The following is a 106,257-nucleotide window of genomic DNA, read 5'->3' on the forward strand; positions in this document are numbered from 1 at the left end:
TAGCTACCTCATTACTCCACCACAGCTAAGAAAAACGCAGGGCTTTTCCTCCACTGTCTGAAGCCAAGGAAACAAATCTACAAAAGGACTCTCAAGTGGAGACCAGAGGCTCACGTTTTTTGCACCCAAGTCCTTTGGCTCACAACAGCACCAGCAGGTGAGATTAAGGCTGGATTGAGACACGCTTGAGAGTAGGAGAGAGAAATGGGGTTCTCCCAGCACTGCTCTATTTTTCCTCGGGCAGGAACTGTGAATGTCAGAATGGACTGCAGACATGTGCACTGACCTAGCACTAAAGAAAACATAGCCACGAGCCATTTGCTTGAAGCAAATATTGCCCCTCCAAAAGCCTTACAGTAGAAAAGCAAGTGTATCTGGAATGAAGATTTATTTCTATTATTGTTTTTGAAATACACAATAATTGGTTTCAGGACTTGAAATAGGGGGGCACCCTTTGCCGATTTTAACATTGCACATGAAAAGTAGTGATTTCCTTTGACTTGTGTGTGTGTGTGTGTGTGAGAGAGAGAGAGAGAGAGAGAGAGAGAGAGAGAGAGAGAGAGAGAGAGAGACTGGGCTTCCTGATGTTACTGGGCTAGCAACTCGCATCAGTTCCAGCCACCACAGCAGAAGGTCAGGGATGATGTGAGTTGTTATGCAACATCTGGAAGACTGGAGGTTTTCTCCCCCCTTGTATTAAGTCACCATTCTGTCCTCCCCACCCCCGGGATTTTCAGTTTTTCAAAAATATTTCCTATTCTGCAAACTGCACAACAACAAGGAATAGCCTAACAATGCATGGGTTTTTTGGAAACAATATTTCCTGCTATTGCACAACTTTGCAATAGCTGGAAAAGACATTCTAAAAACAAGGAAGTGAACTGAAGTGGTGATGAAAGAAAAAACATGTAAGGCTTTCTTTGTGATGGAAATTGCTACTTCTGGGCGTCATTCTAAATTCCACAAAACCGCATTTCAAATATATAGACCCAGTAAACCTGTTTGGTAAAGTGGAAGGTCAACATCCAGGGAAGAAATTATACCCTCCCAGCATCACTGGTCTCTGGTATGCCAGGATGGAGGGAGGCCTCCCCTTTTTCCAACCACTCTGGTTTTAACATTAAAACTTCCCTAAACAGGGCTGCCTTCAGATGTCTTCTAAAAGTCAGATAGTTGTTTATTTCCTTGACATCTGATGGGAGGGCGTTCCACAGGGCGGGCGCCACTACCGAGAAGGCCCTGTAACCTCACTTTTTGCAGGGAGGGAACCTCAGAGCTAGACCTCAGTGTCTGGGCTGAAAGATGGAGGTGAAGACGCTTATTCAGGTATACTGGGCCAAGGCCGTTTAGGGCTTTAAAGGTCATCACCACCACCACATTTTGAATTGTGCTCAGAGATGTACTGGGAGCCAATGCAGGTCTTTCATCACAGGTGTAATATGGTCTTGACAGCTGCTCCCAGTCACCAGTCTAGCTGCCACATTCTGGATTAGTCGTAGTTTTTGGATCACCTTCAAAGGTAGCCCCACGTACAGCACATTGCAGTAGTCCATGGGTAGGCAAACTAAGGCCTGGGGGCCGGATCCGGCCCAATCGCCTTCTAAATCTGGCCCGCCGGCAGTCCGGGAATCAGCATGTTTTTACATGAGTATAATGTGTCCTTCTTTTATTGAAAATGCATCTCTGGGTTATTTGTGGGGCCTGCCTGGTGTTTTTACATGAGTAGAACATGTGCTTTTATTTAAAATACATCTCTGGGTTATTTGTGGGGCACAGGAATTCGTTCATATATTTTTTTTTCAAAATATAGTTTGGCCCCCGACAAGGTCTGAGGGACAGGGGACCAGTCCCCTGATGAAAAAGTTTGCTGACCCCTGCAGTAGTCCAAGCGGGAGATAACCATAGTCAAATACTGAGCTAGATTGATTTTCCCCCCTCCCCTTGGCTTAGTATGAGGAATCTACCTGTGTTCCAGAGTGGGAAATGGCAGTGGGTGGTGGATTTTTTTCCATGCTCAAATCATGAGCTGAACCAGGGAAGTCTGGATGGGAGGGGGTTCTGGAACTCTGTTCACATTATAGAATTTGCAAGCAGAGGTATTCTGAGTTGTCCCTCCTTTTGTTAACACATCTGTGGTCTGTATGATGCAGAACACAGGATGCAAAAGTCTTAGTGATGCTGAGCAGGTTTGAGACTAGTTGGTGCCCAGAGAAGAGACCAGCAAGAAATCCTTTGTGTGGCAACTCCATATAAGAAAGATGAGATATAAAATGTAATGATTTTGGGTTGACTTCACTGGTTGGCAGGGACTTTGCAGGGTTTTTGAAATGGTGCGTTCCCAGCTCTAAATGCAGGTGAAGCACATGCATGACTGCTGAGCTACATTTGCTCACTCTGACCTACAGCCAGTCACAAGATCCAGAGGTCTTCCTTCATCCTGACACACCAGGGACCAGTGATGCTGGGAGGGTGTCATTTTCCCACAATGCAATTCCAGGCTGCCTTAGCAGCTGGGATCCTACCACCTAGCAGGGCCCAGTACAGGTATTACAAACTGTTCTGCACTCTTCCCAAGGACCAGCTGAATGAAGCTCTCTGGTCCATGCACTTTTCTCAGATCACTCACTCCGCAATGAGAATGAAGCCCGCCCTTATTTTAATGGGCCTTAAAATATGAGCCTGGCCTTGTAGCCAAGCTCTTCTAGTAGAATTCAGAAGCAGGATCATAGACTTCCCCCTGGTGGCGCATTAAAGCATAGCTGCCTCTTCCATCTGCATGGCTCAGAAGATTGGAACTCAGCAGTATGCCCTAGTGATGAGAGTTAGCGGGTTTTATAAAGGATGCCCCGGATTGCAACCTGAGTCAGTGGGGCACTTGCACATTCCAGAGTCTCGGGATCCTCAGGCACATGGGCTGTGAATCTCGAGCAAAGAACCAAGTTCATCTGCTTCACCGGAGGCAGGAAGTGCTGAAAACCTGGACTTTGCAAGCAGGAGTGAAGTTACTTTATTACTCAGTTATAGCTCATTTTCCCCATCATGAAACCCAAAGCAGTCATCAGCCACCCAGACACTGACCAGACCAAGACCTCCTTAGCTTCAGCAGGGCAGCAGTAATCTAAGCAGCCCTGTATGGTTGGGAACCAGATACCTGAAGGACCATCCACACTCATCTGTACCTGCCTGAACCTTAACCCTGGTGCTCTTCTCTGGTATACTGCTGAGACCTTTAATGACAGTAAGTACCATGGACAGGGACTTCACTGTGTTCACTTATACACACCCCCCCTCCAGCTGTGGGAGATAAGCATGAAACCCTGATGTTTACAAGAGCCTTAAAAACTGAGTTCAATTCCAGTTTGGTTTGTAATAATTTTATGACACTGTGCCTGTATCCTTTTAATTTTATCACACTACATCGGCTGCTCTTACTTTATTTTTTTTATAAAATTTATTTGGTTTTTCAAATTAAAATCTGACGGAAATGTATCATAAAAACAAGATTCCAAGGACTTCCATCCTCCTCTTTGTGGGCTCTGTTATTAATCCTTTCCTCCCGCTTCTTTTATGATAATCTGAAAACCTCTTCCATTATGTCCAGAATTCAACCTTAAGCTACAAGTGATATTCCAGTCCTACTAGCAATTTTACCTGTTTACAGTGGTCCTTAAGGTAAGTTATAAATTTCCCCCATTGCTTGTTAAAGTTTTGGTCTTCCTGCTTTCTGACTCTTCCAGTCATTTTAGCCATTTCAGCATAGTCCATTAACTTCACCTGCCACTCTTCTCTGGTGGGAACTTTGTCTTCTTTCCATCTCTGGGCCAGTAACATCTGTGCAGCCTGCTGCTCTTAATGTTCTTGCTCTATATAAACTTTGTTATATTTTCTTATCTGTTGCTAAACCATTTTGGGAGTGTGAACACCATAGAAGACAGGATTTATTTATTTTTAAATCACCTAACAATACATTAATTCCAGCACTCATCCTAGAGTTGTTTGCACACCTCAGGAATCCCAGCTCCCACACACTTGGCTCTTCTCCACTCTCTGCCCCAATTCCAAAACAAGGAACTCAATCCAGGATCCCTCCTAGCCCTATTTTAAACCTCTAATTCCAGAGCTGAGAATGAAACCAAGAGTCAAGATCACACCCTTCAGCCCTGGACCAAAACTAGAGATCTACCAGCTCCTCGTTTCAGGCTCACCCCCACGAATTCCATTTAGAACCACATTCTTCCGCCCATGAGCCTGCCTTGAAGGAAAGGGAAAGGATCTCTGCTGCTTTGACATACTTTATCCAACCCGACTGTCCACGTTCTAAAGGAGAAATTCATCTGCACTAAGCCCCAGAGGCAGCTCCTCCCAGCCTAAAGGTGGCTTGTCTAGGGCAGTCCAGATAGTGCTGGACAACCACCCCCATCATCCCTGACCATGGGAGGCCGATGGAAGTCTAATCTCCAGAGACTCACAGGTTCCCCACACATAGGCAAGGCTTCCCATGCAGTCCAGCTGCATTAAGCCTCCTACTGGGTTCCTATGAGAGTAACTGCACCAACAGGTTTACTCAGTCCCTTCAAACAGGGACTTTACCTAAGAACTAGGACAAACAAGCAGAAGCACCTTGCAATACTTTTTTTCTTGCATGGGGGGAGATCTTTCTGCAAGTTTTCTCCAGTAACATTCCTCCTACGAATACAATACCAGGGAGGTTTGGAGCTATCCTGTCCCACAATAAAGAGGTCTTGAACATATAGATTTTAGAGAAGTGAGAACAGGGGAGGGATTTAAAGGTTCAACCCTGTACACCTTGCCACCTGAAAAGGGGTAGCAGCAGAAACAGATACACCAGAGCGCTTGATGTTTTGTTTTCAGCCTGCAATCTGCACATCTCGGACAGAGAAAACAGCACCTCTGGTGACTGGTTAAGTAGAAAATGACTCTTTGGAGTTTATGAATAAATATGCAGCCATGTAAGACCACAACAAAAACAGATCTACATTAAATACGTGCGCAGTGTGTCTCCAAGGAGCAGGAACAAGTTCCGTATGTTTAACACTGATACAAAACTGCCTGAAGCTCACGGAAATCTTCTGCTCTCTAAGATCCCACAGTTCCCCCACAAGGCCAGGAAGGCCTGGAAATGTGACTTGTGGCACCAGTTTATCCAACCAGCTCATGGATTCTGGAAAGCCATACAGCATTTGTAAGCCAATCTGACGCAAGATGTCTCTTAGAGGATGTGGTATATGCTGGGATGAGGAGAGTGGCTGTACAGAGCTCCCATCAACGGTGATCTTCATCCGTGTCGCCTCTCTCTTCTCCCGAGTCTGGCTCGCTATCCAGGTTCAAAACAGGGAGGCGGTCTCCACATTCACAGTTCCGGGCACATCTGTAAATATCCCTATAGGAGAGGACGATGGGCGAAGATGATTCCTACATGAGAGGGTGTAAAAAACCTCTCCCTGTTTACATATCTCCACACCACGCATAATATTACAAACCTCTATTGTGTTACACACAAACAGACACTTTACCGGCTATTTTTCTAAGCTAAAAGCCCCAAATGATATAATCTTCCTGAAAGGGAAGTTACTCCGGTGCCTTGATCATTCTTGCAGTTACTTTGTCCAGAGAATAAAAGTAGAATAGGACTATAACTGTTGAGTGACAAAGTATAACTTTGAATCTTGAAATAAAATAAAAATATTAGAAGACAGGGGAAACATGCCGCCAGGGAATGAATGAGAGTCTAGAACCAAGGCCCCTCCCACCTTTGGGAGATCCAGTACCTGCTGTGTTTCTTTGAAGTAATCACTGCGTGCTGAAGGCTGCCATCGGGACAGCACAGGTGGACGTGGACATGGCGGGTACGGCAAAGGACAGGCTTTGTGATCCGAGGCCAGGGCTGCTCCAGTTCCCCCGATCCTCTGCGTAGGATCAGGTATGAGAATTTCTCCTCCTTCTTTGGTGGGTTCTGGAGGAAGACACAGAAGGTTGGGAAGGGGAAAATGGATCTCTGAAGAATAGAGTTTCCTACCCTCACTAACTAATTTGCTTCCCAGCCTTTGCTAAAGGGCAATCCAACTCTTGAATCAGGTGTGGATTAATTGAGCTGCCCGACTCCCTATCTGGTTCAGCCTGCCAGCATTTCCCAGCCCTGATCCTCCAGGATGAGAGAGGTGATGGGAGAAGGGCAGGGTATTTGACAGATGCTGTTAATGGAGCCTAATAACATGCCTCTTTGCCCCATATCGTTCATGCATGGGAAAAGCGTCTATATAACAAAAACAATACAAAACACATCACTGTGGACAAGTGAGCAGGTTTCATTGGCACCCTGAGTGAGGACACAATTTGGCCCCCTCCCCCCTCTTGCTTTCTGCTCTGTGCATGCTCTCAAGTGTGCTATGTCATAGTTTTGTGCCCCGCTGTGCAGGGAAACTGCCTGCATGAATGGTGACAACTAATAAAAGGGCTCAGTATGCTTTTTTGCAGTCTATAGGGTAGGGAAACGCAGTTAAGTTATACTGGAAATGAGGGAAGCTGAGCCAACCAAGCTATTGCTTGTAACTACACAAACACCCCAAGCTAATTGAACACAACAGGAGGTTGATCAACGTACAACGTGGAAAAGCATTGCACGTGGAATAAGCAGAAACTCACCCAACTGAAAGGCAGCGGGAAATACGTCTGGGTGAAGTTACATGGCAGGATACGGTCAGGCGACAAACGAGGGCATGGCAAATGGTGCGGACACTGAGCATAATAGAGAAAGGGTAGAAAGTATCTGTTAGTCTCAGGTTATGGTAGGGTTACTTATCTCTCTGGGAATAGAAGACAACCAAAGTCTAATTTGCCCACAGGCCCCCCCAAATTAACAAGCCTTCGCATCCTATCTACTCCACATTGCTCTAAGTGGAAGAATTTATTAGACATAGTCCAGATGAAACAATCTCAGTCCAATAAGCCAAATGCACAGCCTGTTTCCTGCATCTCATTTCAAAACCTCTCACGTTTCTTACACACTTGGTACAATTTAGAAGCCATGGTTTATGTTCCACCCACTAAAACAGACTGCAAACCACAGTATTTTTTCCAAGGTTGCAAACGAGGCTTCAGCTAGGATGAAAAGGGAAATTGTGGTTTAACAAGCCCCATAAATACTGAATTCAAACACATAAGAGATGGGTAGAGGGAACTTGCAGAAACAGCACTCATTCTCAGTCAAAGAGACCTTGCTTTACCTTAGGGGTTGTTGCCCTCCAGAAGTTACTGGGACTCCCAAAACACATTAACCCTAGCCAACATGGCAAATGGGCTAGGATGATGGGAGCTGTAGTTCAGCAACATATGGGGGGCATCATGTTGTTCATTCTTGGTTTATCCTACTGAGATGGTTATATCTGAACTACATATTAGCTTCCCACTACTCTCATGTATCTGTTTGACAGTTTTGGTACTGTTATTTATAATGCACATTTAAAACATTTCTAGACTGGCTTTCATTCAAAATCACAGGGCAGGTGTACAGCAACACCATTAAAAATCACAGCAATAAAAAACACATACAATATAAAACAAGTAACAATAATATATTCAAACCAAAACAGATAGGTTCCAGTTGCCAGAAGATGGGGTGGAAGGTTTTTAGAAAGCACCAAAGGGACATTAACCAGCTCCCTCCTTGGAGGCGGTGTCACAACAGAAAATGCCCTATCCCAATTACTGCAATGCAAAACCTGACCAACAGTACTTCACGATCTGATCTCTGTGACAGAGCAGCTCGATGTGGGAGAAGACGGTTCCTCGAGTAGTCTGGTCTCAAGTCGCTCAGGGCCCTCTATGTCAATACAAGAAGCTTACAACTGGCTCCGTTGTATACTGGCAGCCAGTGCAATTCTCAAGAGGAGCATTAGCTGTGCTGCACCACATTCAGCAACCTAGCTGCAGCTTCCAGACCAGCCTCAAGGGCAGGCCCACATACAGTTCATTCCAGTAGTCCAGACTTGAAGTTAACAACAGGAACAACTATATGTGGCAAATCAGACGAAGATGGCAAAAGGTGCTCCTAAGCACTTCAGCAACGAAGACTGATTGTGGATCACTCCCAAACGAGGCACCTGTTCCTTTTGGGGGAGGCGAATACAATTCTGTCCAGAAGAGGTAAATCACCTAATTCCTGGACCTAGGAACCATCCACAAGACCTCCTCCTTCTCAGGATTCAGCAGCAGCAGCTCCTTTTCACTCAATCTAGCTTCGGGAAAATTTCAAAACTCACCGGGGCAAAAACGGAAGGCTCTGTGGGATCATGAATCACTTCATCTGTGCCCTACAGAAGATGATGGATGGGGGTAGAAAAACATAATTCATTTAAACAGTCACGCATGTCATTCTCACAGTCCTTCCTCGGTCATGGGCAAGGAAGCCAAATATCGAGGAAAATACTGGGGCCAGAGGTCGAGCAGGTGCAGCCATCACAGGAACAGGCCTATCAACTTGCTTAAAAGTTCAGGCCCATTTGAAACGGAGACAAGCCTAAATGCCTGCTACAATTATGGGGTGGGTGGGAATGAACTTTCCTTCTTTAATTAAAATTGGATTTTTAACTATCTGTGCAAATAAGAGTGGCAATCTGGAGCAGTTTTGTTAATTAGCAGAGTTTGGGGTTAAAGGTCTTCAAGAGGGAAATTATGACTCTTAAACTCATTCATTACAGTCCACGCTCCAGAGAAAAACTTTGGGGAAGACATAAAGCAATCATCAGACTAAGAGAAGGAGGGTGACGTGCTTCCTGGCACGATATCCCTTTTTAAACAATCGTTTTATTTCAGGGGTCACCAACACAGCACCCATGGGTGTAACGGCACCCTTGATGTCTTCTTCTGGTGCCCACACTCACAGCCCCCCTTGGTTATGAGGCCATCACCTTTTGTCCCATGGAGAGTACGAGGAACGGGAAGGGGAAAGTGGAAGAATGACACTCATTCCCACTTGCTCACTCAGCACTTTTAAAGGCTGTGTGTATGCACACACACATATTTTCTATCTCTGGGGAGCAGGAAGAAGTCAGGGGTTGCACCCCAGGCATTTGCTCGCAGGTCTAAAAAGGCCATCGACTCCTATTTTATAGCCTGTGTGCATTTCTTTAAAGGCCACAAACACAGAGAAGTACCTCACCTTTAAAATAAGATCCCGGGCTTCCATGAGCATTTGATGACCTTCTTTGGTCCCGTTCTCTACCAGAACCTGGAAAAATGAAGGCAAGGGAGAGACTATACACTGGGTGGTGCTGAGCAACGGCCCCACCCCCATTCCCAAACAAGAGCAGGCTTCTGCAGCGCATGGAATGCAGGGGAAAGTTGTTACTATCTATAGCACCACCAGCGGGCAAGGCACATGAGAAGAAATTCCTGTCCTGGGGATCTTACAATATTAAGATTTTATATAGGGGAAGCAGGTGTGTCCACTTTCTGCTGCTCTCTCAGCGCCGTGACTTGGTGATCCAGGAACAGCAGCTCACAGAGTTTCCTCTGAGTTGCCCTAAGAATCAGGAACCCCTTTTTCATTCAATGTACAGAGGAATCCAAGTCACAGTTAGAGAAAAAGTGAGAATTGCAGAGACGATAGAAATTGCATAGGTAAAGGTAAAGGGACCCCTGACCATTAGGTTCAGTCGCGGATGACTCTGGGGTTGCGGCTCTCATCTTGCTTTATTGGCCGAGGGAGCCGGCGTACAGCTTCCAGGTCATGTGGCCAGCATGACCAAGCCGCTTCTGGCAAACTAGAGCAGCGCACAGAAACGCCGTTTACCTTCCCGTCGGAGCGGTAGCTATTTATCTACTTGCACTTTGACGTGCTTTCGAACTGATAGGTTGGCAGAAGCAGGGACCGAGCAACGGGAGCCCACCCCATCGCGGGGATTCGAACTGCCAACCTTCTGATCGGGAAGCCCTAGGCTCTGTGGTTTAACCCACAGCGCTACCTGTGTCCCATAGAAACTGCATATCCCCCTCCATTTACTGGAGCCAATAGGAGCTCCACACACCCTCACCTCTAATTATGGTGAGCGTGTAATATGTGTGCAGGGTCCAAATAGGTAGCTTTCTCCAAGCCTTACTGCAATACAGGGAGTGAGGGCAGAGAGGAGGCAAGGATATGCTGCAGGATGGGTAGGGAGGCCGCATGGGCCACACCCAGTTATTCCCCATCCCTGGAACAGAAGTATGGAAGGCAAGGTTAACAGGGAAGGTATATGTGGTTGCTTCAGTTGCATGTATTTAGGGGGAGAAACACAGTATCAGACGGGTAAGCTGTTTGTCCACTTACCAAAAAGCCACCTGTCTTTCTCCAGAGTGTCTGCACTGTCTCCACTCTCTGAGCATAACTTTGGAGTTCGTTGAGTGAGAAAGCAGAAACCACAAGGTCAAATTTCACCTGCATGTGGAGCAAGGGGAGAGAAAAAGATGGGGCTGGAATATGTAGGAACGGTGTATTCAATTACAAATTTTAGGGTCTTTTAAAAAAGAAAGGAAAAAGGCCAAAAGTTTAATTTAGAGCCAGTGTGGACAACTTCTGCAGTGTAACAGTCAAGCTCTTGGACTTAAGACCGGGAAGATCAGTCCATTCTCTGCTCTGCCATGAAGTTTCCTGGGTGACTGTGACAAAGGTACACTCTCAGCTTAACCTACTTCACAGGGCAATGATCCAACAGGTGGTGGCTGGCAGCAGTTGGGGAGGGCAGAAGAGGCCTCTGTATAATGGATATTTTTAAGGGCCCTCTGTAACAGATACGTTGTGGATTTGGTAGAAGTAGCAGAAGATGTGAAAAATTCCTCCCATGAACTTCCTTATGGCTCAAGCCATTGGTATTATTCGAGAAAATCTCTGATTATTCTTAAGTGTGGCAAAAGTTGGCCACTTGCAGGGTTTTTTAAATGGAAAATTTACACAGCATAAGAAGTATTTAAAAACAAACTCGTTTGAAGACCATTTCCAATCATTAAGCCTGGGGAATGGGAGGGGGAACCTGTTTAGATGTGGAAGTTAACCAGTTCAAGTGGGAAATCCTTGTGGGATTATGGAAAACACACAATGGTACCCAGTCAACAGAACAACGGGGGGACTGTAGGCACCTGAATGTGGATTTAACGAGACCCCCTGGGACTCATACTGCTCTGAGTGCAGCTCCCCCTGGAGGAAAATAAGATGATGAGTTGTTATTATTACCTTTGGTGAGACGGGGAGGAACTGCCGAAAGTAGACTCCTGGGATGCAGAGATTCTTGTCCTCAGAAATGCCTGGGTAGTTGTTTTTTAAAAAAACAAAACAAAACAAAAACAAAGGTAGAAGCATGGAGAGGTTTGTGGGAGCTCAAATACAACAGGTGAAGTGCTGTAACTCAGTGAGTAGAATGTACGTTTTGCATGCAGAAGGTGCTAAGCTCAATCCCTGATATCCCCATGTAGAGCTGGGAGAGACTCCTGCTGAAACCCTGGAGAGTGACTGTCAGCCAGTGTCTACAGTAGTGAGAAAGATGGACCAATGGCCTGACCCTGTATAATAATAATAATAATAATAATAATAATAATAATAATAATAATAATAATAATTTATTACTTATACCCCACCCATCTGGTCGGGCCTCCCCACCCACTCTGGTTGGCTTCCAACAGGATATTAAAAACACAATAAAAGATCAAACATGAAAAACTTCCCTAAACAGGGCTGCCCTCAGATGTCTTCTAAAAGTCAGATAGTTTATTGCCTTGACATCTGCTGGGAGGGTGTTCCACAGGGCGGCCACCACTACCAAAAAGGCCCTCTGCCTAGTTCCCTGTAACCTTACTTCTTGCAGCAAGGGAACTGCCAGAAAGCCCTTGGAGCTGGACCTCAGTGTCCAAGCTGAAAGATGGGGGTGGAGATGCTCCTTCAGGTCTACGGGGCTGAGGCCGTTTAGAGCTTTAAAGGTCAGCACCAACACCTTGCATTATGCAGGTCTTTCAGGACCAGTGCTAAATGCTCTCAGCGGCTGCTCCCAGTCACCAGTCTAGCTGCCGCATTCTGGATTAGTTGTAGTTTCCGGGTCACCTTCAAAGGTAGCCCCACATAGAGCACATTGCAGTAGTCCAAGCGGGAGATAACCAGAGCATGCACCACTCTGGTGAGGCAGTCCGCAGGCAGATAGGGTCTCAGCCTGCGTACCAGATGGAGCAGTTTCTTATGCTCCCATGATTCTAGTGGCAATGGGTGGGAATTGCAGTACGGAAAGGGTCTGAAGCCATACGGCCCAGACGGAGGTTTGATGCTTAAAGAGTAGGGTTACATTGAACTGGCTTGTGCAAATCACAACAAAAGGGCAGAGCTTCCCTTCATTTCAATGGTCCCTGCATATAATTTCCCCATTCATTGGGCATCTGGTGTCCTACCTATTAATTCAGGACGGGGCGGGGGGTGTATTTCACTGGCATGATAGGGCTCCTGGACAGATGTTAGGCAAAGGAGAACCCCACTCCACCCCACATGAAGTTCTCCACAAAGCACCACTCACAACTCTCACCTTTCATCAGCCTCTCAGCTAAGGCTAACATTGAAGCCGAACTGTCGATGTTCATGTACTCGTTGATACTCTTGCCCCAGATGCCGTGTGCTGCCCTAAAGTGAAGGGGAAGGAGAGGAAAGAAAGGAGCAGGGTGGCATGTCTATGAATGGTCTCTTCTAAAAAATCCGAGCTGCTGGGATGGGAAGACTCCTGGACCAGGGATAAAGAACCCGTGGCCCTCCAGATACTGGAATACAGTTACTATTATTCTTGACCACTAACCTGCTGGCTGATGGGAGTTAAGAGTCCAGCAGCAGAAGGGCCACAGGTTCCCCACCCCTATTTACATCAATATTTTCCTCCCTCCCTCCCTCAATGCTGCTCAGGAATTGACATGGTTTCTCACCAGGTGACAGCGCCCGTTCCTGAGCCGAAATCCAACAGGGTGCGCGGCTCAAAGTCCGAGACTCTCTTCTGGATCTGAAGGAGGCAAAAAAGAGAAATTGCTTTGTAAACCAAGGACTGCTGTCAATTGAACATACATACGAACCTTTCAAAAACAACAACACCAGGGTCCTTTTTGTTGGGGATAATTCAGAGGGAAATTCCCAAGATTTAAAAAAAGACTATTTATGTATGCTACTGCTGCGGCCCATGTTTTGTTAGTCCAAAAATGGAAAACGAGAGAGGTCCCAACTAAAGAAGAATGGCAACTTAAAACAGATGGAATACGCACAGCTTGCGGATTTAACTTACAGAATAAGAAGAATGCACGTTTAAAGAAGACTGAAAAACGATTACTGAATATAGGGGTGAAAATTGTGTTCATTTAAAAACACTGGTAGTGTTAAGATAAATTCAACAGTGTAAATAAGTTTTGATGGATGTAACAATGAATTACTGAATGGTTTAGTTCACGTAAAATATGCAGGGATGTATGGTATGCAAAATGAACCATGGACAGGGAAGAAGGGAAGCCATTGATTTAAGGTTGTTTAAATGAATATTTTGAAATGTAATTTAGAAAATTTAATAAAAATTATATACAAAAAAATAAAAAAACATACGAGCCCGTTCTCCATTTGAAAGTAGGGTACGGTATTTACAAACGCACCCTGCAGTGCGATAACGATCACTTTAAAAGCAACACCAAAGTAATTAACTATACAAAAACAAAACAGGATGGCATTCAACCAAGTTTTACTCAAGAATAGGCCTACTAAAATTAATGGACCTAATGTATATCAATTTCTAGGGGTCTACTCTGAGGAAAACTTAGCGGAATACCACAGACACAGCCCAAAAAGCTTTCAAATACCTGCTAGAAATTCAAAAGGAATGTTGCAAACCTTACAGGAAACACCTGCTTTGCACTGCCACAGCAGGGAGAGTGTACAAAGCAACTTTGCTCACCTAACTGCAGCTGGTGCATGGGCTAATAGAGCGAGCAAAAGCCACTCAGGTATAAGAGTCTCAGGTTATGAATCATACTAAATAATGCTAGCCTACCTTATAGGGCTGTTGTTAACCATTGCAGAAACAATGCAGGTGAAGCAGTTTGGTCATTTAATGGGCAGTATATAAATCAAGGATGGGGAATGTCTCTCCATTTGCTCCCCAGGACTCTCACACCGCATCACAAATAATACCCTCCTCGATTATTCTTAACCTGGCTGGAATGTGCCCTTGAACGCCAATAATGGCTCCTGCTCACCAGGGTGGAGGACAGAGGTGTGTGAATGTGGATGCGTATAGAAACTAGCTTACTGAACAAAGGGAACTTTTTGTTTCCTGATCTGCATACTTTTGCCTCTCACCCTATCCACTGTCATTTGGCCCCCAGAAGGTCACCAAGAATGAAATACTGACCACTGGCTCAGAAAGCATTTATACAAGGGGCAGGGAACCCAAGCCACATCTATTTTATTCATTTCCTGTATTTTTAAACTTGTTTGCAGAGGCAAATTACTGTTTGCCAAATTTGCTCATACCAATTGGCGGGGTGGGGGTGGGGTGTTTGCAAACCGTCTTACAAACCCAAAAATAAAAAGGCAAGACGTATGAGGAAGAGGTGCTGAGGGAAAAGGTAGAGAGGGATGATCTGTTATTCAAGGCCAGGACAAAGTGGTGACCCATAGCAAGGCATTTATATGCAGCTCAGGTCAGGCTGATCTTCTCTTGAAACTATTCATGGCTCCTGTTCCTTTGGGCCAATGGATGGGGACGGAACCCCTCTGTTTGTTTTGTTTTTTTGCTTACATAAAGGTAGGGCTTGCCAGAAGACCCCAACAAAGCAAATCCTTTGCTCAAAGGGGATGAGAACCTGGGGTTCTCATATCTAAATGATGCTGCACTAGCTCCAGGCCTGAATAATCCGGAGTTTTACCAAATGAATGTTTGTTGGTGGTGTTTTAACTACTAGTAAATTAATAGCCACGAAGTTATTTTGAACATGTAGTACACAGCCATCTTCTCATCCTGCTCCACCCACGAAAAACTTGAAACGTCAACTTACTTCATGGAAAGCTCGGGTCACAGCTGCAAAAACCCCGTCCATCCGGGCTGCCATGTATATAAAGCTGAGCTCTTCAGTGTACCTAGGAAAAGACAAACCACATAACCAAGTCAGCAAGGAGCACAATTCTCACAGCCTGTGCCACTGAGAAAAATGGGAAAGCACTGCACCACAAAAAAGGGCTGAGTGAGAGCTGCCCGCTGGTCTAAATTGTGTAATGAGTCGTATCTGCTCTACTACCGGTTCCTGTATTGACTTATCCCTGTTACAATAAAGAGCCGGGTGTCTTATGCAGGCTGGCCAAATTTAATTCAACCTTCTGAGAATCTCACTTTCCGTTTAAGTAACAATGAACAATTCTCTAGTTCTTAGTTTTAAGACAAGATCTGAACAGAGGCGGGTGTGAGTCGCAAAAGGCAGGCAACAGCAAAAAAAGTATACATAAAATATTTGGATATGGATTTGGTAGCATATAGTTGTCAAAAGAACAGATCAGGACCATGGCCCATCTGGTCCAGCCTTCTGCTCCCATAATGGCTAACTAGATTATTGTGCAAAGCCCACAAGCAGGAAATGGGGGTGATGGCCCTATTCTGCTTGCAGCTGATATTCAGACCCACTTTATCTATGGCACTAGAAGCAGTAAACATCCATTTGCATAGTAGCCACCAACAGACAGTGCTACTCTCCATGAATTTATCTAAAGCCATGTAAGAATGCATGTCCAGGACCACGTAAGTTTGCTGTAGATTACTGTTTGGAACAAGTCACCATATTGATTCTCCGTATTTAGAATGTGAAACGAAAGGCTCTGCAATAAAAGAAGGGCTTTATCTGCCAGTCTGCATTCAGTAATATGAGACGGCATGCTATGTTCACACCAAATCTTCCCAAGAGAATCAGGTCCCTGGTTTCTGGCAAGGTCCCCAGGACACTCACTTCAGCTCCTCCCAGTGGTAAGTTGATTTTCGGAGTGCATCCAAGACCTTTTTCTGCAGCTTCACCTCGGCTTCCTCATCCAGAGGGCCCGTGGCATCTGAGACGGAAGAAGTCGAATTATTTTATTTAATCCCACTCTTCTCCCACACTAGTATCAATCATTATTCAACCCCCTTTCTCCCACCCACCCCCATGCAGCAACATGTAAGGTAAGTTAGGCTAAAAGAGTGTGACTAGCTCAAGATCGCCCAGCAGGTTACATGGCTAATTTGGGAATAGCGTCATATCCTCACTCTCTGGGAATAGGTACTGTCTCCTCCACAACTACCCCACAAATCTGCACTCACTTTTCTTCTCCCGAAATTTCTGCTCCAATTCATGAGCCTTCCTGCGCAGATCTGCAGCCTCCAGAGGGCGTTTGCGGCTCCACAGGTAGTTGGTGAGGGCCTTGGTTTGTTGCTCCAGATTCCGCATGGAGGATTCTGGGGGGAACGAAAAGCTAGTCAGGGTAGGGGCACCTACAGCAGCTCTCACTTGAAGACCCAAAGCACTTTCTCAGCTTGTTATGATGCTATCAACATGCAGGGAACTTTCTTATCAGGGAATGAGCAACAGGTAGTAAGTACACCTCCCCCCCCCAAAAAAAATCTGCAGTAGATAAGCAAGGGGTTTTGAATTCTAAGTATTTAATAGAAGCAGCAACAAAACAGAAGTCTTTTGCTCCCCAACCCAGTCTGTATGAATCCTTGATCTGTCACCAACTCAAAATGTACATGTGTACAGTCAAACCTTGTGTTGTGTTCTGCTCTTGTTACGGACTTTCAGCTTATGAATGCAGCAAACCTGGAAGTGTTTACTTCCGGGTTTGCAGCCTGAGCAAGCGCAGAAGTGATCTGCGCGCTTTGCACATGCGCAAAAGAGGCGCTCTAGTTGCTGACTTTTCGGGATGCGAATGGCACCCCGAAACAGATTAAGTCCGCAACTAGAGGTACAACTGTACTTGCACAACAAGGGCAGGGAAGCACTTAATTATGTATTGCTTTAAGAAATGTCTATCTTGCTTTTCCCAATGTGGGTTTCCAGGAAGCTTACAGCTATAAAATATACCATGTACAAAATTAAAAACATAAATTAAGGCTTCAAAATTTTAAAAACATCAATAATTTAAAATCTAAAAGGAAAACATCTTAGAAACATTCATGGTGCAAAGGCCTCCTGAAACAGAAGCGTTTTGACTAAGCAACTGAAACTCAGTAGGGATGGTGCCTGTCTAACCTTTTGCAAGAGTGAGTTGAACAGAGTTAGGCCCACAACACTTGAAGGCTTAACTCCTCATTGATGCAAGTCCAAATCCCTGCACCTCCTTGAGGAATAAGCTATAAAATATTATCTTTATTACTGTTGTTGTTTATTTGTGCAGATGATTTATATCCTGCCTTTCCAATACATTTGCATTGCTCAGAGGAGCAATACAATAAAAAGCAATCACTGCACATGTGTGTATATGTGTATACTCTCTCTCTCCCTATCTAACACCAAAATAAGAAAACGAAGTCCCAAGGACCGTTCCCTCTTCAAGGCTAGGAGACCTGTAGTCCTCCAGAGTTTACAGGTCTACAACTCTCATTTCTGACTATTGTCTGTGCTGATTGGGAGTTGTAGTCCAACACACCCTGAAGGGTCATGTATTCTCCAGCCCCGATATACAACATCACAGGACCAAGAAAACAACAATAGTTTATTAAAAAATCATTCTTTAACTCCACATCTCTGGAGTTGGGAAGAGTGAACTCAGCCCAAATCTATGAAGTCCATACGAGTCCACTACCCTTCATCACACCCCACATATCACAGAGGTGCCATTGTTAATGGGTTTTACTTACCAGTTACCAGAAATTGAGCTACTTCTACCAGTTCAGAAGGAAGCCTAACATTTTTGAGATGGAGGATGCCCGGGTGCTGGCGATGTGGAATTTTGCCCAAGAAATCGGAAGAATTATCTACTTGGGAGACCTTGGGTATGACAGTAGCCAGGCTCTGAGGGTAGACAAACAGAAAAAAGGGCTAGTTATGAGACCCAAAGACATGTTGACAGCCAGGCAGAATTACAGCAGTGCCACAAACTGAGATATGAAAGCCAGGAGCTAAACGGCACCTTAAAACTAGGTTATGGGCACAACAACGGAATGTCTAGGAACTTTTTAAAAACAAGAATACAAAGCTGAAAATGAATGAACTGCAGCTAAATGGTCTAGTCCTCACCCTGCCCTCCCCCACTAATATTCCCCAGAGTAGCTGGAAGTGGGAGACAGAAAAAGGTCCTCCTTTCCTTCCACTCTGCAATTTAAATCTGAAATCTCAGGCTCAGTACTAAACTCAGAAACGGCTCGTGCTAATGAAATTCCCTGTTGCAAAATGTGCCTAGAACAATGGTAGTTTCGAACCCTGAACTATAGGGAGTAAGGCAGGTTTATTCAGCCAAGGAAAGTAGTAGAAGTACAACATTGCTAAGCTAGAGAGGTCCAATCTAGCAGGACTTTGCCAAACAGTGACCATCCACATCCCTAAGAAGCTCAGAGAAACAAACTTGCTAGTCTTCAAAACGATTTTTAATTTGTTTGCTTTTATGCATTTCACAATGTTTTCTTTTATTCATAGAAGTGTATCTATGTCACCATATCATAAAGTATTAGGGCAACAATAAAAAACACTATGGGGGGCAGAAAAACAAAAAATCACCAGAATGTCTAGTTAGAGTTGCAAAGCTATGTTGGCATAAAACAATTTTGCTACTGTCATGAGCTGCTTTAATAAATAATAATAATAATAATAATAATTTATTATTTATACCCCACCCATATCTTTGAGTGGAAAAGATATACATACAATACATACACAGAGAGAAAGAGAAGATAAATGTAAACAAATAAAACTAGCATGGCATAAATAACCACCAGGTGGAAGTATGAACTTCATTATTTCCAAGTGAGAGGAGAGCAGTGTGCTAACAAAGAAGTCACAGAGCCAAAGATTAGGGGTTGAACATTTGTGTCTTATCCATTTGCAAGCTGCTTTGAGGTTGTATGAATTTTACATAGATTTCATGAAAAAACGAACAACATAAAACCAAGCAGAATCCAGAGCAAGTCAGGTGGTGCCCCAAAAGAATAAAAATAACCAGAGTTATTGATGAATCCACATTTTAGATAAGGGGGGGCTTGTCTTCATCGCCACCACTATTGTTATTGCAATTATTAAGGCTGCATGCAATTTCATACCATTTGCATGCTGCTGGGTTGCTTTAAAAAAACAAAAATAATCACCCTCAAAGCGCGTTTTCAAAAAGAGAATAAAGCAATAAAATTATTAGCGGAACCAATTCAAAACACACACACCCCCCAAAAAAATCCCGAAAACAAGAAAAACACACCAGCATTTTAGGTTTATCTGGGTCGACACTGAGGCGGGTTTGCAACCTGAGAGCATCACATTATCCTATAAGCCACAGTTCAGGAAAGTCTGACCACCCGCAAATTAATGGCACGGGCTACCTAAGAAACTCAAGCCTAAAGAAAGCCTGGAAATACAAAGCTTACAGCGCTCCCAGCCCTCTCGCGGATAAACGGGGGCGAAGGGGGGGAAAACCCACCCTAAATGCCATAGGATAATTCCACGTTTTCCTCAAGCACCTCGCAGCCGCCATCTTCGGAAGGGAATTGGTGCTCGTCGCGCCGTCGCATCAACGCTCCTCTCCCCCGCCGCGTCGCTCCGCAGCCGCCATCTTGGGTAGGGCACTGACCCAAGCTGCATCGTACAAGCGCATGCGCATAACTCTCCACTCCGTTCCTACAAGCTGCTCGCGGGGACGCAGAGCGAGCGCAAGCCAGAGAGGCAGGCCCCGTGTCCCCGCCCCCTAAGCTGCCGATTGGCCCCAGAGTCACCAATCATCAGCAGCTGCCTCCCCTCAGTTGTTGTATTTTTGGTCACTTTTTTTTTTAAAAGAAAAAGAAGAGCGGTGTATTTGCATACTGCTCGCTGATTCGCTCGTTTGGCGTTCTAAGGCAGGGATGTGCGCCCGCTTCATTTAGCTTTCCAGGAATACGGTAGTTTGTTCTCTTTGAGGAGTTCTGAGCCTGGCTGCTGGTGTGAGGCTGGCTGCGTGAGCGGGCATATTATTATGTATTCTTTTCGCAAGTTAAGAGAGTAAAAAATAATTATGCATTTTTGGGTCTGTGAAGCTTGAACTGTTACAGACTCCCATTCGCAAGTAGCAAGCAGCTCTGGATAACCACTGTTATCTTCTTCAGTGAAGTTGTTCCGCAACAGTTCACCACATTATTATTTTTAATTAGCTACTACATGTCAGACTTTGATTAAAATGGCTGTACTGGATTATTTCACATTTCAGAGTCACTGATGTGAATAAAAATTTCCTGTGCGTTATAGATTTCAAGTTATTCCGGGGGAAGGATGAAAATTAGGGAAATACTGATACAATCACGAAGCATCGTAGAATGATGAAATAAAACAAAGAAAAGACCCCAGTCAATATAATCTTTTATTTTAGACACCTCTGGGAATACATACTATATTAAGCACAAATGGATAAAACAAATCTCTATAGCAGAAATCTCTCCTCCCAAAAAGCTGAGATCCTCCAGAGCTCAGTTTCTTTTGCGCCTTTGAAATTACCGTATTTTTTGCTCCATAACACTCACTTTTTTCCTCCTAGAAAGTAAGGGGAAATGTCTGTGCGTGTTATGGAGCGAATGCCTACGGATGGGGGGGGGGGATCTGCTGCAGTCGTGAGCAGAGGATCCATGGTTCCCCTTCCTTCCCTCCTCCGTGGCTCACTTTGAAACAGCAAAGCGGGAGAAGAGCCATTGAGTGGGGAGAAGAGAGGGACAGAGAGCCTGGTTACAAAGCAGGGATCCCCATGGATCCTCAGGATTTTTGCACTGGGTCACCCCAAATTCACATCAGATCACATAGCATGTCCATGGCTACAGCTTGCACCAAAAAAATCACGCACCCACTGTTGCTTGGGGCCGCAGTGGTGCAAAAACGTGGTTACAAAGCGTGGATCCACATGGATCCTCAGGATTTTTGCATTGGGCTACCCCAAACTCACCGTCAGATCACATGTCTGTGGCCACAGCATGAACCACAAAAATCATACATCCACTGTTTCGTTTAGAATATTTTTTTCCCTTGTTTTCCTCCTCTAAAAACTATGTGCGTGTTATGGTCGGGTGCGTGTTATAGAGCGAAAAATACGGTATATGTACTGAATGCACATTGGCCAATAGATTATGCTGCCTGTGGGAAAAAACAGGGTGGAACAGCAATGGGCTACCTATGGGACCGCCTCTCCTGGTATGTCCCACGAAGGACCTTACGGTTCTGAAACAAAAACACTTTGGAGGTCCCTGGCCACAGAGAGGTTAGGCTGGCCTCAACCAGAGCCAGGGCTTTCTTGGCTGTGGCTCCGACCTGGTGGAACGCTCTGTCACAAGAGACTACAGCCCTGCGGGACTTGACATCTTTCTGCAGGGCCTGCAAGACAGAGCTGTTCCACCAGGCCTTTGGCCAAGGCACAGTCTGACCCACCCCCCTTTGGTAATTCTTCACAGAACTCTAGCCCAATGGTTGCCATCAATTTGATTTGAACTGATTTTATAATGAATTGTTTTTATAATGCTGTATTATTTTACTGTTGTTAGCTGCTCTGAGCCCGGCTTCGGCTGGGGTGGGCGGGATATAAATAATTTATTATTATTATTATTATTATTATTATTATTATTATTATTGGAAAAGGACCAAACTTAGGTGGTCACATAAACCATGAAATCCCACACATTACGCTCATGGTCATTTATGTGAATAAAGAGCAGCATGTGCGTAAGTTGTAGATTTGTGCATATATCGCATTATGTATTTTATTTTATTTTTAAACATAATTCCTGGACTTGTAAAAAAACAAAACTATATTAGAGTAACAGAAACAAGTGAACACTTGGGTGTACATGGTGATCTGACACAGGACAAAGCTTGAGTGCATCCGTATCCACAAATCTGCATTGAGCCTGTATTCCTAGAGCATCCCTCGTTCTAATGTTGAATGAGGCTGAGATTATCGTCATACATGTAATATGTTCTATTATCATCCAAGAAAAAAAAATCACAGGAAAACATATTGAAATGCAAATGTTCAAAAATGTTGCCAACTTTCAAATGCAGGCTTACGTTTCATTTTCACTCTAATCAGAAACTGTTGAATCGAAAATGACAACAGTTTAATAGTTTCCTCAGCTATTGGGCAGGCAGCCTAATGCAGAGGCTGTCCACCTTTTGGGCCTCAAGGTCATGTTTGCAAATGTGTGTGTTGTGGGCACCACAGATGCGCTGCAACCAAGCAAAAGCTGCAGCCTATGGTACTGATTTGGGACACGGGTGGCGCTGTGGGTAAAAGCCTCAGCGCCTAGGGCTTGCCGATCGTATGGTCGGCGGTTTGAATCCCCGCGGCGGGGTGCGCTCCCGTTGCTCGGTCCCAGCGCCTGCCAACCTAGCAGTTCGAAAGCACTCCCGGGTGCAAGTAGATAAATAGGGACCGCTTACTAGCGGGAAGGTAAACGGCGTTTCCGTGTGCGGCTCTGGCTCGCCAGAGCAGCGATGTCACGCTGGTCACGTGACCCGAAAGTGTCTCCAGACAGCGCTGGCCCCCGGCCTCTTAAGTGAGATGGGCGCACAACCCTAGAGTCTGTCAAGTATGGGCAGGGGTACCTTTACCTTTACCTTTATGGTACTGACTACAAAAGAATGTTTCTTGCTAGCCTCATTTCAGCAGGTGGAGTGGGGGAACTTGAAGGCATCTGGAAAGACATCTGTGGTGACCCTGACCTGATGCCACTAACCCTATAATTGTCTAACATAGTAACTGTGTGTGTTTGTAAAGCAGTGGGAAATCCAGTTTTAATTTTTGTAATGATGGGGTCAGGGAGGTAAAGATGTATGTAGAACAGGACAAGTTTTTTCTTATACAGTGGAACCCTGCTTCTCGAATGGCTTAGTTGATGAACAAATCGGCTCCCGATTGCCGAAAACCCAGAAGTAAGTGTTCTGGTTTTCAAATGTTTTTCAGAAGCCGAATGTCTGATGTGGCTGTTGGCTATTGTTTCTGGGGCCCCTGCACCAATCGGAATCTGCGCCTTGGTTTTCCAACGTTTCGGGAGTTGAACAGACTTCCGGAACGGATTAAGTTCGAGAACCAAGGTTCCACTGTACTAATGGCTGGAGAAAGAGGAGGAACATCAGTGGGCCAGATTAGATCGATACCTATCTCCAGTATGTCCCACATGTGCGGAGGAGAGATGGCTCTGGATAGAATTGGGTAACCTACTATGCGGATTGACCCTATGTGTCTTGGATCTTGTGGGTTTACGGCATATGCAAATGAACCTCAGCATGGACACCTGCCAGTAGTATCAGAGACAGGGCAGAAAAACAGCTGCTCTCTTTTGCCCATTCATGTACAGTGGTACCTCGGGTTAAGTACTTAATTCGTTCTGGAGGTCCGTGCTTAACTTGAAACTGTTCTTAACTTGAAGCACCACTTTAGCTAATGGGGCCTCCTGCTGCTGCCGCGCTGTCGGAGCACGATTTCTGTTCTCATCCTGAAGCAAAGTTCTTAACCTGAAGCACTATTTCTGGGTTAGCGGAGTCTGTAACCTGAAGCATATGTAACCTGAGGTATCACTGTATATCAGTTGAATTTGGGCAACACATTGTTCGATGTGGCATGAAATCTCTGGATGATCCAGTCCCGCAGTTTTGGATCTGATAATGGAGTTCAGCAATATCTGGAGGGCCACAGGTTCCCTACCCCTGTATTATGTGGCCTGACAGGTATCTGATAACACCTTAATCTGAATTTTAATGTCCCTGGCAAGTGGCCAAATGGAATCTCTGGCTTAATGGGTTATATAGTGAGCAGCCCTGCATTGATCCAAGGCATGGACAATGTCATGTTTCGTTACATTGATGAGCCTCTGTAAAAGAAATAATAGGTGAATTCTTTTCTTTCTTTTTTTGCATATAATTTTTATTACATTTTGTGTTTTACAGTTGAATATACTCATTTTTACATCCTTAAAATATCAATGACTTCCCTTCTTCTCTTTCTATGGTTCATTTTACATATCATAAATCCCTGCATATTTTACAAAAAAACTAAACCATTCAGCATTCCATTATTACATCCATCCGGTGCTTTTTTTCTAAAAAAAAATGTTTAGGGGTACTTTCATTTTCCTATTCATATTGAAATACTGCCCCTCAATGAGGCCAAACTTAGATTCAAAAAATGTTTAGGGATATGCGTACCCCAGAAAAAAGCACTGCATCCATCAAAACTTATTTACACTGTTAAATTCATCTTAACGCTGCCAACGTTTCCAGCTGTACACAATTATTTTCCAAGAAATAATAGGCGAATTCTTACTACACTATACATACATTAACTGAGAACTTTGGGCAAGTGAGATTCAAGTGACAATTCTGTTGTGAGTGAGCTCCGTGGAACGCCTGCTTTCAAAGATTTTTACAGCTGTTTAGTGCTCTCGCTGCAAGTGGGAAAAGCAAGCCTGCCCTACATAAAATTGCTTTCTTCAAAATGGACAGGCCATCCTGATGCATCGCAACCTATGAGAATATGCCTTTGTCCCGTGTGGGCCCAGTAGCGGCACTGGCCCCGCGAAGTTCCCTGCAGCTTGCAGGTGGTGACGGATAACTGTGCCCTGCTGAGCCTCAGGGCCCGGCGGTAATGGGTTCCGCCTCTGCTGCAGATGTCCTTTATGTTGCTCCTGGGCGCATGGACAAAGCTGTTGGTATCTTTGCAAGGCCTCGTCATCCCCCGGCGCAGCATCATGGCCCCGCAGTAATCCTGCCCGGGCACATTGGTCCGGGGGAAGTCGCTGTGCTGCCTCAGGAACTTCTCGTGCCGAGGATTCTGTGAGGAGACACGGCTTACGATCAGGCAGGAGGCCAACAGGAGCAGCAATAGTGCTTCGTTTCCTCTCAGGGAGATCATTGTTGCTGCTGATTTCCGACGAACCTGCAGCCATCGAAAGGAAGCAGGTGAAATGTTTATTTTGCATCACTTTACATTTTTAAAAAATGGGTTGCAGTGTGTCGTAAAACAAATACGCATTGTGAATGAAGGTCAAGATAAAAAATAGCATTTAAAGAAGCGTGATTGACAGGAAAACAAAACAGAAAAAAATCGAAAAATTGAAACTCCACATGGAGTTTTTTTACTTCATTTTTACTTGCATCGTTGGCAATGCAGTGAACAATACAAGTGGTTTTATTCGGGGGGGGGGGGTGCGCAGGGATATGCATACCCCTAAACCTTTTATGAATCTTTGTACTTTTGTCCATTTACTGTATTTATCTTTCCTGATCTGAACTATAAAATGGAGATTTTCTTGAGTCCAAATGAGAGTACCCCTAAACATTTTTTGATTAAAAAAGCACTGAACAATACCATAAGAAGCATTGTTTACCATCAAACACAGACCATTGGTCCATCTAACTTGCTGTTGTCCACACTGACTTGCAGCTGCTGTGCATGGTTTAAGTCAAATGGTCACATCTAGCTGTACAGTACCAATGTGAGAGAGCTGCTTTGCCCCAGTCTCAAGACACCCACTGCAAAAGTAGGCTAGGTCAGTGCAGTTGACGCTAGATGGCAACAGAGAACAATAGCTAGCCTGTCATGAAGCAGAACTGTGTGTGAGAGAGATTGCGATAGCCTTCAATTTCTGTTCAGGAATGTTTTTACGGCACCCGTATGCAAAAGAGGGCAAAGTCTCTCACATGTTTGAAGGGTTCTCTATCAAAGAAGGCTGTGTATCAGGCACAGCTTGGTGGCAGGGAAAAGCAAAGTCAAACATGCCGGAATTCCCACTTTTTGAAAGGCATAAGGACAGTGTTTTCAACATTACACCAAGTGATCATCTTAAAAGTGCTCTTTTGGCAATTTCTTATTCTCTCTCTCTCTCTCTCTCTCTCTCTCTCTCTCTCTCTCACACACACACACACACACACACACACACACACACACACATTCTTGCTCTGCATGGACTAGAACAAACCCACAGGTGGATTTCATTGGCAAGACTCAGCTCTGGGACATAACAGGTAATTTGAAAGAAAGAAAGAAAGAAAGAAAGGGAACAGTCCCTGAGAACAAAAGCGTTTACCATTATTTATTTGTTTGCCATTTTGTAACAGAAGAAGCACTAAACATTGAAGGGAAAATAGCTTATTTCAAACAAGTAAAAAAACCCCAAAACTCAGGTATTGTTACCATTGTAACAAGGAACTAGTCCCTCAGGAACTAGTCTCCCCCATCAACTCCTACTGGAGCTGGGATGGGGGAGAAAGGAGGCACTGGCCCATAGGGAGGTGATACTGGGAAGGGTCCCTGCAGACGTTCATGTTTATTTTTATGCCAAACACAAAATCTCTCCTCTCCATCTCCTGCGTCTCAAATGCGCACGAGGAAACAAACAGGGCTGCCGTCGCCTCACGTAGTTTGACCTGTAAATTGTCACAGCGAGGGCCCCTCCATTCTCCCTTCGCAGGAAGAAGAGCGAACCTGTGGCCCTTCAGATGTTGTGGACTACAAATCCCATCATCCCATACCACTCGGCATGCTGGCTGGCACTGATGGGGTTTGAAGTCCAATAGTATCCATAGGTTGGCAGCTTCCCCACCCCTAGCCTACACGGTGTAAGTCTAGCTGGGTTGCAACCAATGTTTCCTTTGCGACAAACTCAGCCTCACTCCCTGACACAAGCTAAGGACCACAATTTTATCACCCAGAACGATTTCTGCACCAACTTACGCGATCTGTTCAGCCAGCACTACTCAGAAATGCCTCCAAATCACCCAGGGGGCTGTCCGAGCGGTGAATTTGGTTTCCTGTAGAGCTGAACATTTCCCCTTGGGCTCTTTATACCCAGCCTAGCCAGCTGCTGGTAAAAGGTTAGTACTGATCACATGCAGCTGGATTGAACAGGCAGACAATGTGTGGATCACTGAGATGGAGGGTAGGGATTAAGAAGAACAAATGCACTGAGGATCAAGACACAGTTGACCTCATCGTGGTTTGAAGTCTCTCTGTTAACCAGTAAACATAACACTACTTCTTGAATCCTTCTGAATATTTCTCCTGGGTGTGTGAATCCTGCAAATCATCATCATCATCATCATCATCACTTCTTGATTGATTTAAACAATACTGTTACTGGGAATGGGGAAGAAATTTGATTCAATTCTCACTTAATGGTCAACATACTTAATTCACACTTTCTGGAACATTCTGCCTATTGAAAAATGGCCAACCTTAAAATTCGCACTTTGCTGAATTTTTCAGGGCAGTTCTGCTGCCAGGTAATGTGTGCAAGAATGCATGTGCTGGAGTAAAGTGTGCTTATAAATGCATATGTAAAAAATTTAAAATAAATAAATGCACATATGATTGAGAATCACATTAAACTGGCATTAAAGAAGGGCAAATTGCTTTGCAAAAATATGCGTTGGGCAAAATGGCATAAAACATGTCTGTATTAGGAGAAATTCACACAAAATGATGATGAATTTTCATGGAGACTTTTAAAAAAATGAAACTGCTGTGGAGGTGAATTTAAGATTGGATTTAAAAATGAGAACTGGAGAGAAAATGAAACTGACAGATTTGCTTACCCCCTAATTATTCCTTGTTTGGGTGGATGCTAGAACTGTCTTTTTTTAAAAAAATAATTTTTTTATTTGAAATTTTCAACATAACACAAATTAAAACTAATTAATTATTTACCCCTTCTGGACTCCCCACCCCACCCCGGTTGCCAATGTCTCCCCTTTGTTTTGTTTTCCATTCAATCTCAAATCCATTAATCGCCTTAATACAGTGGTACCTCTGGTTGCAAACAGGATCCGTTCCGGAGCTCTGGCTGGATCCCGAGGTTTTGCAACTGGAGGTGCCACTTCTGCGCACACACATGGCTTTAAAAACTGCTGCGGCGCAGAGATAGCTTCTGCGCATGCGCAAGCAGCAAAACCCGGAAGCGGGTTTGCTGCTTTCGCAACCCAAAGTTTACCTTACCTGAGGGTAACATAAGCTGAGGTTCTACTGTACACGGTACTTCATAGATGCTGTATCACTCCTCCTAAAGTTTTTAACTCTTCACAGTGAACTTAAAGATATTCTATAATTTTTTTCCAGTCTTGTACAAACTTTTCTTCATCTTGCTCGCGGATCTTTCCGGTCATCTTTTCCATTTCAGCATAGTCTGTCCTCTTTGTTATCCATTCTTCCATCATTGGAACTTTCTCTTCCTTCCATCTTTGGGTAAATAGCAACCTTGCTGCTGTGGTTGCGTACATAAATAATCTTTTAACATTTCTTGGCAAGTCTTCACCTGTTATTCCTAATAAAAAGGCCTCTGGTTTTTTTAAACAAAGGTTATCTTAATTCCCCCCCCCCCCCAGTTTGTTATAAATCATTTCCCAGAAGCCTTCTGCCTTTTTACATGACCACCACATATGATAAAATGTACCTATTTTATCTTTACACTTCCAGCACACATTAGATAAATTCTTATGGATTTGGATTTTTGGATTTTGGATTTGATATCCGGCTTTATCACTACCCTAAGGAGTCTCAAAGCGGCTCACAACCTCCTTTCCCTTCCTCCCCCACAATAAACACTCTTATACATTTTAGCTAACTTTACTGGAGATAAATACCATCAATACATCCTTTTCATATAATTTTCTTTTAAAGCACTACAAGCCGTAAATTTTAAATCTTTAAATTTTAAATAAAGTTATTTGCTAGAAACTACTTCTCAAAATTAGATACAGCTTCTCATAATGTCAAAATGAACATCGTGACATAACATATTAAAATGTAGCTTATTCAGTTGACCGTCGAGTCCAGGATGTACAAAATGCAATTCCTATTTTGTCAGTCCTGTAGTCCATTCATATTCTAATTTCTAATATATCAGCTGTACAAATTCCAAAGAAACATACAAAGATATAATAAATGTACATAACATAACATGGAACTCATTCATGATAGATTTTCAGTCATGGTAAACCTGTAAGCCTGAGTACTGTATAAGGGGGCAACACTAGCTAAGGCGACAGGTGCAGATAATTCGTATTAAGTCACTCTTAAAGGAAGAGTACTCAGGCTTACAGGTTTACCACGACTTAAAATGTATCACGAATAAGTTCCATATAGCTGTTATATACAGTAACGGTATGTACACTTATTATATGCTTGTATATTTCTTTGTAATGTGTACAGCTGATATATTACAAAGTGTCTATGTTTATATGATTTAGAACCACGCACAGTTGTTGAAGCCTCTTGGGGCGAAACAGGGGAATATCTAGGAACCCTCGTCCTGTTTGCCTGTGCCAGCATCTACCAGTGCCAGTGTTCAAATGATTTAATGTTGTACTCTTCTAAGGAATACATCAGATAGAAAAAGACAAGAGAAGATGAAGAAATTAGAATACGAATGTGCTACGGGACTGACAAAATAGGATTTGCATTTTGTACATACTGGACTCGGTGAGTTTTACAAAGCAGACAGCACTTTCATGTTGGACCCGGCAAGTCATCCACTGCATGCTGCTGGTTGCAATGCATGCATTTTACTATGCATACGTATCCAGATTGAGAAACTGCAGTTCACCCTGGCTTCCCAGCATGCACAGGTTACATATGCATGCAGTGAAACACTCACTCATCAAACATGCATATTAATTCTTACGACGAACCATTTGTAGCTCTGAAACTGTGTTTACTGTCAACAGGTCTTGAGAAACGCCACTTGAGGAATAAAAGATTTCAGGGCTTATAAATGAATTTGTGCCAAGCTGCAAGAGAGTCAAGGGTGATTTTAACTGGGGCCCTCTTTCCAATATTATCACATTTATAAAGTGTGTATATATATGTAGAGAAAGAGAGAAAAAACCTTCCATGGAGCTGTACAAGACACACCTCCAAGATTAAAGCGATCATGTGCATTGTGAACAGACATCCCAGAAACTAAGACACCTCTGTATTTCTTCATCTTGCAAGGGAGGAAGCTAAGTAGGATGAGGTTGGTGGAAATGAAGAAACCTGTTAGTAGCATGGAGCAAACATACACCAATGCTTTTTTTCTCCTGCAGTGGCAAAAAGAAGTACAGTTGTACCTTGGTTCTTGAACGCCTTGCAACTCGAACGTTTTGGCTCCCAAACACTGCAAACCTGGAAGCAGGGCTGTAGCTAGGGAGTGGTGAGGTGGGCCCCTGCCAGGGGTGCAGGCGAGGGAGGTGCGTGCAAAATTGGTTAAAACTATGTCCATAAATATGTCTATAAATAAAAATATTGATTATTGCCTCATAAGAAAAGGTTTTAAATGGAGGGTGAATTGAATGGGGGGGGGGTTGGAGGAGAGGCGGAAAGAAGAGCTAATTTGTCAGTGGCTGGGGGTGCAATCTGGACAGTTCTGCTAGGGGCACAAGATCACCTAGCTATGGCTCTGCCCGGAAGTGAATGTTCCAGTTTGCGAACGTTTTTGGGAAGCCGAACATCCAACACGGCTTCCGTGGCTTCTGATTGACTGCAGGAAACTCCTGCAGTCAATCGGAAGCTGCGCCTTGGTTTTTGAACGTTTTCAGAAGTCGAACGGACTTCCGGAACAGATTCCGTTTGAGAACCAAGGTATGACTGTACCTCAATATTGTCCTCACTGATTTTTGATAGACGTTCCCTTCTTACAAGGCACAAGAGCTGCGTCCAACTCTATGACTCCCTATTCTCTACACTCCAACTGTATAATTATTAGAGCAACAGAACTCCACTAAACACAAAGGACGGTCCAGTTTCACAGAGGATTGCACTTCTGTTGAACTCTGAAGTGTAAACGCTGGATTTCTTCAGCAACATTCTGGACATTCTTAGCTCTGATCCTAGGCCTTGCCCCGAGATGGGAACACCATTGTCTCCTGAGTCGGTCAATATTTGGCCACTAATAAAGGAGTAGCAAAAAGGAACAATCCATTGTAGGCAGGAGGGTTTTCTGAATTTATCATAAGCTATTGTTCACCAGCCTTTTGGAGCCACTCTCTTGCTTATCTCTTACCCAATCTCCCATTTCTTATCCCAAAGGTGATGGCTGGGGCAAACCCATCTAGATAAAGCCAAAAGCCTTTTCACTGCATAAGATTTTTTCCAGGCGAAACAGGTTGTAGCTGGCCTGCCTCACTAGGAGGGGCTGCCCCATTTCCAGGAGTCACTTCAAAGAAACAAATGGACAATTAGTGCTTTTTAATCTCCCTCCAGTAGTCAGTCTGGTTCAGCTGGGCTCTTATTACATTACATTCCTTACGTTCATTTTAACCACTTTGGTGTTTTTCTTTCCTGTACTCATTTGGGGCTCTGATTCAGTTGTGTTTTCGGTGTTTGGTTGATTTTGCTTGGTTGATTTTGTCATTTCTGTTTTCTTTAGCGGAAAAAACAAGACTGTTCAATCTTGGCAGATACGTTGCCCCACGAGGCATGCCAACTGCTGCATTGCAACTTCCTACCTCCCCTTTGAAAAACGTTTAGAAACATATCAATCATTTGGTCGTTGGCCTGTTTCCAAACATCCCTACCAACTTCTGTGGTCAAATGGAGGCCTCTCTTCTGGGGGAAAGTGTGCAAACACTTGAGATTACAAAAGGTGAATTTCACAAGCCAATTTAGCTTGTTCAGAGTAATGGGGTCATTGAACAGGTTTGCAATTGCCATCCCTGAGAGGCACTTAAAAGTGGATGAAACCACACCTCTTGATACTGGTAGGTAAAGGTAAAGGGACCCCTGATCATTAGGTCCAGTCGTGACCGACTCTGGGGTTGCGGCACTCATCTCGCTTTATTGGCCGAGGGAGCTGGCGTACAGCTTCTGGGTCTTGTGGCCGGCATGACTAAGCTGCTTCTGGCGAACCAGAGCAGTGCACGGAAACGCCGTTTACCTTCCCACCAGAGCGGTACCTGTTTATCTATGTGCACTTTGACGTGCTTTTGAACTGCTAGGTTGGCAGGAGCTGGGACCGAGCAACGGGAGCTCACCCCATCGTGGGGATTCGAACCGCCGACCTTCTGATCGGCAAGTCCTAGGCTCTGTGGTTTAACCCACAGCGCCACCCGCGTCCCATTTTGATACTGGTAATAAATTGCTAAAAGAAAATTTGTGTGGTGCAGACTAGATAACATCACAAAAAATCAGCCACCAGAACCCATGTTTTCATAGGTTCCTGTGCATTCATGGTTCATCCTATTCATGTTGCTATAATTTGTTTTAACAACTTTCAATACTGAATTCTAAGTTGCTGCTTTTGAGCCTGTTGGAATGGAACATGTTGCCTTCTAGCAGGTCACCTACTTGGTTCAATATTGCCTTCTCTGATTTCCTTAAGGTCTTAGGCAGAGGCCATTCAAACCACCCAATAACTTTATAAACAAAGCACAATCTGTAGATGCCAGGGACTGAACTGGGGACATTATTGTGCTCTTAACAATGAGCTATAACTTGTTCTCCAAATTGACTACTCCCCAGGAACCAGAGTCAACACCTGACGTCCCTGGAAGAGATGCGGGAGAAATTCGGCTCTTTGTTTGGATACAATCATACATCGTCATGCAACAAAATGGTAGACTGAAGCTTTTCAAAACTGGGTTTATTTGTTGTTTGTATTCCTGAGCAATGCCGTGTATGAGGCTGCTGGTATATATAGCAAACATATTTAAACTCCATAGTCAAACAAACACTATCCACACACAAAAGGAGAGGTCCTGGGAAATCCCAAAGTTTACTAAGGCATCCAAGTGGGGAGATCTTAAGTTTTGAGGACCTTTAAGAAGTTCAAAGAAGGGTGGAATGGAGTGTCCTGGAGTAGGGCATATTTAGCTGGCTGAAACTTCACTGCTGCCTTTTATTGCAAATAACAACACAGTTCTACATATGTAAAGGAATATTTTATTGCATGAAACTGCAAGAGAAGACCATTCAGTCACAGGTTCCAGTTCTTAGCCTTAATCTTTAGCGGGTGTTAAAAAGCAAGGATAGGAACATACATTTATATTGCTTTATGGCCACTAGGTGGCATGCATTTTATTAAAATACAAAAGCAGGAGGAAAAGACTGGAGGGACTGCGCCTCAGAGAAAGCAAACGGCAGCATTTGGAAAGGCAAATTGCAGTTGAGATACACAAACAGAAACAGATTTTTTAAAAATTCTACCCGATTCTAAAAAGGGATTTAAAGCATTGTGATTCAACACAAGTAAACAGAGACATCTAAAGAGGCATTTTGAAGTGAACCGGCACCCCGTTAGTGCAGCCCACCCGAATGCGCTGGGAGGTGGACCTGCCTCTGTAGTTACAGGGGGGTCTCTGGGAGCCTCCCCCAAGAATGCGGCAAGCTGTGATGTCAAAGGGTGTGTTGCTGTCATAGTAATTCTCGCTGGCGTAGGTCCCCCCGTCACCGCAGGTGGCATCCACGGCCATGGGGTCCCCATGGATGAAGGTGTTGGAAGGTTTGCAAACACCGTCGGTCATCCCCCTTCTCTGCATCATGAGGTTGCAATAGCGCCGGGCATCCAAGTCGCTTCCGGTCTTTGGGAAGTCGATGTGCTGCCGGCGGAATTTCTCGTAACGGGATTCCCTCTGGGTAAGTGCCGGCAGGACCATCAGGAATAGCAGCAGCCAGCAGGCAGTCATCTGAGCCATGGTGTCCGCTGCACTTAGGAATGGAGAAGGGAATTATTATTTATTTCTTTTAAAAAATTGTAAGGCAATTTGCACACAAAACTAAATGATTTTGTGTAACTATATACAGTGGTACTTCAGGTTACAGACTCCGCTAACCCAGAAATAATACCTCAGGTTAAGAACTTTGCTTCAGGATGACAACAGAAATTGTGCGGCAGTGGCACGGCGGCAGCGGGAGGCCCCATTAGCTAAAGTGGTACCTTAGGTTAAGAACAGTTTCAGGTTAAAAACAGACCTCCCGAACGAATTAAGTTCTTAACCCGAGGTACCACTGTACAGCAAAAGCTGAAGAGCGGCCACTGCTTTGATTGGCTAGGTTGAATATCAACACAGATCCTCCACAGGCATTGGCTGGCCTTCTGTGATGTCATTCCTGAGTGTTCTAACCTCTGAGTGGGAAAGAGGTGCTCATGGAATGTTAACAAAATGTGGCTTCTACAAAGAAAACGAAAGATCACTTCAGCAGCATGTAAGGGCCACTGATATCTGGGAATAGAAGGAGCTGCAAGCTCTTTGCAGGAAGGAGGAAGTGTCACAGAAAGGATGGCTCAGCTCACCGAAGCCAATTGCAAAAAGGGCAGTGTAGAACATCTTAAAAAGCAGGGAGGGGGAGTTGATTCTTTAGTCTTCTGCTTTAGTCTTCTGCCAGTATAACAAATGAGTACAATCTAGAAAGCTGTTTATGAGGTCACAAGCTTTTTCATCTGTGTTGAACACATAGTTTAGATAGTTGGGGTTTTTCCTCATCTCCTGTCATAGCTCCAGGTAGAGAAGCAGGGGCCATAACATAGATTGAGAGATTGATCGATCAGTGATAAACACCAGTGGAGGCTGGTGCAGCAGAGCAAATGGGAACTCATGCTCCATGTGCTCAGACAGCCCTCACCTCCCTAACTGTCCCCATATACATGTCTTTCAAAATATAAACAATAAACGATAAAATAAAATTTTATTTTTTTAAATGAAACAAAACCTACAGTAAGATGGAAAATAATGATTATTTTTTATACTTCTGATTGGCCCTAGAGGCTCGGTGTTTCAGACCACAGCACCACCCGCGTCCCTCATGCAGAATGTAGGCACCCTGTATATGGAAAGGAGCAAACCAGTGATATTTTAGGGAGCAGGCTAGCAGGCGGGGCCCATGACTTACATCATAGGAGCCTACACAACACAAAACACTGTTGCTGTATGTAGGTTTTATTTTATGTGTTTTTTATCTTATATTTTGGAAATGTACATCCAGTTGTTTTTTTCCTTTAATTTTTTTGGGGGCCCCCAAGAGAGTGGGGCTGTAAGCTATAGCTTGTTTAGCGTATATGTAAATCTGGCACTGTTCACATGCAGCGCAAGTCCCTAACTCACTGAGGGTTTGAGGCCCATCGGCTGACCTCACCTGGTTTAGCTTGCCAGTCAAAACTGTTCTGGGGTGTGGCTGCTGTCACATGCTGACAGCTTCTGGGAGCCACAGGTGAGAGCTGAGTGCAGGGTGGGGACCAAAGGCAGGGGGAGAAGAAGGAGCATGACATGTCCCTCACCACAGATACTACCCCCTCCCCTAACACCCCACACACTCCAGAACATTTAATTATAGCAACTCATTTGAATGCTTGGGCCCTAATCCCCTCACTTTTTTCAGCAGATCCTACCTGCCTTGCAGAGCAAAATGGTCCCCTTCTGAGCTGTGTTTTTCCCTTCTCGAGATCTTGTTTTACCGAGATGGCGAAACAGATCAAGTTCCCAGAAAACTTTTTTTTTTTTTAATGGCATATTTTGCAATCCTCTGGACTGTGTGGAAAAGTGGGAGGCTCCATTGCAAAGCTGTTTGAGGCAAATTGGCTGGTTCTAGACCACTCGTTGCTTATTAACAAATGGATCTGGTTCAATTTTTTTTTTAAAAAAAAATCAACATCATCATCTCGCCCTTGAAAAGGTGCTGTGCTGCCAAAATGTGTCAGGGCCTCAGTGTTGACAAAGCCAGGACAAGGCTGAAAACCGCACCCTGCTGATCAAGGGCGGCAGGAGGGGGGAGAGACTTTTGTTTCATGTTTCTAAGGAAAGAAAAGATGCAGAGCATCTGGAACTGATAATATTTGAAAAGGAAAACATCACTAGCCACTTTCTTCTGTTACACGTCAACCAAGTTAGGAGGACCCAGGGAGGAGTAAATAACTGCTGCTGAGAAAATTAGACTGAAGAAGACGGCTGCACTTTGGAGCTAAAGAAGAGCAGTTCAGATCAGCCTCCTCTCCCTCTGAAAGGGAAATGTCACAGATCTTGTCCATCTTCCCTCGCTGAAACCTGAATCTTGTGGCATGGGCCTGTGCTATTGATAGTCTTGCATTCTCTGCCTTATACTGAGTGAGGCCATCGGTTCTCCAGGATTTCAGGCACAGGACATTCCCCGTCCTACCTTGAGATTTTAGGGTCTGAACATAGGATTTTCTGTTTGCAAGGCAGAGCCACTGCCAGTCAGTGTAGACTGAGCTAGGTGGGCCAGTGACCTGACTCAGTATAAAACACCTTCCGTTGTTCCTTTGGCCTGATCTAGTTGGGCACTTAAGTTATCTTAAGTGAAGAATGTGCAAGGGCGACCAGTGACATCAATATGAGCATGTGCACTCAGGGCCGGATTTAGGTTTGATGAGGCCCTCAGCTACTGAAGGTAATTAGGCCCCTTATAGGTCCAGCTGTCCTTTGTCAACAACAAATTGTTTCTGTTTTTTTGTGTTGAATATATGCTATATGGTAATTTATGGACCTAGTAGGTATCTTAAGCGATTTGCACACAACAAATAGGAGCCTACACAACACAAAACACTCTTGCTGTATGTAGGTTTTGTTTTATTTGGTTTTATCTTATATTTTGGAAATGTACATCCAGTTTTTTTCCCTTTAATTTTTTTGGGGGCCCCAAAAGAGTGGGGCCCTAAGCTATAGCTTGTTTAGCTTATACGTAAATCCGGCACTGTGTGCACTAATGAACTTTGCTCAATGGTGCACTGTCACTGGTCCTCCTTGCAAATTATCTTCAACTCTCTGGGGAAGGAAAGAAAGAGAGAGAGAGAGCCCTTTCTTTGTTCAAAACAAACCTTCTCTGTAACTTTCACATGCTGTTGTGAATTATTAACTTACTTATAGCTTTAGTAATTTATTAACTTGCTGTAAAAGTTGAAGTTATTCACATACACATTTTTCATTCCTCTATAATGGTGTGTGTGTGCTCCATGAGGCAATACCCGAAGGACCTCCTCTTTCCATATCAACCCACCTGGACCCTGAGATCACCTCCTGAGCCCCTCCTTCGTGTGCCTCCTCCTCAAGAGGTCAGGAGAGTGGCAACAAGAGAACGGGCCTTCTCTGCAGTGGCTCTCCATCTGTGGAACACTCTCCCCAGGCAGGTTCTCCTCGCGCCTTCATTATACACCTTTAGGCGCCAGACAAAAACATTCCTTTTTAACCAGGCCTTTGGCTGACCTGAGGGATGCGGGTGGCACTGTGGTCAAAACCACTGAGCCTCTTGGGCTTGCCGATCGGAAGGTCGGCGGTTCGAATTCCCGTAATGGGGTGAGCTCCCGTTTCTCGGTCCCAGCTCCTGCCAACCTAGCAGTTCAAAAGCACGCCAAAAAGTGCAAGTAGATAAATAAGTAGATAAATAGGTAGATAAATAAGTACTGGCCACATGACCCAAAAAAACTGTCTGCGGACAACCGGCGGCTCCCTTGTCCAGGAAGATGAGCACCGCAATTCCAGAGTCATTCATGACTGGACTTAACTGTCAGGGGTCCTTTACCTTTACCTTTACCTTGGCTGACCTGATCAACACCCTATACCCTTTAAAATGTGGCTCTTTTGGGGTGGGGGCGTTATTGTTTTGATTTTATATATTGCAATCCTTTTTGTGAACCACCCTGAGACCTCTGGGCATAGGGCAGCATATAAATTCAATAAATGAAATGAAATGGCTTGTTAGAAGGGGGTCCAGGAGGGCAAAATAGCTGGTGGGTAAAGGTTCAGTATCTCCTCTTCCCCGCTTCTTCCACTTCAAAAACACTGTCTCAAAAAATGGTCAGGGGGATACCTCCTGCAGAGTCACACCTGACCTTTGGGTTGATGCTCTGTTGCTAACAATACCACCTGAAGATTTCTCTCTCTCTCGGTTTCCAACAGATTTCCAAGCTGACTTGGAAGCTAGATTCCCATGTGGGTCTGAATATCCCCAGACACTTTCAAGGGGAACATTTGTCTTCCAAAGAAGGGAGTTTACATTGTCCATTATATTTACTCCCAGCCTCAAAGCACCCACAGAGCCACAAACGGCAAGATGACTGTTTATTAGGCATCCTGTGGAATGTGCTCAGAAGCAGCCCTGGGGCTGTGGTGCCTGATCACATGATGACAACTGGCTGTGTCTATAAACATGAACTCTGCACACTGGGACAGAACTGAGTGGGGAACCAGAGTTGTGAAAGTGTTGGGGGAAGCATTCCAAGCTGCCAGACATTAATGCTGAACCATATGCGCTCTATATTGTGAATACCCTATGGGTGGGGGTTAAATGGAAGGAGAAAATCTAGACATTTGGGCATGGGGAAATGGAAAAAAGGAGAAAGGCAGTGGTGACAGTTCCCCACCCTAATATTTGACTGCTATACCTTTCTTGCTGAAACATGGTTTTGCTTCAGTCATGAGCATCAAAAAACCTCCTATCCATCTCCCAGCAGACACTATGTCCCCCCCAACAATGATTCACTTGGAATAACTGTATGCCACCACACCATAATTCCTGACAGGAAATGGTTGTGGCCTGCGTGCTCTCATAAAATGTGTTGCAGGCACAAATTGGATCTAGCCAGGGCCTCAACTTTTACTGCCAATGAATCGTCCAGGTACTCTGCCTCCCCTATGGTATGTCTAGCTAAACTCGAAGTCCCTAAGTGCTGGAGGGCCTTTACCTTGGCTCAATTTCATGCCCACCCTTCAGCTGTCCTTGAAGGCCGATACAGGAAGATTGCTTACCTGGAGAGACAATGCGCATGTGACTCTGGATAAATGGAAACAACAGAGCATGTGCTTCTCCAATGTCTTTATTATAGAGACATTTGTACTACCCTCATCTTACCACTACTGCATAAGTACCCAGGGTGCACAGGACAATTCTATACCTCCCTGCTGCTTTCAGATACCAATCCTGCTACAACATACGTTCCAGATTCTGCACAGCAGCGCTCAAAATTCATCGGATGATGACCTGTGACACAAACTAGATATAATGAGCGCTCATATTAGAGTGCTCTGTAGACTGACAGCTATAGTCTTATATATACTAACCTTTTATGCTCTTTCATTCTTGTCTAATGTTCCTAACTCCTCTTTTAGACCCATGTGGGCAGAAACATGAAAGAAAATCTCGGACAGTCAGTACTGCATTCCACATTCCCTCCCTTGGATGCAATAAGAAAAAGAAATGAAATTAAACACACATCAAATGCTATGCAACTTTCTCCTCAGTTTAATAGTGACAGACATTGCTGGTTTAACAGAATCAAAGCAGGTTTCTTTGCCACTATGGTTTAAGGGTGTTTTCTTTGTTTTTTAATTGCAGTAAAGCAGAGCTGGACAGAATGGCAGCAAAGGGGGGTTTTCAGTGGAGTTGCAAGGGATGGCATAATTGTTAAAAAGCTGAATATTTGGGATCTGGGTGTTGGAAATCTTACACTGTGACAATGATGCTTTCGTCAAAGTGCACAGGCTCATTATTCTGATTACAGGCAATGACGATGTATCTGGATGACTTGTTATCAGAGTACTTGCAAGGTGGGCGAGTTGAGCCGCCTTTGTGCTTGCAGGTGGTGACAGTGAAGGGACGGAGAGCGATCCTCAGCCCGTTTCCATAATCCTTCCCTCCAGTATCAGTGCACACAGATTTGATGTTATTCTTGGTGCCGTGGATGAAGGTGTTCACTTCCTTGCATGCTGGTTTGTCCAGCCCACGTCTTTTCATCATGACGTCACAATACTGCTTTCCAACGTTGCTCTTGGGATTATCGTAGTGCTGCCTTAGGAACTTCTCATAGGGGGTTTCACAATAGGCTCCCAGTGCCAGAACAGACACCAGAAAGGTGAGGAGTGCAAGGCCAGATCCCTTGAAAGGCATCATCGTGGGCGACCGCTGCCTGAAAGAGATACCGGGGGGGGGGGAAGTAAAGTGGGTGTGTAAATGCTCTCTTTCTGTTTGCCACCAGAGGGTGCTTTGTGAAACAGCTTGGAGTTCAAATGAATGCTGTACTGTATATCCTTGCAAATTCTTATCTGCAAATGTTGTGGTGGATGTTATCTAGTCATGATCACATAACCATGTGAATATTGATACAAACCAGTCACATTGCAGCTTATGCATCTTATAGCAGAAGTTTAAGAAACAATTTAAATATTTTTTAAAACCACTCTAAGTAGAATAATGAAGCATAACCACCCACCCTACCCACTCGCCACTCCCAGTCTTCCCCTCCCCCTCTTCTTCTTCCTAATTGTTTAAACCAATTCATAAACCAAGAATTTATGCATTCACCACTAATAATGAAACACATGTTGTAGATATTTTTCAACAATTATTATGCTATTTTTGTGATATACAAATGACATGAGAAAACTTGGTATACTTATTTGTATAACATCATTCTTGTTTGTAAAACCCAATAAAAAAAACCAATATAAAAGAAGAAGCTTGGACCATTGTTGAGGGTCAGGGAGAAGGAGGCAAAGAAGAGAGGATATTTGTACAAGCTCAGTTAAGTTTCTGGCTGAAGTGAGATGTGAGCAAGGGACTCACTGGTATGAATCTGAGCTCCAGACTAGCACTGAGAGACCAGGGTTCAAATCCCCACTCAGCCGTGAAGCTCATTGGGAAACCCTGGGTCAGTCTCAGTCTCTTACCCTAGCCTGCCTCACAGGATTGATGAGAGGACTGACTGAAGGAGGAGAACGATGCATGCTGCCTTGAGCTCCTTGGTGGAAAGGTGGGGTATAAATTAACCAATCAACCAACTAATCAATCAATCAATCAATCAATCAATCAATCTCCCTTTTGTATAAACTCCCTTAAAATCCTTCTGAAAGTCTTCGTCAAGCGCAACCAGTAGCTCAACAAGACAGCGGGGCATAAGATTTATTTCTTAACCTTTAGGTTAAAGTGCTGTACACCTTGGAACACCATGAGCTTTAAGTAGCTGGGTTGGTCTTGCAGCATCAGTAGATTTAAACAATTGTTGCTATAATCTTTTTGCATAGCCTCTTACATAAATGCATCTTAAGCTCCCCCCCCTTTTCTAGTAGGATTTAGTAAGAGCTAAATTGGAGTCACTTTTGCATGTTGCAATTTGTGCACACAACAGCTCCCTCATCTTGTGGTTTAAGGTTGTATGTTCACCCCTCTTAAAAATATATATTCCCCTAATAATAACTGCTTGCTTTATATTCTGCTTATGTTTCCCAGGCACGTAATGTTCTCTGACATTTCCCTTTTTCTAAGATTCCTCTGTGTGGAATGTAATGTGCTTTGAATTTCCTTAGTGTAGATTATTACTCCCATCCAGGCCCATGAGAGGGTGGGGGGCAGCCAAGTACTGCAACTATGAGTTGGGCCATAGGGAAAGCCCCATGGAGGCCATGCTTTCCACAAAGTCCCAAGCGCCCCTTGTAAGGTCGTGTCACCATGGATGTTAAAATGCCCATGGACAACCAAACTAGGTGTCTCCAGGAGAACATCTGCCACGACCTGAAGCAGCTTGGGCAGGGAATCCTTGGTGCAGCAGAGAGGTCAGTACACCAAAAGGAATCCTGTACTGCCCTTACTGCCCAATCTCCAGAACATGCACTCAGAGAACTGGGTCTTCCCAATAGGACACCTGCTACAAACTAATGACTTCCTAAAACTCACTGCAACCTCGCCTCCCCACCCATATGACCTGGGTTGCTGTGTGTAAGAGAAACCTGGTGGACAAGCAGCGGCAAGGACAGGCCCATCTGCTTCATCCAACCAAGTCTCTGTTACACATGCCAGGTCAAGTCCTCCATCCACAATCAAGTCGTGGATGACAGCCGTCTTGTGAATCATTGACCTGGCATTGCACAGCAGCACCTTAAAGTCATGTGGGTCTCCCTTGCTGAATCCAGTATGCTTGCGGACAAGACCAGACCCGGAGGCAGGGATAGTCTTCAAACAACGACTAAACCTGCCTCCTCGGTAACGACATGGTCATAAATCCACCATTACTCTGACCTTTCAATAACTGTTACGCTCTTAGGCATCAACCACCAGACCCAATAACTTACTATTTCTTCTCTTTAGCCTCCTGTCTTCTCTCTTAGCCTCTCTTTTGTTTTGCTCAGCTCCAGATGATACCCTGTCAATGCTTTGTCCAACCTTTTATCCTCTAGCGGCCACAGCTTCTGGCCAATAGCACACGACCAGGTTGCAAGGCAGTCTTCTATTGGACCTCAGCCAAGGTTCAGTAGGAATCCTTTAGTGACCCTCAGAACACCAATTGGATTGGTCCTTTAGGATGAATGGAATAATGCCCCCAACAATAACAGTGTGATCCTAGCCACTTCCTCCAGCCAGCCCAGAGCATGCCCCTAGCTGTCAACTTCCTCTTCCTCAGTATCAGATCATGCCAGTCATGAATGGAGAATTAAATGCAATTTTGCAAAGCAGCTCAGATATGCTGAAATGTATTTTCGAAAGCCAAAGCTGACGAAAAGCCTTCACAATATTTCTGGGAAAGGGCCAGCGTTGCAACTGTAATCACTAGGAACACCTTCTTAGTCACTACCGAGAAATCCACACTCAAAAAGGGCAAAGTCATAAGATACAACTCAATTAATACTTCAAAAACAACAACAACACAAAAACCTGAAAATGCAACTGATTGCCCACAAGGCAACCAACTGAAAGATGAACTTGCTGCCAAGCAAGGATAGCTCAATGGCAACCTTCAGGAAATGGGGATGCCAGTTGTCAGGGAACTGCCATCAGTGCCGGAGGGAGAGAGCAAAAGCCAGAGGGATCATAGAGAGCGTCCAGGGATCGAGAGAAGCAGCCCATCTTCTGGGGAAGGAAACCAGTGTAGCACCAGTGGAGGGGGGGGAGCAGGAGGCTGAAGTGGCGAGGTGGTCCCATGACTCCTTGCCTGGGACCAGCGGGGTTAGTAGGGGTCCTCCGTTGCCCACGCCCTCTCTGCACAGAAGGCTCCCGCGCAGAGAGAGAGGGCGTCAAAGAGCTTCTTTGCTGGAAGAAGTTTAAGAAACACCCACTCACGGGTTCTGCCAGCGACTGAGTCAGCCACGGGTGAGTGGTGGTCCGGACAGATAAGGTTTACTTTGGCAGCCCAGCCAGGTGTTTGCACCCAGCCAGGGAGATAGTTGCCTGCTTGCGCATGAGCAACGCCTAGAAAACATTACACCAGTCCTCTGAATTTGAGGCAGAAATGAGGCCCAGACCTTTTCTATTAATCTGTGGAAGACTTCACTGATAGCATAGGCCAGGGGTCAGCAAGGCTTACCAGGCATGGGCAGGATCACTCCTGCAGAGATCCCCGTGGGACGGGCAGGAGCAGCACGATGCCGGAAATCTCTTCTGCGCATGCCCAGATGCCAAAAATCACACCTGCGCAGAAGGATTTTGGCATCTGGGCATGCGTAGGAGCGATTTCTGGAGCCGCGGAAGAGAGTCCCTGCACTGCGCTGGTTTAACGCAGCACGTGGGGACTCGCCAAGCAGGTGGCTGGGTTCGGGGGCAGCTCATGGGCCGGTTAAGCGACCCTCATGGGCCTCCTCTGGCCCATGGGCCTTAGGTTGTCGACCTCTGGCGTAGGCCAAGGATGGGGAGCTGGGTTCAGCTGGTGGGGGCAGGTTCTTGGTTTCCCCCACCCTTGGTATGCCATTTTAACAAGTGTCCATCACCTGACATCACCATGATGTCAAAATATCAATTCTTCCTTGCTAGTGTTGTAAGCTGCGCTAGAAAGGAAAATGCAAAGCCAGCTAAGCAAGGCTGGAAATTTCTGCCATGGAAACATGGGAAGTTAGCTGACCAGTGTTGCCTTCACTTTCTGATCCCAGGGAACCTAAAGTGCAGCTTAGTCTGGAAGCTATGCAACTGGAATTATTATTTAAAAAAAACCAAACATAGCTCTATCACCCTGCCTTGAAATAAAACAAAAGGAGCTTATTATTTTGAATTTTGCTCATTTAATCCCCCCTTTGCCTCTTCTCACTTTCATATCGCCTCTTTTTATGTGTAACTATGTCCTGACTTCTCTTTCCTGCAGGATATTCTATAGCAGCAAAAGCCAAAGGGGTCATGCCGCACCTGATATGTTCACAAATTTAATATAGCGGTCATTCTTAAATTTCTCCCATGGCTACTTGAAAATTGCTGAGGATATTGTCAGACCACTTAATAATTTTTTTCCTGTCTGTTGTAGTATTTGTAACACATGGCAACAAGTGCTCTGTTGTTTTTAATTGTATTTCAGTGCTTGTTTTGTTTCTTATATTGTATTTTATTGCATTACAATTTGGATTGTATATAATTCAGTGGAATTCACAGACACACCAATGGACCACAGTTAGAAAACATCTGGATATTAGGATAAGAGTTCACTGCTTAGAATCCACCTCTTCAGATATATCTAAAATAGTAGCATTTTCCAAATTTATTAATACAATTTTTCCTCAAAAATACTTTCCAAGTGGGGAGGAAGGAAAGTTCTGTGCTTCAAGTTAGCAGTAATCCCCAGATTACCAGTTTTCATTCTTTTTCTCCTTAAACAACAAAAAACAGATTCCTAGCATTTATATAACAAGGCCTGTGAAACGCCAATTTTCTTTTCTCCTCCGTGATAAATAAACCTATTTTTCCATTTTCAGTATTTTATTCTGTCCCTTCCCTATAGAAAGAAAAAATCACTCCATCCTGTAGAATAATTGCCCAGGCCTCCAAGACTTTGAATTTCTTTCTTCTGTTTAATAGAATTCAAGTAGAAAAGAGAGGAAAGAGAATTGAAACAGCTCTCACTAAATGGCAGCAAAAAAGTTTGACATGGGAAGTGATGGATCTTTCAAAATCCATTCAAACCAGTCTAACTAATTCTTAATTTTTATTTCTTGCTCCCTCTACATCGATAGAAAGAAATAGGTGAGTATTATTACATCCAGATACTAGAGAACTTGTACCAACCATATGATTGTGAAATGTACCGTACAATTGTGACTATAAACCACTAAAAACAACATCAAAGAGTGGGAACGATTATAATACAGCATTACAAAATACCACAGTTTAGGACTGTGACAGGAGCCATATTGGTTATAGCTGCTTGTGCATAGTGGAAATTTAACTGAGTTAAAACATTGCTTCTTTTCTGGGGATACGCGGGGGTATGCATACCCCTAAACTTTTTGTGAATTGAAGTTTGGCCTCATTGAGGGGCAGTATTTCAATATGAGTAGGAAAATGAGAGTACCCCTAAACATTTTTTTTAAAAGAAAAAAAGCACTGGTTAAAACTATAGCAAAAGTACAAGACACGTGGACAGCTACCCAGCAAGAAGCAGAAGTAAGTATTAGGCGGTTTCTGGTGAGCAAATCAGATGTTACAGAATCTGAGCCACAAAAAGTAAATCGTTGGCTTGCTTGACAAATCCACAGGAGCCTAACCACAGCAACTAACCATCAGCTTGCTTGACAAATAGCAATGCTAAATTTATAAATATTAAGACGTGATAAACAAACTTGTGTGCATGGATGGAATACACCCCCCAAAAAGCATAAAAGAATTGTGCAGCGCAGGCTTCCTAAACTCGCCCCCTCCAGAAGTTTTTGGCCTACAGCTCCCATGGTCCCTAGCTAGCAGGACCAGTGGTCAGGGATGATGGGAATTGTAGTCTCAAAACATCTGGAGGGCCGAGTTTGAGGAAGCCTGGTGCAGAGGTTTGGATAGGGAGAGTCTGGAAGTTGCTGCAGGAATTAATAAAGATCACCCAATGGTGCCCTTGCTTCATATCTTAGTCTTGGCCAGTTATGTCCCACCTGGGACAGGTATTGAGGATGCTATCACAGGGTCTCAGGGACAGCTTGAAAAAAAAGGTACATCTTCAAATGAGGAACAGAGATTGATCTGCCTGTCCAATGTATGTTTCTTAGCCTCTTGACTGAGTCAGATGAACGCCTGATAGAAAAAAATTAACAAATGTATTGGTTCGTGCTGTTTTAATAAGGTATAATTTGCTTAGGGACGCAGGTGGCGCCGTGGGTAAAACCTCAGTGCCTAGGGCTTGCCGATTGCATGGTCGGCGGTTCGAATCCCCGTGGCGGGGTGAGCTCCCGTCTTTCGGTCCCAGCTCCTGCCCACCTAGCAGTTCGAAAGCACCCTTAAGTTCAAGTAGATAAATAGGGACCGCTTTGTAGCAGGAAGGTAAATGGCGTTTCCGTGTGCTGCGCTGGTGCTGGCTCGCCAGAGCAGCTTTGTCACGCTGGCCACGTGACCCGGAAGTGTCTCCGGACAGCGCTGGCCCCCGGCCTCTTAAGTGAGATGGGCGCACAACCCTAGAGTCGGACACGACTGGCCTGTACGGGCAGGGGTACCTTTACCTTAATTTGCTTAAAAGCATGGTTTCCTAGCTGTGTGCAGCAGCAATACAACATAAAAAATCAAATCAAATCAAGTTGAAAATAAAATTTGGGAAGGGGTGTCATTTAAAACGGCTGCTGAAATTCAAATAGTCACCGTTTTGTATGAGTTTTGTGTGTTCTGAAAGGAATCATATAAGTAGGTGGATCGTGCTCACAACATTGCCTATGCTAGCCACTGAAAGGTGTAAAAGACATAAGTGAAATCGGAAAATAAAATAAAATGAATATGAAAGAAAAAGTGATTGATATGTGTTGTATGTGCGATATAACATTGTTTTTCTCTACCTGTTTTTGCAGTTTAAACTACAGTTTCTTTATATCAAGTTTTCTTCTCTACGTTTATGATTCAGCAATCATAATTCAGAATTAATGTTTTCATTTAGCTACAGCACATACATAATTAAAAATGAGGCAACTTGTAGAACTTAGGTAAGACCGCAGAAAAACCAAGTTTATGGGCTGGCAGCCAGTAATATTTTCATTCATAGATTGCTGCCGATATGCTGTTAAAGCAAATGTTGTTACGGTCTGCTACATTAATGTATTTACTATTTGTTACCCATAGTGGGTAAAACATAGCCACATTTATTTTTCATTATTATTGATGCCAATCATTATAGAGGTTGATTCTGGCATAGGGAAAGCATTCCGGTAACAGGTAGGCTGCCTTCTGGTCCATATCTCATCTTCTTCCCATTGGCCACAGGCTGGAAGGGAGTTACCAGGCATCAAGGTCCACCCTGGTACAAGCCATTTCTGCAAGGCCCATCTTGCAGCGGCCATGTTTCCCAGTTGTGAATTAATACCTTTCTGTTTTCCTGGCCCTCTCTCTTGTGATTCAGATAAGCTAGCTGTGAATACTTCTGAACCCCACTTGAATGTCCCACCATTATCTCCAGCTTACACTGGATGGCACATCCTCCTCATTCATCATTTGCATGGGGCATAGCCACCAACGCCCCATCAAATGAAGCCACACTAGGCTCAATCCTTGCCTTCCTTCTGTAGTTTTGTAAGGCTTGTTCACACAGGAGCAAAGTCTAGATTTCCATTGGCCGGTCTTGTGGCATCCCTGTGACATCTTCCGTATCTCAGGGTTGCCCTGGAGATTTCCTACTAGTAGTGTTTAAAACACACAAACAAAACACCTGTGCATAGTCCCTAATGGTAGGATTGGGACCCCAGGGGAAAAGGTCTGGGGCAAGGTAGAGAGGATGCCAGGTGTATATCCCTACATTAATGGGGATGAAATGTTCATACAGATCCACATTGGGCTTTGGAGCTGAACCACAGGGTCCAAACATCAAGAGAGGAGGCCATGTCTATAATCCACATAGTACAGCTTTCAAAATCTGGAGAGACATCTCTTTAAAAAGTTAGTGTTTTGTCTTCCAGGGAGACACCTTTCATCAAGTAGGGAGCAGGAGGACCTGATACTTCTGCTGGTGCTCAAATCTGGGTTGCAAATAAAAACATCCTGAAGGTCCCAGGCCTCAGAGAGGTTAGGCTGGCCTCAACTAGAGCCAGGGCCTTCTCGGCTGCGGCTCCAATCTGGTGGAACGCTCTGTCACAAGAGACTAGGGCCCTGCGGGACTTGACATCTTTCCGCAGGGCCTGCAAGACAGAGTTGTTCCACCAGGCCTTTGGTCAGGGCGCAGCCTGACTCCCTCCTCTGGCAACCTGCACAGAGCTTTGTTTAATGGTTGCCATTAACTTGATTTTAATTAATTTTTATAATGAAATATTTTTAGAATGTTGGTTTATTTGATTGTTTGATTATTTGATTGTTGTTAGCCGCCCTGAGCCCGGCTTCGGCTGGGGAGGGCGGGATATAAATAAAATTTATTATTATTATTATTATTATTTAGTAACGGTAGCCAATACAACTTGAAATCTAAAATTCTGGTACTTGGAAGGTGTAGAAAAGTTAATACATTTCAAGAAGTTGTTCTTTGGTCATGTAAAGAGCAAGGCCTTGTGGGAAACCAGCAAGCCACAAGAATTATGGGAACTAGGTCCTGTTGCTTTAACCCACAGACCAGCAGGCTCCAAGGGTGTGAAAGAGATATCGCAGGAAGGAACTCTCTGGCTGATTTAAGGGTTTGACACCTGGGGTTGAAGTTATGCACATTCACTCCTTATCGTTTAAGTGCCTGAGAATGTGCATCTGCATAAGCTCCACGGAAGGGAGGAAAAACCTTTGATCTAGGTTCTGGAGCCTTAATTGGCCCAGCTGTCACAGGTTAAAATTATTAGCCCACAAGCTGGTCATTGGAGAATTTGAATGTAACCTAGGATTGTGATTGGACCTGGGGTTCTGGTTCCACGTGCAATTTGTGAATAAAGATCTTAGGAATGGCTGGGGAAAGCGCTCTGAAATCCGCCCGGCTGCTAACGTTCGACCTGGCAGCCGTCTTTTGTCTCTTTGTGATGAAGATTTTCTAGGACTTCTGAATGTGGATCAACTGAAGGACTCTGAACTATCCTATCTTTGCCTTAGTGTGTAGAAGTGAGTATTTTGTCAGCTATACTAAGCAATGTTCTTATTTTTATCTGCATGTAATCCACAAGAGATGTTCCTGCTTCTGTAAGCATGTTAACTTTATGTTTTTAAAATAAATTTTAGAAAACAAACTCTTTTCTGTCCTAATTTGCCTTTCTGAGGGAAAAGCTAAATCCAACGCCTGATTTCTTGGTTACGCTATACCTAAATAATTCCTGTCTGCAAGTTGTGGATGCAACCTGTAGAGTGGGGCAGCCGGTAACATAGGAGCATAGTCTTCTTCCTTGGACTGTGGCTCTAGGCACCCCGGAAGACGAGGGAGTGGTGGCAGCCTACCTAGTCCTGTTGCGTTTTGTATCTGTAAAAAAATAAAGGGGTCCCCGGCCAGCGCTCCAGAAACCTGACTCAGCTGGAGGGCAGGAGCAGGTGAGGGAGGGGCGAGTGGCTGGGACCTTTACTACAGAAGGCATTTGGAAACATTATTTTGGTCAGTGAGAAAAGCACAGAACTGGTAGTGCTGTGAGAAAAACAAATGGAGGTGGACCAGAAAGCCACAGACAGTTTCATGGATTTTTAATGTTCATATTTTACTGAAATAATTTTGGTTATAAAGAAATAGAGTGATACAGAGGAAAAAACGGGGAAAGAACAAAGCAGTATATAAGAAATATATATTCCATGTCTGCTTATCTGAGTCACAAGGTGGAAGAGTGAGAAAAGAGGCCGGGTTTAAATAAGCAACCAGGGATACCACAAATAACTGCTTGATCCCACAGCAGCAAGAATCATGAGAAAAGGAATGAGATCTCACTTATATCATGCAACGTGAGGTTGAAGATGAGCGGTGGGACAAAGTGGAGGCCCAAAGTGATCAGAGTGGCCTTTTCACCCTCAAGAAGGAAGAAATCCTGGTGGCAATCCAATGGCAATTTGTGGGCAGGTAAAACAGACATTTGCTTAAGCAAAAGGACTTCTTCAACTCCGCCTTCTTGCAATCCTCTTGCCTTTGCCCAGACCTGCCCGGCAAGATTGGGGGACTACCTTGAGAGGTTTCTTGAGAGGGATGGAGTGCAGGAGGGGGAAAGTGTAGGGGGCTGCTGAGTGTTGGAGAGGATGGAAGCGGAGGTTTGTTGCCTGAGCAGAAGTCTGCTTGTGCAACAATGGCATTCAAAATCTTAATTCAATTGGGTATCCATTCTCACATAAAAGGGAAATTCTCCTAATAAAGTTATAAGAGTGGTAGATGAAATCTTTTTTAAAACACATGGTGATTGGAACAGGAGATGCGCTCGGCATGGGACCAGTTTCAAGTATGCCCTTAACAGTGCAGATATTTTTAAGATCCTTGTCTGAGACATGAATGAAAGTGTGTGATTCTCCGTATTTCAGGCCTCTTTTGCTTCTTAAATAGTTGCAGTAATCTTTGACTACAGTCTTTGGGTAATCGACATACTCGTGTTTGAAGGATTGGAAATCCCAGGAGGCTTCAGTCCCCAGCACCATCCAGGAGAGCAAAACCAAGTGCAGCCATAAAGGACAGGGCCCCTTGGCAGCCATGGCTCGCCGTGGCTCTTGGTGGTTCTTCTGTGCAGAAAAAAACAGGAAACAGTGTAAAGTTCAACAGGGCATTTTCATGCTTTCCCTTTTTCCATCAGATTTATTATATAACCCACTTCCTAGGAAATATCAAGGGAAAATCTGAAAAGGGCTATGACAGCCTTGCTCAAGTTGTAATCTTAATTCCCTCATTAGGTAGTTATGAGGCTGCAGTCAGACATTGGCCCATCTACTTCAGTACAGTGGTACATCAGAAGTCAAAGGGAATCTGTTCCGGAACTCCGTTTGACTTCCAAAACGTTTGGAAACCAAGGCATGGCTTCTGATTGGCTGCCCTGTGCCTCCCTGCCAACCAGTCAGGGAAATATCTCCCGCAGAGACACCTTTGACCTTGGGGTTGATGTTATATTGATGCCATTTGAAGATTTCTCTCTCTCTTGGTTTCCAAGCTGACTTGGAAGTGTGAGTCCCACGTGGGTCTGAATATCCCCACACACTTTCAAGGGGAACATTTGTCTCCCAAAGAAGGGAGTTTACATTCTCCATTATATTTATTTCCAGGCCTCCAGGCTCCCTCAGAGACACAAATGGCAATTTAAAGATACAGTATCCAAAAAACAGCACAATAATTGCAAACAGAAGCCATGTGTCAGAAACCTTCAATGAAACAGCTGAAATCTAATTCTGCGTTCAAACCCCCTGGGGGGTAGAGATTTAAATCAATCAATCAATCTCGTTTCTTGTTGGTGGAATAATCTAATGTGATTTTTCCTCATCCCAAGTTTTCTCTGATTAACCCAAAGTGAGATCTGAGGACGGGACTCATTGCTATGAATCTGATCCCCCGACTAGCACTGAGAGACCAGGGTTCAAATCCCCACTCAGCCGTGAAGCTCATTGGGAAACCAATTTCTTCCCTCCTCTCTTGTATAAATAAGATTTGAACTAGCATTCAAAGGAGGATTGCTGAATCCTAAATGTAGAGAAGAAAACTTTAAATGAAGAAACTGTAGGATCCCCTCTGCCCACACCGTCTTTTTGCGCCGAATGAAGTGTTACCTCAAGATCAAACCTTAATGACCTTGCAGCAGGTTCTGTTCTGCAGTATTTGATCTCAACATTTCCAGCACACGCCTGTTCTTTAGTTCAAATTAAGCTCTAATTAGCAGGAGAACATGTGCTTCTTAATGGCAGCGTTGGAGGGTTTTGAGGAGGCAAAGTGTTTTTGCACAATTTATGAATGAAAATATTGCTGGGTTTTTCTGCCTGGACCGGCAGAGTCCCCCAAACACCGGGCGGCAACCCGAGTGGAATAATGATTCAAGACAACGTGCTATGGGATTAAAATTGGCCACAACTTTATTATGTTTCAGATGAAGGTAGACTTTGGCTTAGGCATTGGGCGTTATCCCTCCCAGTCTGGGGATCTGGGGAACATCAGGGTTATCCAGAGTGTGTGGGGATGGGCTGGCTCTAGAGAACATATGTTCAAGAAGAGCCCCACCCCACACCCCGCTTACGCCACCGTCTCAGGGGAGAGCAATGACAACCTGTAGGCGTACGGCCAATGCCTCCCCTCAAACAACCCCTTTAACGGGGATCCCTGTGATCGCCGCCTCAAAGAGAAAGGGAGCGTGGGTCACTGCTATACGCCCACTCCTATCTAGGGAAGATAGACTAAAGGATTCCGCCCAAGGCCTGAAACTGCCAATGTTGTGATGTTTTCCTATGGGAAAGGCAAAACCTGCCAATGCAGAGGAATTCTTTTCTTGCCATTCAACAGCAATCTTGATGTAGCAGCGCCCACGTACCTGTGGAGAAAAGGTTAACCTGAAAAAGCAAATCTGCTTCTGAACACATTTTTAAAAGAAAAGCCTGACTAGTCTTTCAGATGCCTTTTAATTTAATAACTTTCTAAAGAGATGCCTGAAGCAACTGATATTATAGTTGAAGTCTTATTTATTTTGTTATATTTTACTCCAATAAGACCCTTTTATCCTAAACAGAACCCAATACAATGTATGTCCCTGGATGCTTATTAAAATCCAGCCTCATTTCTAACTCTTCCACCTTGTGACTCAGATAAGCAATAAACTTACTTGGTTTATGTTGACAGGATTGTACTCAGAAAAAGAGCCACTTCATTGGGAAACGAGGGGCACTTCTCAACATCCCTTATGAAACTCCAACATGTACAGATGTACAAAAAGAAATCTTAGGCGGGGAAAACCACAGCCTAAGATGTAAAAGCAAAATTCAAGACATTCCCACAGACTGGCACAGGGGCAAAATGGAATAGGAGAATGTAACAACTGGTTGCCTAGATCAATGAACGAGAGCACTCCACAATGCAACAGTTTATTGCAGGTTGAGTTCCAGAAGACACAGGATGGCTCCAGCAAAGGCTGTGTTCCTAATCTAGGACCAGCAACTGGTAGGGTCTAGAAACCCCGGGAAATATCAAGATTTCACTTGAGCTGGGCCCACCATCTTGGCCAAGTCCCCTTTGAAACATTCATGTTAACTAGTTTTTACATAGCTTTTGTATGTTGTGGCTTATTTTCCTCAGTGTGTGAGTTTACAGGACTTTCTGACTTTGCTAAAATAACTATTTTCCCTGCATAAACATGACAGTGTGTTTTATTCTTGTTTGTTCAGAGGGAAGTCACAATGGTACAAATACAGTACAACCGTATAAGTAAGGAAAGTAGATAGAGAGATATAGACATATGTATACAGTATGTATTGTAAAGAATGACAAAAGGTGTAATTGATTATATTATGGCAAAATTATATATATATGGATAATGCAGACATCCTAGACTTAAAATTGGGCAGGAAGGCATGTCTTTAGTATGGGAAGGTGTAAATTTATAAAAGTTTTATGAACCATTTTCTTAGGAAGAAACTGTATAGAGCTTGGGAGAAATGTAAAAATCTGCTGGAAAGGAAAAATACTTTATGCCAATCTCTTATAAAGGCTATTAAAGTTAAGAGAGTTAATATGGATTGACAGACGGCAATTTACAGGGAATTGCTGTTCCTAAATAGTTTGGGAATGAGAATTTTAGATTTCAAGTTGTATTGGCTACTCTACTAAAACCCCCAAATTTCAGCACCTACAGAAGTCTCAGGTCCTTCTCCCTACTTGTCAAGGATATAACTGAATTGAATGCCTGGGAAGACTCTGACTCTCTGACTCTGGAGATGAGGGACTGCAGCCACAGACAGAGCAGGAGTGGGTTAGTTCAGCACCCCTTCATCAAGAGTTCCCAGACTGAGATAGAGCAGCACACTTGGAAAGCTCTAAGGCAGCAGTAGAGGAGGAGATAGATGACATTGAGGAGGTTGCTATGCAACCAGGAAGGAAGCAGCATTTAAAGGGCTCTTTGTATCATGGTATGGGGGGGAGTTCACCCACCTTCTCCCTGAACCAAAATAGCTGAAAGGGTTAAAATGCAACAGAAATGCAAGAGAGGACAGACTGGATTTTGGTGCCCAACTCGTAGCTAAGAGTGGCAGACTTGGAGCTGCTCTCTGGATGTTAATTGTGAATAAACATGTCATATAAATGCCAGACTCATTCATTCTTATCGGGGTTTGCTTGCCTGCCTCAAATCATTACACTATTTGATGCGAATCATGCAATCGCATGTCAACCCAGGGTGCAGCAGTTTAAAGAGCTGGATTCCATGTTAGGAAAAGGCTCCTATATCTGGAAATACTCATGCTTGGACTTACCAATCAATGCACTGAGTTCCAAAATATGGATATGTACCAATAAAAAAACAGCAGCCATATTTACCTGAAGGAAATCTATTTGCATTTTGTACTAGGCGCTAATTCCTGTCAGTGGTTTCCCAAAACACTCACATGACTCACGAAACTAGCTTGAAGACCTGAACAGACACCAACATTTATCTTGCTACATATACAGTGGATGCCAAGATGTCTGAGGTTACAGGCTTTAATTTTCAGAATTAATGCTTTTGTTTAGCCCATACTTAATTAAAAATAAGGCCACTTGTAGAACTTAGGTAAGACCACAGAAAACCTCGTGTTCTCCTGGGGAAACCAAGCAATATTTTCATTCACATATTGTGCAAAAGCACTTTGCCTGCCAAAAACCCTCCAACGCCGCCATTAAGAAGCACATGTTCTCCTGTTAATTAGAGCTTAATTTGGACTAAAGTACAGGCATGTGCTTGAAGTGATAAGATCACAAACTGCGGAATAGAACCAGCTGCAAGGTCATTAAGGTTTGAACTTAAGGTAACACTTCATTCGGTGCAAAAGACGGTGTGGGAGTAGGGGAGACTACAGTTTCTTTATACTGTATCAAGTTTTCTTCTCTACATTTATGATTCAACAATCATTATTCAGAATTAATGTTTTCATTTAGCTACAGGCCATACATAATGAAAAATGAGGTAACTTGTAGAACTTAGGTAAGACCGCAGAATATCCTAGTTTATGGGCTGGCAGCCAGTATTAGTTTAATTCATAGATTGTTGCCGACATGCTATTAAAGCAAATGTTGTTACGGTCTGCTACATTAATGTATTTACTATTTGTTACCCATAGTGGGTAAAACATAGCCACATTTATTTTTCATTATTATTGATGCCAATCATTATAGAGGTTGATTCTGGCATAGGGAAAGCATTCCGGTAACAGGTAGGCTGCCTTCTGGTCCATATCTCATCTTCTTCCCATTGGCCACAGGCTGGAAGGGAGTTACCAGGCATCAAGGTCCTGTCGGAATCAAGCCTTAGTCAGAGGAATTGGCCACTCTCCAGGCACCCGGCTTGAGTTCCTTGTTGACCTCCCCGTCTGCGACTCCCGGCAAGATCAGGCGAGATCTCAATCGGCGATCCTCCTCTAACGTGAGAAGAACACACCACTCCTCCCCTGCCATCCCCAGGGAGGGAAGAGACAGACAGAAATGTATTTACATGCCTTTATTTCTGTCCTTCCAGCAGTACAGAGAAAACGTGTCTGCACTCTCTTAACACCAACAGCAGAGAGAGAATAACTCCTCCCATGTACTTCCAGTGCAGGTCAGATGACACTCTGAGCTAACATCCGGTGCTCAGTGGTGTGAATAGACTGTTCCTTTGTTCCCACGGTACAGTCCCATACGTCAACATCCTGTTTGGCTTTCCAGCCACCTGGAGCTCGCTGCTGCATTGCTCCTTTTTCGTAACAGGTCCACCCTGGTACAAGCCATTTCTGCAAAGCCCATCTTGCAGTGGCCATGTTTCCCAGTTGTGAATTAATACCTTTCTGTTTTCCTGGCTCTATCTCTTGTGATTCAGATAAGCTAGCTGTGAATACTTCTGAGCCCCACTTGAATGTCCCACCATTATCTCCAGCTTACACTGGATGGCACATCCTCCTCATTCATCATTTGCATGGGGCATAGCCACCAACGCCCCATCAAATGAAGCCACACTAGGTTCAATCCCTGCCTTCTTTCTGTAGTTTTGTAAGGCTTGTTAACACAGAAGCAAGGTCTAGATTTCCATTGGCCAGTCTTGTGGCATCCCTGTGACATCTTCCCTACCTCAGGGTTGCCCTGGACATTTCCTACTAGGAGTGTTTCAAACACACACACATAAAAACACCTTTGCATAGTTCCTAATGGTAGGATTGGGACCCAGCTGAAAAGATCTGGGGCAAGGATGTCAGGTGTACCTCTCTACATTAATGGGGATGAAATGTTCATACAGATCCACATTGGGCTTTGGAGCTGAACCACAGGGTCAAAGCATCAAGAGAGGAGGCCATGTCTATAATCCACATAGTACAGCTTTCAAAATCTGAACAGACATCTCTTTAAAAAGTTAGTGTTTTGTCTTCCAGGGAGACACCTTTCATCAAGTAGGGAGCAGGAGGACCTGATACTTCTGCTGGTGCTCAAATCTGGGTTGTTATTTTTTTAGTAACGTTAGCCAATACAACTTGAAATCTAAAATTCTGGTACTTGGAAGGTGTAGTATAGTTAATACATTTCAAGAAGTTGTTCTTTGGTCATGTAAAGAGCAAGGCCTTGTGGTAAACCAGCAAGCCACAAGAATTATGGGAACTAGGTCCTGTTGCTTTAACCCGCAGACCAGCAGGCTCCAAGGGTGTGAAAGAGATATCGCAGGAAGGAACTCTCTGGCTGATTTAAGGGTTTGACACCTGGGGTTGAAGTTATGCACATTCACTCAGTGTTGTTATCTATCGTTTAATTGCCTGAGAATGTGCATCTGCATAAGCTCCACGGAAGGGAGGAAAAACCTTTGATCTAGGTTCTGGAGCCTTAATTGGCCCAGCTGTCACAGGTTAAAATTATTAGCCCACAAGCTGGTCATTGGAGAATTTGAATGTAACCTAGGATTGTGATTGGACCTGGGGTTCTGGTTCCACGTGCAATTTGTGAATAAATATCTTAGGAATGGCTGGGGAAAGCGCTCTGAAATCCACCCGGCTGCTAACGTTTGACCTGGCAGCTGTCTTTTGTCTCTTTGTGATGAAGATTTTCTAAGACTTCTGAATGTGGATCAACTGAAGGACTCTGAACTATCCTATCTTTGCCTTAGTGTGTAGAAGTGAGTATTTTGTCAGCTATACTAAGCAATGTTCTTATTTTTATCTGCATGTAATCCACAAGAGATGTTCCTGCTTCTGTAAGCATGTTAACTTTATGTTTTTTAAATAAATTTTAGAAAAGAAACTCTTTTCTGTCCTAATTTGCCTTTCTGAGGGAAAAGCTAAATCCAACGCCTGACTTTTTGGTTACGCTATACCTAAATAATTTCTGTCTGCAAGTTGTGGATGCAACCTGTAGAGTGGGGCAGCCGGTAACATAAGAGCATAGTACTCTTCCTCGGACTGTGGCTCTAGGCACCCCGGAAGACGAGGGAGTGGTGGCAGCCTACCTAATCCTGTTGCGTTTTGTATCTGTAAAAAAAGTAAAGGGGTCCCCGGCCAGCGCTCCAGAAACCTGACTCAGCTGGAGGGCAGGAGCAGGTGAGGGAGGGGTGAGTGGCTGGGACCTTTACTACAGAAGGCATTTGGAAACATTATTTTGGTCAGTGAGAAAAGCACAGAACTGGTAGTGCTGTGAGAAAAACAAATGGAGGTGGACCAGAAAGCCACAGACAGTTTCATGGATTTTTAATGTTCATATTTTACTGAAATAATTTCGGTTATAAAGAAATAGAGTGATACAGAGGAAAAAAGGGGGAAAGAACAAAGCAGTATATAAGAAATATATATTCCATGTCTGCTTATCTGAGTCACAAGGTGGAAGAGTGAGAAAAGAGGCCGGGTTTAAATAAGCAACCAGGGATACCACAAATAACTGCTTGATCCCACAGCAGCAAGAATCATGAGAAAAGGAATGAGATCTCACTTATATCATGCAACGTGAGGTTGAAGATGAGCGGTGGGACAAAGTGGAGGCCCAAAGTGATCAGAGTGGCCTTTTCACCCTCAAGAAAGAAGCAATCCTGGTGGCAATCCAATGGCAATTTGTGGGCAGGTAAAACAGACATTTGCTTAAGTAAAAGGACTTCTTCAACTCCGCCTTCTTGCAATCCTCTTCCCTTTGCCCAGACCTGCCCGGCAAGATTGGGGGACTACCTTGAGAGGTTTCTTGAGAGGGATGGAGTGCAGGAGGGGGAAAGTGTAGGGGGCTGCTGAGTGTTGGACAGGATGGTAGCGGAGGTTTGTTGCCTGAGCAGAAGTCTGCTTGTGCAACAATGGCATTCAAAATCTTAATTCAATTGGGTATCCATTCTCACATAAAAGGGAAATTCTCCTAATAAAGTTATAAGAGTGGTAGTTGAAATCTTTTTTAAAACATATGGTGATTGGAACAGGAGATGCGCTCGGCATGGGACCAGTTTCAAGTATGCCCTGAACAGTGCAGATATTTTTAAGATCCTGGTCTGAGACATGAATGAAAGTGTGTGATTCTCCGTATTTCAGGCCTCTTTTGCTTCTTAAATAGTTGCAGTAATCTTTGACTACAGTCTTTGGGTAATCGACATACTCGTGTTTGAAGGATTGGAAATCCCAGGAGGCTTCAGTACCCAGCATCATCCAGGAGAGCAAAACCAAGAGCAGCCATAAAGGACAGGGCCCCTTGGCAGCCATGGCTCGCCGTGGCTCTTGGTGGTTCTTCTGTGCAGAAAAAACAGGAAACGGTGTAAAGTTCAACAGGGCATTTTCATGCTTTCCCTTTTTCCATCAGATTTATTATATAACCCACTTCCCAGGAAATAGCAAGGGAAATCTGAAAAGTGCTATGACAGCCTTGCTCAAATTGTAATCCTAATTCCCTCATTAGGTAGTTATGAGGCTGTCTAATACTGCCGTCAGACACTGCCCCACCTACTTCAGTACTGTGGTACCTCAGAAGTCAAACAAAATCCGTTCTGGAACTCGGTTTGACCTCCAAAATGTTCAGAATCCAAGGCACAGCTTCTGATTGGTTGCAGGAAGCTCCTGCAGTCAATCAGAAGGTGTGAAGTTGCATCATAGAATCATAGAATCATAGAGTTGGAATAGACCACAAGGGCCATCGAGTCCAACCCCCTGCCAAGCAGGAAACATCAGACGTTTTGGTTCCAAAGAACGCTCGACAACTGAAACACTCCCAGGTTTACAGCATTCAGTTGGCAAAGTGTTTGACTCACAAGGCGTTCGGATCCAAGGTACGCCTTTATTGTCTAGCATTGAGTTGTGGCCCTTCCCCACTCCTATCTCTCTTCCTCCACCCCATTACAAACCATGAAACTATAGTTTAGTTAGACTTCCGGTTAGCGCCAGCGCTTAATGGCGGATTTCTCCCGGAGCTCCGGGAGAGATCTGCTTCGTAGGTTCGGGTCCTGCAGCTACGGCGGAGCGAGGACCCTCAAAAAATCACAGGCGCGTAGCCTGTGAACTGGAGACTCGGCGGGCACCTTTGCGCCCCCCCGACGTTGTGAAATAGCCTTTTTAAAGGCTACGGATCAGCGGAGGGTGTATGGAGCGGTGCTGAGAGTCGCTTTCACCCAGCCTGCGAAGCGAAGCCGCGTCGCCATTAGCGGAGAGCGCTGACTTCTTCCGGTGAATTTGGATCAAAAAGAGCAACTTTCCGTGAGTAGGATTGAGCTTTAAAACATAATTGGACGTTAAAATTAAAGAAATTGGGCACCGAGACGGATAAGCATCAAAAAGGAAGTCTGCTTTCCGTTCTGTAGCAAGACCAAAAGCGAAAGGCATTTAAGCTGTAACTTTCTGACAGGAGAGATTTGCGAACTAAGAAATCCACCACCAAGCAAAGAACTCCCTCCCCCGAAGGCAGGAGGGGGGGGAAGAAGACTTTAAAGTGATTCCCTGCTTGTTTTAAAAGAAATTGAACTGTTTACCGCTGCTTCTTTACCTGGGGGTCGGACTGCCGGAGAAAAGGAACCGGCTAAGGACTGTCGCTACAAGAAGGTTAAAAAGTAACTGTAATACTGACTTTGGTTACTCTCAACTTGAAACATCCTATTTTGTTGCACAGTAAGTTATCTGCAGGATACTATTGATTTGGATCTTTTACAAAGAAAAAAGAATAACTGAAAGGGACTAGGAGGGCTTTTGTTTTTTGGAAGGTGTGGGAACAAATTGAAGTTAAAGAACTGAATTTATGCCCTCTAGAGGACTTGTGAATAGTTTCAGCAACAAGTGGAGTTTAAAACCTGAGAACTTTTTTTTTGACAGCTTAAGAGTGTGGGAATGACCTTGAGTGAAAGACTTTGTTATGGCAGATGGTAAACAGAAAGAGGACTCACAAGAAACAACTTTGAGATCCGGTAGACAATACAAAGTCGATCTTTCTATGCAAAGAAGGGCCTCTGTATCAGGGGCCTCTGGAACTGCAGCTGTCACAAAGGCAAAAGTGAAAATAATGTCTTCAGAAGAAGCATTTGCAAAGGCATTGGGGAAAATAAATGACTCTTTGGAGGAACTAAAGAAGCAAGGCGCTGAAACAAACAAGAAAATAGAAGAAATCTCTGGGAAAATTGATTTAAATACCAAAAGTATAACTGACCTCGGGAACAAAGTGAACTCTAATGCAGAAGCAATTGGGAAATTACTGGAAGATTCATCCACAACACGAAAGATAGCTGAGGAAGCTAAGGAAATTGCAACTGCTGCTGAGGAAAAATTTCCACCGGTGCACAGGAAATTAGATGAGTATGAGCTGGCACTCTCTATGCAGGATATGCAACGCAAGGAGAAAAATCTAAGGATCAGACTTGTGCCGGAAAAGGAAGGAGATAACTTGGTGGATTACTTGACAAAAGAATTTTCTGACTTTTGGAAGCAGGAGCTGAATAAGGAAGAATTTAAGATAGAGAGTGCATTTAGACTGGGAATAAGGCAGAGGAAGAACAGACCCAGAGATTGCTTGATAACTTTAAGATCAAAGGAGGAGAGAGACAAAATACTGAACCTGCACTATCAAACAACCCTTCGAATTGAAGATTTCCACATTGAGATTTTTAAAGACATTCCTAAAAGTATTTTGGATGCAAGAGGCCCTTACAAGGACTTGGTGACACTGCTGAAAAGGAACTACATACTATTCAGGTGGGAGTTTCCCCAAGGCTTGTCTTTTAAATACAAGGGGAAGAAAAGAAGAATAAAGACAGTGAGTGATAAAGACAAGTTCTTGGGAGAACACGAAGAAGACCTACAGAAAGAGACGTTTCCAGGACAAGGACACCCTTCAAGTAAGGGACCATTAGATACGGACACGGAACCACCGACAAAAGACGAACAACAACTGGGAGCTGTAGGAGGAAGTAAATAACCCCATCATGGCCTTGCAACTTCTAACCTGGAATTGTAACGGTTTGAATAATCCCAGAAAAAGAAAAAATATATTTCATGCTTTAAAGAAAGACCAATTGGACTTGATTTGTTTACAAGAGACTCATGTGACAAGAGCACATAGAAAATTATTAATAAATAAGAGATTGGGACAAGAATTTATATCTTCAGACAGAGTAAAAAAGAGAGGAGTGGTGATCTATGCAAAGGAAAATTTGCAACCGAAACAAATCTTCAAAGATGACCAAGGAAGATATTTGGCAATTGAAATTCAATCTCAAGGAGAAAAATTTTTGATAGTGGGAATATATGCACCAAATGAAGGGAAAGCAGAATTCTTTAAGAAGTTGCATGAGATTTTGATGGACCATATGGATTATAATTTAATCATGATGGGTGACATGAATGGAGTAGTTTCAACAAATATGGACAAAGCACAAAGACAGGTAATCACAAAAGACGGAAGACTACCAAAAACTTTTTTTGAAATGACTGACAATATGGACTTGATTGACATCTGGAGAACAAAACACCCATTAGAAAGAGAGGGAACCTTCTTTTCTGAAGCCAAAATGACATGGACACGGATTGACCAAATTTGGGTGACTAGCAGTATGGCGTCGAACATAAAGAAAGTGGAAATCTGCCCAAAAACCTTCTCCGACCATAACGCAGTAAAGATGGTGATGAAGCAAACAACAACTGGCTCCTTCAGATGGAGAATGAATGACACCTTATTTAGAGACGAGGAGATTTGCAAGAAGGCCCAAAAAACTTTGAAAGATTATTTTGAAATCAACTTAAGGACTAAAGTAGAAAAAAGAATAGTATGGGACGCAAGTAAAGCCGTGATGAGAGGGTTTTTGATACAACAAAATTCATTAAAGAAAAGAAAGCAAAATGAGAGGAAAGAGAAAATCTTGGAAAAGATAAAAGAAGGGGAAAGGAAACTAAGATTGAAGCCAAAATCGCAAGAGATTTTAAGAGAAATTAAATTGCATCAAATACAATATATGGAACTGATGAATCAAGAAATAGAATGGAAAATTAAACAAATGAGACAAAAGACTTTTGAATCTGCAGATAAATGTGGCAAGTTATTGGCTTGGCAAATAAAGAAGAGACAAAAACTCAACACCGTAACAAACTTAGAAGTGGAAGGAAAGAACATATGTAACCCAGTGGAAATTAGGAATTGTTTTCAGAGCTACTTTAGACAACTGTATACACAAGGGCCGCAGAAAGAAATGGACATACAACAATTCCTCGAGAAAAATGGGCTGAAAAAGATTTCGCAGGAAAGCAAGACAATTTTGAACCAGGAGATATCAGCACAGGAAATAGAAGATGCCATTCAAAGCATGACGTTGGGCAAATCACCTGGACCTGATGGACTGACTTCCAAATACTACAAAGTTTTGAAGGAAGGGTTGATACAACCTTTGAAGGAAGTCTGCAACGAGATCATGGAGGGGAGGAAAGCACCCGATACGTGGAGGGAGGCCTACATTACACTTATACCAAAGACAGAGACTGAAAAGACCCAACTTAAGAACTACCGACCCATCTCGCTACTAAATGTGGATTACAAAATCTTTGCTGATATTTTAGCAAAGAGATTGAAAAGAGTTTTGATGGAGGAGATTCATGGGGACCAAGCGGGCTTTCTCCCGAAAAGGCATTTGTCGGACAACGTAAGGAACATAATAGACATTTTGGAGAAGCTGGAAGTGAATATAAATACCAAGGCTGTTTTGATATTTGTGGACGCTGAGAAAGCCTTTGACAATATATCTTGGAGTTTCATGTTGAAGAACCTCCGGGGGATGGGGGTAGGCCAAGGGTTTGAAAATGGTATAGGTGCAATATACTCTGAACAGAAAGCAAAATTAATTGTAAATAATGTGGTTACAGAAGGGTTCAAGATTGAAAAAGGGACACGTCAGGGATGTCCTATCTCCCCACTACTTTTTATATCAGTCCTGGAGGTTTTGCTTAATATGATCAGGAGGGACCAGCTGGTTAAAGGGATTCAGGTCGGAGCTAAACAATACAAATTGAGAGCATTTGCAGATGACCTAGTACTTACATTACAAGAGCCAGAAGCTAGTACGAAAAGAGTTTTGGAAATAATTCAAGAGTTTGGTCAAATGGCAGGATTTAAATTGAATAAGTTAAAGACTAAGGTTTTGGAGAAAAATTTAACACAGGTTGAAAAAGAAAGGTTTCAGAATGAGACGGGGTTGACTGTGGTTAAAAAAGTGAAATACTTGGGTATAAATATGACAGCTAAGAATGTGAATCTATTTAAAGACAATTATGAAAAAACTTGGACAGAAGTGAAAAAAGATTTGGAGATTTGGTCAAACTTGAAGCTTTCCTTGTTAGGCCGAATTGCAGTTATAAAAATGAATGTATTGCCAAGAATGTTGTTCTTGTTCCAAGCATTACAAATAATGGATAAAATGGACTGTTTCAAGAAGTGGCAGAAAGACATATCTAAATTTGTCTGGCAGGGCAAGAAGCCCAGAATTAAATTTAAGATATTAACGGATTCAAAGGAAAGAGGGGGGTTTGCCCTGCCAGACTTTAAACTGTACTATGAAGCGGCAGCTTTCTGCTGGCTAAAAGATTGGCTGCTTCTTGAAAACACAGACATTTTGGACTTGGAAGGTTTTAACAATATTTTTGGGTGGCATGCATATTTGTGGTATGACAAGGTTAAAGCACATAAAAGTTTTAAAAACCATATTGTTAGAAAAGCACTATTAAATGTCTGGGTCAGATATAAAGATTTGCTGGAAAACAAAACCCCAAGGTGGCTGTCGCCAATGGAAGCGAAGGCAGTTAAAAAGTTAAATATGGAGTCGAAGTGGCCAAGATATTGGGAAATTTTGGAAAAGGAAGGGGACAAACTGAGATTGCAGAGTTTTGAGAAATTAAAAGGGAAGGTGAGAGATTGGTTGCACTATCACCAAATAAATGAAGTGTTTAAATTGGACAGTAAAATTGGTTTCCAGGTGGAAAAATCAAAATTGGAGATTGAATTGTTAGAATCCAGTACTAAGAATTTGTCAAAAATGTACAATTTGCTGCTGAAATGGAATACACAAGATGAAACGGTTAAATCAACTATGATTAAATGGGCTCAGGACATTGGTCATAATATTTTGTTTGCTGACTGGGAAAAGTTGTGGACCACCGGGATGAAATTTACGGCATGTAATGCCTTAAGAGAAAATATTATGAAAATGATTTATAGGTGGTACATAACCCCAGTCAAGCTTGCAAAGATTTACCATTTGCCTGATAATAAATGTTGGAAATGTAAAGAAAAGGAAGGTACTTTTTTTCACCTTTGGTGGACGTGCCCGAAGATTAAGGCATTCTGGGAAATGATCTATAATGAACTTAAAAAGGTATTTAAATATACCTTCACTAAGAAACCAGAGGCTTTTCTCTTGGGCATTGTCGGCCAAGGGGTGTTAAAGACGGATTTAACTTTCTTTATGTATGCTACAACAGCAGCTAGAATACTTATCGCAAAGTACTGGAAGACACAGGATCTACCCACACTGGAAGAATGGCAGATGAAGGTGATGGACTACATGGGCTTGGCAGAAATGACGAGCAGAATCCGAAATCAGGGAAGAGAAGCAGCGGAAGAAGAATGGAAAAAGTTTAAGGACTATTTAAAGAAATACTACAAAACTAATGAAAGTTAGAATGATGTTGGACTGGAAAGTAAACGGTTACTATTAGCAATGGTTAAGACAAGGAGAATAAGGAAGATTAGCTTAAATTTAAAGTAAAATAAGGGAAGATTTGCTGAGCAATTGATTAGAATTTGGAATACAGAAAAGGGAGGCATGAGGAAGTCGAGGAAGAAAGGTTTAAGAAATTAGGATATGAAATGGTACTTGTTTTTTGTTTCGTTTTTGTTTTTGTGTGGTTATGTATTTGTTGTTTTTATGTTATGTTTGTGTGATTATAAAAACTGTTTAATAAAAAATATTTTTTTTTAAAAAAAAGAAACTATAGTTTAGTTAAAAGGCAGATTGAAGAAATGAATAAAACTAAGTTTCAGAGACTAATAAGCACCTCAAAAATCACAGAAAAAATAGCCTCTGCAAAGACAATGAATGACATCATTATTCTTCATGTCACAACAGCAGAAATAAACAGGAGTGAGTTCCCCAAATTAGCATAATGAGATTCAAGACATTACTTCCCAAAGCGCCCAACTCTTAACCTTAGTCAGAGTGTGGTGGTCTCCTGAGGTAGCTAATTCAGGTTGTCATGAAATAATAGCAATTTATTGATTTTATTGCCAATGTATTTTTATTGCCAGAAAGAAGGAACAGTGTTTGACTCCCAGGGCAGAATAAGTACAACCAACTGAAAAAAAGGTAGTCCCTACTCGCAGGCTGAAGATTGTAATGCTACAAAAGGACAAAGGGGTGAGTGAAGAAGAAAAAGACAGACCTCTGTGCCCATCCTTAAAGTCAAACAGACGATCTAAGAAATTCATAAAATTTATTCAAGTCAGACCCTGCTTTCTCTTTGAGACATCCCAATGATGACTTGGCATCTACTTTCTAGATTTCTAGATAAAAAATGTGTAAACACCTTTGAAATGGGCACCTTTCATGACTGTAAAATTATCCTAAATCTAGGAATGTAGCTTTTCCCAATGAAGCTTCATTTCCCTGTACATAGAGCTTTACTTCCTACTTTCTGCTGTTCATACCTTCTCAAAATGTACATTTGTATATAAGCATACTGGGCTTCCTTGTACAGGGGTGGTGGTACTTACATGACTTAATCTTCCTCCAAAAATTAAACAATTCCTGCACATAGCAATATTTAAATTCTGGAGAAAGCATTGTAACCTGAATTTCAGCATGGCTGTTACATACAGTCATCCCATCAGCCTTCTGTACTCTGAATTGATGCAGCCAGTCCACATCTCAGCCACCACATCTATTGTCAGAGAGCTTGTGCTCAAAGATGATTGGCTGCCAGTGAAATGCAGGAAGAGAATATGGCTGCCATGATTAATATTTAGGAGAAGGAGTCACACAGAGGTTAAATATTTATTCACAAAAATGAATATATGCATAGAGAAATAAAATTCCAGGGGGGGGGATAGAAGGAGAAAAGTGTTGTTAAACATGGAAAAGGTTTATTCTATCAAAGACGGGGGGAAATTGAAATCAAGCATGGAAGAAAAGAAATGACAGACAAAGTTTAGCTATTCAAAAGCTGGCTGATTTAAAACTCGCCTGCAGTGTGCCTTCTAGGCCACCTTTCCCACTCCTGAACAAAACAATGAACAAAGCTTCGTAGATGAGCATGTTGAGGTCTTTTTCTTACCTAGTGTAATAGAAATTGGTCTCCCAAAGGGTGGATCAAAATATCTTCTTTCGCTCTTATGCGCCTCTGAGCATCCTTCAGGAAGAGACACCTTATATAGAGAGAATTCTGCTATGGTGGATGATGTTACGTGGAAAATTGTTACTGGATGTCCTGGGACAAAGGCTGGAAGCCTATTTTTCCCCCAGTGGGAGATTGAAATGAAGCATCATTAGTAGAAAAACATGTAGGTCTAATTTAATTGATCTTGAATGTTCTGGTAGGACGCATTCTGTACCCAACAGGTGTATGGTACAGCTGATGTCTATATTCTCACATGAATATTTTTACTCACTCCAGACAGGCATATTACATCATGCAATGCATGGGAAAGTGTTCATCCACCCATATTGATCAGGGCTAATCCTGATTCTTTGCAGTGGATACAGTGCTTATAGCATGAATGTTCCCCCTTGTTATTAAAGACTCACTGGAAGACCCAAGAGGCAGATATCTTCTACGTAGGGGTGCGCATGGATGCTTTGTTGTCGCTTGAGGCTAAGGTGGCATCAGTGGCACAGAGGACCTTCCATCGACTTCAGCTGATGGCCTAGCTCTATGACTATCTGGACACAGACAGCCTAACTACTATTGTCTATGCTCTGGGAACCTCTAGGTTAGATTACTGTAAGGTGTTCTACTAGAGCTCTGAAGACAATTGAGGAACTTCAGTTAGTGCAGAACTCGGTGGCCAGGGCAAGATTCTTCGGTCATATTACAACAAGCCCAACTGCACTGATTTCCAGGCCCAACTCATGGGATGGGGGATTATTGATTGTTCATTTATTTTTGGTTCTTATTTTCAGTATCTGTTTTGTGTTTTTTATACTGTATTCCTATGAATTATTATTGTATTAAGATATTATTTCTAGGGGTAAAAGCTGTATCCACCACCCAAATCATAAGTTGTACTCCAAGGCTTTCCATTTAAAACAGTTGACGCACATGATTAACTCATCTTCAACTCTGTGGGCCAAAATGGAACTGGAACCCTCACAAATCTCTCCTAATGCTTTATCCTTCCTGAAAACTTCACGTACTTGCATTAGCAAAACAAGGTTGCAATGTACCTCGGGTTACAGACGCCTCAGGTTACAGGCTCCACTAACCCAGAAATAGTACCTCGGGTTAAGAACTTTGCTTCAGGATGAGAACAGAAATCGTGTGGTGGCGGTGCAGCGGCAGCGGAAAGCCCCATTAGCTAAAGTGGTCCCTCATGTTAAGAACAGTTTCAGGTTAAGAACGGACCTCTGGAACGAATTAAGTTCTTAACCCGAGGTACCACTGTATATCCTTTCGAATTCTCACGTGCAAATGTGGTGGTGGATGTTGTCTAGTCATGATCACATATCCGTGTGAATATTGACACTTGCCAGTCGGTACTTGATAAACGACAATGTGGTGAATGTCGTGCAACAACAGTCTACGGAGGACAGTATCCACACAATGCATTTTATAGAGCATGACCACTCCATTTGTGCACACCCTTCACAAGTGGGTAGAATATTGGCTATTATTATGCTTTTGACAACGGGACAAATTTCAAGTGCAGGCGGTGAAATAATTAACATCATCCACCTTACGGATGTTGGCTACTGTATTAACTACCCACCATGCCTCTGGCATTATGCTACATAAGACAAGAAGCTTAGACCTTTGTTGAGGGTCAGAGAGATGAGGCCAAGAGATAGGATATTTGTATAAACCGTGTAAGTTTCTCGCTGAAGCGAGATCTGAGCAAGGGACTGAATGAATGAATCTGAGCTCCACCTATGAGCCTAAACCATAGAGAGGGGAGACAGATATAGCAGATTTGATGTAGGATGACGAAAAGGAGGGTCTCTTGGTTCTATCCTCCTCTGGCCAGAGACAGAGAAAATGTACATTTACCTACATTTACAAGGGACAGATATGCAAATTCCTGTGCTTAGTATTTCATTTGCATTTTAGAAAAAAAAATGTATCTGTTGGAGATTTTGTGGGGGTGAATTAATGCCTTTGGGGGCGGGTGTTTTCTGAAGTTGCCATATTCAGGATTGGGTGCTCCCACCTCAGTGTCCATGGAAGTTAAATCTTTGGGGGCTGGTGATTGTGGGGGGGAAGGCATATTCACTCTAACGTGTAGGCATGCAAACTTTTATTAAATTTAAATTTTCCTTCAATCATCAATTTTTTCACATAGCCTTTTCAATAAACGGAACTTTGAAACATACAGTTTACTAATTTCCCCTTGCCTAGTAGCATTTAATGAGACTTAAATCGGAGTCATTTTTGAATGTTGCAATTCGGACACACAACAGCTCCCTCATCTAGTGGTTTAATGCTGTATTTTCACCCCTCTTTAAAAAAAAGTATTCCCCTTATAATAAGTCTGCTCACCTTTCCCGGTTGGCAGCTTTAACAAAGCTTCAACAATGGTCTAATCCAGGCATCCCCAAACTCGGCCCTCCAGAGGTTTTGGGACTACAACTCCCATCATCCCTAGCTAACAGGACTAGTGGTCTGGGATGATGGGAATTGTAGTCCCTGAAGACCTGGAGGGCTGAGTTTGTGGGTGCCTTGTCTAAGCTTTCCTTTCTGGCCATTAATAGAGCCAGGAAGAAAGCAATCACCTGCCTTCCCCTTCGACAAGGAAGCCTTGTCTCGCAGTGACGGGGTACACCTTCATGATGTCGGCAATGATAGCCTGTTGAATGACACTTCAGAGTGCACCAGGGACTGGTTGCAGGTGTGAGGGTGTTGGCAGCAAGCCCTTTGGGCTCGAGTGGCGGTTAGCCTTTGTTTGTATGGAGGGGAGGTTGTAGCCTCCGCCTGTCCCTCCTCAGTAGGGGTATCCTGTTAAAGGGATCCGGGGTTGTGAATTCTGTCCAAAGCTGGAATGTGGGCTAGGGCCATGTCACAACCCCTACGGGGACCCCTCGGGGTGTCCCTAATTGATGTCATAGGGCACCCCCTAATGGTGGTTTACCCTTTGATGGACTCCCAGCAGACAGGCAGGAGTCAAGATATAGCCTGGCTTAACCAAATGCCTAAGCCAAACCATTCACATCTTTAACCAATAAAGTTGTGGCTTATTGGAACCCATAAACCAAAACACTCATGTCCGTGTGTTTATTGGCAATTAGGTGGACAATAATGGGGGCCTTGGCACGCAACAACATGTTTTACATTCTACTTATGCTTCCCAAGCATGAAGCCTATTTTTCTAGAAAAAGAGGTGCCAGAACTCATCATGAACCCCTCTTCTACTTCATTCTGGCTCCCTCCGTACTGGCATTCCTTCATCTACAGAGTCAGACTCTTCCCAGGTGTTCTATCCAGCCACATCCCTGACATTATAATGGTGAGTGAGAAAAGCACAGAACTGGCAGTGCTGCGAGAAAGACAAATAGAAGTGGACCAGAAAGTCACAGACAGTTTCATGGATTTTTTATGTTCATATTTTATTGATATAATTTCAGTTTTAAAAGAAATAGAGTGATACAGAGAAAAAAAGGGGGAAAGAACAAAGCTGTATATCAGAAATGAATATACCATGTCTGCTTATCTGGAAGAGTTAGAAAAGAGGCTGGGTTTAAACAGGCAACCAGGGATACCACAAATAACTGCTTGATCCCACAGCAGCAAGAATCATGAGAAAAGGAATGAGATCATACTTTTATATGATGAAAAATGAGGTAGGAGATGAACAGTGGGACAAAGTGGAGGCCCAAAGTGATCAGAGTGGCCTTTTCACCCTCAAGAAGGAAGAAATCCTGGTGGCAATACAATGGTGACTTCTGAGCAGGTAAAATAGATATTTGCTTATGTAAAAGAACTTCTCCAACTCCTTCTTCTTGCAATCCTCTTGCCTTTGCCCAGAGGGGCACTTCTCAACATCCCTTATGAAACTCCAACATGTACAGATTTACAAAAAGAAATCTTAGGCGGGGAAAACCACAGCCTAAGATGTAAAAGCAAAATTCAAGACATTCCCACAGACTGGCACAGGGGCAAAATGGAATAGGAGAATGTAACAACTGGTTGCCTAGATCAATGAACGAGAGCACTCCACAATGCAACAGTTTATTGCAGGTTGAGTTCCAGAAGACACAGGATGGCTCCAGCAAAGGCTGTGTTCCTAATCTAGGACCAGCAACTGGTAGGGTCTAGAAACCCCGGGAAATATCATGATTTCACTTGAGCTGGGCCCACCATCTTGGCCAAGTCCCCTTTGAAACATTCATGTTAACTAGTTTTTACATAGCTTTTGTATGTTGTGGCTTATTTTCCTCAGTGTGTGAGTTTACAGGACTTTCTGACTTTGCTAAAATAACTATTTTCCCTGCATAAACATGACAGTGTGTTTTATTCTTGTTAGTTCAGAGGGAAGTCACAATGGTACAAATACAGTACAACCGTATAAGTAAGGAAAGTAGATAGAGAGATATAGACATATGTATACAGTATGTATTGTAAAGAATGACAAAAGGTGTAATTGATTATATTATGGCAAAATTATATATATATGGATAATACAGACATCCTAGACTTAAAATTGGGCAGGAAGGCATGTCTTTAGTATGGGAAGGTGTAAATTTATAAAAGTTTTATGAACCATTTTCTTAGGAAGAAACTGTATAGAGCTTGGGAGAAATGTAAAAATCTGCTGGAAAGGAAAAATACTTTATGCCAATCTCTTATAAAGGCTATTAAAGTTAAGAGAGTTAATATGGATCGACAGAGGGCAATTTACAGGGAATTGCTGTTCCTAAATAGTTTGGGAATGAGAATTTTAGATTTCAAGTTGTATTGGCTACTCTACTAAAACCCCCAAATTTCATCACCTACAGAAGTCCCAGGTCCTTCTCCCTACTTGTCAAGGATATGACTGAATTGAATGCCTGGGAAGACTCTGACTCTCTGACTCTGGAGATAAGGGACTGCAGCCACAGACAGAGCATAGAATCATAGAATCATAGAATCATAGAATCATAGAGTTGGAAGAGACCACAAGGGCCATTGAGTCCAACCCCCTGCCAAGCAGGAAACACCATCAGAGCACTCCTGACATATGGTTGTCAAGCCTCTGCTTAAAGACCTCCAAAGAAGGAGACTCCACCACACTCCTTGGCAGCAAATTCCACTGTCGAACAGCTCTTACTGTCAGGAAGTTCTTCCTAATGTTTAGGTGGAATCTTCTTTCTTGTAGTTTGGATCCATTGCTCCGTGTCCGCTTCTCTGGAGCAGCAGAAAACAACCTTTCTCCCTCCTCTATGTGACATCCTTTTATATATTTGAACATGGCTATCATATCACCCCTTAACCTCCTCTTTTCCAGGCTAAACATGCCCAGCTCCCTTAGCCGTTCCTCATAAGGCATCGTTTCCAGGCCTTTGACCATTTTGGTTGCCCTCCTCTGGACACGTTCCAGTTTGTCAATGTCCTTCTTGAACTGTGGTGCCCAGAACTGGACACAGTACTCCAGGTGAGGTCTGACCAGAGCAGAATACAGTGGCACTATTACTTCCCTTGATCTAGATGCTATACTCCTATTGATGCAGCCCAGAATTGCATTGGCTTTTTTAGCTGCCGCGTCACACTGTTGGCTCATGTCAAGTTTGTGGTCAACCAAGACTCCTAGATCCTTTTCACATGTAGTGCTCTCAAGCCAGGTGTCACCCATCTTGTATTTGTGCCTCTCATTTTTTTTGCCCAAGTGCAATACTTTACATTTCTCCCTGTTAAAATTCATCTTGTTTGTTTTGGCCCAGTTCTCTAATCTGTCAAGGTCGTTTTGAAGTGTGATCCTCTCCTCTGGGGTGTTAGCCACCCCTCCCAGTTTGGTGTCATCTGCAAATTTGATCAGGATGCCCTTGAGTCCATCATCCAAGTCGTTGATAAAGATGTTGAATAAGACCGGGCCCAAGACAGAACCCTGTGGCACCCCACTAGTCACTCTTCTCCAGGATGAAGAGGAACCATTGATGAGCACCCTTTGGGTTCGGTCAGTCAGCCAGTTACAAATCCACTGAGTGGTAGCAAAGTCAAGACCGCATTTTACCAGCTTCTTTACAAGAATATCATGGGGCACCTTGTCAAATGCCTTGCTGAAATCAAGGTAGGCTACATCCACTGCGTTCCCTTCATCTACCAGGCTTGTAATTCTGTCAAAAAACGAGATCAGGTTAGTCTGACATGACTTATTTTTCAGAAATCCATGCTGACTATTGGTGATCACAGCATTCCTTTCTAGGTGCTCACAGACTGTTTGCTTAATGATCTGCTCCAGAATCTTCCCTGGTATTGATGTCAGACTGACTGGGCGGTAATTATTTGGGTCCTCTCTTTTCCCCTTTTTGAAAATAGGGACAACATTTGCCCTCTTCCAGTCTGCCGGGACTTCGCCTGTTCTCCAGGAATTCTCAAAGATGACTGCCAGTGGTTCTGAAATCACATCTGCCAGTTCTTTTAATACTCTTGGATGCAGTTCATCTGGCCCTGGAGACTTGAATACATCTAGACTAGCCAAGTATTCTTGTACTATCTCCTTAGTTATTCTGGGCTGTGTTTCCTCTGCTGAATCATTTGCTCCAAATTCTTCAGGTCGGGCATTGTTTTCTTTATCGGAGAAGACTGAGGCAAAGAAGGCATTGAGGAGTTCAGCCCTTTCTGTGTCCCCTGTTTGCATTTCACCATCTTCTCCTCTGAGTGACCCCACTGTTTCTTTGTTCTTCCTTTTGCTACGAACATACCCATAAAAGCCTTTTTTGTTGCTTTTAACCTCTCTAGCAAGCCTGAGTTCATTCTGTGCTTTAGCTTTTCTGACTTTGTGTCTACACGTGCTGGCTATTTGTTTGAATTCCTCTTTGGTGGTTTCCCCCCTTTTCCATTTTTTGTACACATCCTTTTTTAATCTTAACTCAGTTAAAAGTTCTTTAGATAGCCACCCTGGCTTCTTTAGGCACCTTCCATGTTTCCGTCTCATTGGTATTGCCTGAAGTTGTGCTTTTACTATCTCCCTCTTAACAAACTCCCAACCATCATGAACTCCCTTTCCTTTTAGTATTACTGTCCATGGGATCTCACCAAGCACTTCCCTAAGTTTTATGAAGTCGGCTTTCTTAAAGTCGAGAAATTGAGTCCTAGTATGCTTGGCTGCTCCTTTCCGCTGTATAGTAAACTTCAGAAGAGCATGATCACTCGCGCCTAATGATCCTTCCACTTCTACCCCACTAACCAGGTCATCAACATTGGTTAGGACCAGATCTAAAATGGCTGTTCCTCTTGTTGCTTCTCCCACTTTCTGGACAATGAAGTTGTCTGCAAGGCCAGTGAGGAATCTGTTTGACCTTATGCTCTTGGCTGAGTTTGACATCCAACAAATATCTGGGTAATTGAAGTCCCCCATTACTACTATCTCCCTTCCTTTTGCATGCTTGGCCATCTGTTCCAGGAAGGCATCATCTATGTCCTCCGTTTGGCTTGGGGATCTATAGTAAACTCCCACAATGAGGTCACTGTTATTCTTCTCTCCCTTAATTTTGACCCAAATGCTCTCACTTTGGCTTTGAGGTTCTAAATCTTGGATCTCTTCACAGGTATACACATCCCTGACATATAACGCCACTCCTCCTCCTTTCTTGTCTGGTCTGTTTCTCTGAAATAGATTGTATCCCTCCATTATTACATTCCAATCGTGGGACTTATCCCACCAGGTTTCAGTGATTCCTATTATGTCATATTTAGTTTGCTGTACCAAGAGCTCAAGCTCATCTTGTTTATTTCCCATACTTTGCGCATTAGTGTACAGACATTGAAGTCCATTAATCATTCCCCCGTGTCTCTTATTTAAGGATTTTTTCCTCCCACCACTAGGTCTGCATGCTGTTTGCTCCATTCGGTCTATGACATTTGGATGATCATCTTCATCAATTGATAGACTCCTACCTTCAGGAGCACTGTCTCCCTCCCCCACATTAGTCAGTTTAAAGCCCTCCTGATGAGGTTTCTGAGATTTTTTGCAAAAACATTCCTCCCAACCGTTGTGAGGTGCAGCCCATCGCTTGCCAGAAGTCCATCTTCAAGAAACTGCATTCCGTGATCTAAGAATCCAAACCGTTCCTGTTTACACCATTTGCGAAGCCAGTTGTTCACTTCCACTATTTTTCCCTCTCTCCCTGGGCCACGTCGTTCAACTGGGAGGACAGATGAGATGACAATTTGTGCATTTAATTGCTTCAATTTCCTGCCCAGAGCCTCGTAATCTCTTTTGATCTTCTGGAGGCTATTGCTTGCGGTGTCATTGGTTCCCACATGAACCAAGAGGAAGGGGTATTTGTCAGTGGGTTTTATGATTCCTTGCAGTCGTTCAGTTACATCTTGGATCTTAGCCCCGGGGAGACAGCACACTTCCCGAGACATCTTGTCAGGCCCACAGATCACTGCTTCTGTTCCCCTCAGTAGGGAATCCCCTATCACCACTACACGCCTCCTCTTAGGTCTGGTCGGGGTTCTTCCGTGAGCTGTCCGTTCCAAGGTCGCATGCACATTCCCTGAGGACTGCCTTTGCTGCTCGTCTTCATATACCTGATCGACTGTAATGAGGGAGAGATCCTCAAATGGAGTCTGCTCTTCGTCTTCCATGCTAGGGGAAAGGACCTCAAAGCGATTGCGTATTTCTAAACAATCAGAGCGAACCCTGGGCCTCTTACTTCTTTGAGTCACGTTTCTCCATATATCTGGCTCCTGTGTTGGTGAACTAGCCTCCTCAGGGGAGTCCCCTCAGGGGAGTGGGTTAGTTCAGCACCCCTTCATCAAGAGTTCCCAGACTGAGATAGAGCAGCACACTTGGAAAGCTCTAAGGCAGCAGTAGAGGAGGAGATAGATGACATTGAGGAGGTTGCTATGCAACCAGGAAGGAGGCAGCATTTAAAGGGCTCTTTGTATCATGGTATGGGGGGGAGTTCACCCACCTTCTCCCTGAACCAAAATAGCTGAAAGGGTTAAAATGCAACAGAAATGCAAGAGAGGACAGACTGGATTTTGGTGCCCAACTCGTAGCTAAGAGTGGCAGACTTGGAGCTGCTCTCTGGATGTTAATTGTGAATAAACATGTCATATAAATGCCAGACTCATTCATTCTTATCGGGGTTTGCTTGCCTGCCTCAAATCATTACACTATTTGATGCAAATCATGCAATCGCATGTCAACCCAGGGTGCAGCAGTTTAAAGAGCTGGATTCCATGTTAGGAAAAGGCTCCTATATCTGGAAATACTCATGCTTGGACTTACCAATCAATGCACTGAGTTCCAAAATATGGATATGTACCAATAAAAAAACAGCAGCCATATTTACCTGAAGGAAATCTATTTGCATTTTGTACTAGGCGCTAATTCCTGTCAGTGGTTTCCCAAAACACTCACATGACTCACGAAACTAGCTTGAAGACCTGAACAGACACCAACATTTATCTTGCTACATATACAGTGGATGCCAAGATGTCTGAGGTTACAGGCTTTAATTTTCAGAATTAATGCTTTTGTTTAGCCCATACTTAATTAAAAATAAGGCCACTTGTAGAACTTAGGTAAGACCACAGAAAACCTCGTGTTCTCCTGGGGAAACCAAGCAATATTTTCATTCACATATTGTGCAAAAGCACTTTGCCTGCCAAAAACCCTCCAACGCCGCCATTAAGAAGCACATGTTCTCCTGTTAATTAGAGCTTAATTTGGACTAAAGTACAGGCATGTGCTTGAAGTGATAAGATCACAAACTGCGGAATAGAACCAGCTGCAAGGTCATTAAGGTTTGAACTTAAGGTAACACTTCATTCGGTGCAAAAGACGGTGTGGGAATAGGGGAGACTACAGTTTCTTTATACAGTGGTGCCCCGCAAGACGAAAATAATCCGTTCTGCGGGAGCCTTTGTCTTGCAGGGATTTTCGTCTTGCGGAGCTCCGCTATCAGCCGATCAGCTGATAAGCGGTAAAACAGCTGATAAGCGGTTTAGCGGCTTTTAGCGCTTAGCGGATTAGCGGATAAGCGGCAATTTAGAGATAAGGAGCTTAGCGCCTTTCAGAAAAGGCAAAAAAAGGGGAGACCACGGAAAAAAATTTGTTTTGCGAGTAAGCCCCATAGAAAAAAACGTCTTGCGAAGCAGAAAAAATGTTGGAAAGCCCTTTCGTCTTGCGCGTTTTTCATTTAGCGGGGCATTCGTCTAGCGGGGTACCACTGTATCAAGTTTTCTTCTCTACATTTATGATTCAACAATCATTATTCAGAATTAATGTTTTCATTTAGCTACAGCCCATACATAATGAAAAATGAGGTAACTTGTAGAACTTAGGTAAGACTGCAGAATATCCTAGTTTATGGGCTGGCAGCCAGTATTAGTTTAATTCATAGATTGTTGCCGACATGCTATTAAAGCAAATGTTGTTACGGTCTGCTACATTAATGTATTTACTATTTGTTACCCATAGTGGGTAAAACATAGCCACATTTATTTTTCATTATTATTGATGCCAATCATTATAGAGGTTGATTCTGGCATAGGGAAAGCATTCTGGTAACAGGTAGGCTGCCTTCTGGTCCATATCTCATCTTCTTCCCATTGGCCACAGGCTGGAAGGGAGTTACCAGGCATCAAGGTCCACCCTGGTACAAGCCATTTCTGCAAGGCCCATCTTGCAGCGGCCATGTTTCCCAGTTGTGAATTAATACCTTTCTGTTTTCCTGGCCCTCTCTCTTGTGATTCAGATAAGCTAGCTGTGAATGCTTCTGAACCCCACTTGAATGTCCCACCATTATCTCCAGCTTACACTGGATGGCACATCCTCCTCATTCATCATTTGCATGGGGCATAGCCACCAACGCCCCATCAAATGAAGCCACACTAGGCTCAATCCCTGCCTTCCTTCTGTAGTTTTGTAAGGCTTGTTCACACAGGAGCAAAGTCTAGATTTCCATTGGCCGGTCTTGTGGCATCCCTATGACATCTTCCCTATCTCACGGTTGCCCTGGACATTTCCTACTACGAGTGTTTGAAACACACACACAAAAACACCTTTGCATAGTCCCTAATGGTAGGATTGGGACCCCAGGGGAAAAGGTCTGGGGCAAGATAGAGAGGATGTCAGGTGTACCTCCCTACATTAATGGGGATGAAATGTTCATACAGATCCACATTGGGCTTTGGAGCTGAACCACAGGGTCAAAACATCAAGGGAGGAGGCCATGTCTATGGGAGCAGGAGGACCTGATACTTCTGCTGGTGCTCAAATCTGGGTTGTTATTTTTTTAGTAACGGTAGCCAATACAACTAGAAATCTAAATATCTGGTACTTGGAAGGAATTTGGAATTTGGAAACATTATTTTGATGAGTGAGCAAAGCACAAAACTGACCCTGCCCCCTCCCACTGTGATTCAGTGTCAGACTTCAGTGAATCGGCATCTTTCCCCCTTTGGCCGTACATAAACAGATCAAATGAAAAGGAGTCTTCTTACCACTTAGAAAGTTTAATGATCACAGCGAGAGAGCAAAGAATCCATTTCCTAGGAATGGTGGCACTCCCAATTCAGGGTTCCACCCACTTCCTCCCTAGTCACCCATGTCACTACCGTGTCTTGTAAATGCTGTGCTTTCTGTGTTGCCACCTTATTAGATCTTCTTGACCTTGGGCTGAGCGGATGAATGCTTTCCAGAGACAGTGAATCCGTTAACCCTCTCTCTCCCAGTGCTTCTTCTCCTAGCTGTTCCCCATCCAGTATTTCCCAGTTTCTGCCTTCTGAACTATGTCCCTCTGCAAACCACCGTTCCAAATCTATACTGCTTTGGGAAGATTCAGGATCCGGATCAGGCGGAGGCTCCCACTGTTCCTCCTCAGTGCATCCCTCCTCAGCACGGTCCCCGACACTCAGATAAGCATAGAGGGAATACATTGACTTATGGCTTGTGCACAGGGTAAGCTTCCTGATCTGAAAGCCATTTCATAACCTGTTTCCTACTCATTATTTCACACTGTTTTATGAAATAGAGGGTCCACTCCTCCAAAGCTTCCAATCTCCCCAGGTTTGTGTAATGTTCTGCCATGTTGCTGTCTGATAAAGGTATGGATATGGGTGATTAAAGCAAATGATTTTTATTTCCACATGCATTAGAAACACACACACACTCCTGTACCCTTGAGCTTTCAGGGGTCAGACATGGGACAAATGCATATGCAGGGAATCAACATGGTAATTAACAATTAGCAAAGACTCTTTTAAACATTTCTTCTTGATTCAGTTTTAGAACTGGAAGCTTCTAAAGAAATCAAACATTTTCAGTGAAGGTGTAGGAGATGACATAAATTTTTTTATCTGGGCCTTGAAAATCCTATGATACAATGATGCTTTCATCAAAGTGCACAGGCTTCCCATTCTGATTACAGGCAATGACGATGTATCTGAAGGATTTGTTATCAGAGTACTTGCAAGGTGGGCAAGTTGAGCCGCCTTTGAGCTTGCAGGTGGTGACAGTGAAGGGGCGGAGACTGATCCTCAGCCCGTTTCCATAATCCTTCCCTCCAGATGCAGTGCACACAGCTATGATGTTATTCTTGGTGTTGTGGATGAAGGTGTTCACTTCCTTGCATGCTGGTTTGTCCAGCCCGCGTCTTTTCATCATGACATCACAATACTGCTTTCCAACGTTGCTCTTGGGATTATCGTAGTGCTGCCTTAGGAACTTCTCATAGGGGGTTTCACAATAGGCTCCCAGTGCCAGAACAGACACCAGAAAGGTGAGGAGCACAAGGCCAGATCCCTTGAAAGGCATCATCGTGGGCGACCGCCGCCTGAAAGAGATGTCTGGAAAAAAGTAAAGTGGATGTATAAATGGTTTCTTTCAGGCTGCTTTGTGAACGGCTTGGAGTTCAAACGAATACTGTACAGTCATACCTTGGATCCAAAACGCCCTGGAACTTGGAAGTTTTGACTCCTGAATGCCACAAACCCAGAAGTGACTGTTCCGGTTTGCAAACGTTCTTTGGAACCCGAACATCCAACGGGGCTTCTGTGGCTTCCGCTTGGCTACAGGACCTTCCTGCACCCAGTCAGAAGCCGTGCTTTGGTTTCTGAACATTTTGGAAGTCAAACAGACTTCCGGAATGGATTCCGTTCAACTCTCAATGTATGACTGTACAGTGGTACCTCGGGTTACAGATGCTTCAGGTTACAGACTCCACTAACCCAGAAATAGTACCTTGGGTAAAGAACTTTGCTTCAGGATGAGAACAGAAGTTGCAGAGTGGCGGTGCGGCAGCAGCGGCAGTGGGAGATCCCATTAGCTAAAGTGGTACCTCAAGTTAAGAACAGTTTCAGGTTAAAAATGGACCTCTGGAATGAATTATGTTCTTAACCCGAGGTACCACTGTATATCCTTTCAAATTCTCATCTGCAAATGTTTTGGTGGATGTTGGCTAGTCATGATCACATGTCTGTGTGAATATTGACACTTGCCAGTCAGTACATGATAAACAACAATATGTTGAGTCAGCATTTCACAGTATGTGACCACTGTCATGCAACAACAGTCTACGGAGGACAGTATCCACACAATGTATTTTATAGAGCATGACCACTCCATTTGTGTACACCCTTCACAAGTGGGTAGAATTTTCGCTATTATTATGTTTTTGACAACGGGACAAATTTCAAGTGCAGGCGGTGAAATAATTAACATCATCCACCTTACGGATGTTGGCTACTGTATTAATTAGCCACTATGCCTCTGGCATTATGCTACATAAGACAAGAAGCTTAGATCATTGTTGAGGGTCAGGGAGATGAGGCCAAGAGATATTTGTATAAACCGTGTAAGTTTCTTGCTGAAGCGAGATCTGAGCAAGGGACGGAATGAATCTGAGCTCCACCTCTGACCCTAAACCATAAGGAGGGGATACAGATATAGCAGATTTGAAGTAGGGTGACGAAAAAGAGGGTCTCTTGATTCTATCCTCCTCTGGCCAGAGACAGAGAAAATATACATCTATCACCATTTACAAGGGATAGTCCTCATGATATGCAAATTCCTGTGCTTAGTATTTCATTTGCATTTTAGGGGGGGGGAATGTATGTGTTAGAGATTTTGTGGGGGTGAAATAATGCCTTGGGCGGGGGTGTTTTCTGAAGTTGCCATATTCAGGATTGGGTGCTCCCACCTCAGTGTCCATGGAAGTTAAATCTTTGGGGGCTGGTGATTGTGGGGGGGAAGGCATATTCACTCTAACATGTAGGCATGAAAACTTTTACTAAATTTGCCTGCAATCATCAGTTTTTTCACATAGCCTTTTCAATAAACGGAACTTTGAAACATACAGTTTAACTTATTTCCCCTTGCCTAGTAGCATTTAATGAGACCTAAATCGGAGTCACTTTTGCATGTTGCAATTCGGACACACAACAGCTCCCCCATCTAGTGGTTCAATGCTGTATGTTCACCCCTCTTAAAAAAAAAGTATTCCTGAAATATACTCAGAGTCGCAAAGTGATTTCATGCTCTTTATTCAGCTCATAGTGGTGAGGAGGAATGAATGAAAGTCCCCTCACAGTATCTGCTTTATATACATTATTTACACAATGGGCTGCACATGATTGGCTAATTCCAGAATTCTACTGTAAGCCAATCAGGTTGTGGATTCACTTCTATCTGGAGCATGATTGGGTGGTTCCTGCCAACCAATCATACTGCTGCATTGTTTTAGGACCAATCAGACTGCTGCAGTTTGGATCCTATTCAACTCAGTACGTAACAATTCCCCTTATAATAAGTCTGCTTACCTTTCCCGGTTGGCAGCTTAAACAAAGCTTAAACAATGGTCTAAGCCAGGCATCCCCAAACTCGGCCCTCCAGATGTTTTGGGACTACAACTCCCTTCATCCCTAGCTAACAGGACCAGTGGTCTGGGAGGATGGGAACTGTAGTCCCTACACATATGGAAGGCCGAGTTTGGGGATGCCTGGTCTTAGCTTTCCTTTCTGGCCATTAATAGAGCCAGGAAGAAAGCAATCACCTGTCTTCTCCTTCGACAAGGAAGCCTTGTCTCACAGTGACGGGGTACACCTTCATGATGTCGGCAATGATACCCTGTTGAATGACACTTCAGAGTGCACCAGGGACTGGTTGCAGGTGTGAGGGTGTTGGCGGCAAGCCCTTTGGGCTCGAGTGGCGGTTAGCCTTTGTTTGTATGGAGGGGAGGTTGTAGCCTCTGCCTGTCCCTCCTCAGTAGGGGTATCCTGTTAAAGGGATCCGGGGTTGTGAATTCTGTCCAATGCCGGGACGTGGGCTAGGGCCATGTCACAACCCCTACGGGGACCCCTCGGGGTGTCCCTGATTGATGTAAGTCATAGGGCACCCCCTAATGGTGGTTTACCCTTAGATGGACTCCCAGCAGACAGGCAGGAGTCAAGATATAGCCTGGTTTCGCCCAATGCCTAAGCCAAACAGCTCATATCTGTAACCAATAAAGTTGTGGCTTATTGGAACCCATAAACCAAAACACTCATGTCCGTGTGTTTATTGTCCATTAGGTGGACAATAATGGGGGCCTTTCCTCTGGTCCATGGGGTCACAAAGATTCGGACAGGACTATATGACTAAACAAAAACAATATGGGGGCCTTGGCAAGTAACAACATGTTTTGCATTCTACTTATGCTTCCCAAGCATGAAGGCTGTTTTTCTAGAAAAAGAGGTGCCAGAACTCGTCACAAACACCTCTCTTCTTCACTTTAAATGGCAATGGTGCCCTCATGAGAGATGCCAGGACCAAGTTCCAGGGAGTTCTGGCTGAAAAAAGCCCTACAAGCATGTAATGTTCTCTCACATTTTCCTTTACCCAAGATTACGGTCGCCATACGTCTGGAATCTCCTGGACATAGCTAGGATTTGGCCAGTGTCTGAGTGGAATTTCCTGAAATGTCCAGGAAAATCTGGACACATGACAACCCATGTCAGAAAAACAGCTTTGCCTTAAAAACAGCTCAAAATCTTAATTTGTAAAAAATGCCAAAAACTTTTGTTTCTGGATATGGCAGTCCTACACACGATTCATTTATGTATAATGTGCTTAAAGTTTGCAGTGTTAATTCTGTATAGATTTTTACTCCCACCTTCCATAAACTGAAATAGATCCACTGTTGCTGTCAACTTTCAATAACTGTTATGCTCTTATGCAACAACAATCAAACCCAATAACTTACAGTTTCCTTTATTTAGCCTCCAGTCTTCTCTCTTGCTCCTCTCTGCCTGCAGCTCCAGATGACACCCTGTCAATGCTTTGCCTGGCCTTTTATTCTATGGGGGACACCGCTTCTGGCCTATGGCACACGGCCAGCTTGCTGGACCCCATTCTATTTGACTTTTCCCCAAGGTCCAAATGGAATTCTCAGGACACCAATCAGATTAGTCCCTGACGCTGCTAGTAGAAACCAGAACCAGTGGAGGCTGGTCCTTTAGGATCAAAGGAGCACTGCCCCAACAAATGCAACCTGACCCCAGTCAGCCATCACCTGCCTCCTTTCTTATGCAACAGCCAGCCCAGGGGGTTTCCCTGGTTGTCAACTTCCTTCTCAGATTCAGGGTTGGCCTTGTAGAATTCAGGGCGGGGAGTGAGTGCATGGGAAATCAGACAAAACTAGTTGGTTCTACTGTGTTTGGCTCCAGTTCCACAAACTGTTTTGCCTAAGTTTTACAAAATGCCTTATTTTTAAGTATGGGCTGTAGGTAAACAAAAAAACAACAACAACACCTTTCATCAAGTAGTGTAATGCTCTCAGGCAGGCAAACAAGCTAGCCCCAATAAGAATTAATGAGTCCCTGTCGGTTTTATGACATGTTTATTTACAATTAACACCCAGAGAGCGGCTCCGAGCCTGTCGCTCTTAGCTACGAGTTGGTCATTCTGAGTCCCTGCCCCTTTTGCACCAAGAAGGGTGCCAAATTCCAGAACTTCCTCTCTTATATATATCTATTGCATTTTAACACTTTCATCTCTTCTGGTCCCCCCCCACCACTATCAAAGAGCCTTCTAAATGCTGCCTCCCCCTCAATGTCATCCATCCCTCCCTCTGCCTGTGAGTCCAAGTCTGCTGCTCTATCTGAGTCTGGGAACTCTTGATGAAGGAGGGCTGAACAAACCCACTCCTGCTCTGTCTGTGGCTGCAGTCCCTCCTCTCCAGAGTCAGACTCTGGCTCCCTCTGTACTGACATTCCTTCATCTCCAGAGTCAGACTATTCCCGGTGTTCTATTCAGCCGAATCCCTGACATTATTTTGGTGAGTGAGAAAAGCACAGAACTGGCAGTGCTGCGAGAAAAACAAATGGAAGTAGACCATAAAGCCACAGACAGTTTCATGGATTTCTAATGTTGCTATTTTATTGACATAATTTCAGTTTTAAAAGAAACAGAGTGATACAGAGAAAAAAGCCGGGAAAGAATAAAGCTGTATATAAGAAATATATATTCTACGTCTGCTTATCTGAGTCACAAGGTGGAAGAGTTAGAAAAGAGGCCGGGTTTTAATAAGCTACCAGCTACAAATAATTGCGTGATCCCACAGCAGCAAGAATCATGAGAAAAGGAATGAGATCATACTTTTATATTACGAAAAGCGAGTTAGAAGATGAGCAGTGGGACAAAGTGGAGGCCCAAAGTGATCAGAGTGGCCTTTTCACCCTCAAGAAGGAAGGAATCCTGGTGGCAATCCAATGGTGACTTGTGAGCAGGTAAAACAGATATTTGCTTAAGTAAAAGGACTTCTTCAACTCCGCCTTCTTGCAATCCTCTTGCCTTTGCCCAGACCTGCCCTGGAAGATTGGGGGACTACCTTGAGAGGTTTCTTGAGACGGATGGAGTCCAGGAGGGGGAAAGTGTAGGGGGCTGCTGAGTGTCGGAGAGGATGGTAGCGGAGGTTTGTTGCCTGAGCAGAAGTCTGCTTGTGCAACAATGGCATTCAATATCTTAATTCAATTGGGTATCCGTTCTCACATCTAAGTGAAATTCTCCTACTATAGTCTATATCGTGGTAGATGAATTTAAATCTTACACATCTGGTGACTGGAAAATCAGAATCGCTCAACATGGCACCAGTGTATGGGTGGCCAGAAAAAGTGCAGATGTTTTTAAGATCTTGGTCTGAGACATGAACGAAAGTGCGTTCAGCGTTGGGAACCAGGCCTCTTTTCTTGATTATATAGTCGCAGTAATCTTTGACTTCAGTCTTCGGGTAATCAACATACTCGTGTTTGAAGGATTGGAAATCCCAGGAGGCTTCAGTCCCCAGCACCATCCAGGAGAGCAAAACCAAGAGCAGCCATAAAGGACAGGGCCCCTTGGCAGCCATGGCTCACTGTGGCTCTTGGTGGTTGTTCTGCGCAGAAAAAACAGGAAACAGTGTAAAGTTCAATAGAGCATTTTCATGCTTTCCCTTTTTCCATCAGATTTATTATATAACCCAGTTCCTAGGAAATATCAAGGAAAAATCTGAAAAGGGCTATGACAGCCTTGCTCAAATAGTAATCGCAATTCCCTCATTAGGAAGTTATGAAGCTGCCTAACACTGCCGTAAGACACTGCCCCATCTACTTCAGTACTGTGGTACCTCAGAAGTCAAACGGAATCCGTTTCGGAACTCCGTTCAACTTCCAAAATGTTTGGAAACCAAGGCACAGCTCCTGATTGGCTGCAGGAAGCCGGAAAAGTTTCACCAGATGTTCAATTTCCAAAGCACGTTCACAAACCGAAACACTCACTTCCAGGTTTACAGCATTCAGGGGCAAAAATGTTTGACTCGCAAGGCGTTCGGATCCAAGGTACGCCTTTATTGTCTAGCATAGTGTTTTGGCCCTTCCCCATTCCCATCTCTCTTCCTCCACCCCATACAATCATATATATTGTGGTTAGACACTGATGAAAAGGATAAAACTCAGTTCCAGAGACTAATAAGCACCTCAAAAATCACACAAAAATTAGCCTCTGCAAAGACAATGAATGACACCATTATTCTTCAAGTCACCACAGCAGAAATAAACAGAAGTGTGTTCCCCAAATTAGCATACTGAGATTCAAGACATTACTTCCCAAAGTGCCAAACTGTTAACCTTAGTCAGAGTGTGGTGGCCTCCTCAGGCAGCTAATTCAGGTTGTCATGAAATACCAGGAATTTCTTGATTATTGCCATTGTATTTTTATTGCCAGAAAGAAGGAACAGTGTTTGACTCCCAGGGCAGCATAAGTACAACCAATTGAAAAAAAGGTAGTCCCTACTCGCAGCCTGAAGATTGTAATTATACAAAAGGAAAAAGGGATGAGAAAAGAGGAAAAAGACAGACATCTGTGCCCATCCTTAAAGTCAAACAGATGGATTAAGAAATACATAAAATTCAAGAAGGCCTGGGCTGACTTCTTAAAGTTTCGCAGCAGTAGGCCCAACACAGGGCTGTATTCCATTCTCTCAACGAGGGAGGTTCTCTGCTACTTAGCACACCAGAGGGAATTGGGCAGGGCCCCTAAAACACTCAATATTCAGTCCGCGGGGATTTCATATTTTTGTAAGGCCTTTTTCGCCACAGATCCATGTTCAGCTTTTATTGTGCGTAAGACACTTGAGGGCTGGCGTCGGCACCCCCCCCCCAGTGTGGACAGGAGGAGGCCCATAACATTTGACATTTTGACCCAGATCCACAAGAAGTTACGTTCAATATGTTGGTCAAAATATGAAGCGTGCCTTTTCTCGGCCGCCTATTCCATAGCATTCTTCGGCGCCCTGCGCATTGGGGAGGTGGTCTGCGAATGCGGGACGGCTCACTCCCAGAGAGGCATACTATTAAGTGATCTGTCCCTGTCCGAGTCCGAGCTAATTGTCCAGGTGCGGAGCTCTAAGACAGACCAACTCGGTAAGGGGGCTCTCCTACGGTTATCGACCGTGCAGGGTAGTGGACCCTGTCCCGTAAGAGATACGAGGCGTTTCCTCTATTTGAGACCCAATGGCCCCGGCCCATTTCTTATACATTCGGACGGGTCACTTTTGGCCAGACACCAGTTCACGCGCGTATTGCGCACGGCACTAGCAGCTTGCGGATTGCCCGCAGCTGAATTTGCGGCCCACTCCTTTTGGATCGGGGCCACTACCACCGCAGTACACTTAGGGCTCTCCACAGAGAGGATCAAGGATCTTGGGAGGTGGAAATCTAATGCGTACAGAGCTTACGTCAGAAAGAACCTATGACTAGCAGCGGTAATCCTGACCTTGGTTTTCCCGTTTATTTGCCTTTCAGAATCCAAGAAGGTGCGCATCTGGTTGGTGGGCCACAGCATAGTGTATTGGGCCAAGAACCGTGCCATGAGTTCCGGAATGGGTCATAATTTGAACCTGCCTTCGAATGTGGAGCTGGCTTGGATTGCACGTAGGGGGATGCGCTGGAGCGAATTCAAACCAGTAGTGATGGCGAGAGCTGCCACCGAGGGGCCACCCGATGCATTAATAATTCAGTTAGGGGGAAATGATTTGGCGTACCGCAAAGCTATCGATTTGAGATGGAGCATTTTTGACGATTTGACTGACATGATGGCGGTTTATCCAAACATTACCATCTTGTGGTCCTCGCTGCTTGAGAGGAGGACATGGAGGGATTGTGTGAGCCCGGCGGGAATCAATAAAGCAAGAAAGGTCTTGGAGCGGGCTGTGGGACGTAGAGTGGCGGATCTGGGCGGGTGCGTCATAGGACACCCAGGCATCCAGTACTGCAATGAGGCCCTCTACAGATGGGATGGCGTGCATCTGTCAGATGCGGGAAATGACATATGTTTGGGGGACATTATAGCAGGGATTAGGGGTTGGTTACGGGCTTGAAGGTATTGGGGGCGAGCTTTGCTCGTGTGGCAGTTAGGCATTGGCATGGGGCAATTGTTATGCAAATGGAGGGGGAGAAGGAAGCACCATCACCTTCCCCCAAGGAGAAGGGGTAGTCCGGTAGAGGACTCCGGGGGGCGTGGCCTTGTCCGAAGCCTAGAGAGGTAGGGCCTCCGGCATGCCCCCGAGCGGTGACACCCGTGGGATCCTAGTTGGTGTACTTCAACAGGACTCCCGCGGTTTGTGTTCAACCCTTCCCGGTCACCATGCCGGGTAGTCGATAGAAGCCAATGCCTAAGGCCAATACCTTCAATTCCGTAATCAATAAAGTTGTGGCCTTTTATGCCCATTAACCTTAAATAATGTGTCTGAGTCTTCATTTCACATGGGGGAGGAAACTTGCCACGCAACAACCAACTGAAAAAAGGTAGTCCCTACTCGCAGGCTGAAGATTGTAATGATACAAAAGGACAAAGGGATGAGTGAAAAAGAAAAAGACAGACTTCTGTGCCCATCCTTAAAGTCAAACAGACGAACTAAGAAATACATAAAATGTATTCAAGTCAGACCCTGCTTTCTCTTTGAGACATCCCAATGATGACTTGGCATCTACTTTCTATATTTCTAGATAAATGTAAAAACGTTTCAAATGGGCACCTTTCATGACTGTAAAATTATCCTAAATCTCGGAATGTAGCTTTTTCCAATGAAGCTACATTTCCCTGTACATAGAGCTTTACTTGCTGCTTTCTGCTGTTCATACCTTCTCAAGATGTACATTTGTATATAAGCATACTGGGCTTCTCTAGTACAGGGGTGGTGTTACTTACATGACTTAGTCTTCCTCCATAAATTAAACAAATTCTGCACATAGCAATATTTAAATTCCGGAGAAAGCATTGTAACCTAAATTTCAGCATGGCTGTTACATACAGTCATCCCATCAGCCTTCTGTACTCTGAATTGATGCAGCCAGTCCACAGCTCAGCCACCACATCTATTGTCAGAGAGCTTGTGCTCAAAGATGATTGGCTGCCAGTGAAATGCAGGAAAAGAATATGGCTGCCATGATTAATACTTAGGAGAAGGAGTCACACAGAGGTTAAATATTTATTCACAAAAATGAATATATGCATACAGAAATAAAATTGGAAAAGGTTTATTCTATCAAAGATGGAAGGAAACTGAAATCAAGTATGGAAGAAAAGAAATGACAAAGTTTAGCTATTCAAAAGCTGGCTGATTTAAAACCTGCCTGCAGTGTGCCACCTTTCCCACTCCTGAACAAAACAATGAACAAAGCTTTGTAGATGAGCATGTTGAGGTCTTTTTCTTACCTAGTATAATAGAAATTGGTCTCCCAAAGAGTGGATCAAAATATCTTCTTTTGCTCGTATGCACCTCTGAGCATCCTTCAGGAAGAGACACCTTATATAGAGAGAATTCAGCTATGGTGGATGATGATACGTGGAAAATTGTTACTGGATGTACTGGAAGAAACACTGGAAGCCTATTTACCCCCTGTGGGAGATGGAATTGAAGCAACCTTAGTAGAAAAACATGAAGGTCTACTTGCTAATTGGTCTTGAATGTTATTGTAGTTCGCATATATTGTTTAACTGGAAGGATGCATTCTATACCCAACAGGTTGATGGTATAGCTGATGTCTATATTCTCACATGAATATTTTTACTCATTCCAGACAGGCATATTACATCATGCAATGCATGGGAAAGTGTTCATCCACCCATATTTATCAGGGCTAATCCTGATTCTCTGCAGTGGATACAGTGCTTATAGCATGAATGTTTCCCCTTGTTATTAAAGACTCACTGGAAGACCCAAGAGGCAGATATCTTCTACTAAGGGGTACGTCTGGATGCTTTGCTGTCGCTTGAGGCTAAGGTGGCATCAGTGGCACAGAGTACCTTCCATTGATTTCAGATGATGGCCTAGCTCTATGCCTCTCTGGACACAGACAGCCTAACTACTGTTGTCTAAGCTCTGGGAACCTCTAGGTTAGATTACCGTAAGGTGTTCTACTCAGAGCTCTGAAGACAATTCAGAAACTTCAGTTAGTGCAGAACTTGGTGTCCAGGGCAAGATTCTTCGGTCATATTACACCAAGCCCAACTGCACTCATTTCCAGGCCCAACTCATGGGATGGGGGATTATTGATTGTTCATTTATTTTTGGTTCTTATTTTCAGTATCTGTTTTGTGTTTTTTATACTGTATTCCTATGCATTATTATTGTATTAAGATATTATTTCTAGAGGTAAAAGCTGTATCCACCACCCAATCATAAGTTGTACTCCAAGGCTTTCCAATTAAAACAGTTGACGCACATGATTAACTCATCTTCAACTCTGTGGGCCAAAATGGAACTGGAACCCTCACAAATCTCTCCTAATGCTTTATCCTTCCTGAAAACGTCACATGCTTGCATTAGCAAAATAAGGTTTCCGTTTCTATAGCTGACCCCATTTACTCATATGGTGTAAATGGTCAAACACTTCAAGAATATGTCAGAACCAGAACTTCTACTAATTCCAGGCCGATAGGGCAGACATTAATATGCAGGTTCTGACATAAGCAAAGGAGAAGACCTCATTGACCTGTAGGTAAGAACTGGATTTATTCCATCGACTGATTGAGAAGAAAACACGACTATGGATGTGCAATACTTGAAAGTAGCTTCCGACTCACAGTGGGTGGATCAGAAGCCCAGAGCAGGTGAATTGCCCTGGGTAGAGAATTGTGGCAGATTTAGATCAATGCTCAAGAGCTTGATACCACTTCTGCGGTCCAAAATGTGGAGCCAAATTGAGGTCTGTCATGGTTCTTCTTTGATTAAACTCCATTTGCTCTATTGTAGAACAAGATAATTATTCTTTTGTTTCTTTGAGGTTCAGCAATATTCCTCCCAATTGTGAAAATTGCAATTAGGGCCTTGAACCACTTTCATGGTGGTGAGTGTTAGGTCGATGTATGGATACCGCTTTTATTAATGAATTACATTGAAAGAATGGAAGTTTGTTTATTACTCTTGGGGAGTAATAAACTGCCTTGCAGTTATCATGTAAGGAAATGTTTTTTTTCTAAAACAGGATCTTGTTTTGTGATAAATATTCAACAGTGACTGGAACACAGTTCCTTATCTGAGTGCTTCCAGAAACATTGTGATTTAATTTATCCAGCAACTAGACTAACTTGACATTGTGAAATAATTCCTGTCATTATATTGCTGTTGCTTCTGTCATCACAGCTTTTTAGCCTAGCTTATCACAATCTAGAATACTTGATTAGACAGTAGCAAATTTGACCAGAATAAATTAATATATTCACATGTAATTTCATTAAGAAGTAAAAAAGGAAATTCTCGTAAGAGTTACAGATGGGGGTGATCTTACAGTGCAGGAAACTTTTATACTTATCTCAATGTTATAAGGCAATTTTCAGTGGTAAGTTTTGACACTCAGTCTTGCCTGTTGTGTGGCTGTCCTTCCTAATACAGTGGTAGCTCGGGTTAAGAACTTAATTTGTTCTGGAGGTCTGTTCTTAACTTGAAACAGTTCTTAACCTGAGGTACCACTTTAGCTAATGGGGCCTCCCCCTGCTGCGGTGCCGCAGCCGCGCGATTTCTGTTCTTATCCTGAAGTGAAGTTCTTAACCCGAGGTACTATTTCTGGGTTAGCGGCATCTGTAACCTGAAGCATCTGTAACCCGAGGTACCACTGTAATGATTCAGAATATCCATAACAGTAAACAAAGTTTCAGATGAAAAGAATGCAACTGTGTTGGCCACACTCCTTAGCCCATCAAAATTGAAGCTGAAATCCATAGACTGGCTATGAGTTCTTGTTCCAATGACATCACACGTGGGGAATTGTCCTACATTATACTACTAGAGCGTCTGTTTTATTTTCTAATGTTCTTTTCACATCGCAGATGAAAAGAGGGCAGCTGTGTTAGTCTCGGCCCATACTCCATCATTGTTGATGATTGTTCAATTTCAGAAATTGAAACTGGGTAGGATTTCTTCTTCGAATGATGTCACAGACAGCACCATCAGAGATGTTACAAAAGCTTCAGAAAAAAACTTGAGACACAAGAGGTACAAATGAAAGTAAGAGAGAAATAGAGAGCAGTTCACTGATCTCAGGCATTTATCTCTCCTGGCTCAACATGACCTTGAGCTAGTCAAAACAATATTTGCATCAGGAGTGAACTTTCTAGAAGCTTCCAGAGTCCTCTAGCACTTTCCAGTTTCTGCCCTCAAAGATTTTAGTCATGACAGTATCATCTGCTACATTCCCAGAACTGGCTTATCCCTTGTGTGAAAGCTCAAACATAATGCAGGAATGAACTGTTAACATTGGGGAAACTGGAGAAACTGCCTTCTCTATGCAGCTCTGGCCTATATGCCTATAATATCCAGTGTGAGGGTGAGATGAAAGGATGAGTTTTGCACTAACTGAAGTTTCCGAAATGCCTTCAGAGCCTGATGAGCTGATGGGTTTCAACTAACTGATGTTTCTGAATTGTCTTCAGAGTAGAACATCTTACAGTAATCTAACCTAGAGGTTCCCAGAGCATAGACAACAGTAGTTAGGTTGTCTGTGTCCAGATAGGGGTAAAGCTGGGCCATCAGCCGAAGCTGATGAAAGTTACTCTTGGCCACTAAAGCCACCTGAGCCTCAAGAGACAGAAAGCATCCAGACGTCCCCCCAAGCAGAAGATATCTGCCTCTTGGGTCTTCCAGTGAGTGTTTAATAACAAGGCGGAACATTCATGCTATAAGCACTGTATCCACCATAGAGAATCAGGATCATCCCTGATAAATATGGGTGGATGGACACTTTCCCATGCATTGCACGATGTAATATTCCTGTCTGGAGTAAAATGTTCATGTGAGAATATAGACATCAGCTGTACTATCAACCTGTTGGGTACAGAAGACATCTTTCCAGTAAAACAGTATATGGGAACTACTATAACATTCAAGACCAATTAGCAAGTAGACCTTCATTTTTTTCTACTAATGATGCTTCATTTCCATCACCTACAGGGGAAAAAATAGGCTTCCAGCATTTCTTCCAGGACATCCTGTAACAATTTTCCACAATTTTCTGGAACGGATTCGCTTTGACTTCTGAGGTACCACTGTACAGAAGTAGATGGGACAGTGTCTGACTGCATTAATAGACAGCCTCATAACTTCCTAATGAGGGAATTAGGATTACAATTTGAGCAAGGCTGTCATAGCCCTTGTCAGATTTTCCCTTGGTATTTCCTAGGAAGTGGGTTATATAATCTGATAGAAAAAGGGAAAGCATGAAAATGTTCTGTTGAACTTTACTTCGTTTCCTGTTTTTTCTGCGCAGAACAACCACCAAGAGCCACAGAGAGCCATGGCTGCCAAGGGGCCTTGTCCTTTATGGCGAAATTTAATGAAAATGAGGAGGGATACCCAAATTTGCTGAGCTTTTTTTAGGGGGAATTGCACATGCGCCATCACCCCAGCAGGGCCATTGCTGGGGGTTGGCAAAGTGGGCAGCCACTCCCCCCATGCCACTGCAGAAAATGCTCTCTAGAGCATGCGCCTCCCACAGCAACATGGTGGGGAGTTGTGCGCCTGCCAACCAGCTGGCTGGTGGCACATAGCTCCCCCCCCCCACTTATCCATGAATAGGATGATCACAGTTTTTTGACATTATTTTGGAGTAAAAAATCCTTGTCTAATACATGGAAAAATACAGTATACTTATTCCGAGTTTCAGCCTTTGGAGATGTTTGGAGAGCTACAGCTTCTTCCCTGTGCTTGATCGAGACCTTGAGGGTAGGAGGTGACATTTGTTCAGTTGTGTGTCCGTGCATATGTGTGTTTGTGCATATGTTGCCCATATCAAAGATTGGGATCAAGATGAATGCTGAAAAAGCTATGGCATTCCAATAACATCCCTCCATAAAAGTAAAGAGCCAGTTTTTCAGGTAGCAAATGGGAGCTGGGGCAGTCTGATCATTGCAACGACAAGAGAATGGCATTTCCTTATTTGGGAGATCCAATCTTTAGCCTTTCCCAGAAACATTAAGAACATAAAATAAGCCCCTGGATCAGCCTAAAGGGCCAACTAGTCCAAACTCCTGTTCTTTCTGCTCAGTGAGTTCCTGTGTCTTCCTTTATCAGGTGCATTTCTCCCCAGATCCATATAATGTTCCAAGAGGCCAACTGAGCCTGGCCCAGCAGTCTACGCCAGGTATAGGCAAGTTCCGGTCCTCCAGATGTTTGGGACTACAATTCCCATAATCCCTGACCACTGGTCCTGTTAGCTAGGGATGATAGGAGTTGCAGTCCCAAACATATGGAGGGCCGGAGTTTGCCTATGCCTGGTCTATGCCATTGCTGAGTGATCCAGCTTGAAGAGGAGAAATGTGTGTCTGTTGCTGAAGAGGCATCATGGAGTAATGTTTCCTGAAAAAGGCACCCACATAATTGATTCAGGAGGCTACAAGGGGATGTGGAAGCCTTTATACCTTACAGTTGGAGGAAGGCATGGGTGTGCTGAACAGATCGTGGCCAGCAGGTCTCCTCTACACTTTCCTTCCAACTCCTTTTCTGGTTTGAGTGCCAAAAAAGGAGCGACAAGAGAAACAGCAATCATACCTGTTGCTCACTATTGGCCCATGAGATCATTGTTTTCTGAGATAGTATAGCTAGTCGTAGCCACACCATGGACTCATGAGATCATTGTTTTCTGAGATAGTATAGCTAGTCGTAGCCGCACCATGGACTCATGAGATCATTGTTTTCTGAGATAGTATAGCTAGTCGTAGCCGCACCATGGACTCATGAGATAATTGTTTTCTGAGATAGTATAGCTAGTCGTAGCCACATCATGGACTCATTCTTGAAATGCCACCTGTGGGGATTCCAATCACGGCAGATGGTCTGGTTTGGTCTAGGGCAGATGGTCTGCTTTGGTGTGGGTCTAACCACTCTTTGAGCAAAGGTTGGAGGCTCAGAAATGCTATCCTGGGTTCTCTTTCAAGATCTACCTTCAGGAAATTTTCATGTTTAACTAGGTGGCAGTAGCAGCTCTTGCCAACATGCACTGCCCAGTTTAGGCATTCATAGTCGGTGAATCAGATATTTACAGCGGCATCTGTCACTCTGCCCTAGCCCACCCACGCTGGACATAGACGGGGCTTTCCCCTCCCCCCTGCAGCAAGGGCTCATGGGACAGATTTTTCCCATGAGCCCATAACACAAAGAGGGTACTGGGCAAAACCTTGCCCAGCATTGTGCTGCAGCCTATGGGCCACAGGGCCTCTGGGAAAAGGCATCCTGTGCTTATTGGGCACAGAATGGGACTTAAGAGCATGTCAGCAATTTACGAATGAGTATGTTTCTGGCTCTCAGGCAGATAATTTGTCTTACTGCTGTCTTACATCAGTTCTACTTTAAAGGGGTACACTTGAAATTATGTCTGGCCTGCTGCTAAACAAATAAACAGTGCTAGCCCAGGACCTGGAGCCAGTTTTGTGAGTTACATGAGTGTTCTGGGAAGCCATTGATGGGAATTAGTGCCCAATACAAAACACATGGTGATTTCCTTCCAGTAAATATGGTTATGATTGGTATGAATCAGTGATTTGGTACTCAGTGCCTTGATTGGTAAGTCCAATGATTTCCGAGACATGTCGTGAAGTTCCTAACATGAAATTCAGCTTTTATGGCTGCCATGTGCTGTGTCAACATCTTTATTGAGCTCTCCACCACAAACCCAAGCTCTTGTTCCAGATCAACCACCACCAGTTCAGAGCCCAATAGCACACATGTGAAATTAGGATATTTGAATCCAATGTGCATCATTTCACGCTTGCTAACGGTGGGTTGCAATTGCCATTTTATTGCCCATTCAACCAATTTGGAGTAATCCTTTGGGAGCTCCTTGCAATCAATCTTCCTGGACACATCAGCTTTCTTTGTATACCTTTCTTTGTATACATCAGTATACCTGAAGGAGCATCTCCACCCCCATCATTCTACCCGACACTGAGGTCCAGTCCCGAGGGCCTTCTGGTGGTTCCCTCGTTGCGAGATGCCAAGTTACAGGGAACCAGGCAGAGGGCCTTCTCGGTAGTGGCGCCTTCCCTGTGGAACGTCCTCCCACCAGATGTCAAAGAGAAAAACAACTACCAGACTTTTAGAAGACCTCTGAAGGCAGCCATGTTTAGGGAAGCTTTTAATGTTTAATAGAATATTTTATTTTAATATTTTGTTGGAAGCCGCCCAGAGTGGCTGGGGAAACCCAGCCAGATGGGCAGGGTATAAATAAATTATTATTATTATTATTAGGGCAGTGAAAAAAACAACATAGCAGAGAGGTGGAAAAAATCATTGTAATACGGTCACTGTCTCTGACAGTGAATGTAGGCTCTCATCCATCCCTTAACTCCTCCCTTGCCCACCCAGCAACACGGAGATCTTGTGTATACGTAGATTGAGCTTTCTAAATAACCAAGGACTCAGTTTCATGCTTGAATGAAGCCCAGTTTTATTTTAGCAAAGCTGTAAATTCAGGCATGGAAGAAGATAATCAAGAATATGTGCCTGTCAACCTTCTCAAAACCTAATTAAAAGCTAGCTGGCTAAAAAGTTTCAACGGAAGCCTGGAGAAGGGAAGAGAGCCATATTTAAACAACTGAAGAGCCGTCACATGGAAGATGCAGCAAGCTTGTTTTCTGCTGCTCCAGAGGGTAGGGCCCAAACCAATGGATTCAAAGTACAAGAAAAGAGGTTCTGGTTAGGTAGAGCTTTCTGATAGTAAGAGCTATTTGACAGCAGAACAGACTACCTTGTAAGGTGATGGGCAGTCCTTCACTGGAGGCTTTTAAACAGAGGTTGGATGGTCATCTGTCATGGATGCTTTAGTTGAGATTCCTTCATTGTCGAAGATGGACTGGACCCTCAGGGTTCTACAGTTCTATTATTCTATTATTCAAAGCATTAAGGGTTTGGCAAACACTGGTGAACCCTTCAAATGTTGAGCTCTTCCAAGCTTTGCTACATTCTGATACGGATTTATGAATATAGTGTCTTTTTCTCCTCTCTCTCTCTCTCTCTCTCTCTCTCTCTCTCTCTCTCTCTGTGTGTGTGTTTTCTCTCCTCTCCTCTCTTCTTTTCTGTTCCTTTTTTCCTCCATTCCTTCCTTCCTTCCTTCTTGAACCATCTTGCATAGGCAGGTGGCAGTGGAGGCTGCTTCCCTTGATTTGGAAACTAGTATAATGGAAACTAGCAAGCAAGCTGCAGACTGTTTTGGATCGACACATTCTGGAGTTTTAAAGAAACACCACTGCCGTTGTTTTAAAGACAGAATTAAAGTTGTGTGACGTTCTGTGCAGAATAAAGAGAAACAGGACACATCATGAAGGGTATAATTTGCATAGCACGCAGGAGGGAGCAGCCAAGATGGGGCCAGCTTTGTAAATTGCTCTGGGTAGATGAGCTTGAAGAGCAATGGCCAAGGCAAAGCAGGATTCTTTCAGCAGCCTGGCCTGTTCCAACTGCTAGGCTTAAGCATGAGAAATGTAGTGGACAGGGAGACCCTTCTCGCAGGTGACCCGGATCCTCTTGATTTTGCTTTTCCCCTTGTACCTGCAGAAGACTCTGCGGAGGCCTTTCCCCCGGGTGCAGATGGTGATCGGAAAGAGGGTCTTGCTGGTCTGGTTCCCATCTAGGTTCTTCCCTCTGGAATTGCAGATGGAAGTCAGCTGCTGTTCGCTGGCATGGATGAAGGTGTTGCCTCGCTGGCAGTTCAGGTGTCTCCGTTGCATCATCAGGTTGCAGTAGGTGCTGTCACTCTGCAAGTCAGATTTCGGGTTGTCCTGGTGCCTCTTCAGGAAGTCAGTGTAAGATGTAGCCTGGCTCCATGGGAGAAGGGTGGTGGCCATGATGACGAGCAGGAGAAGAAGGGCCCTACGGTGAGGGCTCCTGGGAGACATGGCAGCGTCCCTTTGTGCTGGGTATCTGCAAAGGCAAGCGATAATAAAGCAACACACATGCTAAGCACTATATGCTAAAGCAGGAGTCAGGAACATTTTTTGCCTAGTGTGGACCAGATCCTGAGCAACCCCAGCCAAAGCTGGTCAGTTTGAGAGGTGGGCAGGGCAGCCCAGCTGTCAGTCACCTGACAATCCCTTTGCCAGGGAGCTCCTTTGCTATCTGCCCCACAATGGATGGGGCACTACTTGTGGGGGAAATGGCAGGGCCTTTTTGGCTGTGGAATTGGCCATTGGAAAGATTTCCCCTGCAAGATTTGTTTTTAAAATAGGGTTTTATATTCCACTGTGATCCTTGCCTGACAATAATATACCCATTTTTGGTCTGTCCTTGTGCATCTGTGACTGTTTGGAGAGTGGCATGTTGTTCCTTTTAAACTTGTGAATTCCAGAAAAGAGATCACAGACATTATATTTTCTGTCAAGGTATTTTTCCACTGAGGATGACAGGAGTGTCCCAAGAAGTCTGTGTGACCATTATGATCACCACATTGAACTGTCACCAAGCCGTTGTCATCTTGTGTGTCTCCTAAACCTACAGTATACTAGCTGACTCGTTTGTATAAAATGTTATTTTGTCGAAAGGCTGTGGGATGGAGGTTCCCCATCAGTGCACTAAAGGAAGTTGCCTTAGACCAAACGAGACCACCAGTCCATCTAGTTCAGTTCTGTCCACACTGACTAGTAACTGTACTCCAGTGCTTCAGGCAGGAGACTCCTGCAGCTGTAACTGGAGTATCTGATTCTGGGGACTAAGCACAGTTCCTTGAAGCACATGCTCTTGCATTGAGCTATGGCTCATGCTAGAAAGACAGGAAGGGGATGAGCCGAGGCTGCAGAGTGGGCATCCTAACCCCATCCTGGCAAATGTCATATTGTCGCTGCTGAGAGACCACTGCTGCCATGTCCCTCTCACCCCATTGCTGTCTCTATCATCCCTCTCCATTTCCAATCCCCTCAAAGCACAGCAAAAACATGGACTATTTACTCCTAACTAAATTGCTGGTGTATTTTATTTTATTTATTTTATTTTATGTTATTAACCTACAAATTGCTGTGGAAATGTGGAGAACTAAATTTAAGGTTAAAAAAATAAGAAACTGAGAGAACCAATACTGACAGATCCATCCATCTTTACCTCTTAACATTCGTTCACTGCCCTTTCATAGTCACATTTATAGTGCCTAAACTTGCAGTATTCTTCCCCCTAAACTTGCAGTATTCTTGTGGGTCCCTTGAGGATCCTGGTGATTCGGAATATGAATGCCTGCATAAGCGTTGCTAGTTTTATTCCTGGCAGGAACACCGAACCTTTAATGTGTGGAAATTTAGCAGGTGACAAGCTTCCTTGCGTGGAGATAATGTGCTGGAAAGAACTTGACTTACTAGATTTTGGCAAGTCGTGCTGTGAAGAAATGAATTTTCCAGCAATAAAAAGGTGAGCATACTAAACCAGAAGTGCTACCTTTTTAGGGAGTGAGTAATTCATACAAAAAAGGGACGCGGGTGGCGCTGTGGGTAAAACCTCTGCGCCTAGGACTTGCCGATCGTATGGTCGGTGGTTCTAATCCCCGCGGCGGGGTGCGCTCCTGTCGTTCGGTCCCAGCACCTGCCAACCTAGCAGTTCGAAAGCACCCCTGGGTGCAAGTAGATAAATAGGGACCGCTTACCAGCGGGAAGGTAAACGGCATTCCGTGTGCTGCGCTGGCTCGCCAGATGCAGCTTTGTCACGCTGGCCACGTGACCCGGAAGTGTCTGCGGACAGCGCTGGCTCCCAGCCTCTAGAGTGAGATGAGCGCACACCCCTAGAGTCTGGCAAGACTGGCCCGTACGGGCAGGGGTACCTTTACCTTTACCTTTAATTCATACAAAACAATATTTGCATCTAGTGACAAGTGAGCTTCCACAGGCTCAGTTCAGAGTGACTGAGGTGATTAAGCAGGACTATTTCTGTGAAAACATTAGGAAATAGCTTGGCTTAATCCAAGGCAAGCCAAATCAGCTCAGACCTTTTAATGTCCCTATTTTATATTTCAAACCAGATGACTCGAGTCCTTTGACATCTTCAGTTGTGTTTCACCTCTGAGCACTACTCATGGGCAGAAACCAGGAGTTCTGGCTAGAGGGACAAATGTGCATCTAAATCTAAAGGGCTTTCTCAGTCACACAGACTCATCCATTCCATTTCTAAACTCCATGCATCACTGATGGTTGTAGCCTTCTGGGGAAACGAGGCACGATCCATTACTGCAAACTTACCCAACCTGTCAAGCGTCTCCCTTTTTGGCTTCCTCCTAGATGAATGAATGCAGCTGTCAACAGGGCTGAGGACTCCAGCAGGAACAACCTTCCTCTTCTCAGAGTTCCTGTTATATAGAGCTTGCAAGCCTGTTGTCATATGAAGAAGTTTAAGCTGTCCTATGAGTTCCCTGTTTAAGTAATCCTGCACATAGCAACTTTCTGGCAGAAGGTTGCTGAGTTATATAGCATGAAATTAGGTGGACAACCTACACCGCCATCTTTGGAAACGAATGTGTTCAGCCCTTCTTCATTATGATCAGTGCCTGACTTCAGGCAATCACCACCAGGATTTAGACCCAGGATCTGTTTTCCTGGGAAGCCCATAAGCATGACTAAAATGCTTCTGGCACAATGGAACACCATGACAGAAACCAGAGCACATAAAAATGCCATTTACCTTCCCACTGCATTGGTACATATTTATCTACTTGCACTGGTGTGCTTTCAAACTGCTAGGTTGGCACATGGGTGGCACTGTGGTCTAAACCACTGAGCCTCTTGGGCTTGCCAATCAGAGGGTTGGCGGTTCGAATCCCTGTGGTGGGGTGAGCTCCTGTTGCTCTGTCCCAGCTCCTGCCAACATAGCAGTTCGAAACCTAGCTGGCCACATGACCTGTAAAGCTGTCTGTGGACAAACACCAGCTCCCTTGGCCTGAAAGTGAGATGAGCACTGCAACCCCATAGCTGCCTTTGATTGGGCTTAACCATCCAGGGGTCCTTTACCTTTTTTCCCTTTTTTTAAGGTTGTATAGTTACTTATCTCCTTGGCTCAGGGGTCGTATAACTCCATATTCTCTGATGAAAATAGAGTCATCCCAAAGAAAATTGGGACATTCTGGGGTCAAATCTGAAAATAGGGACATTTCGAGGGTCTGCAAGCCTATGTGTAAACATGAAAAAGAAATGAGATAAAGGTTGGGTGTTGCCTTACTGTGCAAGGTAAAAAAGGTAAAAGGTAAAGGACCCCTGGACAGATAGGTCCAGTCAAAGGCGACTATGGGGTTGCAGGGCTCATCTCGCTTTCAGGCCAAGGGAGCCGGTGCTTGTCCACAGACAGTTTCCCAGGTCATGTGACCAGCATGACTAAACTGCTACTGGTGCACAGAGAACTGTGGCAAGTGCCAGAGTGCACAGAAACACCGTTTACCTTCCTGCCACAGTGGTACCTATTTATCTTCTTGCACTGGCGTGCTTTCAAACTGCTAGGTTGGCAGAAGCTGGGACAGAGCAACGGGCGCTCACCCCATCACACAGATTCGAACTGCCAACCTTCCAATCAGCAAGCCCAAGAGGCTTAGTGGTTTAGATCACAGCGCCACCCACATCCAACTGTGCAAGGTAGCATTCTGTGGGTGGGGGAGAAGATGAGAGAGGAGGGTTGGAGGCTGCCTTGCTGTTGTGCATGGCAACATTAGCTGAGGGAGGGAAGCAGAAAGCAACCTCAGTGCCATCTTTGTAGGTTGCCATGGCAGCTGCTGTGGCAGTGTAGCAGCCTCGGTAACTGGCAGGTGCAGTGGCAGGATTTGCTGCTCCTAGACTCTACTGGGATCCTGCCACCTGAGGCAACCACCTCAGGCTGCCATCCCTGATGTTTATCTCCCCTTACTGTGCCCCTGATCTAATTCTACCTGCACACAGTTGCTGCTTCTTTTAAAGGAAAGACAAAGAGAGGGCTGGTGTGGTGAATTGGTTAGAGTTTCAGACTAGGATGTGGGAAGCCAAAATTCAGAAGTTAGACTGGCCATGCTTTTCTCCTCATTTCATCCCCACAAAATGTTCCACAGCTGAATTTCTTCCAGTCACAAAGTTTAAAATTGGAGCAGCTACTGCCAGAGGTGGTGCTGGTAGCACTTGGCATTTGGCAGAAGTACAAATTGACTTTCTTTGGGCCCAATACCACATGGAGCAGGGGAAGCTAATAACGTATTGGCCTGAATATAAGCCTCACTATCCCCCCAAATGCTGACCATAAAAAGTTCAAGTGTGGCTTATATTCGCGACCTTACGGTATGCAGCCAGGAGTGTGGGGCAAACAGTGCTAGGAGAGCGGCAAAGTGACGCCCGCCCCATGCGTAGTCCCCCATCCTCTCCCCCAAGGCCGGAAGGGGGAGAGCAAGGAAGGGGAATATGCTGTCAGCAACGCGGATCCCACCCCCACCCCCACCCCAGTATGCAGCCAGGAGCAGCGGCTTATATTTGCATATTTTTTTCTTTTTTCTCTCTCCCTCCTCCAATTTTAAAGTTGCGACTTTTATTCAGGTGCAGCTTATACCCGGGCCAATACGGTATAATATAATATAATGCTGTTGAATGGGGTGGGTGAAGACAGTCTGGGTTTCTTCAATAGATCAAGGCTCTTGTTGGAACAAGCTTCCAAAAAAGGAGATGCCCCAACTTGTCCGAACCACCTCCAGTTTCCCGATCTTTCCTGTTGAGCAAATGGCCATGATCTCCTGGGTCCTGCAATCGTGTTTTGTAACTGTCTTCTGTATGTGCTTCCAAACCACCAACTGACTAATAGATTGAGACACACATGGAGAGGGGATAATAACCTCAAAGACCTGTTACCACAGCACAGGAGAGGGGGCCTCATCCTGTAATGTTTCACCAGGGGAATTTCACAAACAAGAACAGAGATGGGGTGGCCTTATTTGTTGTATATGTCTATTTGAGCTTTTATGGCCCACCTTTCAAGGATTAAATTCATTTAGCTATTTTATTTAACAAAAAAGAAACTTTTTTGAAAACTGCTTTGAGGTTTTTTCTACAATCAAGTGGCGTGTAAATTTTATGAAATAAATAAATAAAATTCACAGACCGCCTACACACACAGAGAGAGAGAGAGAGAGAGAGAGAGAGAGAGAGAGAGAGAGAAAGCTCTCTGAACAGTTTACATAAAATAATATACTATTTTATACTTAAAGCTGCTGTGGAACGGTGGGTTATTAAGTGGTCAATCAATTTTGGCATTTTCTTACACATACCAATATAAAGTAGACCTGCCTACGATCAATGATGTAGAGTTCCAGAAAATACATAGGTGCTTCCACATTAAAAGCACCCAAACCTTGCAAATGTGAAATGAACTTTATGTGGCACTTCTAAATGTATCAGTTCTAAATGTAGCAGGCAGCAGACCAGGAGGCTTCTCCAGCTCTTAATCGGTTGCCAAACATAAATGATGAGCTAGAAAAAAACCACAGCATGGTATACAAGCTTTTGGGTGACACAGTGCTCTTCTACTGGCTAGGAATTAAGGAAACAAAATGGCTCCAGGGAGGCAAGGCATTTTTTTTCTGGTGGAGTGCATGCTTTCAAGTTGCCCATGCAAACTTCAGTTGACTAGAAATGCGACATAAGTTCAATTCTGTATTCATTTAAAGACAAATCTATCAAGGTCCTTTGACTTTACATGGCTGCCGAAATGGGTGTGGGAGCAACCAGGCTGGATGTAGGGCTGTCGACTTTTCAGCCAGGTGTTATAGCGATGCCTGCAAAAGATGCTTGTTCTATAGATATTTGCATGTGAACTGTTTCTCCCCAGACCATAAAACACTCCATGTGCAGATTTTGGGTTTTGTTTAAAAGCTGAAAGAGCAGGTAAGTCCATTTCCACTCAGCATCCTCTGATCCTACCATGTCCAATTAGCAAGATTTCATGGATGAGAGCCAAAGTAGTAATACACTGAGAAGAAATAGAATAGGCTTGGAAAGGAGGAAGCAGGTAAGGTTGCTGCTGCTGCTGATTCATTCTGAGTGAATTTATACCTCACTTTACAGTCCTAATGACACCTACATGCCTAGATGGTACAAACAAACCCTCTCTGTTTTGTTTCCCGGGGTAATTTACAAGCTGACAGCCCCTCTGGAAGGAAGGATCCCATCAGATCAATCATGTCCAAACAGCGCCTCTTCCTAGCAGCCTTCCTCCCATTTCTCTTCCAACTTCCTCCAACAACATCTAAGCCAATGCCATTGGTTCCACAGCTCTATCTGCAAGAAGCAGGACACTTTTGTGCCTCGCCATTATGGTACTTCATTGGCTAGGGAGTTGACATTAGTACCCTGAAGAGAAAAGGAGCATTTGTGGTGGACACCAGCCAATGGCAGCACCCAGACGGGATGTGCAAACTCTGCCAGAATCCCTTGAGGAAGGGTCAGCTGCAGAAACTCCTTTTAGCTGGCATGGACTGGCAAGTACTTCATACATATCATCAGGATGTCAGCAGTTCCATTGAGAATTTGGATATGGATGTCGCGAATTCAATGGCCAAGGAGGTGAAGAACAACTGGAAAGTAGGTTTGGAATTGGATAGGGTGGTGAACAAAACAGGGATGAAGCTGCCCAAGTCCTGGGTAGCCCTTGCAGGATCTCACTCCCAGATGACTATTTTTGCACATGAGAAATCTCAGGAGGACACTTATAGTTTTGTGAGGCAAGAGGTCTTCTGCGAATACTACAGGTGAGCAATATTAGCCCTCTACAGCCACAAGTGGCCACTCAGAGAAAGTAATGAGACGAGTACCCTTAATAGAGACATCCTTGTTCTTTGCAGCACAGTATATTATAAAGTCACCAGCATTTGGCAGAGAGAAATAGATAAGCATGCTTTAGGTGACGTGTAAAGTCTTGTGTGCTTCCCCTTTTCTGAGTTGCAGGAAATTCAGGGAGGCCTTTACAAATGGAGGGAGCATATTTCAGAAGACAAAGAGCTGTGTACATACCATAGATTTAAAGCACATGATTCAAAGCGAATAATTCTGGGAGCTGTAGTTTACCCTACACAAAGCTATAATTCCCAGCACTCTTAATAAACTATAATTCCCAGGATTCTTCAGAACAAAACCCTGTATAAGCAAAGATATGTTTTTGTTCTCCTGTGGCAAGACTGAAGCACATAATAGTTTCAGAGCAAGTTATTTCAAGGCAGGCAACTGTTTCACAAAACAGAGACACTGCTTGCTCAGGATTCGAAAATATTAAAAGGATGTTCTTGGCAAATAAATTGATGGAATGTTCCACCCCCAAAATGCAGACCCCCTTGATATTAAAAGTGGGTCTAATTTTATTCTACAAAGTTTCAGTGTCCATTGCAAATGCAACAAGGGAGAGCCCTCCTTCATTCCTCTCTTAAGGTGTAGCCTCAGAGAAGACAACCCATTCATCACTATTATTGCCAACAACCTCATGTATAGTGCAAAAATCATTTTCCAAATGCTATGTATTTAAACAACATTTTCAAAAATGCCCACAACACACCATTAAAAGTTTTGTCTGTGTCTAGAGATACCACATTTTTCTGAAGTCACAGTATATCATACTGAATGCCCTTTGGATCAAGTCAGCAATATTCCATTTGGGAATAAAGCCTGTCTGATCTAAGCAATAAATGCATTTAACATGCACAATGTAATTGACAGTAACAATTTGCTGGCCGCATCCCTGACCATATATCTGAAGGAGCGTCTCTACCCCCATCGTTCTACCCAGACTCTGCGGTCCAGCACCGAGGCCCTTCTGGCAGTTCCCTCACTGCGAGAAGCCAAGTTACAGGGAACCAGGCAGAGGGCCTTCTCAGTAGTGGCACCCGCCCTGCGAAACACCCTCCCACCAGATGTCAAAGAAAACAACAACTACCAGACTTTTAGAAGACATCTGAAGGCAGCCCTGTTTAGGGAAGCTTTTCATGTTTGATGTATTACAGTATTTTAATATTTTTTTGGAAGCCGCCCAGAATGGTTAGGGAAGCCCAGCCAGATGGGCGGGGTATAAATAATAAATTATTATTATTATTATTATTGGCTATGCTGATGGGAGTCCAGTGACTTATGGACTCCACAAGCTTCTCTTCCCTCACACGAATGGAAGCCTGTGTGTGTGTGTCGTGTGGGCAACACTATAAACTTTGTTTATAGCACTATAAACAGTGAGTGGCGCTGTGCTCTAAACCACTGAGCCTCTTGGGCTTGCCAATCGGAAGGTCTGCAGTTCGAATCCCTGCAACGGGGTGAGTTCCCATTGTTTTGCCCCAGCTCCTGCCAGCCTAGCAGTTCGAAAGCACATCAAAGTGCAAGTAGATAAATAGGTACCACTCTGGTGGGAAGGTAA

General features: G+C 43.9%; 6 protein-coding genes and 2 long non-coding RNA genes across 11 annotated transcripts; 2 read left to right on the plus strand and 6 right to left on the minus strand.

Moving 5' to 3' along the window:
• Positions 1–4,922: 4,922 nt before the first annotated feature.
• METTL17 (methyltransferase like 17) lies at positions 4,923–19,845 on the minus strand. The gene is made up of 14 exons (XM_053361411.1): positions 19,643–19,845; positions 17,877–18,030; positions 16,341–16,475; positions 15,994–16,090; positions 15,055–15,136; positions 12,946–13,019; positions 12,558–12,652; positions 11,228–11,298; positions 10,328–10,435; positions 9,179–9,247; positions 8,280–8,330; positions 6,664–6,756; positions 5,790–5,974; positions 4,923–5,401 (listed from the first exon to the last, which is right to left on the minus strand). Exons 1-14 carry the CDS (start codon positions 19,694–19,696, stop codon positions 5,284–5,286), a joined length of 1,386 nt encoding a protein of 461 aa, XP_053217386.1. The 5' UTR covers positions 19,697–19,845; the 3' UTR covers positions 4,923–5,283.
• Positions 19,846–24,113: 4,268 nt separating this feature from the next.
• LOC128400456 (ribonuclease-like) lies at positions 24,114–28,416 on the minus strand. Of its 2 annotated transcripts, none has more exons than XM_053362645.1 (2): positions 28,295–28,416; positions 24,114–25,105 (listed from the first exon to the last, which is right to left on the minus strand). In XM_053362645.1, exon 2 carries the CDS (start codon positions 25,079–25,081, stop codon positions 24,641–24,643), a length of 441 nt encoding a protein of 146 aa, XP_053218620.1. In that variant the 5' UTR covers positions 25,082–25,105; positions 28,295–28,416; the 3' UTR covers positions 24,114–24,640. The 2 variants fall into 2 exon arrangements, with proteins under 2 accessions (XP_053218620.1, XP_053218619.1); XM_053362644.1 differs by lacking the exon at positions 28,295–28,416 and adding an exon at positions 26,903–27,402.
• Positions 28,417–33,059: 4,643 nt separating this feature from the next.
• Positions 33,060–35,721, minus strand: LOC128400221 (ribonuclease-like). 2 transcript variants are annotated; one of them, XM_053362331.1, is made up of 2 exons: positions 35,526–35,721; positions 33,060–33,842 (listed from the first exon to the last, which is right to left on the minus strand). In XM_053362331.1, the coding sequence occupies exons 1-2, from the start codon at positions 35,644–35,646 to the stop codon at positions 33,403–33,405; spliced, it is 561 nt and encodes a 186-aa protein (XP_053218306.1). In that variant the 5' UTR covers positions 35,647–35,721; the 3' UTR covers positions 33,060–33,402. The 2 variants fall into 2 exon arrangements, with proteins under 2 accessions (XP_053218306.1, XP_053218307.1); XM_053362332.1 differs by having other exon boundaries at positions 33,060–33,847; positions 35,526–35,717.
• A 3,651-nt stretch (positions 35,722–39,372) lies between these two features.
• On the minus strand, positions 39,373–42,269 carry LOC128399529 (angiogenin-like). The gene is made up of 2 exons (XM_053361088.1): positions 42,194–42,269; positions 39,373–40,048 (listed from the first exon to the last, which is right to left on the minus strand). The coding sequence occupies exon 2, from the start codon at positions 40,034–40,036 to the stop codon at positions 39,590–39,592; it is 447 nt and encodes a 148-aa protein (XP_053217063.1). The 5' UTR covers positions 40,037–40,048; positions 42,194–42,269; the 3' UTR covers positions 39,373–39,589.
• Positions 42,270–48,734: 6,465 nt separating this feature from the next.
• LOC128399685 (uncharacterized) lies at positions 48,735–53,258 on the plus strand. Its single transcript, XR_008327253.1, has 2 exons — positions 48,735–49,081; positions 52,749–53,258. It is a non-coding gene; the product is annotated as an uncharacterized LOC128399685 (long non-coding RNA).
• A 3,828-nt stretch (positions 53,259–57,086) lies between these two features.
• On the plus strand, positions 57,087–66,203 carry LOC128400595 (uncharacterized). The gene is made up of 2 exons (XR_008327346.1): positions 57,087–57,228; positions 65,841–66,203. It is a non-coding gene; the product is annotated as an uncharacterized LOC128400595 (long non-coding RNA).
• Positions 66,204–79,016: 12,813 nt separating this feature from the next.
• On the minus strand, positions 79,017–89,283 carry LOC128400062 (angiogenin-like). 2 transcript variants are annotated; one of them, XM_053362037.1, is made up of 2 exons: positions 89,121–89,283; positions 79,017–79,728 (listed from the first exon to the last, which is right to left on the minus strand). In XM_053362037.1, exon 2 carries the CDS (start codon positions 79,710–79,712, stop codon positions 79,269–79,271), a length of 444 nt encoding a protein of 147 aa, XP_053218012.1. In that variant the 5' UTR covers positions 79,713–79,728; positions 89,121–89,283; the 3' UTR covers positions 79,017–79,268. The 2 variants fall into 2 exon arrangements, with proteins under 2 accessions (XP_053218012.1, XP_053218011.1); XM_053362036.1 differs by lacking the exon at positions 89,121–89,283 and adding an exon at positions 83,134–83,267 and having other exon boundaries at positions 79,017–79,741.
• Positions 89,284–96,318: 7,035 nt separating this feature from the next.
• Positions 96,319–100,243, minus strand: LOC128399403 (ribonuclease-like). The gene is made up of 2 exons (XM_053360813.1): positions 100,107–100,243; positions 96,319–97,815 (listed from the first exon to the last, which is right to left on the minus strand). Exon 2 carries the CDS (start codon positions 97,788–97,790, stop codon positions 97,362–97,364), a length of 429 nt encoding a protein of 142 aa, XP_053216788.1. The 5' UTR covers positions 97,791–97,815; positions 100,107–100,243; the 3' UTR covers positions 96,319–97,361.
• Between the last annotated feature and the right edge of the window lie 6,014 nt (positions 100,244–106,257).

This window comes from Podarcis raffonei, chromosome 13, assembly GCF_027172205.1.
Source record: "Podarcis raffonei isolate rPodRaf1 chromosome 13, rPodRaf1.pri, whole genome shotgun sequence".
In the NCBI taxonomy this organism is placed as follows: Eukaryota; Metazoa; Chordata; class Lepidosauria; order Squamata; family Lacertidae; genus Podarcis; species Podarcis raffonei.

Excerpts from the sequence above, each read along its gene's own strand:
- LOC128399403 (XM_053360813.1), bottom strand. The coding sequence starts at position 97,790 with ATGTCTCCCAGGAGCCCTCACCGTAGGGCCCTTCTTCTCCTGCTCGTC.
- LOC128400062 (XM_053362037.1), bottom strand. The coding sequence starts at position 79,712 with ATGATGCCTTTCAAGGGATCTGGCCTTGTGCTCCTCACCTTTCTGGTG.
- LOC128399529 (XM_053361088.1), bottom strand. The coding sequence starts at position 40,036 with ATGATGCCTTTCAAGGGATCTGGCCTTGCACTCCTCACCTTTCTGGTG.
- LOC128400221 (XM_053362331.1), bottom strand. The coding sequence starts at position 35,646 with ATGCCATTAAAAAAAAAAAAAGTTTTCTGGGAACTTGATCTGTTTCGC. Across the intron at positions 33,843-35,525 it reads CATTTTGCTCTGCAAGGCAG|CGGACACCATGGCTCAGATG; the intron begins GTAGGATCTGCT and ends TCCTAAGTGCAG.
- LOC128400456 (XM_053362645.1), bottom strand. The coding sequence starts at position 25,081 with ATGATCTCCCTGAGAGGAAACGAAGCACTATTGCTGCTCCTGTTGGCC.
- METTL17 (XM_053361411.1), bottom strand. The coding sequence starts at position 19,696 with ATGGCGGCTGCGAGGTGCTTGAGGAAAACGTGGAATTATCCTATGGCA. Across the intron at positions 11,299-12,557 it reads AGCTGAGAGGCTGATGAAAG|GCATTTCTGAGGACAAGAAT; the intron begins GTGAGAGTTGTG and ends ACAACTACCCAG. Across the intron at positions 9,248-10,327 it reads GAAAGACAGGTGGCTTTTTG|GTTCTGGTAGAGAACGGGAC; the intron begins GTAAGTGGACAA and ends TCATTTTTCCAG.